Below are 138,708 nucleotides of genomic sequence, written 5' to 3' on the forward strand. Positions count from 1 at the left end.
GGTGTAGTAGTGTGTGACCAAATATCATCGATACCATACATCATGATACCTAGCATCAATTGGTGATTTGGTATAAGTTATTCGGCGCTTATCATTAGAATCAAAAAGTACACATGCATTTGTGAGGTCAGGAATAATTTATCAGACAGACAACTCATAAAGCCTAAGACAAACAAATTCAACAATGTTCACACTATCTGTATTCAACTTCATCCATGTTTGAGAGTCAACCTATACAGGTGTGATACTTTTTGCACTCTAGCTCTGTTCTCCTGTGTGATGTTATCTACTCAGTTTGGATTTTTCTGTGCGATGCTATATTTTTTAGCGCCCAATGAACCAAATGATTAAATGGTTGAGTAAGTAAACGCAGGTGTGTGACTAAAAATGACGACGCTGTGTTCCCTGTTATCAGGAAAATTACCAACTATAATTGTGAGATGCATTTGTGATCGCGGGCTCTATACTTGTTTCCTCCACCTTAGGGCCACGTATTATTGAAAACAACAATGTAGTAAAGCAATTAATCTTAATACGTCAAGAGATATTTTTGTCTATAATTTGTTATAGAGTGCATGACAAGAGTGTAAAGACAGTCTGCTGAGGTTTAAGGAAAATCAGCCATTCTGTTATTTAACTATACAGTCTCTACAAGTAAGCTACAAAAACACGTGGTACATGACAAGGCCCTTTCGATTTTACAACGCCACCTGATGATTGTTTAATGACATATAAGCTGAGAGATATCGCTTAAGACCTACTTCCTTCCTATTTGTCTCAGAGGTTCAGTCACTTTCTTAAACAACACTGTTTTTTGGAATTTGACTTCGCAGATTAAGTTAGCATGTAGATTCTCGCTGGTATATGTCACTTGCCGTGTTTCCCCGCTATACTGGGATTATTGTTGACAACTTTTATTCTGCTTTATTTAGTGTGTAAGCTAAATGTACACCCGAAGAAGTCGTACTAAACCGTGCACCCTGTTTATTCAGAATGATTTGATCACATTGTGCGTGACTACAGATTATGTGTTATGTACGACACAGGGGTTACCGTTTTACTAATCTCAAGGTAAAAGCCAGAACTGACACTATCTTGTGTAATTTCAAATACTGAATTCACAAACTTTTAGAAATAAAATCTCCATTCTCAAGATAGAGTTGCAGTGCATGCAAGATATGTACAAACAGGATATTTTACACTAAATGTCCATATTCTTGTCATTTTGACAAAACATCCTTTTGGTCGCATGAATACAGTATGGAACTCTACAAGATATAATGCTCAGTCGTGATTTGTATCTTGAGAATTGGCAACCACAGGAATGGTTCGTGCGCATGAAATGGTAAGGTGGCTTATTTTCAGAGTACAGTTTATTTGCTTCTTTAAACGATTTACGACCTTGTAGTGAATAGCACTTCGAGGAATTGATCTCACAATTACAGCCATAATAACTGAAGAGAACCCACTTAGTCAATGCTTTACTCAGCTTCAGACACGTTGTCATGGCAATAGCTATGATAATATTAGAATATAATAAAACCAACCTTATCCTTCGTAGAGTGTTTCACGCGAAAACCTGATGCAGTGCGTGCAAAACATGCACAATGTTACTTTTGCTGCCGCAGTCTACATTATACTGTACAGCTGAATGACATATGTTAATCTGGATTTATAACGAATCAGTCCACGTATAACCTATAATTAAAAACCGGCTAGTCTTGTAATCGTGTTGCGTTGCAGGGTATAAACTAACGAGATGAAACAATGTCTTATTAAGCGCGTATGAGCGTTGCCGACCATACACGAGTTTACAGCGTCCCCTTATACGGTCAAGTTCCATAGCATATAAACAAACTGCCCGCATGCTGGAAATCATCGCCCACACAACCAAACCCTGCTTATGGAATGATCAAGCATCACCCCATGGCTTTATTTACGTTCTAAGCACAAAACCTTGAACTTGTGCGTTGTTCACTGCAATATGGACTATACCTATGCATGTAACCTTTGCAAACTGTTGTCTCATATTTGCTTATCCCGACTGAAAGATGCGTTTGGTGTGTAGTAATCTTCTGGTTAATGATGTGTAAAACTGATATTCTGCTTTTGTTCAATGCTAAAAGCGTCAACTTTACATGAATTATGAATTATATATAGGTCAGTTAATACTCAATGCATAGAGGCCAGCTATGTTTACACCTGGGAATTGTCCGCGGTTCCATTAATTCGCACATGACAATACGTCTGCAAATCAACTGGTCATACAGCGTTTATAAAGTGGCTTTTCAAATTAGAAACCTTCACTTCATTCAGTGTTGAACCATTATTCATCAGTTTATTGATCAATCAAAGTGCTTTATTTTATCACTTACATGCAATATAAATCGTCGACATTACATTCTGTCATTAATAACGCTTTTAATGGGGCTCGGTCAACAATACTATGGTTTGACCATAAAATGAAATATACCTCAATTTTGCACTGTAGTCTCATTGGTCAACAAAATTCTAGCTTAAAAATTCAAGTCACCCTATACTTCAAAATAATGGCCCTTCCGTCCCAGCTAATCAGTCTGATCAGTTTGATAAGACAAAAGGTCTATTATTTTGAGGTCGTCTTTTGGTGGGGGACGCATTATACTAAAACTGTGATGAAGTCAACCAAAACTATGAATGCATATTCTACCCCGACGTATCATGCAAAACAAGCTCAGAATGTGCCCCAGTTAACATAAATTGCCAAAACTTGACTCCACTAAAACACAAAAATCACTCATATCTTAAGACCAGAAGTATTTATCGCGATTTAAAGTTTACCCATGTCTGGTGGTGACAATGAGGTAAACCAAACCTTTAAAGCGCGGACTGTTTAAATGTGATTGCATGTTAAATGTTAAAAAAACACAATATTTTGAGTAATTCTAAATAATTTGCAGTTCACATCACTGCATCTTTTTTTTTTTTTACCTAACTCTGCTAAAGCCATGGTTCTAATGCCGTGTAAATTACTACTATTTATGCATTCACATGAACAGTCAAAATAAATCCCTGACTGAGGTAAATTGACAAGAGGCCGTATTTCCCAGGTTACGTGTGACCATTTACCAGCTATCATACTGTCGTCGTTGCTTTGGTTTTACTCTCTATGTTCTACGTCTTTAATAATATGCTATTGATGAGTTCGAGAACTTGCACCTTAACTGCATGTCTGTGACAGACTGGGACTGAACCCATGCCACAAGTGCTTATATAGTCAGTGAAATAAAAGCATTTTAAAACCCTGGTCACGACCCGCTAAGTCAACATTAACTTTCCATTCCAAGATCATAGTAAATATAAAATATTACAGCATAAAGAGCGCAGTCAAGTAGTGTAGTCAAGTAGTCACACGTAACCGGTGAAGTCACGTGTGACACAAGCTGCACGTACACGTTTTTAGAATGAACCTCAGTCTATTAAATATATTAACCAGATCAAATTACAAGGTAAAAATTGATTGTTTAGTCCTCTTCGGGGGGTTATGAGGAGGGTGGAAGTGAGATTATGATCTTCAAGGATGTATAGTTGGACGAATTCGCCCGAGGTGCTCGATCTCTCCAATATCGCGTTACGCAATTACACCGTGCTGACGTCTAACAGATATGCTTTACAGAGAGTATATTTGTTTTTGGCCAAGTCCGTAAACCCAACGGTGGTTAAGTCATTCTAAACTCGTTTGTGCAAAGGTCAGACTATTCCGTGGCCCCATCTCCTTTGCCCTGTGGTTTAGCTGCGTGCACATATACGAGACACCATCCTGTAACATTATTTTGTAACGGGAAATAATAGTTTCATGTTTGGGCTTTGGAGTTGTTATTAGTTTTGACCAGTTGGGGATCGAGTTTCGGTTTCAAATCAATGCCTTTGCACCAGTGAACCAAATGAGCATTCTCTCCTATACATGGATGAATTGGAGTTAAACTCAAGATCGACACTAAAATGTGATCAGCCATAATATTGTGAAAATATTCCATTAGCCTTGTTAAAATTGCATAGTTTTGGCGGCCACGTTTGGTAAAATGAACCATATTAAGAGGAATCTGGTCATCCTTTCATCGACGCAAGATTTACAAATTGTTAACACAATACAAATGAAGCTTGCTTTTGTGATTCTGAAAAGACAATATACTTACTCTGTCACCTCATCCACACCTCTTCCAAACATTCATTTATACATTTGGTTGTTATTTAACATTGTACTCAAGAATTATTCACTTCCCGTGTGTGGCACACGGATGTGCACCTTATACTGGTGGAAAGCAATGTGGTCTTCAATGAATGTTAGATTGCGCAAACAGCCACACTCAAATTCACTGTCCAATTAATGCCGGTATTTGAACACATATCTCATGTGTGATAGCCGTTACTAAATCTTATCAACTCGGCCTCAAGCCACTTTATCCAACCATTTAGTGTATCTCAAAACATTATCATGCTGATACAAGATGTTTGATAAACAACTTGCATTTCCAAGCATGTATGAATGCATACACAAACATTCAAGGACTCATTAAACAGTCTAAATCCGTGTGATAACATGAATACTTATCAAGCCAGTGGCCAACCTTACAGTGGTCTAAAACGTTTAATGTTTCATTACGCTGCTCACCTGTCCAAAACTGGGACGATGGGAGAGAGACTGTCAAACTTGTCACAACAAGCAGTTGAGAACAATTCTCTACAGAGGACGGCGCTCAGTTAACGTCGCGATCCCAAAATTTATCTCCAGGGACATTTGTACCAAGGATATGGCTTGTTGTCTCACAGAGATTTGTCTCGTTATAATCACTTCATATAGTACCATTTAGCCTTCTGCACATCTCTCATTCATACGTTAGTGTTATTTGCAAATGGATAGTAAACCCTTTTAGCACTCTGAGGTAAATGAAGCTCGCAAGTGCCCATACATATTATCACTATAATGTGCATGTGTGGGTAAGTGCTTTTTTCAACCAGTGGTAATGGTACTGTACATAAGCTGTTATAAGGGCATCAACTTAACAAATTAACAGCTGTAACATCTGACAAAGGAGGAAAACATCAAAAACATGAAATTTGTTTTATACCTTTATGAGTTAGGGATATTAGTTCCTTTTGTGTAGTTTTCGTTGGAAACAAAAGACTAATTTACACTAACAGCAAATGAACACGACAAACACATGACTTTTTTTAACCAAGGCAAAAACTAAACAGATAAAGGTCATGTATTAAATATTCCCTACTGCAACGGATTTTAAATTTATTTTATCTCAGAAAATATCTATGTAATATCTGTATTAAGTACTGATATCTTCATATTTTAAAATTTTCCACATAGGCTAATACATTTGTATGTATCAGTTCGTTTGTCAGGCTTTCCAGCTTATTCTATGATCACATGTACCTGTTCAATGTTCTGTTAAAGACACATAAAGACAGTATGCATTCGTTGGGGTAATAACAGTGTATTTTACATAATAGACCAGTGAATGTTTAGGCGAGAATTTGGTAAAACATGACTGGGTCGAGACGATTGATATTTGTTATCGAGAACTAGTGATTTTTTGATGCATTGGTCAGTGGACTATTTATACATATAGGGAACTGTTCAAGGCTAACCGAAAACAACTTTTTTTTATTAGGCTACCTTCCACGTCTATGTGACTTTTCCGTGCCATAGTTAAGTTTGGTTGTGGCCAATAATACTACAAAACATTTCAGAAATACGTACGCACAATCACTATGCACTTAGCTGACCATGTCATAGTTAAATTTGGTTGTATCTAACAATACTTCAAAATATTTCAGAAATACGTACGCACAATTACTATGCACATGCCATAGTTAAGTTTGGTTGTATCTAACAATACTACAAATCATTTCAGAAATACGTACGCACAAGCACTATTCACTTAGCTGACCATACCATAGTTAAGTTTGGTTGTAGCTAATAATACTACAAAACATTTCAGAAATACCATGACCATGCCATAGTTAAGTTTGGTTGTATCTAACAATACTACAAAACATTTCAGAAATACGTACGCACAAGCACTATTCACTCAGCTGACCATACCATAGTTAAGTTTGGTTGTAGCTAATAATACTACAAAACATTTCAGAAATACGTACGCACAAGCACTATCCACTTAGCTGACCATGAACACTGAAGTAGCCCACTGACCAGATACTGATTTTTATGTCCACTTAGTCAATCAATGCCAATTTGGGCTACTTCCAGACATTTCCTTTAGATTCGAACGAAATAAAATTATTTACTAAAGTCTATTTTGAATCAAACAAGAGATATTAAATAAGCCAAGAGTGCATAATACAACAAAACTAGAAATTTGTTGGAAATAACGGAAGCATTGCACATGTGGACTGTTATAAGGAAATGAAGCTTACCACGATGGCCAACTGATTAAAGCCAAAATAGCAAGAAATAAGGGGTTATTTAAATTGTATATGCAGTACGCATTTTTGACTTCATAATATTATCCGTCTTTACAAAATGCAACTCCTGGAACCTAAATGATACTTTGCAGAAAAAAAGAACGACATAATTGATTTTGGTTCCAAGTGTCGCATTTTTTCGACGTTCGAAATTTAGTTTTGAATATCCAGATATTTACGCGAATGACATTTTTAAAGGCTTCCGTTATTCACTTTAATGACCAATTGTTTTTTAGTCTTCAGGGCATCGCCAACAGTGGGAAAGGGTGAATTCCCAAATAACTGGTCCAAGTCTGGGATTCAAACCACAATTCAAAGTTCATATGTGTTACTTTATGTTCCAAACATACCCATATAGAACGAAGTGTTTTGCTAGTAGATAAATTTGGCTGCATTGAGGATCCCACGAATTAAAAGACATGAGTGCACGTTTCTGTTTTAAGCTCCCCAGCCATTACGCTACCGCCACGCAGCCGATTTTGATGGTCCTCGTCTGATGTATCTCATGGCATGTGCAACAGCCACAGTGTCAGCCTGGTCAGCCTGAAGCATGCCAATTGCACGTTCACGTTCAACATACAAGGCGTGGTATGAGAATTGCTTGTCTCTGAAAGATTGTTATAGTCTGAATTTTCTGACTAGAACTTGCAGCAGATATTGTGAAAAACCTGATCGTAAACTACAGTTCTGGTCAGAAGTCGCTCCATTTAAAATCATTAAGAGTTGCCAAACAACGTTTCTAACACTAAATTACCCACCTTATCTTTTTGTTGCAATTGCAAGCGTGTTTTTCCTAATCATAAGCAAATGCTGCACATGTCTTGGTGCTCAGTCACATGAAATTGTGATCACGTGACCTCGCACTGGTGCAGGGTCAAGTTTTCACAAAGAGCGAGCAGCATTTACGTCGTATGCATCAGGTTAGACCTGACCATTATGGTATTCGCCCATATTAACTACCTAGTACTACCCATTTTCAATACAATTTATTAGTCCAAATGAGAAGTTTTCGATTCAGTTCAGTATATATACCTGTATTCACGCTCCGCTGGTGTATTTGCCACAGATTCCAAATCAAGATACCTGATCATAAGTCTTACCTGCTCTAGGAAGCACCTTTATGGTTTTCTCTAGTGCCACGTGCATTCCGGCAACTTAAAGTGGGCAATGAGTGAAGTTTGTCCTTCATTGTACAACCCGCCGACGTGGCTGGACCAGTTCGACACCAGTGAATTGCCGATAAGGACTTCCGAATGTGTGAAGATGTCTCCGGAAGCTGGAATCCAAGGGCCACACAGACCATTCTCTACAAGGTCTGACTTGCCGAGTGGGCAAGTGTGCACGTTCACATGGTGGATGCAACAATTATCCTGAAAGGCGTCGGATGACGACTGGGGACATGCTGTCGTCTCGCACCACTCACGGGCCAACGTTGCGTTCCTGAAACAGTGATTTTACACAGGGTTCGGACTGAATCAGGCAGTTAACTCTATATGTCCTGAAAGATCATGTTACCACTTTTATATTAAGTGGAAGGACCAATTCTATACTTGCCTCTGGTTTTGTGCCAAGATTTGCAACCGTTCGCTTACTTTTGAATATGCGACCACTTAATAAAACAAAAAATATCGTCATAACATATCACGCCACATACAGAATGCGAACAGAGTCTCAATTATATTCTACGACAGGCCCCTGGACTGAGGAATCCATCTAAAGTGTGGAAAGGACAAAGCCGTCATGATGTAATACTGTTCATTTTTTATGCTTTGCATGCTGTGATTTCCACGTTGTTAAAATGTACGATGTAATGATATCTCCCTGAGAAAAACCATTTCTAACTTTGAAAGGCTATTAGCAGACCGATATGTTCAGCACATTTCCTGTTCGATCAATTTATGTATATCTGCACCTTTAGATTTCATCATGATCATAATACTTGTCAGCAAGGCTATGTTGTTCCATGCCTAACGTTATGTTACAGAAGATATGCACACACACCATTTTACCATTTCGTAAAATCAATGTACTCAATTACCCGGTGAAGAGTCAAATGCTTAAGGTCAATTATAAATCATCTTCTATAAAAGAAACATGCATGATTACATCTCGTCACGCGTCTTCAGTCAATAATTAACACAGGAGTGTATGGTCAAAAACCATTAAATTGTGCATGGTCTTCCATTATGTGCTTCATCCACAACATTCTTTAGCCTGTAAAGATAGCTTTAAAGATTTTGTTTTGTGTTGTGCATCAAAGGACACAATTGAAGGTTGAACGATGAGTGTGCTATATTTCGAAGACTCAATGTGGTTCTAACCACTAAGATTGCAATAAATCCCTATATACGTGATTTTTTGTACATTTTGGTAAGTCGCTTTTTTAGGAGATATTTTAAAAATATTCATCCATTTTAGCCGTTCACGATAGAAGATAGGAAATTAAGAGAATATAAAATCTTGCAAAAATTCTGAACTCCCACTTGCAACAGGACAGTTAACCGTGTCCATCTTTGCATCAACCCAATCCGTCTGCATGTCTTCGTAAATGATAAGTCCGCGTATGCAAGACGTCACGCACAGTGCTGTCTTATTTCTTCTACGCCATCGGTGTAAAATCTCCTTAGTCACGCTAAGCCAGTAGGGGTTGTGGAAAATTGAGCTGGGTCAGCTTGCCCCCGGGAATCAACAAAACACACGGCTTATCTTGATTTGCTGATCAACGGATCTGCCAGTTACAATAAATAAAAATACTCTGGAGAGATGTGGCATGAGGTCGTTTTGACAAAAGACCGTATTTCACCAGTTTGAAAGTCTGCATGCCATGACACAATTATTATCAACAATTGGTATAATTTACCATGTCCGTGAAACAAGAGAATCTACAACACAATTTGTTTCGTAAATTGAATGTGTCAGCAAAGCAATGACGAATATATCCAACTGGTTTTAAAAGCAGAAAATTCGTGTCTTCAAACATAGAGGCAAATAAGATACCCACTTTGTTTTGTTTAACTCTTGGCATGCGCTAACACAATATACATGAGCTTGCCAAACCCAAACATACCCTGAACATTCATTGTACCGTGTCAACAAAGCCTCAATACAAACTCATCATCGGCTAGAATGTCATTCTGGAAAGTGAACAGAATGTTTTCCGATCACCATACAAACAGTATACCGCGCTCAATACCACTATTACAACACAGGATAGGTAAACAGGAAGGTCACTTTTAAGGCTAATCTTTTATTAAATAATGCAGTGTATGTTTGCCTTATTCAGTATTTCCTTCCTCCCTTCCTTCCTTCAAGAAATCGCCACGATATGACTGCAGAACCATATTTAAATATCCAACATACGTGATTCCTGCGCCTGCGAATAAATCCCTGGATGGATCCACGGCCCACGTGTAAAAGTCTGGCTCAACATTCATCTCGTATGTTACATTGAAGTCGTCGAGCGCTTTTATTTCATCAGGTGGAGGTTTCAGCCAATGTATGTGAATACCTGTAGGAGAAAATAGGTATGCGTTAAAGTAAATATATCTCACAAGTCAACGGAAGGAAATATTTTGACGTAAACCTACCAGCCTTTATCCCTACTGACCTGATATAATAGTCATGTATCGTACTTAATGGTAACAAGATTCTTACGGATACCAATATTTAATCGCTAATGATTTACCTATAGGATCGCCGTTTAAGAATGAAAAACCAAATGTTTATAGATCATTGCAAAAGACATTCTGCAACAAAGCTTCATCTCATTACACCCATGGGTGAAACAAATGCCACAAATAGCAGCATGAATATTCAGCTTTCGAGAGAACAATATTAATAAATAATACTTTTGTTCTAATTTCAAAAATCTGGTCACATGCATGCAAATGCTTAAATACTGCACAAGACACGATTCATAACACATATTTATTGGTGCTATCCTTGGCACTAGCTAGTACTGACCTATCTGAAGACGAAGGCGAAATCAGTTATAGTGATTTAACACAAAAGGCATATATTTTACAGTTTGTTAACATCTCAGGTAGTAGCAATGACCACTTTGAAGAGAATACTCTGTTGTGTTTAACATATGTAGTGTACTTACTAATCTTATATTTATCAATTTGTCTGAAACATAACTGTGTAAACGGTTACGGATGAATGAGTATTCATTATTCTCTTTCTATAATACAAGCGTTATTTTTCGGGGTATATTTCATTTGTAAAGGTTTGTATGTACATGTATTCTTCTGGACAGAAACGATGGAGCCTACAACACTTTATCATTCAATAAACAATAGCCCTCCTGACTCTGATGTTGACTCTTACATTCTGATTCCTACTTTATGCTTGATAATATAAGAAGTTGAAGCCATGGACGTTGTCAAGAACTGAAGCTAAGATAAGTAATCGCAGACAGAAAAATCTGACTGCATTTGTCACAGAATAAATTTCAGACATATACAGAATGGAGTATCATTTTCAGGTGAACACCACACTTTTAATACCTGGGCAGCTTGGATATGGTGTTGGGTTTTTAGCATTAGCCGACAATGGCCAACAATGGTAGTCTGTGTTGCTTAGATCATGCCATGTGATGGAGTCTGGAAAAAGCAGCTGCAAATTAAGACAGTATAGATCATGATAAGTGTAATCATTATTCGAATAAATATATAGTTACTAATTTCTTAAAGAAACAAGTACTAAATAAATATGTAAATTCTTACTCCAGATAGCTATGGACACACGCATGAGAAGGAGTCATTACTAAAGAGCAAACCTAAGCTTGAAACCCTAATCAGATATCAGTAATTCAGTACCGGTATGAATAATATCAAGGTCAAATTCAAAGTCCGATGTATTACAGCTGCCATACAGGGCATCCTACATTGGTATGTACATGTACTTCTTTCTTAACTTGGTATTTAACTTAGCTTTCGTGCATTATCAGTTCCATCATTCCACAACGGTGTCTCTTGCTGGAGGCAGGTCGGCCCTAATGTCGACATATTTGTCCCCCTCACTGAAACGTGATGCCAAAGACACCAGATGCCACATTACATTAAACCACATTATACTAACATCTGAGAGACCTGTAGTTGGCCTATTCTCTAATGGTGAGCAAGGTCACAGAAATATACAAAAATTGCCTATTTTATGTCTAAATCCACGTTCACACGGTGTGATTTGTCGTTAGGATTTGTCTTTAGATATTGAATAGAGGGTAATAAAAATGATACATAGAGGCCAGGAAGTCCTGCTCCAACCTCTCGGTGAGGAGCACCAAGCCAGGCAGCAGCAAATACCTGAAATTTTGTGAAAATGAAGAATAATTACAGTCTCAAGACTAAACCGTTTTCCGAACCAATTGCATTTGTTAGTTTAATTCACCAGTCCGTGTATTTGTTGTCAGAAATGGATCTGTATTTTAAATTGTGATGACCGTTTAGAAGTCTCAAACTATGGACGTTGATTCACTTTGAATAGGGTGTGGAATACCATTCATTCACTGAAAGTACTGGGCGTTGCAAAAGAATGGGTACGATTTGAAATCGTTAATTCTCTGCAGTTAACCACTCACCATCCATTAACGAAACCCTTGCCTTACCGAAAGAGCGGGGCCTAGAACTTTTGTTTAATTGAAACATGCATGTGGCCAAGTATACTGCTTTCAAATTAGGTCAATCTTTTTGAAACATCCTGTATTATATAAAGAAAATCCTTGTGAAAAATGAAGAACCAAACAAAACATGCAATGGACACTGGAATATGACAAGACGTGCACTTGCATTGTGTAGTGCAATCAGTTAGGCAATATGGTTTTCTAGAGGAAAACACAGGTTTTACCGATTATGAAGCACTCGAATGAAGATACTAACATGTTTGCGTATAAGACGTGACATACACTGTACTTCATCGTCTTTCTATTCTCTGGGTCTTTTATATATAACCCTTCATTATCTAGAGCGTAAACAAATAAACAGATTGATGTCTTACCTAGCAACATTTCATCAGCACAGCTTAGACTGAATAGGACAAACAAGGCTTCTTTACCAATCTACCGACAACTCAGGAGAAAACTGGATGTGAACGATCTTGAGCGCAAAGCTGTTTTGAAGGGCCACAAAAAAAACACCCGTTTACCTTTAACACTGGTTGATCTACATATCGTAAGTCTTACGTTTACGTGCTCTATAAGTCCTATGTAGTGTGTATACACGTCGGTGTTAGCAAAGTAAGGACGAAAAATGCTGCTATTACAGTAGTGTATGGTTTTGTTTGAGTATATACTGCATATGCAGTTGTACAAATATAGCGGTTTATAGCGGTTTGGAATATAGTTATATATATAGATGATAGCTAGCGATTAGTTCAATACAAGAATAATCGTATCTTGTAAACGAAGGGAAAGTTGTCCACATCTGCACCTTTTAGAGAAGTTTTCTCCTTTTGTTAAAAATACGCCTGGACATTTTAAGCCTATTTACCTATAGTCAACTAAATATGTCCATTTAATCCAAGCTACTTGCTTCTCGCGCATGTTCAGTTGTGGGATATAAGCAATAATCTAAACATATCACAACTGGATTTTTGATAAATACTCTGTATACCGAGTTTTTCTGAAATAGCAATTAGTGACCTGGTTCCACAAACCACGTTTTGATCTTCATTTAACCGATACAGATTTTGGATTCAACGTGTTCAACCTATGAATTTAATGCGTAAGTTTTTATGTTGAAATAAATATCTCACATTATGAAATTTCAAATTTTTAAAAAAAATATATATTGTGAACGTCTATCCACTGTCTTATTCACGCTAAATCTAGCAGTAAAACAAGTTTTCATAATGAGGTTATATAAACTATTGACAAGGGCTTAGGTTTACTTTAGGTTTAGCTTTACGAAATCAGCTCCAATGCAACTTAATAATGACAGCTGGTGCAAAACCATTATACTTGCATGCCTTTTGTTTACATCTTTGGTATTCAGGAACTATATAATGCACACTAATTTCACAGTGTTTTCATTAAGAGCAAAATAAAGTTTTATGACAAGTATTATGCTTTTATTTATATGTAGGTATGCTAGGTCAGAATAACTGTATCTTTAATTCTAGTTAATGTCATGTCCCTTAATTTCGACAAAAATCATTAAATCTGATTAATATAATATCCAAAATTTGGACACAAATTATTACAACCACCGCCAAAGAGAGGCGAGTGTTGGTTTTGGATGAAATACATTACAATACAATCGCATCGTGAGCATTATCTGGAAACGGTTTTCTCAACGATGCCGTCTGAATGCTATCTATATTTGTACATGTTCCTTTTTATTGTTTGAAGCGGCTATAATATTATATTTTAGGATTTTATTCGCAAACAGTCATAAGACACTAACCTTCCCTGGTTTTAGTGGGTAAGGAAACAAAATTTATACTTAAAGAGGCTAGCAGGGGCAAAAAATCCATGTTCGCTATTCAAGTCACTTTTCTGTATTTACCAACGAGAGCTAAAATTATTGCTTTTCAGTAAATATCTGTCTTACCTGTAGTATTTATAGTGCTAAAATTATTTTACAGTTTCATAAAGATATAACGAGACACGTTTTATAAATTTTGAATCTTCAAAACCAATCTTGAAGTGTAACACATGCACTGACGAGCATGACATTTTGTGAAAAATTATTTTTTTGAGCTACTCTGACGTAGGAGCAAACATTCGATTTGCTCAATTTTAGTTTGCCAAATATCTCCCGTATAGACCCTTTAGTAATATCACACTAATGACGGCTTCAGTGTCAGGAGAGGAGAAAACTGTAAACCAATTGTAAATCACGAGCACTGTCATAGATTTTCCTGGCAACGAGAGCTCCCGTGGAGTGAGTGAGTGCTTGGGGTTTAACGTCGTACTCAACAATTTTTCTTTATGACGACAAAGGAATCATTAGGGTGCATGTACCTGTTGCAGGACGGATTTCCACCGCTCTTTAGTGCTGCTTACCGAAGGCAAGTAAGCTGCCCCACCCGTATACTGATACGGGTCAACCAGTCGTTGCCCTTCATGCTGAACGCCAAGCAAGGAAGTTACAACTTCCTCTTTAAAAGTCTCAGGTGTGACTCGATCAAGGATTGATCCTGGATCTACCGGTCCCGAAGCGGACGCTCTACCAACTGTGCTGTCCGGGCTAGTGAGCTCTGGTGGAAGCAATGCTTCTCATGTAAGACCATTCATACCCGACGACTTAAACGGCGCCAAAATCGCAGTTGAACACTTATTGTCATCAAGGCTCACATGAATCTCGAAAATCCCTGAGTTCGTGTATCTAACGATATTCAAAGGCAAGAATCGCAAGTGCGCAGCTACGACAAGCCAGCAGGTAGCTCGGGACACTTCTACTGTCCAAGCATCTGACTGGACTGTGACTCGAATACATGACTAACTATCCATGAGTTGTTCATTATTTCATTGATTAATACCGTACTGCTGTATAGGACGTCATGGTTCCAAAAGTGGTCCAACTCGCTTCGCACTGATTACACACAAGCACCGGTAATTAGCTACGAATAAATGTAGCTAACCTGCCAGTGTATTTTTTAATTCTCCTCTGATTATTATTTTCAGAATATGAGCAAAATACAGAAACCACACACAGGCACAAACACACTCAAAGAGGGAAAGACATATATTTGATAGATCAAACAAAAACACCGACCACAAGCATGTTACACACATTAAACGTAGTCTATGAGTTTCATGATGCTCCAGTTATTTGTGAAGATATGAACAAATATCAGAAACCCTACATGGCACGCGGAAACACAGAAGATGGTTTATAAACCCCTGCTCGATTTAAGAGGAGTGCATAATTTTCGATGATAAAGAATTTCAACGCAGTCAAAATTTCATAGAGTCATCCATCAAAATCTAAGCGTACCCATGATATAATATTGCGTAAACAGATCCATGTAAGCAGAGAAAATACAGGAGGTGTATACATAAAGCTATTCGAGGTCAATTGCCAAGTGCACATTTATGAATTTTTCAAAATCCAATGCATAAATAGTACTAGAACACAAACGGCTTTATCGCAATAAACGAGAAAAGTTGAAAATACTTACAGAAATGAGAAAAAAGATCCACATTCGATGACAATGAGGGTAATCCATGCTGGTAGATGGCTCTCCAACGACAGGGTAAATTAGCGGTGATTTGCCACACGGCCGTATGATGAAAGAGCGGGGCAACTAATCCCTCTTCTCCATGTAGGAATAACTGTCCATGTTAAAACACTGAACCAGGCAGTAAGCTGATATGCTTGACTGTTGTCGGCTGGTGACCATCAAGGAGAAAAGTTAAGCATCTATAACGCACAAAAGAGTACACGTAAGTAAGCCGAGTAGCTGTCCAGTCATAATAAAACCTGATATCCTATATGTCTATACATGTGTCATCCAAAACCCACCAGCCTCTTGAGGCAGGATTCAACCAGAGTAGTGAACACAACCAATTACCATGCAGGACTCCTCACACCTGGTCTGGAACAAATGGATAAACGAGTGAAGTCAAACACGATCGATTTTCCCAGAAAGCCGAATATTGACATCGATACAATGATGGTGGTCGAGACTCGATTCCAGCACCTATATATTTAAATAATAGGAGCCTAGTCTCTGCGGACTTACATGACAGAGCTTGGTACATGTAACCCACTAGAGATTTCGTCCTTCAGAATAACAAGGACTGAATTATGAAACACGTTGAAGTATTCGAAAGAGTCCACAGCTCTATGGCACCGAGAATGCATGCGAATTAGTTGTTTAATGTTATACTCCAGATTGTTTTCACTTAAACAATGGTGGTGCTTTTCATTGGTAGAACGATACAATATGCGAACCTATTTAAACTGCAACTGCAATACCAATGCTGGCTCATTGTGAGTTCACGAAAATGAGTCTGGTCAGTTCAAGTCATGATGATCCTATTCGGGCATAGCCTTCTTTCATTCTGACCCTCAAGAATTATTTAAATTTGTGTTAACAAGGTCCTCGTTGGACATGTGATGTAGCCTTGTCACAATCAGATCACTATAATCCTTAATCAATGTAGTCTGGCATTCGAGCCTATTTAAATCCCCCGTGCTCAGCTGCGCAGGTTTACCTGTAGAGGCTTACAAGGAATTCAGGTATCTAACTCGGTACAGTGATTACTTCCGGATTCTGCCCCGATTTTCTCAACTATACTCAATAAAGTAACTGTGCATAGATATAAATATATTGTTCTTCCATTTCGAATACATACTGTGGTTTGATCTATTCATGGTCGAATTACAATCCATTGTCAGTGAGTAGAATGGTTATTCAAGCCACGTCGCTAACGTGTTTTCAAGGTCATTTGGGTAGGAGGGGTCAAAAAGAAGATAGGCAACTCAGTAACGGATGTGTATCACGAGCGTCGATGGTTTCTGTGCATCTCCGTCACATTAAAGTCACAGACCAGCAGGGAATATGAATTTCCACCCAAATCCTGGTTAGGTCTCTAGCCATTGTGTCAAAGTTGTGGGGCTGGCGTCGATGCCGCCTCAAGCGTTGGTCCATTTGTGCTCAATACATGGTAGATCAGGTGAATTTGCAGACCAAGGGTCAACATGAAAGTTTTTTACATCCATAAATGCTATTGTCACCACAGTCGTATGGGGAAGAGCATTGTAGTGCTGACTGGGAAAGATGGAAACGTGATTCGTCCGTTAAAAGTACAAACATTGATATCTGTTTCTGATGCAGGCGTCGATCGCTACCCGACGTCCAGAGGACGGAGGACCCTTAGTCTGAAAATTATTCGACGTGAGGTGAGCGCTGCTAATGCATCCGCCCCGCGACCTCCTGTTGCGTAAATATAATGTGACAAGCATACCAACCGCCTGATTACGTTCGTTTAACGCCAGTCTTGGCATGACGTCGTAATGCCTTCAACGTAATCGTCCGTTACTTTTGAGTCACAATCTGTTCTGTTAAGGTTTGTAACGCTGGTCATTTTCGAACTGTATCTAATACCGCTTAACCTGGGGCTAGGGGCCGCAAAGGTAGCCATGCTCATTATATCTGCATGATGCCTTTATAAACAGTTGCAATCAAAGCGTGAACGAGTTACCTTGTTTAATTGTTGTTTGACCTGGAACTCATTCATGGACTACGAATTTGAACTTTGATATGGAATTCATGTCAGGAATATCAACTGTCTGCCCGCCATCGTTGAAAACTGATAACCTTTTCTCTCTTGAGTGTTACCGGCTTTATTTCCTATTTGTATAATTTCTTACATACCTTTGTCTTTGGGAGCTAGTGTTAAACGTTGTTTTGGAAATGGATCTTGCGAGTATCGACTTGGAAGGCCCTTTACGGACTACGAATGGTATACGAATGTCGGACATGACGCTTACATTCAAGACTCAATGGCTGAACGGTTTGCAAATGGCTTATTCATAATTGTGACCATCCACTGACACACAAAACTAGCAAATCAGACAATGTGGAGGGGGTTCAAAACATGTGTTTTATTTAATTACATCTTAATATTTTAATTCCCGAATTTCTATGGCTTTAAGAGACTAGAAGCCTACCAATTTTTAGACAATTATGGTTTACAAAAATGCATTGCTGTATACTTGAATCCAACACTCGTACATCGGGAAACGCGCCTATTTATCGATACTGAAACCTGTGATCACCACACAGCTGCAAAACGGAGGCATATTAAAAAAATTTCGACAAACTTCAAAAGTTGTGCTTTCAAAACTGGTGTTGTTTTCATCCATTTCTATACATTTTAGTTTGATATATTTGATCTTTACAGCTGAAAACGTACAAATCAAATCGATGTGAATTATACTAACTGAACAAATTCAGACGTGTAATCTGTGTAACAGATTCGGTAAATATTATATGCAAAGAACCATTGGGATAAAATATTTCGCGTTTATCTTTAGTCATAATAAATTTCTTAATTTCTTCCTACTTTTATATATCAAAGTTTTCTGCCGCAGAACACTGCCATATCTGTTGTGCTATCAGGCCAATCAAAAGTTTTAATACAAATTTACGAGAATGTTTAACAAAATACACGCACATGCTTTTTAAATTCCATACATCATCCATATTTGTGACACCCAGAATATATATTTAAGAAGAAATGTACAACTAGAAATTTGGAGTTATGCTTTTTCTCTATGAAAACGATTAATGTATATTATATAATTGAAGTCCGTGGTTATGGCATATTTGCTATTTATCTACTAACGACATACATCTGCTAAGATCGAGGTTAGCTTTTACTAAGTTGGTTTTAATGAATTCCTTTTCTCGCAACTCAAATTTTTTGGATCAACTCTGAATCTAGATGCCTGTATGTTTCCAAACTACCGGTAGCCCTAAGCCTACTGCTTTAATTTAGCCATGGTTTAACAAAGTGAACATGCGAATTACGCTTGTCCATTGTAAAGCTTTTAATCTGTATTGCTAATTTCTGCTTAACTCCGCAGTCAACTGCCTGTGGATAGTTGACAAAACTTTAAAAAAATTAAGTGGCTTACTTCCTGCCCAGTAATAAAAATCAACTACATTTAGCATCATATCTTCGCAGAACCTTAGAATTATTCAGGAAACATATTACCTGTGTTCTACTATATCAGGTATCAAATTCTTGCTTTCATGAACATGAACGTCATCTTGGTGTATTTATAATGCCACATGGTACACGTAACCTGGGGCTACTATGTAGCCCTACATAATAATACCATATATAAATGAGTGTGAGAAGAAATCATTTCACCTTCCAGTATTCTTGTATATGCACTATGTATCCAACTATAACCAAGTATATATATAGACGAAAGCGAAAGGAAATGTATCCCTACCGAGAATGAACGAAGATAATACAAGACTGGAAAAACTCGATACAGGGAATTCGTTGAAGCTAATAATTGTTACATCTGAAGTAGTAGAGCAACACTGACGAAGAGCCACGAACGAAACGACAAATGCATGTACACCAAAGCCAGTATTGACCACCTAACATGGATAATCCACTACCCATGCCTTTGTTAATTATAATATCAGTATGGCGCGGAGACCCCAACGGACTATATGCGAGCTATTACTTCTGAGCTTCAGACATAAATAAAACTACATGTACATAATTTGATAGACACTAAATCTTTCTTAATTCTTTTTATTTATTTATTTTATTGATTAGAGCTTTACGACGTGCTCAAGAATATTCCACGTATATCACGGCGGCCAGCATGAGAGTGTGTGTGTGTGTGTGGGGGGGGGGGACACCCACAACCATCCGCAGGTTTCGGCAAAACGGCAGAAGAAGCATGAGTTAGACTTGAACCCACATGCCAGGTATCATATGCAAGCAATTTGAGTGATTTGACAGATGATATACTAAAAACAAGTCATTCATTGGAAGTTCCAGATTAATCAAAAAAGATGCAAATGTTCAAGAATTGAATAAGTATATTTTAACTAAATCTACATATTTTTTAAAAGGTTATGTAATACATTAACATTTCATATTAAAAAGCTTTATCACAGTTGTGGCAAATTAACAAAATAACATGTCTTAATCAACAAGCCAAACGAGTTTCAACAATAGTGCTCTTTCCTGAAAGCCGCACACACTGATCATGTTCATTGGTGAAAAACAACACCACATGTTCGGTGAACAAATGTAAATACACAACAAAGTCGATCCCAAAAAAAAGTCATGAATGCAAATGTTGGATCAGTCTTTACAAAGTGTGAATTACAGAAAGACTGGTGTAGAGCTTCACTTGAGTGCATTTCCTTCCCTTCATTTAAAACGTTTTAAAATCTTAGTACACATAAAGCTGCAAGACTTTCAGATATACCGCACTGTACCATGCTTTGTTTCAAACATTCTGTTAACATTCAAGATTATTATTAAGTTTCGAAGGGCTGAGGACCTTCAGCCCAATTATCATGTGATGGGATCATTCACATATATATATAGACAAGGCAATAAATGAAAAATTTTAACAATATGTTCTACCAACTTAATCAACACTTCAACTGTACACATGCCAGTGAAATTTATTCTTTGTACAATTTTATAAGTGACTTCTGTACTTTATAGTAAATAGCTAGAAATCCTTTTCCACTTTACCTTAAACTTTATGGGCTGAAGAAGTTCAATAAGCCAAGCAGAATAACGTCAATTTCTTGTACTGAGGACTTACACATCAACGATGAAATTCAGTCAAAACATTTTAACGGCTAACAATGTTTATATTTCACTGCTAGCCAGCCAACCAATCACAGAAAACTGGAGATCAATCTGACCTGTCTAGTTTGAGATATTCTGAAGCAATACATTAAGACACCGGTAGATGTAGTAGTTCTTTTTATAAATAGAAAATCAAACAAAGCAATGCAAATCAATATCATAAAAATCATAAATATAAGCGAGATCACTCTGATATATCAAAGCTCTTATATAACGCAGAAAATGTTTATAAATGGTTACGTCGGAAAGACATTGCAAACAAGAAGGTGATATGCCAGGCATTTGCACACACAATCTGACAAATGAAAAATAAAAATAAAGTTTAATAATGGTGGAATTGTGGTGTCGTTTTCTGACACACAGGAGGCAAGTCCAGGCAGGTAATCACACATGAAAGTCTAGACCTCAAAGTTGGAGAGAGATGCAAAGTAATCACAGGAAGTTTCACACAATTGAAATCTTCATCCTACACTATGTGTAACACACTTCATACAACCCAAAATAGCTTGTGTATCAGACAGGTCAAACATCTTTATGTGCGTGCATTTCCATTCCTAACAGTTCCTTGGCTAGAACTATACTCAAAAAGTGTTGCTGATACTATGATACATGTCACTGCATTAGATTACTGCTGACATGTTAAAGTTTATACACGTTTACTTGATAGAAATTTCTTTGCAATTTTGCACAACAGAGAGGAATATGGTAAAAAATGGAGGTAAAAGCTATTCAACATGAACTGAGACCTAATCAGAGAAACTCTCATAATCGATTCATATCAGCCACTACTCCCACCCACCCACAACAAAAAAAGGGAAACAAACATTTACAAACATGCAAAGTAAAAATACACACCAACTACAGGTATATACCATAAGTACATATATAAGTTTAAAGTCTGCTTTATGTGACATCACTGATGACAAAAATAGTAAAAACAAAGTGCTATGAGAACTGAAACTGATTTCAATGAAGATGGAGGGATGGGGACAGCCTGGATCTGTTTGTCCTTCTTAAAGGATGTTTTTTAAAGTGTGTCTCAATTTTCCTATCTCCTGATGTTGCTAAAACAGACAAACACAAAACATTATAGAGGTACAGATAGATAAGGTTATTCTTCCATCCATGAGTGAAACAAAGGATTACATGTTAGTTCTCTAAATTATTCTTACAGTACAACTGATCTATAATTTCACACATACCAATAAAAACAAGGATTGCTCACTTTTGTCACCAGAACATTCAATGATATTAAATTCAACAATTAAGCTTAAGCATAGCAAGAGTTCAGGTGAACACAACACACGCCCCAACAAATGCATTTGTTTGAAATGCATAAAAGAATACCAGCAGCAATGTGGTGAGTATAAATCCAGAGGGAAATCTTAATGTGTGTTGATGATAGTTATGTCGTTACCATGACAAGTGAGCAAAGGTATTCACCATAAATGAAATTTTTATGCAGAAAACAGTTGGGAGTTATAGCCCGAACATGAAATCATATCTATTTATATAGTATATATATAAGGAATATGGCTATTTGGTAGCCATGACAACCGCACAAATGGAGAAATGTGAGTTAGCAAAACAGTTAAAGATATATTAATTTATTTATTTGATTAATGTTTTACACTGTACTCAAGAATATTTAACTTATATGACAGCGGGAAGTATCATGGTGGGAGGAAACCTACGACCATCCACAGGTTGCTGGAAGACCTTCCCACCTAGGGCTAGAGAGGAAGCCAGCATGAGCTGGACTTGAACTCACAGTGACCGCATTCGTGAGAGGCTCCTGAGTCATTATACTGCGCTAGCACACTAACCAACTCAGCCATGGAGGGCCCATTTGGAGTTATAGCCTGGACACGAAATCATACCTATTTATACAGTGTATATAAAGGAAAATAGCCTTCTGGTTATCATGGCAACTATGGAAATGAACAACTTTGAGTCGAGACACATTGTCATCTGTGCATCTATGTATCTACCAAAAATTAAAATCTACGCAAAAAAACAGTCAGAGTTATAGCAGGGACACGAATACGGACTGACAAAATCATGAGAGAATACCGGTTTACTTGACATCAAATACAGTGGGCAAAAATTTTGTCATAACTTTAGATCAAAATATTCATCCTCAGACACTGTCACCTCATGTTAATTTCAGATTGTAGACAAGGTAATTCACTGCCAATGCTTTCATCGGAAATTTTTTTTATGTTCTACGATATATAGTACCATGCCATGCCCAGTAATAAGTTTTATTTGCATATCACGTGATGTTGGGGATCATGTTTGTATTTCATAGCAAGGTCTCTATTTCAATTCATTTAATACCACAATGAATACCATTATTGGACCTCTACACCCTCAGGGATCAAACTTTCAGCCACCTTCTGCTGAACATGTAGTTACACATAAATAAACATTGTATACGACAGATACTCACAAAATCTTGCCAAATTTTTTTGTGAAGAGTAACTAGCTCTTTCTCCAGGCTTTTTCTTGCGGAGATCTGTACATTGACAGAAAAAATGTTATATTAATGAATTATTAGAGAAAAAAATGAACTTCAGCAGAATGACCCACTAGTCTACTTCCTCAGAAAGTATATGTATGTAGCACTTAAATGTGTAAATCTATAATTCTCTGCCTACAATATATACACATGAATATTAAGGCAGCTTCTACTTCCCCCACTCATTATTCACCCACCACAATGAAATTTTTTGGGGACCTGATTTAATCTAGCCACTTCACATATCAATCGCCTCAAGAAAAGTGCTTCACTTCAGTCCCTCCAATGGTCTGCTTTCCCTATGATTAAACTGTACACTACTGTTCTGTTCCACTTTCCCAATCATTAACATACATGCACATACATACCTGACAACGTTTCTCTTTGGAGACATTCTTCCCAATACCCTGTTCATATAACAGGTGTAGGCATTTTAAGTTTCTCAGCCTGCAAAAATATGTACCCATGACTTACAATGTAGTAAGAGCAATATATCACTAAAAAATACAAAGAAAGTATGACATCTTCTAGACTAAAACAAGTATCATAAAACTTTAAACGGCATTATATCGTACCTTCTCAATAATTTCAGATGCATTTTCAGAAAATATATATAATGATGCAGAGGCTGTTGTCTTAAGCTGTACACTCTCTGTGAGGAGTAGGGGATTACTGGTAGTCAATCAGTGAGAGTAGTTCACATCTCCGTCACACCTCAGTGAACCCCATCAGCTTGGCAAGACACTGAGAGAGATTCTGCCGGGTTTTGAAAGGAATTAATGTTTATGCCATTGAACCCATGTTTTCCAATCATGTCAATGCCGTTTAAAACTTTGCACACTATGGTAGACCTTCATAAACTGCAAAATTGCAGAAAAACAGAAGTTTCCAGAACTTTTCACTTGTAACACATGGGTACCATCGCATTTGTCATATATGCATTGATTAGCTGTGTTCAACTGAACTTTGGCCAATAAAATCTCACGTTGGATGTACATGACATGTTGTCAAAACATGTGGTTCTCGAAATTTGAAAGCTAATTATCAGTTATTCATACGCACTAGTAGTATTTACAACTTACACAAAGACTATCTGAAAAAAATTAAGTTTATTTTAAACTTGGTTGTGTGAACCAGCAGTTTGACATATATACACAGCTACTTGCTTATTTCACGATATTCTCAAGTCCATAATATCAGCCTTGATTAGTGGAGTGACATACTTTATGTATGTAGGCCTACATCAGAAGCTAACACATGCGTATTCAGGCATACTAGGCTTGGGCAGTTGCAGAGGTTTCATAAGGTGAGGTGTTAATACTGTAGTTTGTAATGCATGTTTGTCCGAATTCAAATAAATCTTGGCTTGGAATCTAATTGAGAATACCCACGTTCTTGGGACTCTTGATGTGGCCGGAAGTGTCTGGTATTGGCTCCTGCAGATCAAGCCCTGCTTCCCGTGAATTAAAAGCTTTTATTGCCACATTAAAAATAAAATCTGGTTCAAAGGATTTTTTTTAACAATAGGTAAGCGTTCATTCGCCATTAGCACTTATATATACCTGTAGGTCCATTGATGATATGGGAAAGCTCCTTAAAAATATATTATTAGTGGAATACATACAAGTTGTGAATCTCCATATCATTTTTATCATGCTTTATGTTGTGAGTTTATTATCTGGTAGTAATTTCTAACATCAGTAGGCCTACTTGTAGCAGGTGTTCTGCAGGAGGATTTTTTTAATTCATAAATACATTGTCAATACTTCAGTTGCACTGAAGTCCGAATGAACTGAGTAAGGTTTCCAAGGGATGGGTGTTGAGGTACCAGTTAAAATCTTTACTGATTCCATGTCATACCGTGCATCATTTGTAACTTTTGAGCATACCTTTAGAGTGGCTAGTAGTTAAATACGCATGGGAATTTGACAATTCTTCTCTTTACTTTAGGACACTTAACAAATGGTATGTATATGTATGGTTTTGCGTCTGCAAATGACTTTCCAGGTGCCAGATGAAATCTATATGATTTGTATTCTCATTGGGGAACTGGGAAATCAGGCCTTTCATATTTTCAGTTGGATGTAACCATTTCAACTTTGTTTCGTGAACAAACACTGTTTATATATTTTTTTGTGAAATTACCCTTCACAGCAATACCTACTCCTTGGAGCTCAATATTCTCTCCAGGTCATCTGGTACATGTATGTATATCAGTGGGTTTTGAAGGCATTTGTATGATAAAAGCTTAAAGCCCTGTTGAGCTAATTTAATGGCACATATACATGAACTAACTTTTTCATGAAATGCAGGTGGTAATATGTTACAAACTATCTTTTTAAAATTAATTTAAAAAGAGTGCAGCCCCCCTCCCTCCTCACTGAGACTAAGCTGTCAAATTTATGTCATATTCCCACCAAAGCAGACCAGTGGTCAGTAATAAATGGAAAGTCTGACTTCAAATCAGACATGCATGCTTTATCGTCATGGGTGTTTTATCCATATGTAAAGCAGCATTATTAGTTCAATGATCAAGCCGCAAGCATCCATGTTCCATTCTTGTATGGGCCCCATACACGACTGGGGAGGAAGACAAGTAGTCGGTACATTCAAGACCATCCTGAGCATATAATGCCTAATGCTTCCCTGTAAATAATGCCACATAACCATCGACTTTAAATAATGGATGGCATGTTTTGGGAAGGGAAATAGCAAAGATATATTTTCACTACACTGATGTTCTGGTATCAATATTTTCATCTTTTCCTTTTTTTAAACAAGCACGTATACTGAAAAATGGACTCGTGAGTTGCCTTGCATAATCTGTCAGGAAAGGCTTGCTTTATAGGCCAGGGTAGGTCTACACCCCAGCTGGGCAATCTGGTATGCCAATATCACTTGCTGTGAGCCCTTCGGGCGAGCTTTCTCTAATCTACCTGCTTACTTTCACTGTGTCTCAATTAATGAGTGTCTGTAATTATTGGGAAGGTATTAAGTGGCTTACCGTAGTTCTTGAGATTCTCTGAATCTTTGTAATTCATCCACCTGCCTTTTGTAGAAGTTCTGAAATGATAGACTAAATTCCTTTCACCATGTTCATTTTCTTCTACAGACAAAGTTAGTTGCCTTATTTATCATGGCTTTAATAGCAGATAATACACCTCAATGAACTGTACAAGCATATTTACTTTTATACCACAACATTTTTTATCTCTATGATTATTTTGCATTATTATTCAACAATGTTTGTCAATTTGACAATGCTTGCATTTGACCAAAATCAAACTTTAAGTGTAAATCCTCTAATTTCAGATGGTGGACTAACAGCATTTAATTTTATTTGATTGTTAGTCAATGCCATATTCAATTTTATCAGATTGCATTTTCCAGACCTTGTGGCCAGTCAACATGACAATAAGCTCTTTAAGTACATATATGCTTTTTAACATATAATCATTTACCTCTTTGAATCACTAGTAACAACACCTAACATACCGCTGTCATATCCTCTTCTTCCTTGAGGTGATCAATGTCTTTCTGCAGCTCATTCAGTTCATTAAGCAGGTTTTGTTGAAGGTTATTCCTTAACTGTGATCTGCACAAATTAAAGCATAAAAGACAATCCAACAACTGCTATAATACAACATATTGAAGTAAAACTGACAAAAGAAAAGCACACATATTGTTAAACATCAAAAGTATTACAAGAAAGTGAATAGTAAATATTCTTTTAAGAACTGAGAATCGGTTGTTAAATTGAATATTAATTCAGTTCCTCTGAACTTCATCTCTACTTTTTGTCTATCCCTTTGCATACTGACTGATGTTCATCGCACATGATACAATAATTAGTCCAGTGACTATTTATTGTTTATCTCAGTAGTTGAAGTTATAGATATAGATGTATAAAAGACAAACCTATTCTCGAAGAGCTCTTCCCACACAGAATCCAATGCATTCTGTGCGCTTTTTGTTGCATCTTTAACCAAAGAATCATGTCCTCTGCACTTTTCCTACAGAATGAACAAAGTTCTATGGTTGTTGTTCTAGTCACCTAATGTTTAATATATAACTACAATGGTACACATACAAGTACACTAAATGTAATGCTTGATCTTTTCACTTAACTTTCATTCCCTGTCAACTGAGAGAAACACGTCTTACATAATGTAACATGCAAATACATATATCTTTGGTACAAATACTTAAAAGCAACATGTAGTTGTATAACCTGTTTCAATGTAATATACATGGTCCACAAACCATTATTAAATACTGTTTAAAGACAGTTATATTGTAGTCTATTTCTTTTAGCGCGTCGCCTATATTCAGTTGTCTGTAAAATCAATCATACTCACTACCAAAGTTGGCTTTAGTCAGTGACATACCACAACATGAGCTCTACACACTGATATGCTGAACATCCATATTATTACAAAGAAAATGCAGTTAAAATACATTTTCTAATTCATAGTGTTAAACTCCATAAGCCTGGTTTCAACACCATGACCTTATTGCCAGTTATATCATAATTATTCAAAAGCATGTTTGCATGCTGGACAATGGGAGTGGTGAGTAATTTGTTTTCCAATGGCTGCACCAACAAGTAGTTACATCTAACTCCTCGCAAAAGTACACCCTACACTTCTGTCTGCGAATAGACTACATCGCCCTCTGTCAAACATGTTGAACTCTGCCCAATATCCAGCATGTCGCTAGTTTTGAATAATTAGGAAGTCACTTGATGCTGAGTTTGTGGACTGTAACATTATGAATTCGAAAAAGTGTTCTAACTTCTTGCAAGAACATCAACTTCCAACATATCCTCGTGTACAGCTTGTATTGTTACGTGTCAATGGCTAAAGGCAATTTTGGTTTCAAGTATGATTTACTTTACAGATATCTGAATACAGGCGACTCGCTAAAAGAAATAGACTATAGTTATTACATTCTTTAAAGAAAACAGGCTGCACTAAGTGTTCACCAAATACAAATGCCACCCGCCCCACCCTTCTCTTGTATTTATTGGGAATGTTCAGAAACACACCAACAGTGCCTCCAATCGTCAAGGCCTGATGATAGTGTAACAATGAAACATCACTGAAATTATGTAAAATTTATATAAAAAGAAAAAATGAATGGCAAGAAGAAATAAATAAATACAGCAATGTTCTAAAATTAATTATGAACTAATTATTTTTATGCACTTGTCATTCTTCATTCTTGGTATTAGTCACATTTATAACAAGTAAGAGCTGATCAGTATTACAGGATCCCACAATACAAAAAAGTGAATCTGATTAACTGATTAGCGTTCGGTTTATGGGTGGAGGAAAGTAGAAAGGCTTGGTGGCCAGGAAATGCATGATAATAACTGGAAACCATTCTGGAAGTGATGTCAAGCCACGGTGCATAAAGTATGATTGGTTGAAACTGTTCAAGATATATGCATCTCATTTCACATTCACAAGGGCAAAAAGATGGACATAATGAGTGGTTTTCCATGTCCCTTCACTACCTTCAGGATTGGGTATAAAAAAAAAATTAAAAAGCCTACATTATGTCCTGCAACTATCATAAATGTTTTAATTTTGTTTATTTTAAGAAATTAAAGGTTCAAAATCAATCAAAAAATTAAACTTAAGCAGCCTCATAAGATAAAGCTGTTCCAACAATGTGAAAGTTTGACATCATTAATGTTCAATTACCTTCATCTGTTTTTCAAGGTCAATACCAAATGCTTGCATGAAAGCCCTGATCTGCAACGGTTGGTCAGTAATGTTGAACTGGTTTATACATTCTTCAGATGAACAATAGCCTGCACTGACTGAAACTTCAGAATTGTCCATTCTCTTAGTATTATGGTCTTCTGCAAACAGAACACAATTAACATTATTTATTAATATCCAAGTTAACAACGCCATTCTCAAGAAATATTCACTTATATGATGAACGTCAGTTTCAATTGAGTAGATAACTGAAGTGCCAAACTTTGGTAAGTTATTGACAAACTTTCTCACGTGACGTACAGATATGCATGCCATACTGATGAAAGACAAGTGGTCTTCAATGAACATTAGAGCCAGTACACACTTGGCCACATAATGTAATCGAAGGCTTATTCTCAGCAAAGCCCCACCAAGGAGGGGGAGGGAGGGGGAGAGACTATGTTTGAGCCTGAACCATAAAAACTATCTTTCACACTGCATTCATTTGTAACACATGTACATCTAATATTATCAACACAGTTTCACTAGAATTTACTGCTGAAAGCAGTATCTACTAAATGAAGTAACTTTCAGCTTAAGAAAACAGGTTATTGGTCACAGAAGTTCTGACAGAAATGATAAGCAGCCTAAGAACAGTAATTCAGGGGAAAAAAGGATTATTTTAATATGTGATCATTGACAACCATAAATTTCAATTCCTTAAAATCTGACATATGTCTTTGGCACATTTGCTCATCTTTCTGTTTTAGTTTATCCTACACATATATGGGTTGTGCACACAGGTGGCGTCAGCGATTTTATATATCTGCAACTAATTACAAATATAAATGATATCCCATTGGTTGAGTCATAATTAGCCAATGGGAAACATCACCTCCTTATATAATTCAGGCCAAAACTGTGAGGCATATTGGTCATTTCTGTCCTTTCAATGACAATTGGTGGACAAACTGAATTGCAACAACAGACAATTCAGCTTTAACCAGAGTTGTCATTGCATGGGAAATAATATTCCATTGACACTACATGTACATCACAGAAGGAGCATGTATCCTTCTTTGTTAGAGCACCTGTTCTCTGTAGCTCAGCTTAAAGAGGGTAAATATACTATAAAGGATAAAACTTACAAATTTTCGCTTGGTATGATCTCTCAATCATTCCATGCTTCTCACTCACTAACCTGTGTTTTCATATTTAAAGAGTTTTCGGCGAGGAATTAGGGGTGGATTTAAAATACGCAGTTCTTCTTCCACGCATTCTGCTGCCTCGAAATTATCTTCATTATCTTCTTCACAAGTGTGCAGATAAGTCAAGGATCATTTATCCAGTCAAACTGCTTTGCTAATGTAAAGCATTTGCACAACAAACCAAACCTGCAAGTACCAGTAAAGCACTATTGTCTCCATCATGCTGTACAATGAAAGAAGTGAAAAGCATTCTTAAAGCCTGCCTACCCTTGCTGTATGAAAACTGCATTTTCTTTCTTATTAAGAATACAAAGTCATACAAAAGTTATGAACCATGCAGTGACACAACCCTTTGGCTTTAAGGACGTGTCAGATTTAAAGACCTGAATAGATCAAATCATCTACATGCAAACCCAGATGTACCTGACATGTGAGCTTAATAATCCTTGGTCACAAATTTCAAAAGAATTCATGTAACAGCCTTTCATAAGATTTAATTTTATTGACCCCTATGACGTGGAAAGAAACTGGTAATAATGATTAAAATCAGTACGGTTCTTCCATGATGATAAAGTGTGTAAGTGTGGTTAAGTTAACTTTTAGTATACTCTTCAGGAGAGCCGGAAAACTTGCACTGCCAGAAATTTTCGTTGTGTCAAAAGGGTAGTTTTATATTTAACATCAGGATAACTTTAATGGTCTAAAATATTGTATTATAGTAAGCTTTGTAATTTTCAGTGTTAAACGGGATCCTTAATCACAAGGCTTGCTGCTGTACCCAAGTTGATAGGTATGACATCTTACCATAATTGCTCCCATGGGCCATTGTGCAGTGGTAAGAGTGCTGAACTTCCATGCCGGCGACCAGGGTTCGACTGGGTCACAATGGCAGGGAATTTTCCCATTCAACCGCACTCAATTTAGTGGTTAATTTGATGGGGTTTGATGGCGAGGCCTGCAGTACTGTGCAAACGGGGCTGCTATAAGACAAGTGGGGAAGTTGTCAGTGACTTTGCCAATGATCGGTGATTTACCCTGGTTTCTTCTAGGGGTTACCTCCACCCACTTGACAATACTGACCCACCGTCATATGAGTGAAATACTCATGAGTATGGCGTAAAACAACAATCAGTCACTCAGTCAGTCAAATATCTTACAGGATATTCATATTCATTACAGGATGACCATTTCAGTAGTTGCTGTGACAACAAAATCTTTCATATATTATCATTCCAGCCTTCAAAGATTTATTTTCACTAACTTCTGTGTTCAACTTTCTTCAGTTGAAAGAAAACAGGATGAATTACTTTTTAAAGTAAATCAGGTTCGTCATCCCTCTAAAGCACCAAAAATTCCCCTAACAGAAAGCAAATGGTTTATCAGGGGTCATACATTGTGGCTGTACTGAAAAGAATTTCCTACATCAAAACTGTGTAAGGTTTAATGGTAATTTGGGACACAATAGTAAGCTGCACTTAAATTCAGCGCACTGGCATATTGGACAATCTTTCACCTAAAAACATCTGTTTTCAGAGCCAATTAAAAAGCTAAAATATTGCCTTTGGGGGTTAAACTGAAATTTTAAAGCAGGAAATCCTCCTGCTTTCAAAACAGTCTTCTAGGATGGACTGACGCTTCTCAGAGAGCCAATATGAACTCGGCATGTTATTGTGCCAACTTAATGCAACGCCATACTAGGCGCTACACGCGTAATTTACGATTTAGTAATGAATGGCAAGGCAAGGTCACAAAATTTAGCATTTTGATATGTGCGCAGCCAGCCAATTTCCGGAACTTCGCAAACCCTGCCTCAGGCACTCAAGATGTCTAAACCAATGGGTTTCCAATTTGGAAGTAACTCTCGCGAATTGGAGGTGAAAAATAACTACACATATGTATGAGATCATATGCCAATGGAATCATAGTGCATAGCGTTGATGCATTCGACAGAAAATTAAAAATATGGAAAAAACCATACTTTGCAAACGACATTTTTAGGCATGGCTCCAGGTACTGCAGTTTCACAGAGGGATGGTGGACGTTCTGAGAGGCATGGCGGAGCGCCAGTCGATAAAATGCTAGCTGATGTATCTTGAGTCCAAAGACCAATTACATGTCCTACAATGTATGTGTCAGACATTTCACAATCACACCACAATAAATGACTGTTTAGATGCATCTAGCATCAAATTCCACTTATCTCATTACTTCTCAAATATACAGACAAACTAAAGGCTCAAAAAAGGATATTTCTCCATATTTCCGTTTCAATTCTGATTTCGGCAGTCTGGTTGCTGATGAATATGCTGTGGAACAAACAAATAAAAAAATATCGCACCAAAGATAAAACAAAAAAAAATTCATGATCTTCTTTTATATTGAATTTAACTATGTGTAATATTTGGAATCTGCTTCACCCGGGTCTGCTTTTATCAGAAGTGGACCTAAAACACTGCCCACTTACCCACCTCCACTATCCACCATGTTTTAACAAATATATTATCTTACAGCAGTACTACATGTACACGCAATCATCTGCTCCGAGAAGTATAAATGAGTGGAAATTGTAATGTTGTGTGCGCTAAATTAGTGTGATACAAGCTATAATGTTTGATTTACTTAGTCTTGAAAATGCAGCCCATTTATAGCATTTGTGATAAAATATGGAAAGGGAAAGACCAATACAAAGCTTAACAAGAAAAATTAGGGACAGACAGAGGCGAGTACACTACTACACTCAATTTGTTATGGCTCTCAGTTTCCAAGCACCAGATGCTAGTGATAAATACTTACTTACATCTGTTTAAAACATACAAAAGAAAATGCACAGGAAAAGGTTGTTTAACAGCTTTTTTTTAGTCATTCAAATATTTAGAAAAGCAGCACTTGACAATTATTATAATGATTCAATTGTGTATATTCAAAGAGGCACACAAATCAGTAAGCATATATTTAAAATGCTACACCCATCTAATTTTACTTCCATTCAATACAGTGTATCCCCTATCTGTCCCTATAGTCTTTACAAGATAAAAGTTGCAACCCTTACAGTAATTATAAAAGAGAAATGACAACAATTCTTGTATATACTTACCAGAAAAACAGTTAGGAAATTGTTGTTCCCCACTATCAGATAGAACAGTTAATGGAGAAGTAATTGCTGTCAAGGCCTGCAATATAAGTGATGGAACAATTGATTTCAGTTTGTATTTCAACAAAAACATGCAGTCATATGTACATGTTCTATGCATAAGCATCCTATTCTTCCATATTTATACAAAAGTATATTCTAACCACTCATGATGACTAACCTGGACATCCTGGGAAAATGCAGGGTTAACTTCATATTCATTCCACAAATCAGACATAGCTGGTGTTACAGCATCAAGATCCCTCTGGTCCGTATCAGTATCCTCATTCTGCAATACATGTCACAACAGATCTAGATTGTTAGACATGTAAATGCCTTTCTGCGAATTTTGCTGATGTGTTAGTTAACCATTTTTATTATATTAAGTGAAATGTCAGGGTTTTATTTCACTAGTAAAGTTATGTATTAATTTAGTTATTTTGATTTTTCACAACCAGACATCATGTCAAAAGGAAAACATTCTGTTCTATGACGTTCCAAACTGAGCTCAGAGAGATCACGTAATACATATTTAGTCAACTAAGAACTTTTTACAACTTTCCAACAAGATACAATGCCATATAAGACATGCCCAACATCACAAAATATACAAGTTTACCTACACTACAGCTCAGGCTAAAAGTCAATTGTTCACCACTCGTATTGCGCTCCAAAATACTGAATAATACTCCAGTGGCACGTGACAAGGTTAAAGGTATATAGCTCCATCTATTGACGAATCCTAGCAAGCTTGCAACGAAAGGTGTAGTGTATTCAGCTACATGAACATATACTAGCCGTGAAAAGCTGAAGGTTTATCTTGCAATATGTAACTTACCTCAGCAAAACAAAATCAGCTCATCAACTAGATTAAGCGATTTAATTAAGGGAGAAAATATGCGATCAAAGTTATCTCATGGTATCAATGGTCAGCGTAATAATTTTGACATATATTTATGTTATGCCATATAGAACCTTAAAGCAGATATATTATAGCAAACTTGACAGATCTTCACATTAACTTTACAAATCAACGAGATTTTCTAGTGAATAAAGCACGTGCAAAACCACACCCCTCCTACCTAGGACATCACCTCATACAGGTAGACAGCAGTTCTGTGTGGCTGTGGCTTAGCGTAATCCTTCACTCATGTCTTATCATTTGTCGGTTTTGTGTGAAAAATACATTTAAATAACATCATGTACTTATATTACTGTAAGGATTGTGTAAGCCTCATATCAAAAGAACTGAAAAACAAAAAACAAAAAAAACCCCCAAAACATGCATGTTTAGGACAGAATTGGGTATCAGCAGGCTGTTGACTTTTCACCGTAGGCTACTTCTGTTTGACAGACTTGTGCAGCTATTGGTGTTTTTAACCAGTAACCCGAACTGGCTGGTGTATTTTTTTTTATTTGACTGGTGTGTTAACAAAGTTTTCAAGATTAGCCTACAATATTGATTGCCTACAGACATAACTGCTAACCAAAATGCCACCTGGGAAGTCATACGGAAGAGGGATTTGCACAGAAACAGCGAATCCAGCACCAGCAGTTTTGAGAGATTAATTCATTTCATAACCATACAGTGTGTGTCAGTTAATAACGTTTGACACTTGTGAGTATTATTTACTTACGCCTATTGTTCTTTAATCTTGGCAAAGTGTTATAGCTGGAGTCTAGGAATGCAGGAGTTCTTCTCCCAAGTCTCTGTGACTTCTGAGTATTTCAATTAAGAGCTCAATAATTGTTTTGCTGTTGCTGCTAACACCCATGATATTTTTACACAAATACAGTATACATCAAAACATTACTATCCAAACTGAAGAAAAAAAAAACAACTTGTAAACATATGTTACTAATACAGGTATAAGATAGTCCCATATATTTTGCTTCAACTTTTATTCAAGTTCACAAATAAAATTTGATATCAGATTTTATCTGGGTGTTGGTACAAATAATGTATTGTTAAGCATAAATTAACAGAATGGAATTATTTCCATCGAAGTATTTTGTAGTCAAAGACAGCCAGTAAAGAAAATATTTAAGGTAGGCTACACTGTCCGGTAAGCCAAAAGCTTCAAACAATGTGTAATTTTTGCAAATGGAAAATTATTTCTTTTCCTGTGAGAAACACTTTTCCTTCTTGCTTTTGCTCTGTGGGTGCTTTTTCAACATGGTTTGGGACAAACTACCAATTCTTCAAAAAGTAATATTATACAGACAAAATAACTTGTCCTGTATCATGTTTTTTCCACATTTGTACGTGAAATTCGTAGTGAAATACCACATTGTTGTCGTCGCATGGCATGTCAGTGTCAAGTGTCAATTTTGTCTGCTAAATTACTGGGTGGCATATGATTTTTCACTGACAAATGCCTCCTGCAACAAGGAAAACCTTCTACGAAAGAAACAAAAGTTATTTGTCCACTTTTAAGGGAGATGAAGAATGAGATAGTTTTAGCAGTTGTGGTGATCCATTACGAATCTCGCATGGACTCACTCGTAAATGATTTCTTTGAAAGATCAAAAAAAAAAAAAAATCAAATCAGATATTTTACTTCAGTTTCATATATGGTGTTAGTCTTTCAAACATGCTTTTAAATCATTCCAACGAAGAACTACATTTTTCACAGCCAGTGCGTTGGCATAACAATGCTCAGCCATGTGTGTGAACAGTCACAGTGGATGGATCACTGACTCTGTAGGTAACTGTCCCGGAACTCTCTAGATGCGCCCTATAAACTGTCGAAAACACCTCTAGTATCGCGCTGATCTGCTGCCTGATTTTGACTTTTAGCCTGAGCTGTACTGTATAGATAAATGCAGTGCTTAACTCGTTAAAATACACAAAATCGTGATAATCAAAATATGTAAAAAAAAGTATAAAATAAGTAAAAAAAGAATATTGAACAATGAAGGTATTTATTTAACTTTCACTGTGCAATATTGCTTCAAGAAGGTATGATCTACTAGTGACACTGTGACAGTAACATTTATCATTTAGCGATCATGTGCCTTTCTACGTGATCCTACGGTACCGTGACAAGGCTCGTGTACAGATGGGCGCCATTAGCATAGTCTCCCCCCCGCCACCCACCCCACCCAAATTTGCGGATAATTGTTGACAGAGGAGTATCAGATATGTAGTAAGTATTTTCATATTCCTTGAGTCTAAATCTCTACCAATGGTATAAAAATCAAGCATCTATCTGAATTGATCCAAAACATCCAAAATAAAAATGAACTAATTACTCATGTATTAGCTAATGAATATTAAGTTATTCAATATGGCGGTGCCCATGAATGACACCATGAAAGAAGTAATCATGTATGGCAAGGCAAGCGTTTCTGTAGAATTGAAGGCAAAGCTGGTCATCATTATTCATACAGAATATGAGAAAAAGGATGTCATTGCAGTCTAATTTACTAATGGTAAAAGTCTTATATATCAGCTTATACCTTGGGTCATTCAGCGTCAGGAACACAGTGAGGAACCCATGATAATTATTGTTGTATCCCCTCTGAATTCTGTTATGCAAAATCAAGTGATAATTATGCAAATATATTTAAATTGCGATGGTTCAGCTTTAGCAAGGATGGAGATGATAATAATACCCATGAACGCCTGTAAATAGCGCACTGCTCAACAGTTTGGTACATTCACCATCACGTGCGGTTGTTTACATCAGGCGAAAGTAGTCATCTCAGATAAGATGACGTAATGCATGAGCCTCACTTTCAACATCATGGTTGTAAAAAGCATAGCAGCCAAGAATATAAGAGATGTAATCTCAACGGAGGCGGTAGGTACATTTCTATTTTAGAATGTAACATTTATCACTTGTCACCATAAGCAATGGGCATACAAATATGCTTAAACAGTGACTCATATTCATATCACAGCAACACTGTTGTAATTTGCCTGGTTATTATCTTTGTTGACATCAGTATTTGTGAATGACAGACATGAATAAACTGGAGTACAGGTCAGTGTGCTCTTCAGTATTCAAAAATGAAATCAACTGACATGTACCTACATCTGTGTAAGTGGTGCAGGACTATCTAAGGTTTTGCAATTGTGAGTAAAAAGTGAGCCAGTTACCCTGGTAAATATGGCACAATATCATTTTACACTTACCTGGACATTTAGGGACAGTGATGGGTTATCACCATAGGCTTTCCACAAATCACAGACACACAGTGTCTCTAAACCACGATTTTTCACCTCATTACCGCCATCCTGCAATTCAAGTCTTTGGTTAAACCAATCTTAATTAATCCAATGATTAAAGATATAATCAAAAAATTTTCAGAAGACTTGCCAGAGTTTCCACTATACTTATAGTCTACATGCTTACTGGAAGTTCTTAAATACCTTTTAAACATCTCAACGGTTTTCTGGCATCATAATTTTCCATTTGTTAGTGTTGCTATGTTCTGGAAAGATTGTACAATATTTTACGTTAAATTTAATTTTTTACACCTAGACTGTATTTAACAAAACGTTATACCTACTCCTATTGTCTTTTCATTAGGGGATTGGGAAGGTGCTTTTTCATCTGAATTTTCAGCTGTCACTTTGAAACAAAAGAAAGACAATTATACTCAGTGTCCGAGAAAAACAAAACCATTACTATAATTCTTCAATCTTTTCACATGTTTACAAGGTGTTTATTCAGGCATATTCTAAAGGCATTATTCTATGAAGACTGATAAAATTATACTTTCTATGAAGTCATACAATTGGCTAATCCAACCAAAATAGTTTTCATTATTTCATCACTCAAATAATTTAGCAGGTTGCTATATTTCAGAGGAAGATTTATGCACATTATGAATTATATTTAAATAGTATTGGCTTTTCAGTGTTGAGTACATGTAAAATAAAGACCACCTTGCAATGCACTAAATACTATACTAGAGATACATTATGTGCACACAATGTAACGTAGGCACATACAGACTTGGCGGCTTTGAATGAATAGACCTAGGTCAAGGCCAATAAATTGTGAAAATTAAAACCCAACCCACATGTTATGGCTACATATGCAAAACTGACAGTGAGACTATTCAATAATAAGAAGTTTTGTTTTTCATAAAACACCTTAATATACTCTATTTAATACAATCAAATGTAACATACTATATGGTGGTACAGTCAAGTCAAGAAGTGCAGGGGTGTTGAAACCAACTATCATGACTATTCCAAGTACATGAACATTATGACAAGCAAAACTGATGTTTGTATACCTGATTCTTTTTGGCATATGATCGGTAATTTTACTGGGGAGATACAATGGGATAGGACCTCATCATAGTCATATCTGAAGTCATCAGTGTAGATGTCAATGGTTTGGTATGAACACTGAAAAATAAAATCCAGTTCAACTAATTGCTCATCTTAGAACAGCTTGGGGAAGAATAAAATGACAATCACACAAACAATACATCATGCACTGTTCATATGGCAGAAGTTCATTAATTCTGGAGATAGCTGTTGACGTTAAACAAACTTTCTAATATGAACATGCACATACATGGTGGAATTTCAGATGAATTTTCCTGTTGAGATCACCTGCTGAACATGAAAATTCATGAGAATGTAATATATGTGGCTCGAAAATCAGACTTGTTTTCAAGCTGTGGAGTTCAGAATGCCTGAACATTTGTCAGTCCTTAATATCAGATATCTGGCGATCAGGCATGAACATGGTCTTTATGTCTGGTCAGAATACTAATAGCCATATTGTATCTTTCAGTGTTGCAAACAGCATAATTACTGGTACACAGCAAAGATTAAGATCTTAATTCTCGATTCTTTTTATTTACCAGTTTCTTTTACATATATTATATGAAAAATATAAACCTAATAAGACATGAAATAAATGTTAATTTATGAAATTTGTAATAAATTAGATAACCGAATATGCTGCCAGCATCCCGGGTACAATGTAAATAGAAATTAGGAACTATATACATGTATTAGAGTGCTGTTAACTTACAGGCGACCATGCATATACATATCAAAAGATCTAAATAGATTATATAAAGACAACAAGATTAGCCAAGGGAACAGGCGCAACACGAGGGTTCAGTTATTTTCCAGAAGAAGTTCTTTTATTTTACTTTTAAATAGTGATGTTTATGTAATGGATTTAAGCCATGGCGAGTTTATTCCATTCTGGTGGACAGCTGCGTTTCAGGGTTTGGCTAGCTAAAGTTGTATGTAAAAAAGATTGGTAGAGATTAATATGAGGATTTGATCTTGTAGGATAAGTGTGTTTGATTCTTCCTTCTAAACTGGCATCAACTGTCGGGGGAAGTTGGTATAGATGAGTATGAATTTATGAAGATGCAAAATGTTCAGCCTAAATATGTTAAGTATTTTCAGTGTCATGAATAGAGGTTCAGTCTAGGGGATAAAGTTATGATAGAGAGATGAGGGTAAATAAGAGAATAGCACAGAATGAATAATGTATCTGTGTAAGTAACATTTTTTATATGATATAGAATAGAAATATTTCTAGATATCTTTTCATTAATATAATTTGTGTGTGATGTCCTAGAGAATAACAGAATAATACCAATGAATTTATTGATCATACCAGGTTTTACAGAGTTTATGGCTGTCGGAGGGACATTGGTTGAAATTGGTTTGGGTGTGGGTTTGATTATCATATATTTTGTTTTATTTACATTTAATGACAGACAATTTGCACAAAACCAATTTTGAATATTACTTGGTTCATTGTTTATTTATAGTGTGGGTGATATTATCAGCACTAAGTGATATGCTTGTGTCATCTGCAAATAATATGAAAACTAGAAGTCACTGATTTAGATAAGGAAAAGCTATGCACCCCGAAAAGAAACAACATATTTAACATCGAAGAGGCTAGGAAGCACATCGCAGGCAGGGAAATGACTGCATTAAAATGACAAGTTAAAAATGTGGGCTGATAGCGATGAAATATGATTTTAATAATATACCCTAAATGGCCTAAAATTTTTTTAGTGCCTTTTTAGTGGCAAATAAAAGTCACAGAATATCATGTTTGGAGATGAAAATTCCAAATCTCCCATAGAATATCATACTTGTTCCAAGCAAACCCCTCCGAATCAAGAAAAATGGACAAGTTAGTCATGGACGAAATTTATGGTCATCCCGTTATGTACATGTAAATAGCCTGCTGTAGGAGATAGCAGCCCTAACGTTCACCTTAAGATTGATTCTATTATACACAAGACAGAGTTTCGTAATTAATTCAACACAGAGTATCAACATGTTTTACATGTATACAAAACCAGTGATAAATACATGCAATATTTTTTAAGATACCATACTTAACATTTTATATAATGCCGACATTTGAGGTGTAGGCATGCTAAAATGAACAGCAATATTACACTGTATATTGCCCATATAAAGTATTTAAATTCTGCCACACCTCGAGGAACAACACTATACACTTTACCCGAAATGGAGCTTACCTTTGACAAGGACGTGAAGTCAAAGCCAGGTTTTTTCAAATAGGTTTTAGAAGGAGGCTTCATCGACTGGGACTGCAACCAGCTGATATCAGTCCTTGAACATAAAGACAGATAAACATACACTACAGTTTTAACGTTATTTATTTATTTGTTTGTTTAAACAACATGTTCAACATTTTTCACTTACATGAGGGTGGCGAGTTTTATGGGTAAAGGAAACCTGAAGTCCATCTTCAAAGTACCACATCGGATGCTGTTAAGTTGCAAAGTAATTCACAGTAAATGAATATGCTTGTAGGTTCACGCTCATCTCATGTTTTCATTAAAATTTACTGAAACCTTTGGAGTTGAACTGGCAAGCTCTCAAAAAAAGACTATTAAAACTTTAGGAGGATTAAAGTATACAAGGTCCTTTTTCATTCAAGTCCAAATGATATGTCCAAATGGCAGCCACTTTATAATGAAAAAGTTTTTGACAAACCATCCTTAACATTTGCCACAACACATCCTTAACTGCTTATTAGGTAAGACATACCCTCTTGATCAGGTTTTGCAGAGGCCAGTCAGTAATGGAAAAGACTCATTCATGTCTACATGTACATACTGTCCCAAACACATCTGCCAAGATCCAGGAAAATCCATCTCATTTCTATCCATTCCTAATTCTACATGTATCTTTGATATAACTCAGAAAACAATTCATGGAATGGAACCATAACATGCATATCTACATGTATGTATCCTCCATAGCGTGGTGGTCAAATTTCATTAAAATCTTTTGAGAATGTTAGGAGAAGTAGCACTGACAAAATTTCACTCTAGTTCAAATTCAAAGAGCAATAAGCACAGCTACTGTTTCATGAAAATCCCTTAGAAACTGTAGGTATACTTGACAAGATAAAACTGACAGCTTGAAAGGTTGCTGTATTCTCCTACATTATATGCCCGGGGAATGAAAAAGCATACTGGACTACACGGACTAACCAAGAGAAACCAAAGACAGTATACAATAGAAATCCACGCTAAAGAGTGTACATGCCAGCCATCATGCAAAGGAAGAGTAACTCACCTTGCATCACCATCACTTTGAAAACTGCAAAGCTGAAAGAGAATAAAAAATAAAAAATATATATAAAGTAATAAAGAAAAACACTATGTCAACTTTGTACATGATTCAGACTACATGTATATTAATATTAAAATTCCCTCAGGAGACAACTGAAGGGTCAAAACTGCAGTAGGAGTCATGTAGAAAGTTGAAAGCATTTTTCTTCATTATTTTATCTACTATCTCCACACTTGTATTTATTACTTACTGCTACATATAATGCAAAACACTAATGCCCAAAATATCCAATTTTAATAGTTGAAGGTAATATTGGGAAACATTGGTCAGTCTTAATATAAGGCTACATTAATCAAAAATTGATCAGGTAAAAAAGTCTGTCACCAAATTTGAACAGTCCTGGTTAATTTAAATTTTGGAGATATCTTTCTGACGTTGTTATGCCAGACACATATTTTGGTTTCACAATATTATAACGAAGTAAACGATATGCTTCTGTGACAGTCAAGGTGATTTTGGTGATATTACAATTTCAATTATTCACTTTCCATTGGACTAGCACATTGATGTGTGAACCTGCTAGAGAAAATGTTGAAAAAGAACATCCTTGGTCCATGCTGTATCCATGTATCAACTGAGTGGAATGAGAACGATTGTTTCACTAAATGTAAAACATAAATCAGAATGCAATTTTCACCAAAATATAATGTGATGTGATCATTAAAACAAAGAAAATGTTACACAATTGTAAACGAAATTAGAATAAGAATTTGTGGTTGTGTCCTTACTTGAAAAAGATAAAGCACAAGGTGTGGAATTATCACATGAATAAGAGTATAACACCACTGTAGTGGTATTTGTTGTTTCACCGAATTCTGCTGAACAGTTACCTTTATTTTCTTTATACATCACCTTTACTGTCCTAAAACTGCATATACTTCATAAAAATATACAGAACAAAATTCTCAACAGAGCATAAAGCTTTTTTTGCAGCATTAATCTGTTTGATAATCCCACAGAAAAAATTACCACTGAGAATAAAGATTACTTACTGTTGTAGGGGAAACATCAGGGTTTTCATCTTTTTGTGGGTTTTCATCTTCACTGAAAAAAAAGCAAAAACATCATTGCATTCAATTGAAAACGAATATGGAAACTACAGAAAAAATGATTTTTTCAGGTTAAATTATAGCCACACATTTTAGTCTGTTCACTGAGCTAACTACTTGTAATTCCCCTTAATGACTATTCACAGTTACTTTGTAGAAGGAGTACAGAATAGTAAGACAATCACCTTTCTGAAGTCTCTTTGTAATTTGTGACGTAGGCTTTACATTTTCTCCTTCTGGACACCCTGACCTGCAACAAAACATCACTAACAATACAGCATGACCCCATTTGAAGACAAGATTTTCACTCATTGTGACAAGAGCATTTATCCAGGATGAATATATGTATAAAGGTTAGGACATATTCATACCAACGCTGTCCCAGTCAAAGCTGTCAAGATTAAATATAATAAACTCATGGAAAATCACATCAGGTTCCTCTAGCTTTATTAAAACCAGATAGTCAGATTTTTCTTTTCTTATATAATCTTGTTGATTTTACCCTTTTAAATTATTATATAATGATATGTATGTGTACAAACTGGCGAATAAAAGAATTAAGAATCAAGTTTAATCCAATAGACCACTCAGCTAGCATTTGGCCTTGTTGACGACAACAAGAGCACATGTACTTACTTCCTTGGTTTTGTTTACTTCCTCAGTTCTTGTAGACGATAAGGCCAGATCTAGATCTAAATCTAAATCTTTATGTAATCTGTCTTGGATTGTTTGAAACAACTGAAAATTGATAGTAATTTGTTACACTAAAGCATACAACTATAAATTGTTCATCAAACTGGGCTAATTTGATTGACAGTTATTAATGACAGAGAAAGGCAATGTCTTCAGTATCTGGTTTTTATTTACATTTTACAAACTACTTAAGGACATTTCCAAACTTTGCCTGTCAGCAAGAGCTGGGTTCATGTACATCTAGATGTAATAGTAGGACTACAATGGTAATGTTGCATCAAAAAAATTGAGAAATTACAAAGCATGTAATCCAAAATGCCTTCATTTTGCAAAGGGACAGTTATCACACTACAAAGCCAGGCCCTGATAAGGAATTAAACTCAGATTAATAACAGGTATAGATGTCATTTAGAAAGTGGATTAAGTAACAGTATTATCGTTAACAGGGATTACCCTTTCTGAATATAGCACAAATTCTAGTGCTGAAATTTGGCTGAGACCACTGCGGGTTTCAAACCAGCGACCTCAGAGTCAGGCACCAAACCGCCTGCAATACATGTCAACCGTCTAGACCACTCGACCAACAGGCCTTCCACAAAAATAGAAGGTAGTTGACCGGTAGACTTTACAGCGAACATGTATTACCCCTCTGATGATCACAAACGACGTCACTCCCTTAGGTGAATATATCAGACAGGTATAGATGTCATTTAGAAAGTGGATTAAGTAACAGTATTATCGTTATCGTTAACAGGGATTACACTTTCTGAACTGATCACAAACGACGTCACTCCCTTAGATGAATATATCAGACAGGTATAGATGTCATTTAGAAAGTGGATTAAATAACAGTATTATCGTTAACAGTGACTACACTTTCTGATCATCAGAGGGGTAATACATGTTCGCTGTGAAGTCTACCGGTCAACTACCTTCTATTTTTGTGGAAGGCCTGTTGGTCGAGTGGTCTGGACGGTTGACATGTATTGCAGGCGGTTTGGTGCCTGACTCTGAGGTCGCTGGTTCGAAATCCGCAGTGGTCTCAGCCAAATTTCAGCACTAGAATTTGTGCTATATTCAGAAAGTGTAATCCCTGTTAACGATAATACTGTCAGATTAATAAGTAAACACTCACTTCTTTAGTTCCATCTGGAACCTCATTATAATCTGTGTCGTCAGCTTTTGAAGTTAATGGCTCCAGATCATTATCCAAAACAGGGGATGTCTCTATCTGGTCTACAGTAGCTTGATCTACTCTTTCTTCCATCTTCTGAAGCAACTGGAAAGGAGTACCATTTCTTGAAATTGATCCTTGCTGTAAGGTAACAGTGGTGAGAGATACTTTAGGAGAACTCTCTTCATTGCCTGAGTTGGTAAGGTGCGCTGAAAATCCTTGTGAAGGATCATCAATCATTTGAGGTGTATTTGACATTTTTGGGAAAAGAACAAATTCGAATGGGTTCAACTTCTGAACACTTACATGTGGCAAACTTTTCTGGGATTTCTTTGCTTTAGGGACATTTTTAAATATTCCTTTTGCTGTACTTTTAGTTTTCTTTGATCTTGATGTGATTTCAGGTTTTGTCTCCACTACTGCTCTCTTGTTTCTATATTTGAATATTCTATTAGGTTTGTAACTTGCTTCAGATTTGTATTTTGAACTGGCGCTGCTCTGAGTTTCACAATTGAAGTCATATGGGTCAACTGTCATGTTCTCTTTGCTGGGCTTTCCACCTAGAAAAATAAATGAGCATGAATCACAATACAGTTTTTTTTTATTTATTTGATTAAGTTTTACGACATACTTAAGAATTTTTTACATACATGATAGTGGCCAGCATAATGGTGTGAAGAGACCTGGCTCAATGAAACCCAAATCCCATTCACAGGTGCCATGTGCACTTGTCTACTGTTACCTTGCCAAGTCTCTCATCACCCAATTTGAAACAAACATACAAATCAAATCTTGTCACTAATCCTTAAAATGGAAAAAAACAAAAACTAATAGATAACCATATCAAAGTTCTGGCCTCAGTATTAATGCTGAACCTACATGACATGCAAGTCAGAGCTGGATATGGCACTAAGTTTGAGGTTTTAACAGTAGACAAGTTATTCATATGAATGTATGTGCAAACGTGTTCACAGAATATTGGAATAATGGTATAAATTTAGATATACATAGCACGGAGTTGTTTTGCAAATGAACATGGGCAACATCTGGACAGTACCTGGTTAAATTCTAATGAAAGACTGGTATTAAAATATCTGAGACCAACACTTCATTTTTCTTTCTTTTTTTTTTTTCCAAATGCATAATAGTTTAGTTAAACTTTGTTAACTTCAAAAGTGTAAACAGTGTTGACAGCAGTCTGGTGTCACAATCTTTAACATGGGAGGTATATTCCCCACTGCCTTACTAAAAGTATGGATATAAAATATGGCGGGCCTTAGTTTGACTTTCCATTTCAATGGCTGAATAATGTAAGAAGATTTGTTGGTGATGCTTTGAGATTCTGAGCATTCTGCTTTCAACTGAAATATGTTTCATATATAAGTGCTGACGCATCATTTAATTACCTTTTTCATTTCTAGATTTGGTAAGACATGATGTTCTTCTATTTGGAACAGTAACTGAGCATTCAATGGAAGATTCAACAGATGTTTCTCCAACATTCTTTTCTATAGATTGTCTTCCACTGCCAATAGATGGGCCATTAATAGTGCTGTCATAGCCAACTTTACAACCTTGCCTTGAAAAACCAGTACCAAACTTTGTTGCTACCTGTGAAAAAAAAAAAACAGTTCAACACTGCTACTACGAATTTCAGGTGGCAAAATATTACTCTTTAACAGCCTTCTAGTAAGATATGTGATCATTCAAGTTTTTAACTAGTGCCTTGGCATTGGCCTGTTACTGTATTGGCCTGCAAGCCGAGTCTGAATATTGGCAGTGAATCCCAAGGTCAATTATGAGGCATTGAAAAAAATTTCATTAATTCACTGTATATGTCAGAACAAAAGTATTGCCTTACAACTACCAAATTTCTGCTGTTCACAGTTTTCTTGTCTACCATAGTTTTAAAACAATACTGGTTAGCATTTATTAATATGTTTTAAGTTGAGGTATTCAGCCTAAAAATCACACAAAAAGAGAAGCCCTGAAGCTGCCAGATACAAATGATACAAATCCCATTTTTAAATGAACAAAATGTAGATAAAATAACGAAAATAAGGAAAAGTGAAAACAAAGAACAATGTGAGCTATATAATGTTTAAATAGCACATCCTATACAAATAGTGAAGCAATAAGGTTGCAATGTGACTTGTCACTTGCTTTCAGTTGGTTTCTCCAGACACAATATAAAACTTATTCTGGCTTCCTGTTAGAATTTTAGTTGCCTTAATGTGTTCAAATGTTAAATGTTCAGATTTCACTGATATGAAATAAATATCTATGAATTACAATAACCATCTCTGCAAACCTTCATTAATTTCCATTCAATAGATTCAGAGATATCACGATGACAAGATCTGTATGTTATGAACACTGTGCTAATTAATATGCAAATTTATTTAAACACACATTTATAAGTTACAATAACCATTTCTGCAAACTTTCAACAATTTCAATAGGTTCAGAGAAATCGCAATGAGAAGAAATGAAAATGGACGCACAGACAAACGGATGGATGGCAGGACGGACCCAAAACAATATTCCTTATCCCTAAGAGGTTAAGGAGTAAAAATGGATTACAAGGACTATAAGTTGATTTTGTAGGAGCACTTTAAAGCATGTATATAGAGTAAGAGTTTCAAATGGTGATCACCTTTTCTGCACAAACACTAACAGCCAATGATTTCTTCTCACAAGTAGCTAAGTCATTCAGAGACTCGCCAAAGTCATGCATACTTGTCTTGAAACTGAAACATTAAAAAATCCACAATTTATACAGCTACTTAAAACAAAGTTTGGTAACAATGTCTCAAAATAAGGTCATATTTCTAAGCTTCTAACAGCATTAAGGTATTTCAACAACAATACTTCAACTAAATATTTAAATTCAAACATGGCACAGGTGACCATATTGCAGATTGCCATCTAACTTCCAGCAAAAGACACTACATTTACCAGTTTACAAGCTATATGCTGGGAGATTTTGGTCTAAATGTCCTTGTCATTTGAGGTAGAGAGATACTAGTCTCTGCCATTCTGCTTGTATGCATGCAAACATGGAAACATGCAAGCTAGGCACTTACCACTCTGGGTTGTCAGGAAGAGAATCTGGTATTACATCTGGCATATCTGGGTACCTCTCTTCATCTGTGAAAAACAGAAGGTGTTTTACCAGATGAAACGTGCAGTGAAGCCTACCGGTACAGTATAGACACAATATACATGTACTTTCTGTACACAACCAAAATTGACCATTTTAGATACCAAAAGGCTAATTTTTCTATGAATTGTGATAAATAAAATGTAGCCCCCATCAACTAATAGTGTGGCCCTATCAAAACATGAAACTTACCTATCCAAATCCCCTCAGCTCTGCAGCTCTTCACAAGTCCAGAAAACTTTTTTATTTACAGACACATTACATTATAGCATACTGTTTTGGAGACAATGTTAACAAGATCTACACAGCAAAATATGAAATCATGGAATCCACCAGTGAATCCATGTATCCATTTTCAGTGAATTTGGCTGAATAGTTCTGGGGATAGATATTTACAATGCACATGTGATCAAGCCAGAAATGATTTCTTATTCTAACATTTCCCATAAGCTTGTTACTAGACCAGAGATAAACAAGTTCACAAATATTAATGACACTTGAATCAGTTCTCAACATACTTTGTTAACAGACAGACATGACTTCAAAAATACTTTTCCTGCAAAGTTGATCAGGAGCTAAAATACGTGTTCCTTCAACATTCCTACATTGGAATATGATTGGTCAATGCAAAGTACCAAATAAAATGTAGGGAAACATTTTTGGTGTTAACAGTCTGTGACTGTGTCTTTGTTTCATCCATCAAATTCAGCTGGAAAGCCAGATTTAATGAACACTCTACCACCCACTGACCTGCTGTTAAAGGTACATGTAATAGACACCTGCTGTCAGTAATAACTAGCTGAATTTAATTTGTAATTAATGAAAACTAAAATAATTTTAGGCTCCTCAAGCCTAGCAATGTCTCCAACCATTAATTCACCATTAACAACAGGTGAGAAAACAGAAACCAACTGGTAGATCAATACAAATAATACTTTTACATCATAAATATCAAACAGAAATTAATTTGGAAACTTTTCTGACAAACAATGGAAATGATCAAAAAAGGAAAATATTTTCATACAGTGTACATGTACCTTGGTTATTTTCTGACTTCTTGTCTGAGCTCATATTGGCCTCAGAAAACCTTTTGCAATTGGTCTTCTTATTCGTCTTTACATTATTTTCAGTGGGGCAGGATGTTTTGGCAGAAGTGTTTCCAAGTCTTGTCTTCAAGCCTACTTTCACTTCAGTGTCAGTGGTTACAGTGACTTTGTTTGTCCTTTTCGCATGGTCCACCTTCTCTTTTTTTCTTTTCACTTTTGCCAATGAAGGGTCTACTTTAGACGTGCTTTCAACATTTACCATAAGAGTTGTTTCGTCGGCAACTGCAGAGGGTTTTGACATTTCAGAAGAGTTCTTTTTGTGACGAGCCTTGTCATCAAGTTTTCCCTCAACTTCCTTCACTAAAGAGGATTCAGCAGACTTGTTGTTTTTATTTGTAATTACTTTTACATCACGGTTAAAAACTGTATCCCCAGTGTTCTTCTTATGCCCACTTACAGCACTGACGCCTAATTCCAAAGCAGACTTTGCTGACAATTCTGATGACTTACTCCGAACTGTCCTCTTTGGTGTTACTTGGAAAAGAAGTGGAGTCTTCACTTTTCCTCTTGAAGAACGAGTGCGCTTTTCAATTGGAGTTCTAGGTGTTGAAGCTCCTGATGAGTAGAAATTCTGATCTTGTAAATCAAGCCATTTGCATGAAAAAGTGAAAAGCAAACTTCTTGTCTTAATTAGGAAGTACACTGCCAAATAATGGTAATTTTCTCTTTCCTGCAAATAAAACTTTGTATACCTACCTAAACCAACATCTGAAGTGTTAAATAATATAAACTGTTATAAATTAATCAATATCAAGCACTGTCTGTAGCTTGCATTTGTTTTTTGATTATTGCTCGATGTAACTCAATAATTTTTCCTTCTTTGGTCAGTTTTAAGCATGTAGGTTCATCGGTTCAGCAGAAAATCCACCAATACGAACAGATTAATATTAGGTAAACACACTTGTTTCTATTCCTGTTCATATTTCATATTCCTGTCCTGTCTAATCTTTTCTGAATAACACATAGATGTACTTACCATTTGCTTTGGTACTTTTCGAATCACCTCTGCGATCACCACCTGTGCAGGACAAATTTGGAGACTTCGCTTTTGCTCCACACTTTGCAGGACAACTAGCCGAGTCTGAAACAATGGTTCAAGGAGTACAACTTACATCGTTTTATTTTTGTTTTGACAGAATACATTTAAGAAAGAATATTTCATTAGTGAGAGGTTCCTGGGTCATTGCGCCAAGCTGGCGCGTCAAACACTAGGCCAATTTGATCCCTTACACAATCTATGATTAATGGCTTCTGATAACATATTACATACTTGTTTTGACACCATTCACAGGGAATTATTTCACTTCTAAGAAGTTACAGTGGTGGTGTTTATGGGTTATATGTTTTAAGGAAACCTGTCAAAATGTTCTAGAATTTTAGAATAGCAAAGTTCACATCAAAGTTGTGGCAAAGGTTTTAAAAAGAATGTAAAATTAATAAAATAACAAAAAATGTTTTATAATAATTAACAATATTATCCAGTGAGCTAAATATTGTAAGCGCTCTCATAAAACCATTCCAACTTCATACCTTTTGTTTTACCACTGCAAGCATCAGTCTTACTACCGGTACATGTATCTTCATCTGGCTTTAGCGATCTTTGATCTTTATGTACAGCTGATTTTGGTTCACATTTTAAAAGGTTTTTGCTTCTCCAACCAGAGCTTTTTCCTAGGCAATCAAGAGACGTTGAAATGTAAAATTCAATCAAGTTTTGAGCATTCGTAGGTGTTAAAAAAAAAATCTTTCACATCAATTCAACCATCTTCTGTCAATTGCTACTATATGCCTTCTAGAAAGAGAGTTTTACAAGAGAGTTCCTTAGCTCTTATTTAAAGCCATCAACCTTGCAGCCTTAAGTCATTTAAAAGAATTCCTTTGTCAAAGAAATATGTTTACACTGCTGCCATACATTCAACAAGACATAATATACATATTCCCAATAACAAAACTAAGTACCTCAAAAAAAATTTAATTCTCACTGCTGGGTGCAGCATTATGGATTTCTCTACCAATTAGAATCAAGGCAAGTGGCATCATCTAACCATCAAAATGGATTCGTAAATTCCTGTTACTGATTGTTTGAAGAATTTCTTAGAAGTCTGTGCTTTTAGTATTAGCCCAGACGACCTTCTATTATCCTTTATTGAGAGCCAAAGAGATAGGAATGATGACATCTCCCACACACTTGGTTTGTGCTTTCCAGCTGGCATAGAGGGGTCGGTAATGTGCCACTGCCCACTACCCAATCTTACTTGTTCGTTGGGGCAGTTGCGGGGACGGCATATATAGTCATATTTGTCCTTAAGTCACTGTAGAACTTTTTATATATTGTTTTGATGCTAAGGCTCTTCAGAAAAATAATGTGTTTCCAGAAACGCACCTGACAATAAATATTTGGGCTAAATACAAGTCGGCGTTGTTTTGTTTTTTTAGGGATGGGACAAAAGTTTCTCCATTGTATTTCATTTGCCAACGCAGACCTTTGTACACGCCAGTGGTAGGCTAAATGCCACGTGGCTGTGTCCCTTTGCAGCCGCGCCTGTGCAAGTTAAGCGGAAGTGTTCTGTCACCATAACAGTCATTAGCGATGGGAGCTCATCGCGAACGTTAAATGCATAGTGGCAGCTCGCATAGACGGGAAAAATGAATCTGCTGGTGAAGTAGGACTGTCCTTCGCTTCGCTGCTGGAGTTGGACTCGCAAATTTGTCAGTTATCATATCACTTGCAAGCTAAACCACTGAAGAGAAGATACCACTACATTGGCGGCGTTAAAATTACACCTGAAGATAGTAATGCTGGAAACAGTAACTGATTTAATACTGACAATCTTCTTGTAGTGACGTTTAAAAATAAGCTATTGTATGGCTGAAATACTGCTGGTTGCAGTGTAAACACATCAATGAATATTGATATCTAGGTACATGTTTTACCAGATACATAGTCTTGGTTTCAAAATTGAAGATGTTGATACTCTTGGCTGGTAAGTACCACAATACAGTAACCATCATGATGACAAATATTCATTAAGTCATTGTGTTTATTTACAGGTGACATTCTGCAAGATGCTGTTTTCACAAACATCAAATTGACTTGCGAGACACCACTTGAGTACAGCTTCCATTCCTTTCCCTTTTCCAGAAAAATCAACTCTTACTGCAGATCACCTGAAGCAGAGCAGGGTGCAGAGACGTCCAAGAGCTACTAAGTTGCTTTGCCCCTGCATGCAAATAGAGGGGTTGCAACATTATTTAGCAGCAGCCAACTGCTGGTGTTAAGAATTCTAAGTCTTGGTTTAAGTCTGTTGCTTCGGATGTCAGAATTTTTGTCACTTTGTATTGACCGAACTGCAGTAGGTTTGGACTATCTACTCATAGACTGAATCTCTCAGTTTGCTATACATTTTGTGCATCTTTCACCAAAACAAATAGCGCATTCTGATCTCCTTCTGCAGTTCAAGACTACATTTTATCAGACAATAGTATCAAGCTAGCAGGCTGATCACACGACTGAAAATAAAACAATAACGGGGATGACAATGTCTGAAGACAATTTCAGGACATATTTATTTATTTGACTAGTGATTTACATCATACTCAAGAACATTTCACTTCTACAACTGTGGCCAGCATTATGGTGGGAGGAAACCAGACATAGCCCTGCGAAAACCCACGGCCATCGGCACGCTGAAGGCAGACCTGTCCATGTTGTCCGAGAGGAAGCCAGCAATGAGCATATACCTGGACAATTATAACGATAGCTTCTAAGAAGAGCGATCTGAGAGCAAATTGCAAACTTGTAAATAAGTACATACTTTTGACTGTTTCTGTTGTATGCAATTATTTAGCCCTGTGAGAGGCATCTAAAGGCTTGGTAGATGTCCAAACACTTGCAAGACTACACATTTATATGGTTATAAGTATTAACGCTCTACATGAATTTTGCCGTGTGTTGTCTATGCAAGGGAAGTGAACACATCTGAGTACGACTGTTAATGATACTTCAGTAGATCCTTTTTATTGTACCTTGTGTCTTGACATGTCATATCCTTCCAGAGGAGTGCTAATTTCTGAGCATACAAATGGAACATTTAATCATAAAATGATGAAAGAAAAAAACTTGTCAGAGTGTGTTCTGTCTTTACTAAGAAAATGTTACTGGCTTTCAAACCACATCATTTACATTGTTGAAAAAGTACAGAAATGTTCTTTTCTGTATACTGTGTGTGACAATACCTACCTACCCATTTTCTTTCCCCAACATGATAATGGTAATGCATATATTTTTTCTGAATGGCCCAAGGCCTTAGCGAAGGACAGCACTGAACAAATTGACCATGCCAACTTGAATAAATATAGATATTATTCTATGGTTTTAAACAAAACTTTAACCAATGTTTTAACAGTGCATCTCTAACAACTACATGTATGTAAACGTTGTTGTGGCAAAGATTTCCACATGAACATGGAATACACATTGTATCCACAATCTGTGTTTGAATTTTAATGATGTACATGTATGACATATTGATGAAAGGAAAGTGATCTCTTTAAAATTTCATGTAAGATTACCTAACACCCAGTTAACCACTTATTGTTCCCAAATAGGCAACAAGAACTGTGGAAACTAGGGATTATCGAAGATTTCCTGCCAAAGTTCGAGACTTAATCATGGCCTTTTGTGGCCTAGAAATATAAATAACTCAGCTACAAGTTACTCCCACTCCCTACACCTTTTTTAGACCTAGATATACATCATTTTGTACAGGTGACGTGGTACAATTCAAATGTCATTCAAATACAATTTATTTGTCCACTCATCTTTAGTGTGTTTTAGGCCAAACTTTGGGAATATTTGCACAAAAGCCATCAAATCTATGGGTATAGGAATCTAGTCAGTTTTAGAATCTCTCTCGGTGTGGGGCGGACTTTTGACACGAGAGTGGAGAGTAAATTGATACACACACGATAATTAATAATTTCAGGCTGGCAATTAATAAATAAACAACTACATCTCTATCAAGTTTCACACACAAAAATAAGATTTTACACTTGGTTTTACCTGTTTCTTTTATGGTGGTTTTTGCATCATCTTTGCCATCACCATTTGGGAAGGATAATCTAGGAGATCCTTGTGGCTTTGGTACAGATTCTGAGGGACTCTCATTGCTCGGACAAGTAGCGGAGTCTGAAAGATTTTTGTATCACTCATGCATTAATTAATATATTGGCTTTATTTGTTCATGACTGGAGCTCACGTTACAAAAATTTATCATGTACATTTTGACCATGGCACAGATGCGAGGACTGAACTAGAGATCAAATAAGAAGTAATGTCAGTTTTAGAAAGTCACCTACAGTATAGCTAGTACAAATCAATACTTACTAGTTCATATTAATTTAGCACCATTTTGTCACTTTGGCTATCAACTGAAGCAATAAGTTTCTGATGTATATGACTTTATTCCAAATTTAGAAAGGGTGTTATCTTCATTATTTTAAGAATGGAAACCAATAGCGTATGACACTGGACCAAGGGAAGCGTCAGGTTAAACATTACTTGCAGAACAATTTTTTCCTTTAATTCATTCACTTTCTTACCCTGAAATATTCCTGCCTTCACAGCTACATGGATTTTCCATCCAAAGACCAAAAAAAGGTCTATTGGGCTGACATGTGGCAAAGTATTCAGAATAAAATGAGAACAGAGAGGTATCATCCAAATGTTATTCCATTTAATTTTAAAGAAACATATTGTTACATGTATTCAACTACATTTACCTTTTGATTTTCCACTACCGGTACTTTTATATATTTTTCCCTCACTAGCCAGATGGGCTGACCTATGAGATTCTGCTGATTTTGGTCCATGTTTTGATGAAGTGCCATCCCTCTGACAAGTGTTGTTTTCACAGTCATAAGCAATTTCTAAAGCCGAGGTCTCTTGGTACACAGATTTATTTTGTATTTCAGAATATGTTAACCTAGCTGGTGTTGTCATAGCAAGAACAGGAACAGAAATTTTCTGTTTTTGCTTAGGTGCTTTATGCTTCTCTGAACTGTCCTGAAAAAAAAAAATTTAAAGTCTTTACTTAATACATGTCTACTTTACACCACCTTCGCTCAGATGTTGACGTCACTACAATGGAGTCATACAAGCTGCCTCTTAATAACACAAACCTAGCTGCAATACTCTCACCTCCTGTATATGGAGAATTCCAACCAAAGCTACACTTTGAAGCCTACAACTACTGCAGGAGCCACACGAAAAGTGGTCGAGGTGTTAGGCAGCAGAACTGACGTACCACTTCATGCAAAGGATATGGAATATGAACTCCACTGTAACAACTTCAAAATATTGGAGTGTAGATGGCATCCAACAGGAAAATAATCCCACACTAGACTTTCTGTGCCCATATCTAGGAGATGATAATTGGTGCAAAACAGATCATTCAGATCTCACAATGTCATACATTAGTGCTCGATCCTAACAATATCTCTGGCAAGGATGTGGGTCAGAATATCAGCGTAAGAAGGGCCTAATATCACAGGAAGATGTTCACATCATACGCTGATCATACAGCAAGAATGGGTGTACCACCTGCGTATTATGGGCCTAGGATTCGACCATCATCAGCGTAGGGTTTGCGACATACACTAAGATTAGCACATAAACTCATCTAACTTGTAACAAATGTCGCCTTCTTCGGCACCAGCATTTTTTCTTCTATCAGAATAGGAAAAAATATTCACTGTTTAGTTCCTGGCATGGTTACTAATCCGCACATAATCATGATAATACATATATCAAGTGCTACATAAATTTCATAGGAATATAACAATTGTAGTAAAATAATAACTCAATAATTTCAAGTTTTGTGGGGTAGACCTACATAGGTATAAATGACTATTCTAACAAAGTTTTGGACTGTAAATGGCAGACTGCTGAGATTTTCAATCATATTTGCCATTACCAATGAAACAACAACAGCATGTATGAGTGAAGGAAGATCAGTTTCTCCATGTGTCCTGTACAGGCAATATTTTGGCCACGCGAAATGAAAACACAACACCATTTGCCTGCAAACATAATGGCCAAGCAAGCCAGATAATTTGTCAAAGAAACCATTCATGGGAGGAACCACAGGAGGTCAGATTATATCTGATTATATCAGAGTTTGCTCGCAGTTTATGGCATTCATAGCGGGGACCTCAGCATGGAGCTAATCCACTGCCACAGTACTGGCATGTCTGGACAATAACCAACTAGGCCTGATTAAAGAACAATAGACTTCAGTGCTATTGACCAATAATGTTCACACTTCACTTGTCATCACAAAGTTGCAGGTTGTAAGTTTTAATCACTACAAAAACTATTGAAGTTGGGTGGTCGCCATTTTGAAAGTGGCTGCTTGAGGCAGATGGACGCTGATTACAGGTGGACGTATGTACAGGTTTGACTGTATTATCCTATGTTCACTAGGTAATATCCAACATCTTGTGCTAATATCCAACGATCACATGCGTCTATTCCACAGCAGTTATCTCCCAGAACTGAGAGCCCTCTAGTCTGCTTGTTCGTAAAGTAAACAAACGGACGGTGGTAACAGCTCCCTTATCGATGTACAAATTCAGAGATTTAAAGTACAACTCAACAAGGTACTGCTTTTTTGTTGTAATAAAACGGATGGATAATGCATGCTGTGGGGTGGGACATCAGGAATTGTCAGCTCTCAACAAGTCAGTTTCAACTCAGGCTTCGTCCTCATTGAATATGACTTCTCTCGAACTGACAATTCCTGATGTCCCATTCCACAGCATGTACTATCTGTATAATATTTTTACAGCTTTTGGTGAGAACTTACATCATCTCCGGTTGTCTGGGAATGTAGTTATGAGTTTACATTTCCACTGACACCTAATAAATTTCGTCAAGAAACGGGAAAGCAAAACTTGGGAGTCATGCATTGTCCTAGCTCACCTTTTTACTGGCTCTAATGAGTGAGAGTTATGCTAATGACAGACCATTCACTAATACTTTTCTCCTCACCACCCCTGCCTTAACAGGTAAGAAACCTGAAGATACATTGTGTCATGTTTATAGCTAGTGTGTAGGCAAAGGTTAGAGTGCCACAATACGGTCTAAACGTGACTGCATGTACATGTAACAGCCGATTAAGATTCGATCAGGATGGTGTCAACATCCGCACATAGGCTGGTTACCATAGTCATATGATCCACCTAGGATCCGTCCCACATCCGATCAAGATGAGTGTAGGATGTGCGGACGATACGCATAGATATCGTTAAGATCAGGCAGTACTGTAATAAGTAATTAATGTACACTGCTGTTAACAATGAAAGGCACATACAGCTGAAAGAAATTCATAATCTCTAAGTTGGTTCAGCTAAATACAAAAATAAATTGCATGTGACTCCTATTTAAAGCCTCCTGGGCATATATTTTCCAAAAAATGTCAATTATGAGAATTATAGCAGGAAATCAATCACTGGTCTAACCTGTTTGCACGACATAAATGTAAATGAGGCAGCTCAAAGATTCCAACAATGCAACGTTCGTCAGTGTAAACAATACAATACAGTGAAAATTGTAAGTCTAGTAAACCAAATATGATTTTTGTTTCTATCGATGGTGTTTTATAAAGTATTTGTAATTGCCAACGATCTGTAAGGAATAATTGAAGTTACATGGTAGACCGCATAATTACAACACAATGCCGTGTCTAACATTTCATTGAACATCTACAATCGCTTAGATAACAAGGGGAGATAACTGACTAATAGGTCTTCTAAATACAGTAACTTAAATGAGTTGATGGTCGAAATTCCGGATAAAACTGAACATTCAATTATTCACTTTAAGTAAGATATATGTCAGTAAACCCCCAGAAGTCTCAACTTTATGCAGATGATACCCAAAATAACAGCACAGTTTTTTTGATGTCACCAATATCCCCCTTTAATGCTGTAATTACTTTCTGAACTGTCAACTGGAAGACATGTAGATTAAAATTTCTACATCAAGATTTTGGATGCTGTTGTAACTTGAACATTCACTCTGGCTTGGCATGTTTTCAGTCTTTTTTTTATCAGAGCATTTATGAATCAGCCATAGGCCCAGAATAGCAACGCAAGTCAATTATATTTTTAACTGTCGTTTTCTCACTCAATTGTAAAACGTATACCTGATTGTAACAGTGCTATACGAGACAAAGAATCACATACTTTCAGTTTCTTGGAGAAAATTTACCAGAATTAGATTTATAACAAGCACTATTAACTGAACTGCAAGATTCTACCCACCAACTATACTTGTTGAATCTAATCCATCCAATTCACTGAAATTGTTAATATCATTTATGCGCTAAAAGCTGCAAGCTATGTGAAGGTATTACATCCCTAAAAATATTGTTTTCTTATTTTCTTCTTCAATATAACAGCAAATTTTGTAGAGACAAGTATTACATCTAACTGCTCAGAATCTGTCTGATCTGGGTAACCACAAAACAAATTTAAAAAATTTTTTTCATCAAAATCTGACAATATGACAAAGTTATTGCATGAAAACCAAACCAACCATGAAAATGATCAGAATCAAGGAAATTGTTAAAGTTACAAATAGATCTGCTTGTTTTGTTTTTTTTTTTCAATTTGACTTGAGGTTACACAACATGAACACAAAATTTTATCCAAATATTAGGAGCAGAAAGTTACAAAATTTGTTAAGTGTATATATATAGAACATGACAGAGCTTACAACAACTCTTTAAGTGTACATTTTGTTGTTGCTAGACATACAAGAACAAAATACCTCAGATACCTTGGGTGTACTGCTGGCATTGTTGGTGGATGCTACATGATCTGTTTCTGGTTTTTGATAGTCAGATTGCAGACTGCTCATTATCACATCCTCCCTGATTTGCTGTCAAACAAAAACAAAACACACAATATTCTTAATTTCACTCTCATCGGAATTTAAATTTTCCCATTTAAAGGATTAGCATCCAGATTTTGTTTTTTACCCATAATTCGTCAGCTTTGTACATACCATCCTATTGAGATAATAAAAATTAAGAAAAAAAAGCATATAAGGCTAAATCTAATAAATCAATTGACACTCAAAATTTCCCGCTAGCACCTCTCCATATTAGCTTGACCTCTAAAGTAGAACATACATGTAACAGTTTTGCGACGTCAGAGGAAAGATGCATTAAGGAACTGATGTCAAACTAATAAAAAAACTGTCTGAAGTGAACAATTTATTTCATGTAGAAACTTGTAGGTTCAGTTGAAGCTAAAATGGAAGGCAAGGTTGCCCATGTTGCGCTTATCCAGATATAGTACCTGATGTAGGTAATGGTAAATATTTCATCTTTAAACTTAATTGCCTGGCTAATTACATACATGTAAATTCATTTTGCCATTGTCCTCGGAAAATGTGAGTTGTCAAATTTTTAAGAAAACAGACGTTTTGTCAGGACCAAGAAATATAGTAACCATGAATATTTACCTTGACTTGACTCAGGCTTCATATATCTAATACTTGAGAACTGTACATGCATCTTACCAATTCATGGGTCTGTGATCGTATATTTAGAGCAAAAGGAGTAACAGCTGTGGATACTTTGTCTGGGTTCCTCTGTAAAGCAAATGAAATACAATGTTATTTATCACAGATGATCCATGATAAAATCAAAACTACCACCCCTTAGCTCTTGATATAAAACCCATGGCCATTATCTATTTACTTGATTGGTGCTTTATGTCATACACAAGAATATTTCACTAATACAACAGCAGCCAGCATTATGGTGGGAGGAAACCCAGTATGAGCTGACCTCACAGCAACTGCACTGGTGAGAGAGTCCTGGGTTATTGCGTCGTGCTGGAATGCTAACCACCTCAGCCACAGAGGCCTGATGACCATTAGCACAGATGACTGAAATTGCCAAGTGGAATGATCTGCAATGTTTTTAAAGGATAGTGCATTTACAAACTCTTCTTTTAATTTAACAATGACAACGCTAAAATTCAGCACGGAATTATAGTACATTGGCCTTGATAAAAACATTACAAATATGTGGTATAAATTTGGTAAACTTGATATTTTATAGGAGATATTATGCTTGCAAGGAACTAGGCAATAATACTGAGAGAAGAGGCTGTCACTAATATCTCTTTGCAGCATATTGCATAGTGAAGGCTGAACATTATAAATATTTGTTCGAGTGAAAGGTGGAAATGGGCAGTTATAATATTCAGCCATGATGGTGAATGCATATACCAACCCTTATCCTCAAAAAATCTGAAGAGTAAAAATCAGGACTTTACGATGCAATTTGGAAACATAATTTATCTGTAAGATTTTGACTACATATGCCAAACTATGCACCATGTCCATGCTTAAATTTGGGTTATGCGATTACCTAGATCTGAGCTTCCTTTCTTAGCTTTCGTACATACAGATCTGTACTCCTCCAATTATTAACCTGGAAAACTGTCCTCAACATGTCAAAGCTATATTCTACAAACACATGTTTCCTGTAATCCTTCAGTCATTCTTACTTCATATCACCTAGTTATTCGTAAATAATAAACACAAATGTACCTGTTACATCAGTATTAAGCCTTACAAACTTATCAAACTTTTTTCAGATACTTTCAATTTGTGTTGATCCCATTCAGCATTGTGCACGGCATTGTATGGAGAGAGAGTAACTCGAAGAATGACTTGATTGAAAACCAATAAGAACACCATCTGAAGGGCGATTGCAAATTGTATAGAAGTGTGTTTTACTAATGTACAGAAAAAAACTATGATCAACTATGATTATCTCAACTGTGGGAAGAGCAACCAAGTCAGCCATAGCAATGGAGTCACATGATTCAAAAATGGCGGTTGGCGAAGTTCTGAAGCTATCCCAGAGGATGTGTCAGTTACATTTGCATTATTTGGGATGTTATCGTCTATATCATTCTCGCATATTAAGGTGATATGAATTAAAAATAACTTTAAGATCATGGGACACCTGATTTTGTGGGGTACAATGTTAGAACTTTTGATAGAGCAGGGAACAGGACCGAATTCCAGGTTAGTGAATGAAACAATTCAGAGTGGGTAATGTGCAAGCTAAGCTGGGAGCATGGCCAACCGATCTCAGAGCTACATGCAGTCATTACTATATATTGCAGAAACATACCATGGGCATGCAACTGACAAGGCACTTCTATTCAACGTACAAGTAGTTACCTAGCATGTAGAAAATACTAATGTGCTCTTAGCATTTGAAAGGGTTTACTTCTTTCTACTGACCTTAAATTTTGTCCAATTCAGTTCTTCACCAAAACAACCAACTAAGGCCTCTGTCACGGCAGTGGCAAATTTTAGATCAAATGAAAGAGTGGCATATTTCTCTGTCTGACCAGCGCACACAAATGGCACACACTTCTCCAAGGATGTCTTCAGAGAGACAGTTAATACAAGAAGGTTCTTTTCCACTGTCAACATGAATAGATACATGTAGGTTACAAATATGTTCTAGTGACAAATGTCATCACATTCACTATTGGGAAGAGTGGGGGGGAGGACGGGGTGAGGGGGTTGATGGATTTTGAAGAATGAACCATTGCTTTAACATAGCCACCACGGGCGTTTTCTGGCCCAACCAAAAGGGATCAGCGCCTCACCAATTTGGCTGACTGACAAGGAGAGGTGCATTAATTGGGTAATGTGACTATCACTGGAGTCTTGAGAGCTAAGCTGGGGATGGACGATTTGGGGAATCCAGCAGGACATACCAGTTCCAAATTGACACAACAATCTGTTGCAGAGGAGGGTCAGACTCAGAGTTAGGAATGACAGACTAAATCATTTACAGATCCAATAGTGTGTGTTCACTTTCCTCCTCCTTTACACGTGTATTTATTTACCGTTGTTGTATAAGTGAAATATTCTTGAGTATGGCATAAAACACCAATCACATAAATAAATACATAAATAAATTTACATGACAGAGTTGTACCTCTTTAACACCCAGGCAAACAGAGTACTTTGCTAGCCTTGCTTTAAAGTAAATAATCAAAGTTTACTGTACCCAGTTATACAGTAATTTTTTTCAACAATATTTTATCCAAAGAAAGGAACTGGATAGATTAAAAGTGCAATAAAAATTATCCTAGTTTTGACACAATCTTTTCTTTCGATGAAAAAACATCAGATGCAAAAGATATAAATTTCAAGCAGCCGGAGAGCTTTTTTTACGGTATGTCATTTCCCTTTTAAACATTTTTCACTGCTTGACAGCAAATCAAAAAATATGTTGTTTTCAAGATAAATGGATACAGTTAAGTTATGCATGGTCTTCAGGTAAACTAAATACATAGCTACTCAGGCTGCATACCAAAATAGTAATTTTGCGTTAATCTTCATCTTGGGCTGTTCCAATGCATCATCTCATATAAAGCTTATTGACCAAATATATTTCTGTATACAATCATTGCATAACTGTGTAACTAAAAATGTGATATCACACAAGTCTAGTGAAATCTGTGAATCATGAAGAACTTACCTTCCAGAATATAAGAATGAACTTGACTTTTGCAAAGAGATACAATCTCCCACAATGTCTCCTCTCCCTGGGCAAAAAAAGGTTATCTGATCAATCAATCCAACCAATTCATGTAGAGACTGAGATTAAAAGAACTATTAAACCTATAAATGAGCAGCAGGACAAAGATATTGTTCAGCATCAAACAGTATATGTAGTTTTACATCTGCAACCTGCTTGGTACATTGCAAAATTGCCATGCAAATAATATTTATACTTTTTTAATAATGTGAAATAGCTAGACTGCCTGTAGTATAATTTAACGGCCTCCTTCCTTTGACAAGTACATGTAAATGACTAACTTTCCAACATATTTATGGTAAAGACTTGCATGTTAATATTACTGGATGATGAATGGCGTTTAGCAAATGCAAAGCTATGCAAAGCTGTGCAAAGGGCATACGAGAGCAGGTAAACCTAGTACACAGCAGTACCAATTAACTTATCTTATTTAAGTGTTAACCAAGGATATACAATGTTATGATGATGTTAGTTAAAGGTTATGGACTGAAACAAAACTGCTAATTAACCCTGTGAGGGCCTCAAAATGTTCCTTAATATTCATCATACATCATAATTCAATGCATGTATTTTGGTTTAATTTCCAAATAAAAGGAAAAAGTATGTAAATGTACATGTTACCTACAGTCTGAGATACATATACATACCTGACTATCACATAACTCCTGTTCGCAAAAAAGGGTTATCCTGGATGATCCTGTATTGAAGTCCACCCAAAATTCTGCATTGTTTGGGTCCTCTGGCTTTTTTAGCTACAAGTTCAAAAACCAATTATTCTGGGATTCAATGAGAAATTGTAACAATGCAGATCAAGCTCACACATCATTATATATCGTGAACATGATATTTCAAAACCCAAATCAGACTTGATGCGAGGAGGATCAAAATTTGATCAGAAACAGTAAATAAGCAGTCATTGCAAACAAACCAATCAGAATCAAGGAAATTATTACGCTTGCAATACTAAGGAAATGATCTGGCTTGTTTTTGAGCTTTTTTTATCACTATCAGACTAACAATATATGAAACAGTTATTTCAGACCATCAGAAATCAGGAAAATCTAACGATTTCAATTAAACATGCAAAACTTAGGTTCAGGTCAAGTTGGATTATAACATTGATCCAAGGGTCGGAACAAAGAGACTCCTGTTAATATTCCCACATCTTTGTCAAAACTGAGTTTTACATTACATGCTATATAGCCACCTCATCACTGATGGTCCAAATTTACCTCTTTTTCTGACTACCATGTCATTTCCTTATAACCTTATCTTCTGATCATGAACAGTCAAATTAGTAATCAGTGGACAAAAAAAAATACAATATACTTGATTTTAAAAGTTTTAATATAATGTTTTAGATAGAGAAAATTCATACCTCTTGCAATCCTAAGCACGCTGTTAAACAGGATAAGGAAATTACCCTGAAAAAGTGATGAAGTCAGTAATTCAGAATACAATATAGAAACAGTTTTTTAGTGTCCACCTCAAAATCGAATGGCCTGAGATGAAATCCCTGTTGGGATCATACCAAAGACTTACAATGGTACTTGTTGCTGCCTCCCTTGGCACTCAGCAGGGAGAGGGTAGAGCAAGGAAACAGGACTGGTTAGCAAAGGTGTCAATGTAATGGTGACTTGGTGTGATGACATATCTTGAGTCTTTGGCATGATACTTCTGCAGTGGAAGCACTTTGATGGCATGCAAGAAGAGACAGTATATATACACACACCTAATGATTCACCATAATACAAATAAAAAATTGTTGAGTTTGACACAAAATCCCAACCACACATAAATACATACAACTACTTTTTTTTGAGGCGATATACACAACTGCAGAGAAACTAATGTTAGATAGTATACTTTCTGAGACCTGCCTTTCTAAGTATGGCATATCTAGGTCAAGTATAATTTTCTCTGCATAGTGATAATTCATCACATACATGTGCTCCAACACCAAATACCATAAATGACCATAAATTTTGTCCATGACTAATTTGCCCATTTTTCCTGATTCTGAGAGTTCTATTGATTTTAGAAAGGTGTTTTGAGGTTTACTTGGAACATCAGATAATACTCTGCAGAGAAATTTTAAGTTTCAGCACCAAAAACAGTATTCTGTCCCATTTATTTGCCTCTTAAAATGCACTTTTGTGGGTGAAATTTTAAGTCATTTAGGTAGATGCAAGTTACAAACAGAAAATGATCATATCATATATTAGACACATTTCTTCACACAAAACAACTTACTAAAAGGTATCAGTTTTTTTATTACCTTGGATATGATGACCCTAGCTGGGAGTTCAGTTGATTAAGGAATTGTCTACAATCCTTCAAAGATAGAAAAACAAAAATGTATATAAACCTCTGTACACCCTTATGTATGAACTTCATTTGAATCCTTTGATTTTTGCCAACTTGATTTATTAGAAGATACTGTTGGAGGGGTAAAGTGACACCCTTTACAAACACTATATATGTACATAGAAGTATCATTAAACATTGACCAGAACTACACATTAAATCTTGCATTTGTATTGGTAATCACAAAATTTTGATCAACAGATACATAACTTACTGTTTCAAAATCAGATACTTTTATATCAAGAAAATGCCTTGCTGTTGAAGTGTCAGAAAAGAATTTGGAAGAAAATCTCTTCCTCTGTTGGCTAGGGATAAAACGGAATAGGCACTCCAACACACCAACTTGTATTTCATAATCTGAAATTAAACGAAGAGAAATGCAGAAATGATTCAGCAATTTCTAACTTTACACTTTCACATCATTTGTAACGTTATCAACTTTGTTTCCCTCTAACTGTTAATGATACAAATGGGCCCTCATCACACATTTTTATTCAACCAGATAATACCTATACAGCTCACATGCTTTAATGCGCTTCAGTTTCTTTCTTGAAAAGCATGTGATTTCTTGAACAAATCATAACAATCAACACAAATTAAATTCTTCAGCAGGGTTTTGCTTTTAATGGGAATGCAGGAATTGGATTCTTGTTAACCAAAACTAAGGAAATCTGCTTGAAAAAAAAACAGATTCCAATTCATTATTTTATTTCATTGTACAAATAAACATTGTTTCAGATCATTAAAGTTATGAACATAGAATCTTTAAAATCTGTTTACTTTTATACATATATAAGTCCTCTTTCAGAATATGTCTGTTTTCTTATTTGACTGACTAATGTTTTATTCTATTTACCTGGTGAATCTTCTGACACTCCTAATGTGCAGGTGAGCTAAAGAGCTAAATTTAAAGCATCACAAGCACATGGTCATAACACTGCCCAGCTAGCAAAAGGCCAAATTTCAACTCAACAACACTGGAATCCAATGAATTAAAGGAACACAGATGAAATGTTAGGGCTACAAAAACCTAATGGACATGGTACAATGTAGAAATAAGAACTATGCTTATTGGTTTCCATTAAAGATATTGTTATACTCTTGTACTGAGATGTTGTAGTTTCCTGTTGTTAATACCTGTACTTTAGGTTGAGTTCATGACTCCAAACAATTTACATGTCTGAAACTTTACATTCTACTGGCATTAGAATAGGAATTATTCAATTTGATTGTACGCCGTACTGTTTTTTTCCACCAACACTGTAAATAAATGATGATAATCAGGCTACAGGGTAAAAGATTTTCTTCACACTTCCTTGGTATAAGTAGAAACATAGTCATAGTCTGTTTGTATAATAAAGGGTTTTTGAATTATGATGTTTTGACATCACAGCAATGTTCCTTTGTGAATTAACCTACTGTTTTGGATGACTGCAGATCATAATTCAGAGTGAATGTAATCGCTTTTAGATGGTGTTTCCTTCATAGTATGTATAACTTAAATTATTAAATTTCACACTTCAGTAGCTGTGATGCAAGGTGGGTTGCTGTAACATCAAATTTGACTGCCTCTTATATACATGCAACAACAGCTTACCTCCTGCAATAAAGACCAATCCTGACACTGCCTGCCTAAGAGGAATAACATATAACATCACAAATAAAATGTCATTCTCAGGAGTTATTTGACCGCCTGCATGTTCAACATCCACATAAAATGCACACAAAAATGTATCTGTTTCTGTAAAGTTTTGCGAAAGCAAATGTATGTCCCGTACCCATTTGAGCCCTTAGAATATTTGCAATGTCAAAGTCCACAACAGAACCCAAAAGAGCCATTATTTTGTTGAAAATGGATGAAAGAGCTAAAACTTGAACTTGGTTTCCATCTTGTCCCTTTGAAGTAGACAATGCACAATTCGAATTCAGAATAAGCAACCATTTAAAAAAAAAATGCACAAAACTGTCAATTAATTATGAGGAACTACCAGTAGAGTAACTTCCGCAAAAAATCCAAAGTCCACATAATGTAAGTTTGGTGTAAAAAGGAAGAAACAGCTCAACGCTTGACCTTGATCTATAAGATAGACATACTGACAAAAAAGGTCTAAACTTATAGATTACTAGTCCCTTCCAGTAGCAGAAGGGAACTAATTAAATAGTTACAATTTACATGTACAATACATAGCCATCATTGTGCAACAATATATTTGAGACGTTTAAAGACTTACAAGGCATTCACTATCTCAGCATCTTGGAGCAAAGTATCTTGGACACTTAAAGAGCAGCGTTCCATCAGTAAATTCACTCTTTTCACTGCCTAAAACAAAAAGGTAAAGACATGCTTTTCGAATATTTATCTTAATTTAAGTATAATTTACTTGTTAGTTTCAAGAGACTTTGATTACAATAGTTTGGGAGTAAAAAGACTTTATCGGTTCCTTTTGATCATGAATATTTCCATCATACAATGGCAACCAGCATTATGGTGGGGAAACCCATAACCAACTGCAGGTTGCTGGTCGACCTTCCTAGAGGAAGCCAGCATGAGCTGGACTAGAACTGACAGCAACCGCATTGGTAAGAGGCTACTGGGTCATTGCATCGCACAGGCACGCTAACCATGGAGAATGGAGACCCCCAATATGGTACTTTAATACATATAGGGGGCATATGATACATTTGTACTCTGGTATCAGAGGACAAATTAATGTACAGAAATTGAAATATTTCATAGACCAATAGATACATGCCTGCACCATCCACAACTGTTTTAAGGCCTGCTCACAAGAGAGCTCAGGATGCACCTCAATTCAACACTGACTATTAAATAAGAAGCAAATTCCAGAGATCTGATATCCCGCTATTAAAATACGTGCATACAAAACTTGAGTATGGATTTAGCTGATTTTCATGAAATTAGCTACCATAACAAAACTTAGCAAAACTACCTGTGAAACCACAAGACTGGTGTTACAAGCCTTTTCAGCCGTTTGTTGAAAAAAAAAAAACAAGAAACACAAAAGCAAGTACAAAGCTTGAAAGTGAAATACTGGTAGACAAATTAACATGTGGGGATATACCTTAGCACTTTATCTGTTCTGATGTAATTATGATTAAAACAAACATGCTATCAATTTAACAGTGATGTTACAGAATTTGCTATCTTTTCTGCTAAGTAGTATAAATATACATAAATGGAAGACATGATCAATGCATGAACTGTCCACAAAGTTATTATGAAGAAAAAGCTTCAACTCAGTAGTCCACTTCAAATGTTTACTATCGACAAAAAAAGACCAAAAGCTCATAAACATTGATGCTAAAAAAACAACTACATATTTTCAACAAATTTTGATCCAGAATTTCATATTAGAAAACGAACTCTAGATGAATGATTGTCAAACTTCAAATCTTTTTTCAGAAAGCAAATAATTTTGAAAAAATCACAAAATAAGGATCACAGTCATTTATATACCAAAACTGTTTGAAGCAAAGCTTAAATCATGACATGGCAGACACAGTCAACATAAACCGTACTTGCCTCTAATGTATATAGCTCACTCTTGCTTCTGAGGATCTCATGGAGGAATTTAAGGCCATACTTCTTCACTAATGTTGTTTTAGCTAAAGGAAAGAAACACATGGCATAATCTGCAAGCATTTAATGGGAAGTCATACAAACCAGAAAGTAAAAGAGGGAACCATGCCAGAGATAATAAAATCTACTTCTCTCCTTGCCTGATTAATTAAAAAGCAACCCAATGTAACTACTAGAAGTTTCAAAATTGCTCATGTGGGCTTAAGCCACAAATGAAACATACCAGTTAATTATTTGCTTTATTTGTTTATTTGGCTGATTGATTAGTGTTTATTGCTGTTTTCAAGAAGTTTTCACTTTTGGTGGACAACACTATGCATCGGTCACGTCATTTTATCTACATATACCCAGAGGACCTTCGTTCTGCAGCAGCCATACAAGCAGGAGCTGGATTGCAATCTCACTGGTAAAGAACTGTTTGCTTCAACCCAATGAAATGTTTGAAGAAGTTTTGCAATTGTGACACTTCAATTATGACTTGTGAATAGGCCTGCTCTGAATTACCTCCCTTTCTACAGATTAATTTTTGAGGAGTGAAACTACATGTGGGAACTCACCTATTAAAGTATGGACTATATAGGTTATGCCACGATAGTCAAAAATCTTTTTTAGACAACAGAATGCAAAAATGTTAAAAAAAGGCATGAAATCAGTCTTTGAGAGTTGCAGAAATGTAGACAGATCTCAAATGAAATCAATGTCTTTCAGCTTAAAGGTAGAATATATAACATTTAACAGAGTTAGCCAAAGCCATGTATTTGTATTTAATTAGGGCCAGGATTTTTTAATTATCTCTGAATGGCTTAAAAATATGCATAATGTTTATCCTGGCCTTCCAAATAGGTTTACAAAATTAAAAGCTGTCTTAAAGCCATGTCTTCAACTAGCTAAAGCTTCTTTTAACTTCAATACTAGCCATTTTCTGAGGCCCCACCTAACCAAAGCTTACTCCTACAAACACACCTCTACAATGAAAGAGTGACAACAAGGGATGTGATTTGGTGCTGCTTTATTCAAAACTTCAGATCAATACAGTTGCCTTTTCAGAAAGGAAACAAAAGATCAGAAATTTTGTAATGTACACCTCAAGCCAATTATGGAACACATTCTCATGTTATTGCGCCTTACGTGTATGCAAAACCCAGTGCACAACACATGAAGTACTTTTTGGGATACCACCCTGAACCATACCATTTACTTTAACCTTCATTCCAATCCACAAATGGCTATGTTGTCAATCAAGAATGGAATATCTCTGTTATGTTACTGTGCTGTACAAATATATGTATATCAAAGCTGAGCTCAGTACAGTATTTTTTTTAAAGATATCACACTTAACATTTACCTGAAGATTGTGTAATTATGACATAAGCTAAGCTTAGTAGAGCTAAGCTAAAAGACTACACATGGTAAAGGGCCACACAGTGCTGTACTTGAAAGAAAAGAAAACTGAACCACATAAGACTTACCATTTGCAGTTGTTGCTGATATGGCCTGAAATCATATTGAAGAGCAATAACATATTCAGAAAACACCAGTAGCGTGCCTGATTTTATAGCAGTTCGTAAAACTGTGTAATGGTCAACTCAGGTGATACATTGAAATACTGACCGCCAAACCAAAATAAACACGATATACACATGTCAGATATTATTCTCAGATATTCACAGATATTATCCTTGAGAAATATAGAACTTTGAGAACAATATCCCGATGATAAAATGTGTCTTCAGATTGGCCATTTCCTTGTATGCATAAAAAAAGTATTATTACTTTATGTACCTGAATGGGGGTAACTGTGAAGATAAAAAACAATAATCAGACTGTCATTATTTTTAAGAATGTCGATGTTTAGATGATATCAAAGACATACACAAAGACTCAGGCACATTGGTGCCATACTTAGGGGCAGTTACACAGTCTGTGTACATTATTGCACTAACTACCTATATGAAAGTAATTATGAAAATAATTACCCAATTGTAATTGAACTTAAGCATGGAAAAGCTTAGACAATAATGAACATACTTCATGGAAATAGGTTCAACACTTTAGGAAGAATTACATGAACAAAATCTGAACACATGGACAAAGCACCATTATGCAATGTCCTAATTAGGTTTAATTATGAAAATAATTACCTGAATGCCAATAACATTAAAGAACCATTCCGGTCCACACACATTTCAGGGTAAAATTGCTAGTGTGCAACATGGCTACCTAGTATGGACAAATAGGTATCACAGAGATATGTTAAGCTTCTTGGGAAATTCAAAGACCCTATTGTGCAATTCAGTGCACTATGTTTAGTTATTTCCATACAAATTCCTGATGTGACATCATATTACCCCCATTTGACGCTACGATGACTTCATAAAATCCCAGTATATGTCTCCTGCTCACAAGACCATATCATCTGTGAATGAGCTTCAGTGTTATTGAAGGAGCTAAAATAAAAAGCTTAACCGGACACCAACACTGGCACTATTCCCCACTCTCACAATACCACTCCTTACTTCATTTAGGCAAGCTAAAAATATTCCATTCATACAGATAGTAAACATAAATGCTACACATACAAAAATTTACTGTTAATGTGTCTTTAAAGTGAAAGACAGTACCTGACTATTGTTAATGTCCACTGAAAGAATACCATCTGAAGTATCTTAAACTGGCATTAAATATTTTTTTACCTTTTTCAAACCAGTGAAAGTTTAGTGAAACTTCTTGAAACAGCTCCAGCACGTCTCTATTATCGAGAACAAAGTGACGTGACGTTTACTCTAGCTCTCTAACGTCGAACATATTTTCTGCAAAATGGTCTAATCAGTAGCGCATGGCAGATAAAAGCTGTCGACTTTGGCAATGAAGGCCCAAGTGATAAATATAGTTTTCTCAGAAATTGGACATACTGGAAGAATATTTCTTCCACTGATTGAACCGTTGATACAGTAAGCCTACTATATCAACAAGTAACTCCTTCGACCCTGTTTAAATAGCTTATCTACAGATGTACAGCCAGGGTATTACTGGTTCAGGTTGTAGCCTCCAGGGGGGTTGTGCTGAAGATCTTCACCCCTATTAAATGTTTAAAAAAGTACAATAGGATTGTTGTACAACCAGATTCATGCTGGAACAAATGGAAATAAAGCTGAGTGCCACTTCTGAGGCTGATCTTGGCATTCGACTGTCGTTGGATTTTATGCTCCAATTTTATAGTGGTGGCTTCTCAGATAAAAGCAGTGCTGACCTAGTTATCACAGACATCAGAGAAAGCACGTTGGCTTAAACATGGCGTTTCAATAATTTTACTGTATTTTATGAAAGAAAAGACATACTGGAAGAATATTTCTTCCACTGCTTGAACTGTTGATACAGTATGCCTACTATATCAACTCTAGCGACACTGTTTAAATGGCTTAGCTGCTGTTGTACAGCAAGGATATTCCTGGTTCAGGTTGTAGCCTCTGGAGGGGTTGTGGTTTTGACCCTAATAAATGTTTACCAATTACAATAGGATTGTACAACTAGATTCATGCTCAATTCTGAAACAAATGGAAATCTAAGCACCACTGAGACTGATCTTGGCATTCAACTGTTGTTGCTTTCTATGCTCAAAATTTGTAGCGGTGGCTTCTCACATGAAAGCAGTTCTGACCTAGTTACCTCAGACATCAGAGAAAGCACACCGACTTGAACAAGGCATTTCAATAATTTTACTGTATTTTATGGAAGAAAACTGAAAAAAACATCCCCTGTGTGCAAGAAAGACGAATGAGCAAATTCTTTAGTTGTAATAATTTCAGAGAAAAAAAAATTATATCATAAGATTTAATTAATTTTTAGCCAGCATTGTCCAGTGAGATGCCATCGGCATCCCTAATGAATTTTGCACTGACTTGATATTTTTCTTTTAGAAACTGCTGACTCGACACTATATGAACAATAAAAAATTTATTTGGGGAGATGTATGCAGTTTGAGCAGAGACAGTATGCTACTGTCCAACAAAATTTGTGATATCGCTGATGAATATTACACATCATGTAAATCCACTGATTTTATGTCCATGGTGGTTTGTAAATGATACAGGCCTGCGCCACAACACTTTGTGAAATGGCCCTTCGGCTACACGTAACTAAATCGTTGTAAACGATCTCAAAATGATGTCTTATGCAGTAGTTTTGTGTTATCATATGTGACTTTATGGACTAAACTGGTGAAGGCTACATCACAACTTAGGCTGCCATATCTGATAGCAACGTGTTTCACTGGGTAAAATTCTCAAGATGGCTGCCTCGACTCACACCAGCCATTTGTGTAGTATTGTGAGTTTGTTCTACGTGGTTTCAGTGAAATCTCATTAAAATAATAGGATATGATACTTTCTGGAACGCTTGAGAATCCTGCTTTCAATTGAAATGTTTTAGCAAGGTGCTGTCTTGTTCTTTAATACAAAAGTTTTTTTTATTTGATGCTTTGCTGCTTTAAGCGTGTAAAATTTATGACTAATTATATGTATATACACATGACGTCATAAGTAAGACCAAAAGTCTCTTAGCAAGTGCTTTTAACATGGCTTTGAGCTGGGGCAGTTTGAGCCATCCCCAACGTGATGGTAAATATTTCACCAACGGAGGTCGCTGGGGGGGGGGGGGTTCACAAATGAGCAATTCACATAGGGCATCTCCTAACAACTTGTATCTCCTAACATGCACATACATCCAATACAAAACTGTGGCTGGTAACCAGGGCTATAGGAGATAGCTCTGTGGAGCGAGTTCACCAATTGGACTGGCAGGACTGCAAGTGGTAGTGTCAAGAGACATAAAATACTATGTAGCAATTTAATAGTATCCAGGGTTATTGTCTTCCATATTAACATGATAGCAGGGCGTGGTAGACAGTTTTAATCTATGCACTGCTTCTCAAGTGATGGAATGAGATGTCAACAGTGAACTATTTTATTATCAACAAATTTTTAAGCCTCATAAGTAAAACAGACAAAGGGAGGTAGCCTTCGAAACATTATTACAAACACAAACACTTCAGCATTTCATGTTAGCACTCCTTCCATTTGCAATGGAATTATAGGTTATCAAGCTGCTGCTTTGGGACACCAAGCTGCTGCATTGAGATTCTGCAGCTTAAGGTTAAGCAAAGCGTGATGTTTGAACATGATCTGAAATAACCCATAAGACCTAATGGTTGCATACTTGTTGCTTTTCCCACTCAAGAGTAAATGTCAAGACATTTAAGTTCAATTATCAGTATGGTACTGATTTATGCCCAAACTGAAGTTCAAGTCAATGGATCATGAAAAATTTGTTGTATTAAATGTGCGAAAGGTTTACCAAGAGTACAATTCATTAATCAGTATCGTTCTTTCAAAGAACTTGCAATTGAGGTCATCCTGTTCTTGTTTCTTCCAAATCCAACTTGTTAGTGGTGTCATTATTGGCCATAAGTTCGCACTGGTGGGGCCAGATACAGTTCAGATGTCTGTGTGAAGTTTGTCTCCTCACCCAACAAGTTCTCCTTGCGGAAACTTATCTCAGCTTTAATACTTGCCATTTTATCATACTATTTACACTATCATACTTATGTCATGAGCAATAAAATGGTTGTTAAAACAATCTGCACAATTTTGACAGCAACCAGCTTTATGATTCATAAACATCAGGTTTCCACTCATTTCCATAATTAAAAAATCTGAACCAGAAAGAGATATCCAAATGTTATTCTGTGATCATTTCAGCCTGTTTTAGAAATTTAGCCAAATTTTGTTAGATACACGTCAGCAATTAAGGTTTTTTCAATTTGCACAAATACTTACACATATTGCATCCATTATACACAAGCTCTTGGCAGGGTCAGCACCTTGGTTCTGATTCTCCGTGGCTTCTTCAAATACTGCTGAGAGCTATAGAGCAGCCCATAGGAGATATATTAAAAAAATTATCCAAGACAGGGAATAATCATACGTTTAATATTACGCTTTCTTTTCTTACCGTGCATGAGTAACAGTTTCTTTTAGTGTTAACAATTCATGGAATAAATGGTACATTGACATATAAGCAACAAAGTGGTGAAAAGCCCCTACAAACACAAACCCAACATCTGAACATTTTTAACAACAGTAATAAATAATATATTATAAAGCCTTGTGCGGGTGGTGCTTAATTTATCTGGTTGGTTAGGGTGAATAAAAGTCGTACCTGTATCAAGGCGTGTGACTCATCTTGATGCAATATTCAGCCTGGCTAACCTGATAAATCCTATACAACCCAACTATTTAACATATATACATGTACATTGGTTTGGAGATTAATTTGTGATCCCATGTGTCTTGTTAAGACAAGTTATCATTAAAATATTTCATTCTGGATACATTTGGGCACATATTATACCTGTAGACAAAATTACATGTTGCTGTAGTAAAAAATTAGATCATCCAATAATATTAAAGGTGTGACATGTAAAACAACATGGGAGTGAATACAGTGCAACAAACAATAATTTGTGTATCTAAAATTATGAGTATGTGCATGCTTCATTTTAGTGATGACCTGGATTCAATTTGAGGTCATGTGTGTTTTTTTTTTTGACCTCGCTGAAATGAACAAATGATATAACACTGTCAACCTTCAAACGGGTAGGCAAAGAAGGTGAAAAACTCTTCTATATCAGAAAATACACCAACTGAAGTTGACCCTTGTCATTTATTCGTAATGACAGAAATTTTGATGCTTCTCTTCACTAATACAGACATTTGAGTTGTTTGAATTGTCTACAAATCTTGATACAGAATGTATACAACTTATAAAAAAAAAAGAAATCAGCTAATATTTTGTTTCACAAGATTCAATACTGGTAAGTTTCCTACTTATTATGAAATATCATAGACATCAATGTCTGAGTTCACCAAATTTTATAACTGACATAAACCCATTTAGAAGATTACTTGTGATAGATGAACAGAGAAATGTAATAACCAATGTTCTTATCATAAGCTGGCCAAGAAACAAGTAGATTCAGAAACTGAGTATTTGTTTGGGAATATCATACACTTTTCACTCATAACAAAAACTAATGCATTAAGTCAGATTTCTCCGCTACAGCTCCAAACGTGATCTGATTTACAAAAAAGTTTTAAAAATCTGGATCATGGTGCTTTGTGAAAGTGGGCCCTGATCTTCGATATAATGGCAATGCATATTTAAAACATCAGCTTTAATCAAACAACATACTTACAACGTCAAGAAGTCCATGTTCAAGAAGAACAGCGATGAAATGTGTTTTATTTTCATTGTCCCACTCAGATAGCTTTTTTAGCGAGGAACTGAAAGATTCCAATAAAGCCAGAGTACAATCCAATGGTCTGGATAGCTGAAAAATACAAGGCAGGTTATTACTATCCATTTGTAGTTATTATAAATGTAAACTGAAAGAATAATTGAAGAAAACAGAAAACTATTTCTGATCTGCTGTAGAAATCCCATGGTTTGTCATTGTGTTTGAAGGACACATGAAACAAATGTACATATACCTTAATTCTTCAACCCTAGCACCTCCCTCTGCAACCAATATTTTGAAACATTCTAAAAGAACTATGGGGAGTTGAGAATTAATTTCCATAGTTTGACACAGCTTGCATCTTTAGTGACAATCTGTATCATTTTCATAATAACTGTATACATAATTTCCACTGAGAAAAATGGCTTTAGAGGTTGAAAATTTTGAAAATTTACTGTAATATGGCTTTCATTTCTTATTATGCAGCTTAGGATGTGTCCTGATATATATATAAATATATACAAACATGTAGCAGTATAGAAGTTTTCCTCGCCTTGTTTTTGCTAAGTTAAACTACAGGCATCCTAAATGATGATAACTGTCAAAACAACTCTGAGGGTGATGGGGTAGGAAGTGGTGGGTGGGGGGAGAATGGAAGAGTAAATACATAAATACGACATAACTACAGGGCCTTCACCTGACCGTCATCAATGACATTAAGGACTGTCCCTGATACCCAGTACACGAAGGATCTGCTTTGCGAGGCAGCAGATCCATGGTCAATCCTGGGCCAGGTCACACCTAAGACCTTAAAAGAGGAAGTTGTTACTTTCTCGCTTGGCGTTCAGCATTAGTGCAATGACTGCTTGACGCGTATCAGTATGATGACTTGGGCAGGGCAGATTACTTGTCTTCGGTAAGTCATATCAGTGAAGAAGCACTAGATAAAAGAGCAGTGGAAATCCATCCTGCAACAAGGAGGTGCATAACATGCACTCTAAGGACTCTGTCGTCGTCATAAGACTGAAAAATTGTTAAGTAAAACGTTAAACTCCAAGCACTCACTCACTCAATGCCATTAAAACTATTACATTTTTTAAATATGAGCATTTCAAAATGATGTCATGAAATTCTAAAAACGAAGACATAAAGGATGGACGTTTTCCTTACAACATTACTCTGAACAACTGAACAACATGGGGTCAGGGAGTAATGCCCTTACAAAAGATCTTAGGATGACCTTCACTGAGTTCAGCTTCTAAATGCACGTTGTAATATACTAATACATTGTTCATCCTGTCAAGAGCATCACTTCACTGACGCACCTCCACTATTCTTTAATAAATGTTATGATAGCCATCACCACCTAGTTCATTGGCATGGCTCTTGAACTCTTGGGCTGATTTCAGACATCTGAAAAAGCCTTATATTCAAAGTCATTTTGACAAACTAACATGAAGATTGAAAAACTTATTTGTACCCCCACTTTAGAACAGGTCACAAGGTAAACACTCAAAAAACACTTCTGTTGTAAGACTGAATCCTTTAAAACTAAGTATTTAACATTGGGGTACATGTAAAAGGTCCAGATGAGCTGAGGAATGCTGTACCCAATTGTTAAGGAAGGTAAGTACATGTACATATACCCATGTATGTAACTATGTTTGTCCTATGGCTTTTCACATCCCTACATCTGATCAACTTCAAACCTGCCAAATGTATTGCTTAAGGTCCAAAGAAATACTGTTATGTATTCCAAAATTGTGTATAGTATGCAAATTTGGCAATGATATCCAAAATACCAATTGGACTAGTTATTTAAAAAAAACTCCAGCTATTCTGATTCAGACATACTACAATACTGCATTGCTGTTTAACTCTGCAGAACTGCAGGTTTGTAAATATATACATCTGACAAAGTCAAATACAATTTATTTTCTAAAACAAAAAATTGATTTTTGTGATTAAGTTACACATTAAGTCATATGTCTCATTGTTTGCCCCGCGTCTGCCACAATTGTAAATTAATATCTACCTCTATATTGTCCATTGTATTATACTACCTGCCACACACATAGGGCGTTCTTGTTCAACTTACATTGTACAGTGTATAACTCATATACACATATTTATACCTTTACCAACACTCTCATTAATGTTATGAGTCCACTACGACCAAAGGAAAGAGGGCGAGGTTAACATTTATACCAGTATATCAAATTTCAATGACATTTCACAAAGAAAAAAAGACCCAGAATCAATTTCCCAACTGGCACACTGATTAATAAAATTAGGTGAAACTCTCATTTCTGTAACAGATAGCTACATCTGAAATATGTACTAAATATCAATTGGTACTATAGTACTATCATATAAAGTCAGGGCTAAACATTTAATTCTACCTGCTTTAGAACAGCCAACTTCTTCAGTTCTTCGACAGGACATCCTGGTTTTTCTTTGCACAGCATATGCAAGAAGCGTACAACATCCTCCAGTGAGCTTCTCATGGTGTAAAGGCTTTTATGGAAAATCAGCACGGTTCATCTCCTTCAACACAATTATATAAGTAACTTCAGGGGAGCATTTTTTCCACCTGTATCCTTTTAAATATGGCAAATGGCCATGTTTTGATTGAAGGGGTAAATTGTATTGTTGTCCATGCAGAAAGAACAAAAAAATATCAACATGGATATACAGTGCATTTCATAAACCATCCTACATTACTTTACCCATTTTCGACTTGTTGAGAGTTGTCTCCCCTCCTGCACAATGATGAAAGTGAGAATATTTACTTTGTCTTACACATGTTCACACACTTCAAACCACAAAGAAATCAAAATATAATGTAGCGATCGTGTCTCAATTCAGATGATTGTAATTTTATCGACGCTCTATCATATTAAAATTTAATTAATTTGTGTCCATTGTTTTCTCCTGAGTTTTCACTTTCACGTGCTGGTGTGTTCTTGAAGCAAACAGGTCTCAACTGTAACGTTGTGATCCACCTTCAACAGCACTCTGCAAAGGCTAATAACAGGTACATATTATATTATATCTATTTGACTGTTGTTTCACACTGTAGTCAAGGATATTTCACTTATACAATGGCCGCTCGCATTATGATGGAAGGAAACCAGGTAGTGCCCAGAGGAAACACATGATCACGCAGAAGAAACCCATAATCACCTGCAGGATGGAAACAAATTATAAGCACCCTAAGCTATAAAGCTTTATGTGAAACAGTTCTGTAGATACAGTGCTAACACCAAAATGTGAAAAAATTGAAAAAATACATTAATCACAGGGGCATAATTTTTTTTCTGTAAGAATGTATTTTCAATAGGCTTCTGCACTAATTCTTGTCCAAGAAGTTTTTTTATGCAACCTACTATTACCAACTATCATAGGTTGAGCGAGTGTCTTAGTGTCTTTTAACATGGAAGAGATAGGGAAAATAGGAGAAAATTGGAAATGAGATGGCCTTATTACAAACTCTGGCTAAATACATGCCTATTACTGAGTAGTAGGTAATAATCAGACTATGCATGGAGACAGTTTTAGAATGTACCATTTATGGCTCCTGGAATGCCAGGAAAACCAGCAAGGCAACCATTTATCATTTAAATAATTCTCATACTTCTCATATAAGCTTTACGACAAATTACAACGAAATTTTAAGGTTTATAAATTTTTATAAGGTCATATAAAATTAAGAGTATAGCAAATATATGTTTGCTTTAATTAAGAGCTGTTTTTATTGAGTAGGCCTACAATGAGCAATTCTGTGTGTTCTAGTGATCTTTATAATGACATCACAAGAAGACATGCAGACATCCATCTCAATATATTATACTATTTGGTAATGTCAGTAGGTCTAACCTGTTAGTATCATTGTACATTACACAGCAATTTATACACATCTCCTTCATACTGGTAAAACACATCATTACAAAATGCAATTTAGTACAACACTGTCAAAAATAAATGCGTAACCCAATTTTCACCAAGCTGTTAATGTAAACAGTGATAAATACATTCAAAAGTTTCAGAGAAGAAAACTCTCTCATTCTCTGCACCCAAAGGCTTGTTTGTCATGTAGTTTTTCAATGAAAGCCTTGGTATTGTGCTAATTTAGCAAAAAAAATAACATCCAGCATCACACTCTTCCTATGTTATGTCAAAGTTTATCCTTACGTGCCTGGCAAGATATTATATAATGTGCACTACCGATTTGTCCCCCAACAACAGCGTTGTTATCAGGCATTAAGGGAGAGTTGTTGTTACATGTGATTGCTAGAAAGACTAACATGCGGTAGTTTCAAATTACTGCTTTCCAACTTACTTCATATTTATAGTTTGAAGAAAACTTGCTCTCGCTAAATTCAAACAGAAACTAATATAAGAAGTTGGGGGAGCATGCACTGTTTCCTGGGAGTGAAACATTTCACTTCATAACTACTTCCCCTCCAAATATGGAAAAGAGGTAGTTACGAGGCTCTTATTGAAATCTAAATTTTTTTCCAAATGACAAATTAGATTCAAAATACAACGAACCTATTTCATTCCCCCTTCTTTCGGCATGAGAATCAAGCGGATGTTGCCAGCAGCGGGCGTAAACATCATCGAGTAAGCAGACGACAAGAAAACAACAGGCAGCACGTGACCCTTGACCAATGGCATCATTTGGCGGGAACAAAGAGGGCGTGTCAACACGTGCTTTTCTGAGGATGTAAGACTGATGTAAAGCCTGTTTCGTTTTCATAACACATCACACGACAACGTACAAAAGTCAAAGTAGTACGGCCCAGAAAATTACAATTACTAATTATAACTAAGTGTCTCACATTTTGCACAGAATGGCACAACTTTGTCCCTTTCCCAAAGTCATTTTCGATCCATTCCAAAGATGACTGTCACCGCCACTTGTATGAACTGTCATGGTAAACCGCAATATACAGAAAGCCTGTACATCTCTATTGCCTCTCTCACTACATCTGTTTCTGTAAACAGTTCTGGATTAATATAGCATTCTGTATCATAATGTTTAATATTGTTACCAAAACTGTGTGCATTCCCATGCAGACTGACCTAAATTCTTTAAATTGTCGGAATACGACAATACCACAAGACACGTTTTTTCTTAACCCTCGTTCGATGCACTTAAAATGGACGCGCAGTAGTTCGATTAGCTGTGTATAGCGCCACCAAGCGACAACAAAGGAAACTACTGAATGGAATGGGTGGGTAACTCTCGAGGTATTTCAGGCGTCTGAAGTTGCGTGTGCAAATATAACGCCGTTGCCACTTTGGGAGTTGATTTCGAACATTTGCCTAGTAATGTATAGTTTAATTTGTTAAGATATAATTACTTGAAATGAAAAAATATTGAACGCGATAAAATACATTAGTTTTTTCATCCATTTTGTAGTAAAACACGTGCCATTTGCAAGGGAAGTGATTTACAAACTCAGCTGCTATAAGCGACTAGATCCTAATTATATTAAAAAAAATGTGATTGATTAATATTTATACATTTTTTATTTACAAAGCTGTTATGTGTTGTTCCTGTCAAATGAGTGAAATGTCGGCTGTCGTCACTACACCACATTTTGTCTTGCAGCTGGATGCTCTGGGTCTGTTTTCAGAAAATAAAGAGCCTGGGAGTTAAAAATTGGGGTTTAGGCGCCAGTAAGCATCTATTGTTGTAAAAAAAAAGTCCGCAATGTTTCTAGCGTGTAAATCTAGTGTTTGGTCGCCGTAATTATGAACGCATAAAAGCTTTATGAGATGCGATAAAAGCGTGGTTGCGGGAGTTGTATGTATTGTATGAAACAGGCGACCAGCAATAACGGGACTGTTCTCTTTTCCCTGCAGCTGAACGGTTTCTACAAAGACTTGCCCACCGGGATTTAAGCCGAAAGCACACAAAAATAAAACGTAATATTTAAATTTAAGGAGTGATTTATGGCTACTTAAGAGCAGATGAAAACTATCAAGGCTAAATGGATGGACAAAAAATCGAAGTGAGTCGATTGGCGAACGCCCGTCACGTACCTTGTGTCTGGCATGGTAAGCCTTGGCAACTCCAGATTGGCCAAGGTGTTGATACGCCTCTCAAGTTCTAACTGTAAATCTTGACACGACTTCTGCCTTCCCAACACCTGCTTGCAGATGCAGAGCCCGTTACTTAGTTTTGCGTGATAAACCCAAAGATTAATTGTGACTTGCAAGCGCATGCAACAAATGGCCAGTTCCTGATAAGCCAGAGCTCAGACCATATTGCACTTGGGCTCTTGTGAAAAAGTTTTGCCAGCCAGGTTTGTGTTTCATTGTACTAACTAACCGTGTTCGTAAAGTTACGAAAACGTGTGTGAATGGAAATGAAATTCATTGACACGCGCTTGAAGAGCTTTAAGTATAGGTTTTGAAACTTAAGAGCTGCTAGGCAGTTGACATCTTGTAAAGCTTATAATTTTCGGGTTTCTCTTTACGCCCAATCATTTCCGGAGCTTTTTGTGTGAACTGTTGCCATCAGACACGGCAGACTGGGCAAGATTCAAGGTCTGCTCAGGACTATTTTACGATGAATTAAACATGGTTTTGTTCAACAAAGTGTATGCAGATTTTTTCAACGAATTTCATAAAGGCCCATTCGAACTTCGTTTTTTTATACAGACATTGTTGGGACTATAAAAGCCCGTGGAATCTTTGAACGAAAAATTTGTTCCCCAATTAGGGAAAACACCTGAAAATGTTTTCAATATGCTTTTCTCTGTAGACATATGTTTTCTTTTTTTCTCCTTTCTGAAAAAGAAAAACGTATACGCGTGCCTTTCAGGAAGCTACAGTGAATAAGTCTTCTGAAAATATAATATGATTCATGCAGAGGAGAAGGGATGGAGGGGGGGGGGGTATTGGCTTGGCGTCACTGGGAAGGGCTTGTCCGGTTAAGTCTTGTGACAAGTTTTGCGAGCCCTTCGAGTAGTTGAGACCTGCCACCATCTTATTAAGCGCCTATCACACATCCCACTTTTCACCATGCTGTTTCTGTCTCGCTACAAATCGATACAATCAATCGGAATTTATATCAGCAGGATGTGGGGTTTATATATGCAGGCTATTACTAACTGTAATCGGACAGGCCCCATATGTATTCATATATTATATGTATGTATAGGTATTCAGTTCAAAGGAAGCGATTTGACTGTCTTGTAGTCGTATCTACTATAATTAAAAGTGGATTTGGACACTAGCCAGATAACCTAAGTGGTGCATTTTGCTTCAAGTAATGTACGTCTAGTATATTAACGAGCTCAAAAAGTAAACATTTCAGAATATTTTATATACTGAATTGTGTAAGTGAACAGTGCTTTGGCGATGAATTTAAGGCTAGAGACTCCCGACATCATACAGGGAGGGGGGGGAGTTGATTTACCAAATCAAAACTCCATGCGTCGACAAATTCCAGGACTCCTCACATTTGTGCTCATGTCTTCGAATGTGCACGTAACACCTTTAACGCCAATTATACACGTGTATGCATATAAATAGGGTGCGCCATGGATGTAATTTTCTCACTGACGATACTTCTCCTTTAATTCTTTATTCACTTTAATTTCATTGTTTCTAATTTCGCTCTATTAATATTTCATGTTCTTTAAGCACACGTATTCCCCACGAACGTATATTACATTGAGTTACAAGAAAAAAACATTTACCATTATCAGAAGAACCTTTGAATAAAGACTCATGGATCATTTTCACAAATTTAACAAACTTCTGCATCATATTTGTTATTTTACACATTATGCAAAATGAACAAGATTTAGTTTGTGCAAATTCTTCTGTCTTACAAGTGTATTACATGTAGTGTTTCGCATAACTTTATACCAGACTGGCTAAATTTACACTTCTATTTCCCCTACATCAGAAGGAAACTTCGACAAGGAGGTCGTGATTGGGCTCGTGTCACGCCGAATATAAGGTCAGTTCATGTCTAATAAGACCGGGTGAACAAAGCCTTCTTCTGCCAGAGGCTCCTAAATACAATCCCTCCTGAGGACTTAACCTGCTGATTTCAATATATACATGAGAGTAAGTATAAAGCCCATTGACGCCTCCAGCCTTGGGTATTGTACTTGCGATGCGGTGTAAGTGGCGCACAGTGAAGTCGATGATGGGCATAAACGTTTGCGGTTCTAACAGTTTAACGGGAGCGCATTGGCACAATATGTTGAGCAAACTGGCCGTGGTAAGAATACGGCATATATCACGAAGCCGCGACACAGAGTGTGGTTTCAAACAATCATAATAGACGACCCGTATATAACGGCCTTTGGCAGGTAATATTAATCCCATTTAACACCTCCTTGGCCATGTGTGATTGGACTCAGGTGAAGCGGTCAACACCAGAATGTATTAATATTTTTATAATATTTCACTATGCATATGGTTCCTGATTCTGTTCAAGTCTAATTCATGTCATGTCCGGCAGCTGCAGACACGCTACATTTTACAATTATTAATATATATATGTCTTTGATTTCTGTTACTCATGGTTATAACGTGCTTCTCTTAATGTTTATGTCTTTCAAATGACCCTATAAAGGGCAAGCCGACTAAATCACCCGTGTTTACAACACAAGTAAAACTCTGCAATGTTATCAAAGTTGTCAGGAGTTCGAAACTGATGTGAGTCCGAATGTTGATATCATAATTAACCGGCCAGTCTGCATGTTACTCGAAACTTAACAGGGGAAAAGATGTGACCTCTAACGTGGAATTTCCGCTAAGGTCAAGAGTCTATACATATATAATAACCGAGTTCTTCCGCTGTCTTCATTATAACTTTGCCCCACTGCGTAACGTATTAAATGTACGTGACACTTGCTCATACATAGCGACACACTGTCTCTTTAACATTACAACATTTGGGTGGCTCTGCCCAGTTTCTTCCATTCTTAAACAGACCACGATCAATGAAAACGGCAATGCATACACATGTGTAATAGTATAGCTGAGCAGTTATGTCATACTACTGTCCATTGCCATTATACTATGAGGTGTTTAATAATGTAAGCGGTTTTTTGTTGTACGAGGTTTGTCTGCTATAAAACTTTTTTTTGTAAATATAGGTTTATTCAGCGGGTTTTAAATTATATCTGTGTTAAAATTCCGTTACCGGTGATATGCGTGGTTACCTGTGTTTACTGTGGTTCATTGTAGCCGTGTGATTATGTTGGTCTATGGCCTGCATAGGGCTTTGTTGGTGTATATTCAACGGCTACATCTGTGCTTATGTCTAGACTGTGGTGTAGTTGGTTATGCAGACTGGTCTGAAATCTGTGCTACTTGTGGATCTGTTGTTCTCTTACCTGTTGTGAACGTTACTCTGTCGGCCTGTAACCCTTTCTGCATGTGACCTTGTTGGTATATAGTCCTTTCTACATGTGACCCTGTTGGTCTGTAACCCTTTCTGCCGGTGACCCTGTTGGTTTGTAAGCTTCTCTGCGGGTGATCATGACCTCTGCTGTATGTGGCCTTGTGGGTTTGTAGCTCTTTCTGCATGTGACCCTGTTGGTCTGTAGCACTTTCTGCATGTGACCCTGATGGTTTGTAACCCTTTCTGCATGTGACCCTGTTGGTCTGTAGCACTTTCTGCATGTGACCCTGATGGTTTGTAACCCTTTCTGCAGGTGACCCTGTTGGTCTGTAAGCTTTTCCGCAAGTGACCATGACCATGGTTTGTAGCCCTTTCTGCATTTGGTTTTGTTGGTCTGTAGCTCTGCTGCATGCGACCCTGTTGGTTTATAGCTCTGCTCCATGTGGTTTTGTTGGTATGTAGCTCTGCTGCATTTGGTCCTGTTGGTATATAGCTCTGCTGCATGTGGCCTTGTTGGTCTATAGCTCTGCTACATGTGATTTTATTGGTCTATAGCCCTGCTACATGTGATTTTATTGGTCCACAGCTCTGTCACATGTGGCCCTGTTTGGTACATAGCTCTGCTGCATGTGGCCTTGTTGGTCTATAGCTCTGCTACATGTGATTTTATTCGTCTATATCTCTGCTACATGTGATTTTATTGGTCTATAGCTCTGCTACATGTGATTTTATTGGTCCATAGCTCTGTCACATGTGGCCCTGTTGGTCTATAGTTCTCCTGCATGTGGCCTTGTTGGTCTATGGCTCTGCTGCATGTGATTTTATTCGTCTATAGCTCTGCTACATGTGGCCCAGTTGGGAGATCAGCTACACGTGGCCCTGTTGGTCTATAGCTGTGTTACAAGTTGCCCTGTTGGTCTACAGCTCAGCTGCTTGTGACCCTACTGGTCCAAGGTTCAGTTTCATGTGGCCCTCTTGCATATGTGGCTCTGTTGGTTTATAGCTCAACTACTCGTGGTCCTGTTTGTCTATAGCCGAGATTCATGTGGCCCTGTTGGTCTATAGCTGTGCCCTGTTGTGCCAGTGGCCCTGTTGGTCTACAGTTAGCTGCATGTGGCTGTGTTGTTCTATAGCTCTGCTGCATGTGACTGTTGGTCTATGGGTATGCTGCATCTGGCCCTCTTGGTTTATAGATCAGCTACTCGTGGTCTTGTTTGTCTATAGCTGACATTCATGTGGCCCTGTTGATCTACAGCTTTGCCCTGTTGTGCCAGTGGCCCTGTTGGTCTACAGTTAGCTGCATGTGGCTGTGTTGTTCTATAGCTCTGCTGCATGTTACTGTTGGTCTATGGGTATGCTGCATCTGGTCCTCTTGGTTTATAGATCAGCTACTCGTGGTCCTGTTTGTCCATAGTTGAGATTCATGTGGCCCTGTTGATCTATAGCTGTGCTGCCAGTGGCCTAGTTGGTCTATAGCTCTGCTTCATGTGGCCCTGTTGGTCTGTAGCTCTGCTGCATGTAACCGTGTTGGTCTATGGCTGTGCTGCATGTGACCCTGTTGGTGTATAACTCATCTACATGAGGTTCTGTTGATCTATAGCTCTGCGTCATGTGATCCTGATGGTCAGTAACTCTGCTGCATGCTTCTCTGTTCATCTAATGCTCTGCTGAATGTGGTTATATAGCTCTTTTTCATGTGATTTGACCTACAGATCTGACACATGTGGTATTGTTGGTATATATCTTTGCTACGAATTGTTTTGCTAGTTTATAGCCCTCCCGCTGCATGTGGTTCTACATGTACCCATTAAATTTATTATCTTCGTAGCAACCTATAATTTTCGAATTTATCCAAAACAAATAAATAAATCTCTTTTCAAAAGATTGTTGTGAGATTGACTGGATGAATGTTTGTTGCTTAACCCCACCTTGGCAATATTGAATGCCAGGACGTACGTTGTTTCAGAAACATTTGCAATCCTTTTTTGGGATTACAGGTAGTATACGAATTATCTGACAAATATGTTCTATGTTTATTACTTTAAAAAATGAAGGGATATTGAGTTTACGAGTCTGGCACAAAATACTAATAAACCCTGCAAAATAGTCTACGGTCATTAAAAATGAAAAGGGCTCTTTGAAATGTCTAAGTGTAGATGTGGTATAAGACTGATAAACCTAACTATACGGTTTCAAAACTGAGAAAGCATACAACGACCTTGAAATATAAGTCAGTGCCAAATGAAAACCACTGTGTACTTTTACATGACCAGGTTCACTTGTGGTAAAAGTTTAATGAAATTTGTTAACAAACTTCAAGAGATACCTTGTTTGCAAAGGCTGTCCTAAAATGTAACTTGAGAGAAAAGTATTCATATACATGCGCAAGGTAATCGGTAATCGGAGCACAGGTTCAACGACCTTAAATTAATTTTGGCGGAGAGGGTAAAAACTGCCAATATAAAGCTTTTCTTAAAGAATGAGAATTAAATATGCCTTCTGGACAAATCGAAGTTTCGGAAATTAATAAAAAGAAATTTTAAGTAAAGTAAATTTAAGACACAAAAAATGCTCAAACAAAGCTAGATTAATTGTGGGATTAGTTATAGCTGTATCATTAACCTTACGTTCAACACATTTAAGGGAGTACTAAAACAAGAATATTGATTTGGAACAAACAGTACTGCTGTTAAAACTCCGTGGTCTGCTGTCTCAATGATGACTTATATTCTCGAACTCAGGTACTACACATATGAATCTATGTTTCGAGACACGCATCAGGTTGTTTTCTACTGCCTACTGTAATGATTTCCACCTTTACATAAAAACGCCACCTTTACTCAATGTCAAATGAAAAGAGGCTCTCTTAAACTGTGTGAAATTTTGCGAACTTCCATGATTTTAATTCAAAGGAGAAGAAAACTTAAAAACATGACACTATAGGCTAAAAAGAGCACATTTTTTTCTATTTGGTGGTGTCGGCTGCATAATTTTGCCATTTTTCCTCGCCATACACGTAAAGCCTGAATACGGCAAAGCTGAGTCCGTGGCGTCCTCAATCTTTAACACCCTGTAGTTTTATGGCATGCACCTGCCAGGAAATGCATACTCTTTTCAATGGTATTTGATTGATATTTAAATTTTCTTCTCCTTTAAACAATAACATAGGTATTCCAGTGAGAACACATTTCGTGTCACTCGCAAAAGGGTGCCTATTCTGGTATGGCTACAGGCATAGCAAAACTTAATTCATATGTATTGAAAGATCGTTCCTTTTCATTTACGTTGCATATTACAGATTCAGACAGTAATATTAAAACCTTCGACTAAATTTAATGGAACGTATATGGCCATGAATAAATACACATCTTTACGAGATATAAGAGTTTACAACAAGAAAGAGCATGTCAAATTTTACGTTCCAATTTCCCCTTGCAGAGTAATATAAATGTATGGCGTACAAATAGTTCGTCCTGATAGGTTTCTTTGATCTCCTTGTATTGTGTCATATTTAAAGTGTATATCGTAAAACAAACTGAAATATCACCGTTTCAGTGAAACATCATAAACCTGAACGTGCAAAGTCGCCAGATTTCACCCCTTACGTCTGTAAAGTGCAAATTATCACATTGTAGGCGATGCTTTGCACGGTTTAACTCACTACGCCTTATATACCTTTCTATGTACATGTATTTTAAATTTTGCACCCATTGTACAAAACTCAGTCCGGGGTGTCCACTGATCGTGCATGGTGAATTATTCCTTGGTTGATAAAGTAGCTGTTTCCTTTCCAGCTCGATGATATCTGGTTATATATATACACGCACTGTGTTGAATCTATGCCTCCAAACAGACATTGATATGCCAGTCGTTCACCAAAATGGACGTTCTTGGTAAATAATCGCATGGTCAGCTCACAAAACGACGTTTAGCACAAAGAGCTAAGAAAGTATATAAAGGATGAAATCAGGACGAAATCATACAAAGAAAAGAAGTCAACCCTTTTTCAGTGATGTTGGAAAGGCGCAAAGGGGCGACTGAACGAAATCAGTATTCAAAATCAAAACATGCATCTGAGGATCTCAGTTGCGCTTTAATTGCATGTGTCCATATATCCAAAGTAGAAATCTAATTCAACAGGATGAATATAAAGCCCCGGGTTAAGCAGAATTAGACACACTTATGAAGAAGAATGCTAGAGACTCTGGATGCTATGTCCAAAGTTGATGTTGATTGAAACTGTCACATAACACACAGAATCTAACAAATGCTACACTTTATTGCTATTCAAGTAAGAATAATTTATGATGTCAAAATTGAAACTATCACTCATGTTGTAAAGCATTTGAGACAATTGCAATGTTATTTAAATGCGCGCATGAACAGTAAAAAGCAAGTATTTTTTTTTTTTTGAAATGTAGCACGATTAACCCTAAAGAGACTTAATCGTGCTAAGCATCGTTCGGGTAATTGGTCAAAGATATAGTGATTTGAAGCCTAGCTGCCTTTCTCGATTTCAACATACATGCTTGTTACGACCCCTGCATTCAAGACGTTGGAGGAAAACAATGTATCTGTTACAAGTCATGCCTGTATAACTTCACTTTTTACTCTAATTCAGTTTTATCATGATGCGTCAATGATTCAAAACTAGTGTGTCTAAGCTTTTTAAATTCTATATTTAAAGATTCTTTATGTCTTTCATATCTGTCGTAGTTGAAGTTAATCCCTCAAAACCTCAGTGTAAAAGGGACAGTATAAGCATCCCAGAACATCAACTATGGTTAATGGCTGGTTTTTAAAGAACGAATGTATGTTTCAACGCCTACCTCCATGTTTATTACATCAACATGGTACTGTTGCTAACAGCTGCAATCAAAGCGTGACTAAGGTTCCTGAATTTGTTTACGACACAAAAATTATTTACGGACTACATGTTTTGTAAATTTGATAGACATGCATGCTTAATTAGAACATCTAAATGTCTTACTTTCGTCATGATTAGAAACTAATGAGTGCCTCTCTCTTACATGCTATCAACTTTATATGAATAATTATTACTCACATATTAATTTTTAAAGTGGTGTTTTATAATGCTTCGGGAATGGGTCGTGCGATTATCGACATGGTATATAATATACACAAACAAATGTTGGTTTTAACACCTATGTTTGACTGCCTTGTGGTCTTCGGGAATTTCAGTTAGGATGTTGAGTTAACGGTGGACGACCTGCGTGAACCGTGATTTGGGTACCTCGTTCACGAATGGTTCTACCTAGAGATATCGACTCGCTGTAATTACACACTGCGCTAAAACGCGTCAACGTTAAAAATAATGTTACAACAGCATCTGCAGGGAAAGACAGATCTGCGTGCATGGATACGGTCTGCATGACACTGTGCAATAGACATTTTAAGCAACAGTCTAAACAGTGATTTATTTGGTTATTATTTAACTTCATGTTTTCGGATATGCTTCACTTGAACGATGGAGGTCAGTTTTTGTCTATAGAAAACCGGAGAGCCCGGAGTAAAATCATCGACATTTTGCAACTGACTGGCGAACTTTCCAATGTGTTACACTAGTTTGGATACAAGTTGTCTCCAGAGAACTTCAATATGAAACCACACTAGACAACCCCATACGATCCGTTATTGCAACCAGTATCCAGAAAATTAACAGGCATCTTCAGCTAAACTATAGAACTGCCTGCAGTTTTACGGGTTCCAAGCAGTCTGCACGAATGGTTTTCAGGTTCTGCTTTGCGCAGATCAGTTTGCTCCAGGATAATGTTTGGATTCACAGTTAGTTTTGAGAAATAGTGGATAGCTAATCTGGCAGTCAAAGAGCATGTAACTGTCCAGTTACTATCTGGGTCTAGGTTAAATTAACGGACTTAAATTTCTATTTTTGAAAGATGGTGATGTCATTTAAACACTTATAGCAAGAAAGCGGAGCTCAAGAATGTTCAGATACCACGGAAATTGCGTATTGCGTATTACATATCTCCAGACCTGAAACTGTCTTTTGAACTGACATACATAGACCAAAAAAAGCAACAAACGCAGATCCGAATTTATCAGTCAGATATACACTGGAATACATCAAAGTTACATCAAACTTCAAAACTTTCTAATACGTCATATATTAGATCAATATCCAGAGTGTAATATTTTAAAACTGATAGTGATGTCTTTATCAAACTTTATGTAACCTCTGTTCAAAATTCAGACAGGACTCTCCATTGGTTCTTCAGAAGAAAATATTTATAGGTTTTGCTCCAGTATGTCTGTCAAACTAAGTGACCTAGAAGGGCAAACTTCAAAACTCTGCACAGTTATATCCGCGAGAAGTTTCTGCTGTGATTTACAGTTTTCTAATACCCCCCTCCCCCACCCCCTTCCATCACGAAAAGGACTGTCAGAAAACAACAAATTTTAATATTCTGAGCAATAACAGGCAGGCTGGCATCTAGTTTTTACACTAATCACAAATAATAAAGAAAGTAGAGCGCTTAGCCGAGAGAAAAATGACACGTTTCGGGTGTTTATATCAAAAGATTTTTCGTTTTTCCACTGTTTGTCAGAATATGTCGATTATGAATTTTCCCAGAAATGTTTAATTATGATACTGGTTACATTATGCTTTTTGGTGAAAATTTAATTGCTCTGATACATCCCCATTGCATACTAAAGAACATCTTTCAATACTATTTGACAGATGGCAGAAAAAAATGTTTCATGGCGGAAAACTTTATATACGTAAGTAATGGTTAGTCTAAAACTTTTGCCGTTGTTAACTTTTCTTTTTATATAGAGTTATATTAATATCAAAGCTTTTCACGATGCTGCAGCTGTTTAAATAAAAGCAAGAGTGAGATTATTATTTTATTCAGTCTTAAGAAGGGCCGCTCCTTCATATTCACCAAATATTAAATATGCGACCTTATTGTGGTACATAATCAGTATATGAACAATGCAGTAGAGGAAATACACTAGTAAATGACACATCTCATCTGGATATGTATGTTTATAAAAATGACCAGGGCTCCTCTCATATTGGTTGTATGACAAAAAATATTTTATTTTCGATATCATTAACTATGCACTTGTGGATGGAAATATCCCTGCACATGGTGCACCCATTTCTTGCTTAGCTGCATGTACTAATGCTAACATTTAATTTGACGATTCAATCTACATCCACAAACTTAGCCTCTGGGAATTCTGTCTCTTGACTTACCAGGAAGGTCCTCCATTCAAAGTTGTTTTAACTTTTGCCAAACATATATACCAGTCATTAATTTACAATGATAGCTTTAGGTTATGTAAGTCTTTAAGTCCTCTTAACCTGGATCTAGGTGCTGTGTACACATGGCACAGTCTTAATATCACCACTGTATGTAGTTACAATAAAAGAGCAACTGAGATACTTTGTAAGTAGCTTACGTAAGTAACTTATGGCATTTTATTGAGAAGATTCCATAGCGCTTTCAAGAAAAGTTATATTTCGTTATATGCAAATATTCGCTATCGAAGTGTCTGAATAATAGGTTTTGAGGACTGCAGTAATTGGTGCTGTTGCTTTTCATGAAGCATGTGTTTAGTTACTGAAGTGCAATAGTTAATCACTTCCCACAAATGTGTCGTGAAAACAGCAATTCAATATGATGAACACTTCAGAAGTAAGAGATTTGATACACCCCATCCCACACATTACATCGGTAGGCGGTTGCTCCATTATAACACAGGAATGAGTGATAAACACAATGTATATAGCAAGGAATTAAAATATGCAGATCATGTCCTTATTGAGAGATATTCGACGAAAAGAACTTGAATAGTTCCATGAATAATTTACGGTTCATGGGGCAACTTGCCCTTGAATAGGCCTATACCTGCAGTTAGCGAGGATACATCGCGGAATGATCACAGGGACATCGGTGGAACATACATAGAGTGAGGTGCCGGCTACCGGCACAATGACTGAAGGCACTATACCGGTGTGTGTAATTCAGATTGTTTGTTCAGTGAGTGCACAGAGCAAAGGACACCGCCGCCTGGCTGATTAAGCCAGTCTTATGGATACAGACATTGTGACACATTATAATCAGTTGTCAAAATGGTCTAAAGCTTACATCTAGCGCAATTTAAAATTCACGTCAAAAAGGGCACTGGGCGTTGTTCAAGCCTGATCGATCATAAGGCGGTACAGGTTCTCATCGGTCGTTGTGAGCGAATTCTGCTTTTTGACAATCAAATTTTCTATGAAATCCGGTTTTGTGCAGGCTTAGCATGCTATGCGGCTATTTCGTGCTTCAATACATTACACAATCATATGTGTGCGCTTAAATGACGCCAGTCTCGTCGTAATCTGCGAAACAAATTACATTCTTACCTCGCTTTCGGGGAACCCATGCTTGTTTTGTTTATCCGCGCCAGCTGGCCTCGTCACGTGATCACTCTTCTCCACGCGTTAACCAGTTGAAGACATTGGCCTCTCCTGTTAAGGAGGTAAAAAAGGTCTTTTCTATCGAAAAACTGTGATGCATGCATGACATTCCTAAACTTACGCATGCATTGTGTGTACATTGCAAATGAAGTTACTTGTTACAGTTTAAGAAAAGCTTTCTGTGACAAGTATACATATATATGCGATTTGGGATGGAAGTAAATGATATCACCACAGAAGATGAATTATGAACAGAACAGAAAAATTAGATTCTATACACGCTAGCTTATATATATATTATAATTTATTAAGCAGACGTATACATTAGTATAAACCTTCGAGTATCATAACCTTTATATATACATCCATGCATATTATAAATAGGTAAGAACGGTAATTTCAGATTTAATATTTTAGCTTGTCTTTACAAGTATCACATACGATACCTATCGTACCGTGGGTTCTCTCTGAGATAATATAATTAAGTTGTCTAACGCAAAGTTTCATCCGAGATGGAAGCAGTGCACTCGAGTGTGTTAGATATGATGCCCAATATGGCATCAAGCATATCGTGGTTGACTGTGTAGACTTTGCCCATGTTCGGCAAAGGTTATACTAAGTCAACTCTATATATAATTTATTTGACAGCATCGCAGGGGATCAGAAAATATTTGAGGGCATTGTTTTATACCATAAAATATAAATTTTCATTTTTGATGTTCTTACCATATCGATCATCTGGTAGTGACATTTCATGAATCGATTTGTGACAGTGTATGTATCTGGTAGTGACGTTACATGCATCGAGGTAAGGCTGTGTATGCATCTGGTAGTGACGTTACATATTTCGAGTTATGGCTGTGTATGCATCTGGTAGTTACTTTACATGCATCGAGTTATATCTTTGCATGTATCTGGTAGTGACATTACACGCATCGAGTTATGGCTGTGTATGCATCTGGTAGTGACGTTACATGCATCGAGTTATGGCTGTCTATGCATCTGGTAGTACATGCATCGAGTTATATCTTTGCATGCATCTGGTAGTGACATTACATGCATCGAGTTATGGCTGTGTGCATCTGGTAGTGACGTTACATGCATCGAGTTATGGTTGTGTATGCATCTGGTAGTGACGTTACATGCATCGAGTTATGACTGTGTATGCATCTGATAGTGACATTACATGCATCGAGTTATATCTTTACATGCATCTGGTAGTGACATTAGATGCATAAAGTTGTGGGTGTATGTATCGAACTGTGACGGGATATTGATTAAGTATTTATTAGATATAATAAGACTTTGAAATGCCTGCATATCGTTGAAAATTGACATATAAGTACCTTACAGCAACAGGTATAAATATATTTGTTACCTGAAAAATAACTCACCTTGTCCCTTTGACATGTATGTTTATTGTTGACTAGGAAATAAGTATTTATTACGCAAATAAATTTATTGATTAAGATTTTGAACGCTTGAAATATCGCTAAAGTTGACAAATGTATACCATTCAGCAATCGGTATAAATATATTAGTTCAGTATCTGAAAAATAGCTCACCGTGCACACTTGAAAAGAGCCTTTAACTTTTAACTTAAAGCACTAACTTCTATGTCTATTACAAAAGAACCATTCATCCGTGAAATGCCACGTGGCTGGTTCCAATAGTTATGCAATTATTTAAGATGGCTCGCGGTCATAGCAAAGAACCACCATCTGTAAAATGGAGATTTACCATTACGTTTATGTGCTGGCCAATTCATCACATGACACCAGTGACCAATTTACACACTGTCGATCGATAGCCTAAATTTACACAATGGACACCACAAAGGTGATGGTAGTTTTAATTGTTGATGGAAAGGATATTTATCTAAGTCGACATTTACATGTCATTTACTATGAAGATAACATCAGTGTTATACATCTCGGTAATTCCAGAGTCATAAAGACATTCATATTGATTGAATATTAGAGTGTGTATATTTGTTATGTTGCTATACATGCATCAATAAAAACAGCCACTATATATATAGTTAGCTAAAAAAAAAAAAACCACATGTAAAATCCTCGTTTTGATTTCTTAGTTATAATAATCAGTATAGCTGGAAACGCCCGTTAAAACTGCAATGGGCTCGTCAGGATCAATGCGTCAAAATGGACATTTGCAATCCAGTATTCAAGCACAATGGCCATTACATGTCAAAATCGCAATACAACTGCTATACCATGGAGAGTAAAACTAGAGAAACGATGACAGTGTGATGGTTGGTAAATGGTCATACACAAGACCAATTTACAAAATAATGTTCAGCAAAAACCACCAAAGAACTAAGAAATTATATAAAGTAAGAAATAGGAGAAGTTCAGTTTAGACTTTTGAAAACTTGATATAATTATATTTATATAAAAACTCTGACCATGAAGTCTGATTATTAATTATAAATCTGTTGTAAGGCGAACGCACGCCCGTGTAGTTATACAATTTTAACATAGTAGAGTGCAGAGGAACAAAACCATGCAGAATAGCGACGACATGTTTAAGGCAGTGGAAAACTGGAATTAACTGATTACGAAAACTAGACATTTGTCATTTGCAAATGATATTTCATAATTTGGAAATGAGGAACTCAGATGGGCGTACAGCCCCTCCACCCCCACCCCTACCCTCACGCACAGCTCATGCACCCGCATTCTTTTAAGGTTAAGCTGGCTTGGAGTCAATTGGAAATTAGAAGACTCATGGGCCTATACCTTGAAAATACCGTTAACATATATTGCGTGTCATAACAGGAAGGTTTATGATATAGGCCTACATGTATATATTAAACCAAAGAAACTTGGAATGAAAATGATTATAACTAGCTTCTTTATATAAAAGAAACAATTTTGTTGAAAACACCATCTGTATATACTACACTAACGAGAACTCTTTGCACTGCAACTCATTATCACATCTGCGAGGTTTATTCTTTAATAGAAACCCACGATTTGTCCCGCTGGCCTGGTTTTCACTGCATAGACATATTAAAACTATCCCTAGGCCTGATTGTAAACTAATTGGTGACGATTTAATATGAACCTGTCTTTTTATTTTTTGCCTTCACCACCCGTTGAGGCCCCCGCGGGATATTCTGCCCGATGCCCTTTCCAGTCCGTTATCGGAGGCGAAATCGAACTTATCTTTGTCATTGACACAAGACGGATTGACCCCATGATAATAATGCCAGACTGGACATCTGTTAGAGAGACCCAATGTTCGGCCAGCAAAGCTTGTGGATGCACTGTGAGCCAAGAGGGAAACATACAGCAACTCTGTTCACCACCTCACATTCTGAACAGTGCATATGTCCGACCTACCCCACTGGTTCAAGGCTGACCTCGGTGTTGTACTCTTGAGGAAAAGTCGCTCGTCAAGAACCTCCTCACGCTGGTAACAATACCCCAGCTTCCTTGTCCTCAGGGGATGGTTTCTGTGGAAACATTGTTCTCGAAAAGAGCGATAACCTTTGAAATCGCACAGGGATTTTTTTTGGTCCATGGAATAAATAGATGAGAGAGTTCGACCGACATACATATGTTTTTACCGTTGTATTTCACGCTCAATTAGCCGCAGCGTGAGCAGGCGGTGATGCGATAACCACAGGAAACAGGCACGGACAAAAATTGGGCAGAATCCCGTTTTAATTATTCATGCCAACCAGCCACTGAAGATTTTATCAGTCTTTCACTTTTATTAAAAATTAAGAAAAAATCTAAAGAATATAACACCTCCCAAATCGGCAGTGTAAAAGCAACCTTTGACCCTTTGTCGGTGTCCTTTCCACTAGCCGTACACACATGGCTGTAATTAAAGTCAATTTTGACAATCCCTGCGTAAAAACATTTGACTGCCTAAATTAAAGTTGAGAGAGATTCTTTCAACCAAAAAGGAAAAAACAACGCTACCCGATATAGTTTATGGTTATTAGAATGTAAATTTCAATCTGTACTTCTGATTTTTTTAAATTTATCCTAGAAAAGATATCGACATATGGTTTGGCAAGTGAGACTTCATGTGCCAGTTACCAAACAGTATAAGTCAAGTGATTTGATGTTTATATATATGTTCATATGTAAATACTGAGCAGAAACAATTCTTTTGTTTGTTTGTCTTTTTGTATCCATATTGATTATTATTTGAAACGACAGGGTGATAGCTGGCAAATGGTCACGTGTAACCGATAATGTATGGTCATTTGTCAGTTTACCTCAGCTAAGATTTTTTTCTAATTGTTCATGGAAATGATTAAATTGAAGCGAATTACACGCCCCTATTACAATGGCTTAAACAAAATTACGTACAAGAAATGCACCTGATTAGCTATATCGCGGACAAACAATTAAAAGGTAGTTATAACAATTGAAAATAGCATTAATTAAATGTGTAAGATGACTTTTACCGGAAAAATATATGGTATATATATAGTTAAGAAAATGCAAACCATGTAAGTATACAAACTTGAAATTTTACAACTTTTTCTTTTTAGACATCAGTATGCGCATGGTCTGTAAAATGGCTTTCAAATAGTATTTGGGCTTATTATTAGTAAGCCGTAACATTAATCAGTGTACCCCAACGGACGCATGCACGATATATGCATTGATGAGATATAACATTATCACACCAGAAAGATTATTTATTTTAGGAGGAGCTATTTGTATTATAGAGGGGCGTCCTATAGCTTATCTGAATTTTTATGTGCATATAGGGAGTTGCTTCTCTGGAGCACAATTTGTTATATACGTGCATATATAGATATAGGTGCGGAGGTTTATCTCTGGCTAAATTTGATCTCCTTTTTTAGTAGTTTTATGGGTTTTATCCCACTCTTAAATTTGGGCTCGGTGCATGCCGTCAAATAATAACAAACGATTCTTGTAATTATAACATACGACGTCAAACATCAAATGTATATAAGTTCATACATAAAATGCATGTAATTTAATGAACATACTATATCTACCAATTCATTTAACCAAAACAATGTCTTGAAAGAGTACGCGAAAGCTATTTCTTACTTAATGTTTTGTTTTTTTTTTTGATACCGTAAGCGACAAAGCCTGAAAGCGAAAAAACATATAACAGTATAGAAATACCAGAAATACTCAAAACGTTGTGCTGTAAAGAAGCGTACGTTTCAAGTAAATATATGTTACACAATTACTGACAAAACATTGGTCATTTTCTTGCTGGAATTTCTTATTAATAATATATAATTTTATGGTAAATTAGGTGACATTATGGTTAATCCGCACCTCGGTACAAGCTGAGCCTCTACTTATACGAGACCGCCTCGATGGCCCAATGGCTAGGGCGTCCGCCTCGATGTCGGGAGACAAATTATGATAAGTATTGGTTCATGATGATCTCTTTATGATCTGTGTATACGTATATATTATGACCGACATATTAATATTGTTGATCCAATAAAACAAATATTTTAAATGTTCATGATGTGTATTTATAGCCTATATGTGTATTAAAATTGATAATAAGTTCTTACTTTTCAATGAATATGTAGCCTACTAATTGCTACTGCTCATCTATTTTTGTTGGACAGAATGCTATACTAGTAGTTTTATGGGTTTTATCCCACTCTTAAATTTGGGCTCGGTGCATGCAGTCAAATAATAACAAACGATTCTTGTAATTATAGCATGGTATACTGGTAGTTTCCAGTATAGTTTCAAAATCACTTTTTACGCCACTAAAGTCAATGTCTTCCAAACCCCGAAATAACTGACTTTCACACTATATATCGTAACGAACACATTTAGATGAAATGTTGTACATAGCCTCAGAGTCGAAATGTGATACGTGCAGTCATGTGTAATATCTGCTTCAAAAAAATTCGAAACATAGGCCACTTCAGTATATATGTAGATGTATGAGTTCACACGATACCAAGTACAGATAACAAATACAGAATTTTTAGACAGAAAACAACCCCAAAAAACAAATGTTTTAGTATTCCAGTATTGCTTTGATTGTACCTCATGTTAGATGTATATATTAAGAACAGCTGTGATATTAAAACAAGGTCATGTTTATACAGCCAGTGGGGATTAGAACAGATTTATAGCCGCAAAGCACGGCACATGCCAACGACCTATGTGACAATAATTTTTAGGGTATACTGAAAGTTTCTGTGTGTTTTTCTTTTTTTTTTTTTCTTTTTCTTGTTTTTACTACTTGTTAATTTTTCAGCTTCAATGTGATCTAAATTTTTTGGGGTATATTAAAGGTCCGGTGAACATTTAATTAATTATTGACTATCTTGGTCCGATTCCACAAAGCCATTTTTGACTTAAGTCAAACCTTGAAATACGATTTTAGGGTTTATTTTTGGGTCCTGTGAATGAAAATTTTGACCACTTCATCAATATTATCTTCAGTTCCATCACCAAATACTGAGCCTTGTGCCAAACGTTTTTAATTTTGACTTATGTCAGAATTGTGTTAGTGGAACCGGCCACTATCTATCTTAATCTGTTATGTGGAATGATGTATGTATCCAGCCAGATGGTAATAGTCAGATATCATCGGTCTGCGAATGCTGTTTGTCCATTTGGATGGCCGTTCTGGTGTTGTTCTCTAACCACTGACCCGTCACTACGCCCTCAGGACCGCCGCACGCATCTGTTGCACAATCTGAACGGAATATAGCCTCTGGGCCATGTGGTTCAGCCAGTCATTTCAAGCGACGACCATCTTTGTGTTTTAGCGAAATATAAAGTCAGAATAGTTGCTAAACCAAAGATAACTATATAAGGTTGGATGGAACACAGCACATGGATTAGATGTTGAAATAAAGATTTAGGCATCTTTCCTTGCGGAAATCGTAGCCAGTAAAATCAGGGCTTTATTTATACATTTTTAAAGGTAATCAAGTTTTGGATTTACAGTGCCTAGGTTTCAATATAGCCAGTTGTATTCTTAGTCCTTTGTTGGTTTGTAAAAGTTTTTTTTTTTTTGGAATTGCCCTTGTGATTATTCACTCGGAACGTCCGTTTTAGTTGACGGCTTGTATACGACTGTCTGTTTCGACGCATAGATTCAGTAAAATGTGCCACTGACTGATACGTGATGGCCTGTTGTAATTCAGTCGAATCGGGATGTTTGCTATAGGTTTTTCAGTGAATTGAGTCATAAGTTATAAATTCCTAAATTGGTGTTTCAAGTATACCAGCGTTTATATAATATACGTGTCGAAACAGACAGTGGTGTACCAGCAATCAAACAAATTGTACGTTCAGCGTCAATAATGGTATTTTCAACACCACGTAATAACTAAGAAAGTACATGAAGTTAGAAGTAAAGGCCGATTCATGCAAATAGAACGGCTGTCATGACGAAAAGATACCAGTCTCCAAATCGTGTACCATGCCATAGCTTAGAAATGGTCATAAGTCAAAATGAGTGTCTCAGATGAGCTTTGGTTGCAATCATGGTCATATATCTAATGTAACAATCTTATTCAGTCCGATGAACAAAGTGCCCTTGACCTCGGTTTGAGTAGAATTATTGGAACACTAGGGTATGAAGTAGCGCCAGAAATGATGGATAAATTATTCATTTCTATATATATATATATATATATATATATATATATATATATATATATATATATATATATATATATATATATATATATATATATATGCCCATCTTTATATTTACAAGAGAACAGCATGAACATAACTGCACAATTTAAAATACTTAGGAGTGAACGCATTTGACGGAATATCTTTGACACACTAGTTTTTGCAATCATAACTAGACTTGTCTTGATGTTGACTGAAATCGTCACACAACACACAGGATATTTCAGTTCCGGTATATTGTTATTCAAGTAGATAAAGATAATTCACAAAGTCAAAATTGAAAATACCGGCATCCATCTTGTAACAGGAATGCGTTGTGGTCTTTAGCACAAATAGCACATAATATGTACCACCTGTAGAGTGTTGTTGATCGACAAAGTGTTCAAATTGACAAAGCTTTCCCTTACCATCCTAGACTAAATAAAAACCTACCCACTATAAACCCAAAACTTGGTTACCTCTAAAATATATAAATGAAGAGCTGATTTTACTGGCTACGATTTCCGCAATGAAAGTGTCCTAAACCTGTATTTGAGCATATAATTCCACGTTAACCACAAATATTTATTTATTTATTTATTTGATTTTTGTTTTACGCCGTACTCAAGAATATTTCACTTATATGACGGCGGCCAGCATTATGGTGGGTGGAAACCAGGCATAGCCCGGGGGAAACCCTCGACCAGAGAGGAAGCCAGCATGAACTGGACTTGAACTCACAGCGACCGCATTGGAGAGAGACTAGCGCGCTAACCAGCTGAGCCACGGAGGCCCCCCCCCCCCCCCCCCACGAGTAGGGATTGTCTATATTTACGAACAGTGCAATCAAAACGCTTAATTTATTATACTGATTAATTGTCCAAAGAGTTTGAATTTCAATCTACGAAATTGAAATTTAAATTGGATGTCGACTGTTTTCCATGCATAACTGAAAACTGATGAGTGCTTAGGCTTGAATTATCGACATGGAACGCCGTTTTATGGTCTATGGATAGTACATAAACGTCGGACTTGATGCTTAGGTTCGCCCCTATAGTTTTCCTGATTTCCTCTACACAAGCACATTTGATTTTACTATCCTATATCCTATATATGTGTATGTATATATCTGATATATTCAGTTTGTCATTAAATACCAGTTAACTTCACTGCATTTATATCCCTTGATTCTACTCAAAGCCATGGTGCTATTGGGAGTTTAAGCATCCACATGAACACTTAATAATTCGTGAATAATTCCTAACTGCAGTATATTTACAAGAGGCTGTATTTCACCGGTTACGTGAGACGATTTGCCAACAATCACACTGTTGTCGCTGCACTGGTTTTGCTCTCCACACTATCAGCTGTGTATTTGGTAGCTGGACTCCAGATATACACATATCATATCCTTTTCGACATGTGATGTGTATACTCCATTTTGTATATGTATGTATGGTCTGGACAAGAATGCGGTAAATGTGTTTTGTTTTTGCTTTTATTTATCTGTTTTAACAGTTATATTTTGGGGTTTGTTTGTAATTTGGCCTCAGCCCATAGTTCCTCAATAAGCAGTTAATACAAGTGCAAGTGAACATACACCGCAGAGTAAACATGTGACATCTCACTTTGGAAATTCAGTCTATCCTTCAATACTTAGTTTGGCTCAGCATGATATCCATGCCGTCTCACGTGTAGAACGAATGGATATTCAGGGAGTATAGGCCCACATACCATACGGACTGGATTTAATTGGTTTTGTTAAGAGATGTGGGCTCGAGGCGTGGTCAGCAGTATACCCGATACTCTATAGATAATAGTCAGGATTTCTTAACTAATGTCGATTAAAACTGAACACCGTTGACCAGTCGCGTGCAGCTTTCAAGGCCAATTGAGCTGCCGGAGGTGGGTAAACGCTGGTGTCACAATCTGAGCAGGGGCCTAACTTTTCCTGCCTATCAGTTAATACAGACATCCCACTGAACCACTTAACTCAGCGACACAATCCTCAGGTGATACTTTATTTTCATGTAATGACCCTGTACGACTGTACTTACAGCTTCAACAATGAACAGTCAACAATAGCGCCGCGCGCGCGTTACATCACCTCTCGCGGGGTTGTCGTTATGACTTCATGTAACAAGCGATCATGGTATCTAATGGCGACCCGATGCAACTATGCTGCCATCCTGACACGATATTGGAGCAGAGCCATCAACACGTGTCAATGAAACGTCTGTTTTGTCTGACTGGGCAGTCAGAATGAATGGTCTTCGAAAGTAATGATGTCTGCCTCCATAAAATTTACCCAAACGCTAGTAATGATTAAGATAATGTATGACATGTATGTAATTGTGTGATATTTAGGTTACTGAAAAAGATGAATACTATTATTTTGCTATGAAATATTACACATAAGATATATTGCATGCAAAGGCTATTTGATACCCGCTCACACTGATGTTTTTATTTATTTATTTATTTGATTGGTGTTTTACGCCGTATTCAAGAATAGTTCACTTATACTACGGCGGCCAGCATGATCGTGGAAGAAAACCGGGCAAAGGTCGGGTGAAAACCACGACAATCCGCAGGTTGCTGGACTTGAAATCATAGCAACCGCATTGGTGAGACGCTCATTGCGCTCCGATAGCGCGCTAACCAGCTGAGCCACGGAGGACCCCCTGATGTTTTGAGTTTGTAGCTTTTTACCTTGTTTAACTTCACAATATAAAATGCTACAGCATAGAGAGTAAAACCAGAGCAGTGACTAATGTGATAGTTATATGTATATATATATATATATATATACATGCATTTATTGAATTGGGTGATTGACAAATTTTGTTTTGGTTGAGTGATTTTTTGATTGTTGTTTTTGATATACTTTCAACTGTTTGATCTATTCTTTTGCCAAAGTCTGCATCGGTAGACAATCTTTTAATTGCAGTCCATCCGTCTTTTGAATTGAACAAGTCAAACAAACGTATATGCCCTATGTTTTGAATTGGAACTTCCGACGTACGATCTGGTTGAAAATTTCTTCCTAAGGACCTTCTCGTTGAAGCGTTTTTTGCTTTTATGGGTTTTTTTTTCTATTTTCATTAGATGTTATTAACAGTTTGTCTTTCAAGCAGGCATCAAGTACCTTTCGTTAAACATGAAACATGGCGGATTTGACTAAAAATTTCCAACGGATGTATTATCGTTAGAAAAAGGTTTGCCTGTGCAAGTTTTGACATATTTTAAAGTCAGACAACTTGTAGATTACCTGTATAAAAATATTGCTATTGGCTCGAGTTATAAAGCTTAGTGAAAGTTTCCTGATGGGCGATATTTGACTACGAGAAAGGCGATGTATGCGTAATAATAAAGTTAGTATAGCACGGCTCGATGGTGTTCATATGATATAAAGCCCAGTCAACGCAAGCGATAGTGGCAGCCTTAACATTTTTGACTTGTAAGTATCACTATTTTTTTAATCCCTCTTTTTTACATTCGTGGGTAAAAGCTATACAGATACCATTACAGTGGTGAATTTCACTTGTGCTAAGGTGCTTCAATGAAATTTGCCAAGTCCTCTATAACGAAGTGACCTGTATACTTGTATGCCCGCATATCCGCGCCAAACCGATCAACACCCAACAGGTACAACAATGGTAAATGAGAAAATAAAGCATGCTGTGCGCGAACCTTGCTTTTACTGATTTAGATTTCTTGCATTTGTGCAGATGTCATTGTTTGACAATTATTAGCCGCAATGGTAGGCCGGGATGCTTTGTGAACACACGCACGGGTAAAGTTTATAGCCCAGAATTAAAGTTGGAAAACGAAACTAATAGTAAAATATCACCTACAATTCATATAATTCTGATTACATCAATGGAGAGACATAACTTCCTGGTAATTTAATCTGTCTCTGTAGCACGGCTTGCAGGTGTGGCTGGGTTATCGTATCAAGTACCAGGAAATCAGTTATTAGGTGTAGCATGTTACATCAGTTGTATAACACAACTGAACCGTTCCTATACGTCCCCCCCCCCCCATCGTGTCATTGAGTTCAGATTCGACTTTCGTCCATTTGTCTTTGTTATGAGATTATGAGATAATAGCTTGATAACACCTTGTACCGAGAAATCTCCGTGCTCTTGGTTTCACTAACCCACGCCATCCATCCTCTGTACCCCAATTTAAATAACTTCTGGGATATTAGGTATACAATTTTCGTGAAACTTTTTTCGCCACACATACATACGAACTACAGGTACTTGTTAGTGGTGTACAGGTGAAAAAGCCTTTGAGTGGGTAGATGGGTTATTTCTTATAAACCAGCAGCAACATATTTCACGGAAATCTGATAAAAGATGAAGGATTCTCTATAGCTGGGTCAGGTGCTTCCGGGTTTGTGGGTCAGAGCTGGGCGCTCCTCCCGTCATCCGCATGCCCCTTTCTTCGGCTGTGTCAGTCTGAAAGTCTCATAGGTGGCGAAAGCGTCCGAACGCTATTTATACCTGATATATATAACAAGGTACATAACTGCAATGCCTGAAACAGAAGACTCAACTTTATATAACTGGACATGAAACATGTTAAGTTGGGTCTTCTGTCCTAAGCACTGAAGTTATGTAGGCTACCTTGTTACATATATTAGGTATAAATATCAGTCGGGCGATTCTGCCACCTATGGGTCAGTCTAACATTAAAAAATAAAATGCAAACCGCACTGCAGATATATTGACGAACCATTATCACAGAGCGGCATTGTAAGTCCACAAGTACAAAAACTTTTGGTCTGTCACACACACATAAATATAAATAAATGAAAGTTGTAACTACCGTAACATTCACATACAGTATATGCACTTTCCCATATGAATATATAAATACAGTTATGAGCTCGACAACAATTGTTCTTAAAAAAAAAAATACAGAAAATCATTAGTTAAAATATGTAAACAAAAACTGAACAGAGCAATACTTGACTAAGATATGATATCCGTTTTTATACTCCACGCAGCGTGGAAAAACAATAATATGCATGGATGAACATCAATGTTCAATTGGTATACATTGGCGACAGGTAAACAGGCTAGAGGACTCCTTTCTGTGTTAGACAGGCTTTGCTATAGAGCAATATACATTTTATTTATATTGACATTTGGCAATTTTTTTTTACCACCAATAGGCCTACATATACATACATTGAAAATTAAATTGCCACTATAAACATAATTGTTTTTACACAAATAACAATTTGCACTTTATATAGCATAAGACAGAATTTCGGAAACATAACCGTGTTTGAATCTGGGTTCCTCATGTGAACTTCGCAAGATATCCGGTCAATTGTCCAAGCCGTTAAAGAGGCGGGTGGAGAGCGACGATCACGTGACAGATCAATGGACGTACCGTCGAGTCCTAGACATCGGACAATAAGACACGTGTTATCCGATTATACGGCGTGATAAAGTTGAGGAGGCATACAGGGTTGACAGTTTTATCCCTCACTATTTGCACAAAGCTGATTGTCAGAAAAATAACACGACGTATTAAGTAAACATGTGGTCATCGTGATCTCGACAGATTTATCTTAATTAAGTTATAACTGTAATTAAGGAATGGCATGCAGTTCCAAGATAAAAGCTTTAGAAAGAAATATTACCATCGGAAGTTTTGGAGTACATATACAGTAGAACTCGGGACGACAAAAAAAATGAGATGAAAATGTAGGCTACATGTAGATCAGCACAGGACACCGTTAGCAAGTATCTGCATGACGCTATCCTGTGAGGTCATGCTGTACGTGTATAAAGTGTCAAATCAGGCTTTCTTATTATGAAATTGTGAAGCACTTTTTGTTTTATCGTCTTGGGCTTATCTTGTTATCTATTTGACTGTAGTTTCCATGTTAGATGAAAAGATGTATAGGCCTATATTTGTTTGTGTGTCTGGATTCGAGAAGGAAACATATTTTTTAGACTACCATCCCATAAATGACAGTCATATTTAATAATCATCCGGTGCATCTCGAAGTGAAAGGGCCCTGATTGCCAATCTATTTTTCTCCCACATAATTAGTATGCGGTCGTGATACCATCCGGATATGTCACGTGTCACGCGTAGATAGATCTATATTCATATATCCTTGCTGAATGTACAGCATGCGCATTGGCCTAGAATCACACCCGACTCGTCAAAGGTGTGAAGCCATGAAGGCCACTATGACAACTTGATAACCAGCTTGGTCTTTATCACACCTATAACAATAAGCAGGTGTAATCGTATACAAGTAGGTTGTCCGCCTTTTTAGCGCCAATGCAACCACGCTTCGAATGACACAATGAACAGTTCCGTCTGGATGACTTATTTTCTCTGTAGGTCAAAATAATAACCTCTTTTCATTTTATGTATTGATTCGTTTTTGAATTTAAACAAAATGCATCAAAAGAAACTCCATACATATATATTCAATACACTACACAGACATTTAGAAAATACTAAATACGAGGTACTAGTATGTGCCCGGCTCGTTTGCCAAATTATATGTTCCATGCATATAATTATACTAGAACCAGTGTGTATTGTGGATATGAAATTTGTATATGTATATAATACACTTAAACTGAGTCAGATCTATGCTCGAAAAGTTAATTGCCTGCAACGTTTTAAATAAATTTATAATAGTCACAAGCCAAGCACTATTCTCGTATTTGCTGGGGTTTAAATTTTCCCTTATTATTTTTCCTTATTATTATTTTTTTGTTTTGTTTTGTTTTTTATCTCTCTTTATTTTGTGCACCTTACTAAGAAAATAAAAACATGACATCCATCCTTGTAATGGCAAGCGCGATGCACTGTTATGAAGTATTTTGATAGACACTATATATATGTGTGTTTTAGTTATACTAAATTATATATGGTGAGATGCATTGTAGTTACCCTCTTCACTAATCGGTTTCGTTACCCTCTTCACTAATCGGTTTCGTCACTACAAAAACCAGCATGACCATAATATATAAGGATATAAAATAATGTTGTCTCTAAGTGAATAAATGAATCAAATAAATAAAGACCCAAGGACTTTTCTAATTAGTTTCGAAGAAAAATCTCCATAATGCCTTGGCTAATAACACCTGCTCATTGTGAAATAAAAACCATGTTTCACACCTGTTTCAACAAAATTACACTTCAATTCCGAGAATTATCTTCATCTTCCACAAAATGCGCATTTTTTCCCCTTGTGCTTATCCGCATTCGTTGTTGGTCTCTGTTGTCTTTCATAACACCTGTACAGTAGCATATACGCCCATTATTCGTTGCTACAACCTACCAACCCCTCCCCCTCCCCCCAAAGTAATAATATAAGTAAAGTAAGTGCGAGTAAGTGGAACTGCAGAATGACTAAATTATGACTATATTATGCACATGAATTTAATCGTAAAGCAAGGTGAATTAGACCTAAGCATTGGAAATAATGTGATGGACGTTGTATGTTGTCAAGTGAAGCCAATGCTTATGTAATCCGCAACAGCACTTGAATTGTCACAGCACTGTCCATATTGTTTACTTAATTGGTTACTACCGTGCATGATAATTTTATTATTATTTTTTTCGGTACACTAGATCAACAAATCTGTAGAATGATTTTAAAATATCAATGTGGCTAAGTTTATATTTAAATGAAACAAATGCAGACGTATATATGCTTTGGCAGAAGAACCGTGCTTGTCAGATATACGACTGGGTCATTATACCAATTACGTCGGGTCTATCGTTTGTTTATTAGCCTCGAAGGGCGTACCCTTGAAAGGGTTGCATGCAGGGTTAGGCTTTTCAACGAGCTACAGAGGAAAATAAGAGAGGAAAGGGGGTGGGCTTCGGGAGATATATCATCTGTTTTAACCTAATTCCTAACGTGATGTATGTCCACATATAATTACCAGTTAAATGCCAGTTTGAGTAAATTCTACACCTTTCGAATAAAGCTACACATCATCGATATTGCATTGTTATAATATTATTAGGCAAATTATGTGAGTAGACTGTAATCATGTAATTAAGTGGTATTACGGGATAATTCACTTTATCTAATGTGTACCATTTAGAAATGGCGATTTGTCGGTTCTAGGGTAAGAAAATGTGGAATGGAAGTCTACAAGCCGAACAGTGAAATTTATGTACTGTACATCTAAACATTCATATCCCATCATGAAAGAGAATTCTGCATGTCAGCTTATTCAAGCCCACAATCATTGTATAAATAAATATTCCTATTGGATGTGCTCCCATACTGATTGGTTTAGGAAGGGGCTATACTTCATACATTGATTGGTCAATGGAAGAATTGCATTGATTATCTTTTACAACGAATAAAGCGTTCAACTATACCCATGGAATATCAACTCCAAGGTGGAATATCAACTTGAAGGTGAAGTTGGTCAGCAAGCAAACATGCCTATGAACTTCCCTGGGCATTTTAAACTGATATACACATTTCAGGATATATAAGCTTATACGGGTACTTTGGTGTATATACGCTTATACGCCTTGGAAAACCATTCATGCACCTGACGAAGTGAACACTTTTTGTGCCCTCCTTTTTACAAAATATCGCAATGTAACTTTTTCAACTTCATTTGTACGCCCTTCCTCCCTGTGTAGTTCTTGATCAGCCCAATTCACATACTAGACCTGGTTAGGGAACTTTTACAAAAATGTGTTAAAGTATAACATAAATCCTAATAGTGATCAGTTACATCTTATTACCATTAAAACGCTATACTTTGGGCCATGTTAATGCTAGTGTCTTAGGCCACTTCCCAGTCACACGACCGAATATTATGTGTCAAAAGGTAGAAATCCAATTAAGTTGTCTTTGGTTCATTTTCAGGTTTTTAATGAATATATTAGTTATTATATATATTTCTAGTTAAGATCGATAAATATCAAGTTGTTATACAAGGATGTCACAAACCTTTGTATGAACCATAATTACAGCTTATCGCCTATACTTGTTTGTGTATGTAATTGTCCCCACCTTAAACAAAGCGGGACATAACAAGTATCGGATATAAGTTTTTCACACCTTGCCACAAGACACAGGAAGGGCAGGTAATGAGCCCTTTGAGGGCTCTTCACACCCGTGGTCCGCCTGACACAGATGACATCCCCCTAAAGAGGACTGGGCTGTGTCAGGTTGCAATGCAGAGCCTCGCGCCCACAGAATGGCCATGTGCCCTAATCCTCAGGTTGAACAATACGTCAGGACAATACAGAAACCGGTCACCGCTCAGTAGCTACAACAATACACACACAGCCTCCTAAATGATCGGAGCTGACAGAGGTATATGCGGCGGTTTCCGATCGCCCTCCCTGACCAAATTGCTTTGGCGCGGTATTCTGACCACTACCCCCGTGTCAACGTCTCTCGCCGCTCATGCATGCACGACAAAGTCTCTTGTCTCCCTGTTTCCCTCATCTCACTCGTCTTAACCTCGATTATCCTAATCCAACAACGCTCGACGACATAAACGTGTAGGGTATATGTTTTCTGGCATAGAACTTCAGAAGGTTTGATAAATTAAAAAAGGAAACCAACGGAACATATACAAAAATTACCCGCAATTAATCAACAAAATATTACAAAGTACGCCAGAAATGAAGGATTACATCTTGCCACTATGTTACCAGGATACAGTTCATTCCTTTTTACGTAAGTTTTGTCACAGATAATCAGATTATGACTAAGGTCAGCGTGACTAAGGTCAGCGTGAAGTGGCAGTACTTCCCTAGTGTTTATCTTGCCTCAGATCTTAGTGGCTTTGATCTCTCTGCTATTACAGATCTGAGCATTGAAAAAAAAAACAAAAAAACAAAATGTGGCCCACAAATGACAACAAAGAGAAAAAAATACATATTTTTTTTATATATTATATATTTTATACATTTTTTTTTCATAAATTGTAGATCATCAGTTAGACATGGCCAACACTCAACCTAACAATAAACACAATGTATAGTTTGTTAGCAAATTTGCCACAAAACATACATTTCCACATCTAAGCACGTCTTTCTGGTGATACAAAGTGATAGCAAACTTGTAAACGCGAAGACATTAAACTGCGTATAGACAGGGAATCCGTTAAAGTGAATAAGGCACATCTTTTATTGCCATATGAAAGAGATACAAGCAAATGTAACGGCACAATATGCGCAAATAGTACATAGTTACACGAAAGAAAATACGATTTTGTCATTGGGAAAAGACAGTACAGGCTGCTGTAAACCTATAATATTAAAGTTTCTGAACATGCATCGGGCATAAATAATTTCAGAGATAGATAAAATTTCAGGAAATGTCCAAAATTGGTGAAAAAAAAAATTCGGCCATATTATGTTGAACTAACGCAAACGTAACCCTACTCGTACATTCAGAATTTGGCGAAGCCATGAAAGCGGGCAAAATAAGTGAAACCAAATCAGTGGAACTGTATGGAGTTTGCATCAAATTTAAAGCCATATAATTTCGAAATTACTTTTTTCGTGGGTGTTAAATATTTAAAGGATGGAAAGTATACTCCATATATAAGACAGTAGGAAGTGATACAAAAGCAACTCATCACCTCATGCATGGCGAGACTATTGACAGCATGGTTTGTCACCGTTTACCATATTTGATCGGTGCAGAGGGAGAAGTACGAATGGGCGGAGAGTTTACTAAACGAGGGTCCCGCCCAGGACAGAGTGGGGATAGCAGGAGGGAAGTATCCGGGAACGTGGCTGCCTTTTGTCACTTCCCTGCAGGTGTGCGGGGCTATACCTTCCCATGTCAAAGACAAAACGCGCTGACGGGAGTACAGGAAAACGGCCGATGATTGGTCGACACGCTCTGTCCTACTGTAGACCAGATTTGTCGAACTGACAGAGTAGCCCGCAATAAAACGGTGCCTGCCCATCAACTGATCATTCAGTCTCTAATCGTCTGTCAACTCATTTCCCCCCCCGGCCGTCCGGTGAAGAGTGAGGAACGGGATAACCCTTAAATATCCACCATCCTTCCGGACTACATCCATTGCTTCCTGGTACAGGAAGAGGGCAGAGCAACCGAGAGGTGAGTCAAACTTTTAATACCTTTTAAATATTTATCTGCATACATGTATATCAACTGAGATACAAATCGTTCTACCCCTTGCTGAGTTTCCTTGGGAAACAAATATCATCTTCTTCCAAAAATATTTGTAGAACATTCCAATAATTTAAGAACTTTTTTTCAGTCACGTAGACTGAAAATAGTGTAAGATGTATCGATTATGTAATATAGTTAAGATCTCTTTAATTTGGCCTGCATATTTCTTTTAACTTTATTTTGTATGAAACTTGTATAATAATAATAAAGTTTTCTGGGTGATACAAAGAGAGAAAGGTACGCAACAGTGTGTAACATACCATGTATCGTACTACTAACATCAATATTTAGTTTGAACCATATGGCAGTTCGTGTAAAAACAGCTTTCTGCATGGAACACCGCAGGAGTTCATAAATATCATAAACATGCGCGCTGTACAAACAAAAAATAAGGAAATAATATAAGCTAATCAGCACATCAGCCTACTATGTTCATAGGATCAAAGAGAGTAACATGCAGGATTTACAGATTATTTTGCCTCAGGTATGTCCGGTCAACAACAAACTATATCTTTTTAGCGCGCACGGTTGGTACCACCGGAATTATGTTACTGATTTTTCTTAAAAAAATATGCATATACACATCCAACTGCACATGCCATATACCGACCTGTATATGATGTAGTATATATATTTTATCAACACAGACAAAAAAAAAGTACTTGATAATTAATTGTTTTCCTTAAATTTGATGTTTAAATGAAGCTAATAAATGAAGAACACGGGCGTCACAGGCTAATGTGTACAAGTTATTGCATGTTCCTTATGTTTATATTTTATTTTGTAAATTGGTGTTTTGCTTGTTGCTTGTAAGAACTATGTATAGTGGTACTCTATAGTTCCGTACACTGAGCGTACAATTTGAAGACTACAACTCTGTAGTATATTTGTATTTGCATAGGTTTCCACTGTTGCATTAGCGCTTGTAATTAGCTATCTACCAGCAACGTAAATGAGGTTTATCCGCACTGATGTTTTGTGTTTTAATTATGATTGTACGACCTCCGACCGCTTAGATAAAAATGTGACTCGCGTGGAATTCAACAATTATGCAATAAATAGCAACGACATTCCTACTTTTACAGCGCGCACGTGCAAAGGGCCTCTAGGAACTAATTCCACTCGCTGGACTGGACACGAGGATCATTATTGAGTTTTAAAATGTCAGATCAGCAATTATGTAATCTGCATTGTCTACGTGTACTCTTGTGTTATCATTTGCAACTCGAGATTAACTTTCCAGCCTGGAATCAGTGGATTTCTATGCTCGCAATAAGAGTATCGGAGTCAAAGTGTGAGGATATTGTATCTCCATGTTAATTCGACTTAATACGGTGTACTTCACTGATAGGAATAAAGACTACTTTTTTGCAAAGATTCCCTCAAGGCAAATAATTCGTTGAAGATCAGGACACATACTTTGGGGAATGCTTTAAATGACACATTCTTGTTGGTTTCTATAGTGCCATTCTCAAAACTAAAACACAGTTGTGCAGCTTGGACTTTCTAGCATATAGGTATAAATTTCCACAAACTTCGATCTCGAGCAAACATTTGTTTTGCTAAATTCATTTCCCAGGCACCACGTGTCGACGCGTGGCCAAGGGAATGATGCGAGTCTGATTTCCTTTTGGCTCTTGTACTTTCGAGGTTATCCCGCTAGTTAGGTCGCCACAGTTCACAGTGTTAACATTTATCACCTAGGTTCATACAAAAGGTGGAGGAAGTCTGGTGGTTTAATTGAAATACGATTGTTGGGCAAAAAGAAAGGCCCCGAAAAAAAGAACATATATCATGACATTATTTTGTCTCTTACTCGAAATTCATTGCGTTTTTTTACCAGCCTTTTTCCATTAATCTGTGTCCACTCTTCAAGCTTGTGTATACTGGTCCTTGCTTATTCAGCGATTGTTTGTGTCACATGGCCAGTTGGAACTCTCCTGTGTTTCAGCCTTCTGGCTCAAGATTCTGAGACTCTTTCTGGCAAAGGCCAAAGACATGAGCCTCGTGTCTCGAGCAGTTTTTCTAGTCACTTAATTAGATATAATCAGCGGTCTTAGGCCCCATTATTTCACCACAGCGCGGGGTTTATACATATAACGGCCTGGTAACGACCGCTTCAGTACAGTTGGGCATACGGGTGCCTTCTCTCGTGCCCAATGAACGTCCCAGACACGTGGCTTTATAAACATTCACCGAATTTAAGGCTTTGATTTTCTTCACATATTTTAATATAGACGGCTACTTAAAGAAGCACCATCAGTCCCATTGTGTACTCACACTTATAAGCTTATATACATATATGTAGTATATGATGTCGATGTACGCTATTTTGCGTGAATTTGATTGATAAGGAGTATAGTCAGTCAGGTTAAGTTTTGCTCTTTTCATGCAGTGAACCGTTGGGTTGTCCCTGGAATCAGAATGTCCGGATTAGCAAACAGCTGCCGGCATATAACAGGTAGAGTTATTGTCCCTAGCGATTGTCTGCGTTTTGGACATTTACGGCAACACGTCGCGAAGTTTCACCAAAAAACAAAAAAAAAACAAAAAACGCAAAAACCAACAATCCACAATAAACTAACGCTGTAACCAAGAATTAAAAAGCGCGGCTTTACTTTAATCGATAATGAATTATAAAATGACATCTAGTCGGTATCGATAAAAGACCCGAGAATGCAAATAAGGTATTGTACTTTTGGCTAATAGTGTAGTAATATTGGTCATAAATCTTACCGGTTTCAAAGCTTATATATACACGTATATCCCTAATAAATAATTGACTCTATTTGAATATCACATATATCATGAAGTTTATTGCATATATACAGGCATAGCAGGACGTTGCCCTATCTCGCGTGAAACTTACTGGCTCTCAAAGCTTACTGGCTGTTTGTAATAGTAATGTTATGTGCTAAAAATTCGCAAACGTGACATCGTTTTAGTATAATAGTTGGTCAACATGTACAAGACGTTGTGAAACATTTTATCGTGCATTCAGAACGCAAATGACCATTTATCACGATATGTGGCACGTGCCACGCCAAACATGGTTGCCTTGTCGTCGGATCGTTGACCACTGACCAAACCAGATATAGGCCGATCAGGCTATATCACCTCAGGCCATGTCAATGGTATCTGCTTAAGTCCATTATGGCCCTGACTCTTCCTATTGTAAATTAATCTCTTGAGTGGGCTGTGTCGCGCGCCGCCAAGCATTGTAAACAGACGTCTTCAGACAGTGACCACACGGACGACCAATCATTAAGTCGTTAGTCATTCTCTGCTGGGCTTCAGTGTGGCGGATAAGTGGTCATAACGAATGATGACAATGACAACTGTTTACGATGCACATTTAAGTCTGGGTAAATAAAAGTGAAATACTGCTGCTGTACGTTGCCTTTGCGGTAATAAATTTCCCTGTCTTTTAAGAATATTGACTAGTTAACCATCAATTCAAGGTAGATTGGTGACCGAAATGGGCAATAACGCCATTGGAGGTATCCCCCAACAGAACCGCATATTGCCCAGATAATTCTATGGTGGTCAGTCGTTACCCTTGTTGACTATCATCTGTCTGAACTGTGTTGTCTAATGTCTTGGTGTGTTTCAGAAGCACTATCGTTTTCAGTCACACACGATTAAAGAGTTCAAGTTATTGTTAAACACATTCATTTTCCATCTTATAGTTTATCACCCACAAGGCTTAGGGTGAGTCGACCGAGTTTTAATTGCCTCTTTATGGCGAGGTTCATTTAGTGGAAATTAACAAACAATTAGCATGTACTGCCCGTATAATATTCCGGCAAGCGAGAAATTGGAGTTGGATCTACTATTTCCCGCAGCGCCGATGCTGAACAAAAAACTGCCTTTTCTGAACTGGGCTTCTTTGTTGTCCTCAGCGACTTAGTGTTACGGAAACCGATCATATCAGATAAGGGAACTGTTTAAGATCTGAAACATCTGTTCGCGCAGGCGGTGGCTTGTTTGTTTGGGTTATCGTGATGCTCAAGGAAAAAAAAAAAAACGCCTCGCTTTCCAAAAGTGTGATACGAAAATTATCTCTATATAATGACCAGCACGTATCATCCTGAAAGGTAATGCAGTAACATATAATAACAGAATCCAATATCCAAAATAGGTTGAATCAAGAATATATTATTAACAGGAAAGTAAAAGTTTATACATTGTGCGAAAACGACAAAACTGGCGTTCAAATTAAACAGATAGTGGAAAGTAAGAATCTGGTCAATTATGTGGGTAGAGCTCTACTGACTTTTTTTATTATTATTCGATTGAGAAGGATTTCGTCAAATGAAATCGAACAGAAGATACGCTCCAGTGAATGCAAAACACACGTGCAGCCTTGCTTACTGATGTGGAAAACCTTTGTATGGAATACCATTTGGAACGGAAAGAATTGGCATGCATTCAGTAAAACTTTCTTCCAACAATGCCTCTAATCGAGCAAAACGGCAAAAATGAAAAGGACATCAATTGTGGTGAATGTAAAATATCTGGAATAAATGTTTCCCACGAGTTCGTCATTATTAATAATCAGTAGTCCCAAAAAATGTATCATTAAAGCTATACATACATAAAAGACCTCGGGTCTCGGCAATTGATATACATACATGTACTTGTTAACGTAAAAGCACCAATATAGGCACATCATAATCACCATGCATCGTTTGAGCAATTACATTTTTCTTTATCAAGTTTGATCAAAATGCTAATCCATTTATATGTATTATTAACCTACTGTATTCCTGAAGAAAATCAGATACAGTTTTGTTCTTTTACATTCTTATCTATAGACATGTCCTTTTTTTTCGCAGAAGACTGACATTGAGAGTGCAGCTATGACACTCACGGAATCTTCCCTGCCTGAATTCCGGAGGGCCAAAGTTATGACTTAAACACCTCTTGCCAAACATAACTGGGATATCAACGACACAGTTCTTCCAATGGTATCCATATTTTCTTTCTTTTTACTCTTTTTTCTAAATCACTTTACTTTCATGCCTATCCTTAAATGGTATCTTCTTTCCAAATAATACCATATTCATTAAAAACTTATTTATTAGTATGACGTAAACAAGTTAAACATTTGCTTGATATTTTGCGGGAATACTTACTGAAAGCTTCTCCTCTCCATAGTTCGACGCTGTATATGTACGTTTTCGAATTTGTTGAACTCGTTGCGTTCTTCAGACACACGATCCTGACGCCTTCAACGATTGGCCAGACGGACATTGTCGTCAGGTATATTCGGAAGACAGTGACGAAAGCCGACGTCACATAAGCGGCTGGGCCATGAGAAACACCAATAATCACAACGTAAACATCCTCAAAAAATCCTGTCTGGGTGTTTTAGTCTGTCAACTACACTGCAGCACTGAATCCGGAAACAAGGTTCACCTACGACCTGCTATCTGCGACAAGGCAGGAGAAAACAGCTAGGTAAGATTTAAGAGAAATGTTTTGTTGGCACCGGAGCTTGAATAATAAACTATTTGTGAAAGAGAAGTATTACTTCTCACGATGCATTTTCTTTTGGAAAGAACTATATATGTATGGGCAATAGCAGACCATGACATAATATTGTGGCTTTCATTTTTTATCTGCTGTACAAAGGTAAAAAAAGGAGAGCCATTGTTTTAACTTTAATACGTCAATGCTTAACCGGTTGACCCGACTGACTCTCTATCCTTTAGTACATATGGCGCTAAGCGAGATCACATTTAACCTGTTGCACCGATTCACTGAAAAGAGTTTCTGACTTGTTTTAATACTTTTAGTAGAAATAAAACTTTGCATAACGCCGTTTACCTATAACATGTGCAAAGCCGTAATTCGCCGCAAAACAGCGCTCCCATCTCGGTGCGCATTTCTATCCGCTACATTTGGCGTCCTCCATCAAATTATATTCAATTGCATGTCGCAATTAGGCTCATCCTGAAATTTTTGTGTTGCATGAAGTTTGACGTGCACAAAAACAACATATGTTCTCAAAGATCTGCCTAACATTGTCTGCTACGATAATTGTTAAATTGGGCATGGAAAGTCCACATTGAGATTGATGGGGATGATTTGATAGCACATTGACCTTTCTCAAAATTCTAACTTGTTGGGACTTTTGGGCACGAGTGAATGTCACTGTATGAATTTCAAGTAGAGATCTCGCACTAATCTGCAGGCATTATCTGTCGGCATTCGCTGTCGCTTGACTGGTGCACGTGCGTGCGAGAGTTAATAAACCGGAGTGATTAATCAAAAAACTGTCCCAAAGAACATCCTTATATTAGACTAATTGCTCATCGTTACTCACGGGAAATCTTTGGTGACATTTGCAACCGGTTTAATTGTCCAATAATACCCATGGCTTCCCTGTTTTTAAATATCTGTCTCTGTATACAAATTACACGTAACTAAAATCACACGCAATTATAGAGTTTATTCAATCTGTGCGACTCTTGAGTATTTATTCACATCCGGGTGGTTTAAGTCACGCTTTGGCTGTTGATATCCACAACTGTTGATATTTTTGGACATGTCCCACTGTAATCGTTTCCATCTAAAACCAGTATATCTCAAAGATACATCTCTATATGTAGCCACGTCTGGTCTGCTGTTTCGATAAGTTTTATATGTATATAGGTTTCTCTTTATTTAAAAGAAATATTAAAGGTTTTCGAATATTTGCACTACTTTACATTAACGTAAATATTAATCGGCTTAAAGTGCTCTCAAAATCGTTTGTAATACTGTATGGTGGTGTCTTTTTCTTTCCTAGGAAAGAACTGCCCAAATCCTAACTGCAGCGGACGTCTTGAATTGATGCCGTGTCGCGGTCACTGTGGTTACCCAGTTACTCACTTCTGGAGACATTGCAACGGGTTGGTCTATTTCCAAGCCAAGGGTGTTCATGATCATCCAAAACCGGAAGTAAAAACGACCGCTGAAGCCAGGCGACACCTCCATAATAGCAACCGTGGCCGATTTTACGCTGTAAGTCTTCAAATTCAAGTCAATTCAAAGTGACTTTCGATATACAGATTACTGTAATGCTATCTTAACAAATTTACAGTTCATATACCATTATTTGTCTATATTGTGGCGGCAGTAGTTTTACTGTCCAGCGAGCAACTTCTTACAGCATTGTTTCATGTTTTTTATTCTTCCAGCAAAATAAACTTCGTCGCCAAAGAAAACGTTCTTCCCGCTGCCTAAGTCCAGTTCAAGACCACCTTCCCAAATCACCAAGGCTGACCCTCTCAGGTAAATAGCCTTTTTCTCCTTTTTCAGTTCTTGAAACCAGGTGAAAAATAGTTCCTCCTTCAAAGGGCTTTATATAGGGTGTAAATATTTTCACTATTTTTATTGTTAAATGTACATGAGATAGATATAACCTGGTGATTTGGACAAAACTGCATATAGGACGTTATGGACAAGATGACATATTTTAAGTAAGTTTTGTCATTGGTATTTTCAGAAAAGGAGTTCCTTTGCTCATGTCCACCATTTGAATGCACCTGTTCTGCTCCCATGACAACGGCTTTTGACCTCACCGCAACAAATCTGGGTCCAGCGTGGACGATACCGACGTCCGGCGGAACGAGGGACGTCAATCAAGTTGCATCACTTCCACAGATTTCTACGGAAGCCGAGTCGACTGGAGCCCATCATGCCAGTTGTATGGGGCAACAGCAACAGCACATGAGTTATTTTTCGACCCCAAATGACCGGGGCCTCAGTGGATTTGTAGATCACATTCCATCTTTCCCTGATCCCCAAGCTTCCGGGGAATATGTTACATTCAGTGGTGCACATGTCTATGGGAATTCCTCAGATTTGTTTCTTCCCCTTGATTCCTTGTCCAGTTTATCATCTGGTATGTCGGCACACAACAACATCACCCGCTGCAGCAATTCCAACACCTTCAACCGCTCTTGGTTCAATCATACGAAAGACCACGGGTCATCAGAGTATGCAGGTCACGGCGCCATTTACAATTCTTCACATCAGTCTAGAGTGTCTGCCTTCAAACAGGAGCCCACTGACGCCGGTCACTTTACTCACTCTGCACCAGACTGCTTGAGCGACATTTTCTCATCTAGTCCTTCCTGTGAGGTGAACAAGTTGCCTAAATCTGAACCTCACTCGGATTTTCAGGACTACGACTCCAATGCCATTTCACGAAGTCTGCCAATGTTCAGTCCTATAAAGGAAGGAAGTCTGCAAGGAGAATACGGCCATTCCACGCCCGTGTACAGCAGTCCAGATTACATGGGCTCTAGACAACCAAGTCCCGCCGGATCCGTCCATTCGTATCGATCGTCCCCTGTCATGAGACAAATGTCAACCACGCCAACAGGCTCCGACCATTCCTCTCCTTCACCCTGCTTCACCGAGTTACAGCCAATTTTCCAGTGCTGGTAACCCACTGGGGAGACCTCCCCAGCTGCAGAGAAAACCGTCAACCAAGTTTCCTGGAAAACCTGACATCGTCCACGAGAACTGTGAATACATGCATTCCCAGTTATCATACTGGCCTGTTCTCAGAGCCACAGGTAATGGATAACAAAAGCAACCCAATTTTATCACTGTACTCGGGCAATTTCGATTCTCCAGCGATGTTTCCAAGCTTATCATATAACATGGCTTCGGAAACAGCGCCTCCTTCCGGGAAATTCAGGCATCAGAAGTGTCTACCTCCGACCATGGTCAATACAATGTTTTTTCTAGCAGCGCCCCCTCGGGAAGCTCAACAGATTGCGTCCCTTTAGCCCAAACCATTCACAACAACAATATTCACTGTATAAATATTACCTTAGCGTAGAGCTGCACAAATTGACTTTTACACACGCATGTATACTAGTATATAGGGTTGCACAAACCGTCCTCAGATAAAAAGTGCCATTATTTTACATGTCAAATGGAATGTTGACGAAATATCATTGTAATTTTTGTTATATATATATATATGTATACTTGTAAATTTACATGCCAATGATGTTTATTGTCTTCCAATTTAAATATTTTAAAGATTTGATTATGCATTTTTGCCTTTATAACTTACATTACAATTTACATGGTGGCATTTTCGGAGACAACTGAAAACAACTTTTTTTAATTTGTAATTCCTATGTTTCGTAATTGATCTCTGTGACGATGAACTTTACAGGTTTACGAAAAGTCGGCATGTGCTTCTAAATAATTCTAACGATATCATCAAACTGGCCGGTGAGCGTGCAAAAGTTTAGTATATCTTGAATGTTTTATCAAATTGTGTGTGTTTCATATCGTGTGTGTCACATTTGTACGCACCGTTGGAAATTAAAATATCATATTTATTGAGTGAAAACGGGCGTTAATGTTTTTCTTCTTACGTTTTACCTTTTCTTAGATATTTCATTTCTGTCATCTGGGTATGAAGTACAAAAATTGCAAAAAAGCAGCCTGAGTTGCAGATAATCGAAATCTAATGCATTAGCTTTCACTTCAGAGATGAATGCGCCAATAACTCACTGCCAATATAGAAATGCATTTACTTTCATAGTAGACACGATATTCTTGCTTGTTAGAATATAACTGTATGAAGTGTTAATGATTTGTAGAACAAAAGTTAATATGGAAGGTTATGGGTTATGGTATATGCACTATGTTCTGAAAGTAACACATTCTTGATGTTAAAACGCAGGGTAATTATCATTAATTTGATCCTGGCCGAGTGATTAAGGCGAATTGTCTTTCAATCGCTGTGTGATATAAAAAAAAACAAAAACAACATACACAGAGTATATGAACACATGGTGCGAGTTCAGTTCTTGAGAGGAATCCTATATAGATTCTCCAGATATCACTTGTTATTGAACGTTGTTGTCAGTATAGCAGTTGACGACGCTGGTGTGGCCGTTTCCACAGTCTATTGTCAGTAGAAGACCACCTCCATCTACCCATGCTATACTAATATCTGGCTTATCTGCACGTTATGCACACATATACGTCAAAAGGTTTTTGGTCAGTGGTGTACCCCCTCCACTCCGGTTTTCTCCAAGTGCGGCGTTAAACAACAATCAAAAAAAAAAATAATAATAATAAAATAATAAACAAACATACAATTCTAGGAAAACATTATTTCATCTAAGTTTGCTCTCGACATACATTCCAATGTGAAATTCATTTTGATTGCCTGTCGAAGAGCTTTAAATGCAATCAGGAAAATAACATACAACAGATCCACAAATATTCTGGCTGAAACTGACTGAAAAAAAAATCTGCAACCTTTTTTGAATTTTTTTTAAATTCAACTCTACTGTACTCGTCAAAGTAAGTAAATACATGCACACATATGTCTACGGTTGTCATTCATGCCATACATAGGGGCAAAGAACGTCATAAAATATTGGTAGGACTACATAGGGACTATGTGGGGTCGGCGAGAGTTGGATTCGAGCCGGCTACCTCACTCCCCATGCAGCGCAACTCCCCATACAGCCCTGGTCATGCTGCTCTGCTTTTCGTTGTCTAACGAATGTGCAAGAGACGGTCCACGTATACAAGATGTACATTTTTTACATGTTCCATATACTATGCCGCAACAATATTCTGATCGGAAACCACCTAGCAAAACCTAAAACAATGCTTGCCAACCCATAATATAACCGGCAAACAATACAGACAATTACAAGAATCTTGAGGTGGATTGTTTTCTAATTGAAAGACACAGACCTTGAACGAGAATAAGTGTGTAGACAAACTCTTGGAGCCTGAAAAAATGACGCGTGCATTTGCCATGTATTTGTACAATGCATAATGTTCAATTGTCTCATATACCATGTACACCTTGCATTCACTGCGTGGCCCTCAAAGCATCTTAGATAGTATATGTTACTTTCCTATATGAACAACATAATCCGAGCCTTACATGTTGGAAAGTACAAAGATGGCAAGATAGAAAGCCTTTGAAGAACAAAATATTAAACAAAGATGTCAAATTAATAATTATGTATACATGGCCTACAGATCAGCGTAAATACAGATAATAAACAGTCGTGAGCGTCGTTGCACAACCGCGTGTAATGAATAGATGATTTTAATAACGTAGTGTGCGATAACAACTACAATCATCGGACGTGTCCAAAAACTAACCGTACATAACTGCATGAGAGCGAGAGAGATATGGCAGACAGCATAAACCAGCGACAAACAGGACACTTCCACCTCTCACTCTTACAATATTTGCTTAATTGATACTTAATTGTCCTAGTAGAGCAATGGCCGGTAATTGTTCAAACACCTGCATGCCCTTAATTGGGCTTTTGTATTCCATGCTATGGCCTATACGGACTGGTTAAAGCTGGGCATGGAAAACAGCGGAGCCACGGTATTATGAGGATACAAAAAACCCACACAAGGGATTCTGTCTTGAAACATGAAGTCAATTCACAGACCAAGGTACAGGTGTGCGCCCATAAGTATACAATGAATATACAGTGAATTCCCAAAATTTAAACATCTGTAACACCAGGCACAAGATCTTGATTTCAGTCATTTTAGTTAATTTAAAGCTGAAACCCATATTGGGATTTACGAATGCAAGATGTAGGACATTTGATTGACAAAGACACTTCAAAGTGTATTGTATATAGGCCTGCTCTGAATATACAAAGATTTATACTGTATATATAGAAGAACTCAAAAATGTGCATGATTGCACAAATGGCCTGTGCAGTTATACATGTCCAGCTTGCACAAACCACTCTACGGCTGTGTTTAGACAATATCATTGTTAATATATTCATCAAACAGGTTTTTAATACTTTTTACACAGAAAATTGACCTACACAGTTGTTTGTTTATGGCAAATTTTTAAAAGGGAATACTTATAAACCTTAAATTATGATTATGATAAAGGCAACTTTCCTTATTTGTTAAGTGGTGAATCGTGTACGGATGTATATATGAATAAATGGGCCCATAACTATATGTTTGTTTTGTGAATAAAATTTAGTGAATATCCTAGTCTTACTGTGTTATCATAAACATCCATATAAGGAAAGAGTTTTATATAATGTGGGGGATATACGAAAAGCGCAACTTCCCACGGGTCTGAACAATTACGTCACCGGAAACGTCTGCGGTCGCGTCGGCGCGAAGATAAATTTCCTTCACGGTTAATTATTTCATTACACTGTAATTAGCCACCAGCCACACGGCTATTAACATTGTTTAAACTTCTCCCGCTGACATTTCACCGTGGACGTGCAAATCGTCTGATAACGCTATTGTTGTTTTTTTTATATTATTATTATTAATTTTGCACGTGCGGCATGTCATTGAACGAAGGCTTTAACGATGGCTCCAATTGCTCCCGTTCTGCATGACAAACTGTATTGGTTTAATTCAAATCTGATTTTCTCTTACTGACAATTTAAACTTACGTTTTCCGTTGCCCCGGGTTTATAGAATCTTCTGGGAGACGGAGTGTAGAAGCTACAGGCTATTGTCAACCCCGTGGTTTAACGCCCGCAAAAAGGGATTCGTATCTCAAAGTTTTTCAAAGTTCACGTCCTTAGAATTTGCACTCACCACAAAACTATTCATTGTTTTACTCAGACTGATCCTGTCGTCAATACCTCTCTTCATTAGAACCTTCACGTGTCTTAGTATAGTGATGCTGATGCTGTAACATATTCGCCTAGCGGACTTTCAGGTAAAATAATTAAGGGAATTAAAACAAAACAGCAGTTTGGTATATCTGAATGTTCACACTGTTGATTCTTCTAAAGTATAGATGGTCTTTATAAAAAAAATGACTTCCAATGAAAATATTCAAGGGCATCTGCATAAAGTAATTCCATGCAGCAAAGAGTTTTATGCCTCTTCTGGCTTGCAATAGTGATGAATAAATCCGTTCAGACATCGGATTCGAACGGTGAAGAAGACAACCATCCATACAGATACATTTCGACGATTTTATCTGCACATTATGTTATATATATATATATATATATATATATATATATATATATATATATATATATATATATATATATATATATATATATATATATATATTCACTATTTTTAATCGACAGTGTCGAAAAGTATATACAAACATGATCTAATTCGTGGGTGTTATATAATGAGTAAAAGTAAAAACGGACTAAATCTGTTTTGACATCTGGAGTTCGCAAATACGAGAAACTGGAGATACGTACGCGTGTGTTTGAACTGGGATCTTAGTTAAAAACATGCAGGTACAGTTCAGTTTACCTGATAATTAAGCCACTTAAAAGCAAAGCTGTTTTGATCAGGGTTACAGGTAAGCCAATGCAGCACAGACCTCATTTTCGGTGTATGGATTGACGTGAGACGGACCATGAATATAATGACGCTTAGGAAGTTAAAGACACCACTGTGGTCGCAATGTGTTTCTGTATATGTTTCCGTCTGGCCACGTGTTTTATTAGCACTTATTGTGTATATGTTTGGCCCTCTGCCCCGCCCAGAGAATGATACCATCTTAAACCTACACAGAAACATTCAGCGCCTTATGTTCACGGTTGCGCAGAAAATATCATATTACTACATAAAAAAGTCAATACAATGTCAGTCCACATGTTTACCTCGTAAATATTTTAACATGGCATTGTCGCAAAAGTGTGTCTTAAACGACAACATATTGCTCCTAGAAGCGAGGCGCGCATTGTCTTATACCAATGCTCATTTGGCCGTAATACGATTTGAATTGGACAGGCGGTCATTGCTGGCGAAGAAGTTGACCGACCCGATGTCTCGGAGGGCCGGGCTCGGCCTGTCGCACCAGCAATCCGGCTCGACATCCACCCTATCTTTGTGAGTGGCTAATGAACCGGAGGGACACCGTTACTCTGAGAAACGGTCGTAAGAAAAGACACCTTCGCTAAAGAAGGTTTCAAGTTTGCACGAAATATGGCGTTCTCTTGCTCGCCACAATGGCAATCTGTCGAAAAGTCTTTCCTGGCAAAGTCGTTAAATATGAACGTCGTCTGTGTGTTTTTCGGATGTGGAAATGTAGTTTATTGTTTTTCTCTTTGTTAAAAAAGACTTGAAGCTACACTTATCGTAGTGAAGAAGAGTGGACCAAGTATATACACTTTCATCTTCCATACAAAGTCACTTGAACCAAGTCAAATGTCTCGAGCAAGGGGTCTGTGAAGGGCTTTCAATATATAACCCCTGAGAATTTAATAACTTTTTCTGGTAGAATTGTCAATCACAAAAAGAAAGAGAGGAGCTGTTTGTGCGAGTGAAGGAGCCTGTAGTGCCCTGAAAGGTCCAGTACGGTAAATCTCTGGCACTGACTGTTCTAACCCCACCCTGTCCACAACACTAACACCACACTCAGGCCCCATTGTCCCTCTACCATTTCCCCTTACTCGCTCCATTTCCTTTGACGATCTTGACAGTAATTAAATACAAGGGTACGATTTTTGAGACGCGATTTCACCCGGTTATTGTTACCGGCCACACTTCTCCGGCCGATTGAACTTCTTCAACTGACCACTGGTCAAGAGGATCTTAAAAAAAGACATCCACTGAAATGCTTGATATCAAATGTGCAACAGAACGGAAAGACACCTAATTACCAGATTAGAGAGTTTTAATTTTCCGTTCTGCTTTTGTTGTAAGCATTTGATTGGCAGGGTAAAACCGTTTTTCTACATGTTGGTATGGTTTATATACGTGTTTCAACACAGCGAGATAAAGAGAATGTACTGGAACTGTTTGGATGAGCGCACTTGAGGTAAATTGGCAGAGTGCAAGTTCACCAAGTCCCAACAGAGCGTGGCAGTAAAACCTAAGGGCTTATTCTTTGAGGAAAACGGCAAAAAACGGGGCCATTGTCAGATGTGTTTCATTCCTGGCACGCGTGGCCAGTGCAGTAAATATGGAGATGGCAAAGTTACAACAGTGATATTGGCTATGTTAAAGAAACCTTACGCCATTTTAGTAATTAATGTTTTAAACAGCATCTATAGGCACTATACAAGATGTTATCATACATCATGGTGTATGGTAACAAGTCAAAAATATCTTGCGTATATGTCTCCATGTATGACTCGTATTTTCCTAACATTCATATAAGCAAACGATCATGGTGTACGCTCTTGTGTGCCAGATATAATTAAGGGAGTATGTGTGGATTTTAACTTAGAACATGCATGAACAAGGGTGACATATAGAAATAATATTATACACGTAAACATGTATCAACAATAATGGTGTAGCAATGAGAAAGAGTTATTATCAGCGGACGTGCCGCATGTATATAGCGAGAAATAGTGTGTGTAAAATATGATATTTACTATATAATCTCTACGATTTGACACATGGGTATAATAGTACGGTAGTAGACATTGTATGACCCTACCGGTAAGCATAAAATTTTATAACGCGGCTGCATTGCAAGTTTTAAGGATTGAGAGCGGCCCAACTTATAAGTATGCAAGGACACGGATAATGAAGTGGCGAACACAATGCCCTGACCTGCATTTATCACGTATTCACGTGAAGTTCTTGACAAATCTGTTACGATGAAAAAAAAAGTGTCGTATATGTAACAAATAGCATAATAATAACTCGGGGGGACATTTATCTTATTTATTTTCCTTGCGCCACGTTTTCCTAGCCATAAAAGCCTGCGTTGATGGCGAAGCTAAATGTTTGTGGTAACTTGTATACCAATGTCTGATAATGTCTGGCTTTGTCGATTGTGATTCGTCGGTGATTAATATATAACCTGCGCCGTGTCCCCGGTACAGGAGATGCCCGGCACCTGCACAGCATTAAAACCAGTTCGACTCCGCGCGTGTCCGCTCCGAGCGACCCGTCAATTTACTGGGCGTTAACACTCCAGCCTCTGACCCGAGTCCGGATCCATGACATCTCGGGACCCGATCGGTATGGCTTACGATCCGAACATTTTGACCGTCAATAAATTATCTCTTTATTGGAAATTTATTGAACCGTCCCGCCTAAACCGTGTGGGTAGTCTACGCCATGAACACGTGTCACGGCCAGTGACGACTACAAGGCGATGAGTCCAGTCTGATACAATGGATTGATGAGCGAACACAAGCAGATCACCGATCATCAGGTCTCTCCCGGACAATTAGCCCCATGCACTAACCGCGTATGGAAATTAATCGGATGTCATTTACAGGGAAATGATAATATCGCAAGTGTGCAAGACCAGTGGCAGGAAAATCTACGCCAGACCATCTTCTGAAGAATCGTGCTCTATGTCCTGTCTGTCCTACTGCATAAGACAGGCGGGTATATTATACTACAGAATTACTCCTGACAAGAAATGTTCATAATATTGATAATAAAAAAACCCTAGCAGAAAAATATATATATTTATACCTATCAAAAATGGAAATATGTAGTCCTAATTTTGGACGATTGAAATTCTTAAGAGGAATTCAAGGGTTCTTGAATACTTGCGATACAATGTGGGAAACAACATAGATTTTGTTTTTTCTTGCGATTACATATCATGATGAAAAAACATCTGTGCTACAAGCAGGATCTAAAGCTATATAAGGTTTGCATTAAGCTCATCACACAACTGACTTGAAGCGCATAATTAACAAACAAACAAGTATCTTTCTAATACTTAGAGGACCCACATCCTGTTCCTCAATTCTCCAATATCTAGGCCTACCACAACGCCCACAGGCAATAATCGATAAAAGTTTGGTTCAACACTAATCATATTAACGACTATTTGCACCGTTACATTCAAAACAACGTCTGTAACTGACCTCACTTGAGAAGATCTTCGTGCTAGCGATAATTTCAGCTAAATACGCTTGCAGGTGGGCGAAATGGCCCGTGTGTAGACCATGCCATGGCCAGCAGAAGTAATGACGGTGAAGTTATAAAGGGTTTCCCATAGAATTTAATTAGATAATTGGTCAACTATTTTCTGCTTAAAGCCTTTAAGCAATTAAGAGTTCTCGATCAATGCTATCTTACAACACGGTCAAATATGTTCCCTTGTGATATCATCCTTCTTTTCTCATCGTTTTTCTCTTTTAACACTTTTATGCTTGAGTTTTTGCCAAATTGTTGTGCTTACAACTACATATAACTTCTTTTGAAGTACATATGTAACTTTTTGGAATTGGCTTTGCAATTTTTGACCCAAGTCATTCATTTTGGTTGACGGCTGGTATACGAATGTCTATTTCTATGCATCCATTACATACATATATATGTACATGAGAGAGACAGAGCGAGAGAGAGAATAAAACATCAAGCAAAATTACGATGCATTTTAGTTCAACAAAGTAGTTGGAATGCATCGCTTGCATGCTTATCCCTTTTTAAAGAACGAAAAGGCTTTTCAGCTTTTCATTTGTTCCTGACTATATACACTACCTGCCTTTATTCAATGTATTTTAAGTACATGCTATAATAAAATGTTTTGTTCTTCGTGAATTTTAATTTGCTGCACATAAATGCACACAATAAGAAATTGTTGCGAGCAGAAAGCCTTTCGTGCGACTTCCAAAACACGTGGGCTCGAAAATGTGCGTGAAGAACATTAAAGCAGAAAGCTATTTTTTTTATATTTTGAGATTATATTAATCTGCATGGTGACGAAATGCTAATAAGTTAACGCTGCATTCAGTCATGAACAGCGTCAGCTGAGTATAAATGTGTTACCACGCTACCCACTATAGGTCATGGAGGCCATTTTTAGGTAATGACTGTGTTGGTATATATTGACATATGTCTATAAGCTATATATATGTGTGTGTGAAAGCATAAGTTTTTGTTCCAAATAATAGTTTTCAGCAAATCATAATTTTAATGCAATAATGTTAACCTACCGTTCAAGCGAAATCGTTAACCCTGGCTATGCCCAATTTTCTCCCACCATAATGCTGGCCTCCGTTGTATAAGTGAAACATTTACGGCGAAAACAGCAATCAAATAAATAGATAAGCATGGGCATAGCTAAAGTCGTAAGAAACACAGTATGTATAACAATAGGCGATGCAAGGTGAACAAACATACTATTTTTTTTTTTAGGTTTTTATACGCCTATGTTAGAACTGCAGTTATCCGTTTTTTTTTTTTTTGTTTTTTTTTTTTTATTTTTTAATTTTTTATATAATCTCGAAAAATTGAGGTTCGGAAGTTCTCTTTACTGGAAGGGGAGTTCGCACGCATGGTAGCATGATACCCTGCTACGAGGATGTCTACACGTGAACACAATCTTCGATTAAAAAACGACCGATCGTGATTTTATATTCCTGCCAGCACTCCAGAAATTTAATTGCCTCTGCGTTTTCTTAGATTTTTTAAAATTTACGGTTATACCCCACGTCGAATCATTTTTCGGTCTGTTGCGTGCTTTGAAAAGAAATCACAATAAACAACAACGCTAAGACTCTCCTTTGGGTGGATTACGTCACGAAGTTGTTCAAACGCAAAGAGCTCATTAAGCCTTCATTCCTCATCCAGAGAACTTGATTCGTTACGCACAGTTGGGAGGACACGGGTCTTAGGCTGCTTTACACTAAGCGCTAGGTATTTTTTAATATAAATCTAGTCTTAATAAACGAAGTAGCCTACTCCGCCCCTTGGCTAACATTCAACTTCTACATAAGAGAATCAGATGTAAAGTGAAGTATCGAAAGACGCTTCAGTGGCAAACAAATAACACGATAAATAGAATTTTTCGAGCTTTAAATTATTAACACCTTATACTTTAATTTTATCCGATATGTGGATAAGGTTCTTGCCTTCCCGCTGTTAACATGGGACAGATGCTCTGAACTAATGCTGATTACCATGATCACGCACAGTCTCGAGAAACGCGAGAACAACATTAATTGACGTTAGGTGAAAAAAAGGTAAAAAAAAAAAAGGTAAAAAAATACCAAAAAAAAAAAAAAAATAAAAATACAAAGAAAACAAAGAACACCAAAATACTACGCTATATAACGAATACAATACAGCCACACACGTGGGCAATACCTGCGATTTCCTGAAATCTAAATTTAGGGGGACTATTTGCAAAAAGATAACGAAAACGTACAGTATTTTACAGACCATATGTTTGCAATTCGTGGATGTTACATCTTGTATGGTAATTTGTTCTTTGTTTCATATACGTGTTGAAGGATGTATTTAGGTGGACAAGAATTAGTCCGTGAACAACATCCAGGTTGAATACGAATATAAGTGTCTCAATCACGCTTTGATTGTTGATCAAAGCACCATACTGAAACTATAAGCATAATTGCGCAGCGGAATTAGATATAAGTGTGACACGCCAGAGATCTTGTAGGATTTAGGAAACTTAGTGTGAAGGGAATTGATGGCGTATCCTTAACACACAATTTTTTTTTTAATCACTAACTTGTAACGTGGATTGACATAATTACATTTTATAGATTATTCGATAAATGATGTACAAGGCGAGATGTGCATACGTTTCGTGTGTTATTATGAAAACAGGACAATTTACAATTTCAAAATTGAAATGTCTTTTCTTTTGCCTTATAAGAGACCTTGGTCATCATAGTACACCTTTTGGTTCAAATATGCACCTTCAGGACTATCTTGTAATCTCCTTCAAAACAAAGATGGATAGAATTCTTCACCACCTCGGCCATGTGGGAATCGTTTATTGCTAAAACATCATAAATATAGCGCCTGCTATATGAAAAGGGTTGAGCTTGGCATCGTTTTTATAGTACCGGCAGCGTTTATTAACCGTGATGACAACACGTCATTTTAAGTAACTTCTCTTTACATGATAAATATAATATAACATTGCAAAACCATAACACCATAAAAACCATACAGCGACGACTGTGATATATGTGGCAAATGGTCACAAGTAATGGGTGAAATACGGCCTCCTGTCAACTTTCCTCAGTTGGGGTTTTATTCTGACTATTCGTGTTAACCCTTAACAACTAAGAAGTTAATCGCCCTTTAACCCCATTTAGACGTCACTTGTCTTAAATTACTCAAAATGCTGTATTGTCGTCACACTTAAAGTACTGGTACGGTACAAACATTAAAACAATGCAAACGGGCCAGGCATAAGCGGGGATGCTTAGTCAACGAGTAGAATTCCAGTTTATGGAAAAATATAATATAAAAGACTACAGCATAGAGAGTGAAACCAGAGCAGCGACGACAGTGCGATAGTTGGGAAATGGTAACACGGTGACACCTCCGTCCTAATTTCAGGCTTCATATACTTTCTGAGAGTCCTTTGTATCTGACTGATGCAGTCTTTGTACGTTACTGTAATTAAATGTAATGGCAACGCAGCAGTTATGTAATTCTACACCAGACATTTCTACATCGTCTAATAAATTGTTATTAACATCACAGCTTTGTTCCTTTCTCTAAATTTGCTTAAGCCTAGGAGCCAGGGTATGTGTAAGTTGCTACCATTTAAGTATTTGTACGAGCAGTTAGAATGAAACCCTATAACTGCATTAATTGACAAGATCCCGGATTTCACCGGTTACGTGACATCGTTTGCCAACGATTAATTACACTGTCATCGCCCGTCTGGTTTTACTTTCCATGCTATAATCTTTATTATTATAAATAGTAGAACAAAAGAAAGCGTTGTGGTCCTTTTTGATGCTTTCACAGGTCAGGTGGGAATAATCTATGCTGGAGCTAGGGATCGCAAAAGTTTACAGATACAGATTACACATCCAGTCCCTGGATGCAGCATGTGGACAAGATACAGAACAGGAGGTAGAGTATGGGCAAATTATGGCCCAGGATGAGTAAGATCCGGTCCAGGTTGTAAAGTATGGGTAAGGTACGGCACGGTTTGTGCAGCAATGAAAAATAAAAAAAAAAAAATGCTTAGCGAGTAAAGCTAGAGCAATGGCGACAGTGACATAGTTGTCCAAATGGTCACACGTATTGCCGGTGAAATCCAAGAAGGTGCAGCATACAGAGCATGGACAAGGTAAGGTGCAGGGTGCAGAGTATGGACAAGGTAAGCTGCATGATACAGGGCATGGACAAGGTCAGGTGCAGGTGCAAAGCATGGACAAGGTAAGGTGCAGGGCGCAGAGTTTGGACAAGATAAAGTGCAGGGTGCAGAGTATGGACAAGATAAAGTGCAGGGTACAGAGCATGGACATGGTAAGGTGCGGGGTGCAGAGTTTAGACAAGATAAGGTGCAGGACGCAGAGTTTGGACAAGATAAGGTGCAGGCGCAGAGTATGGACAAGGTAAGGTGCAGGGTGCAGAGTTGGGACAAGATAAGGTGCAGGGTGCAGAGTATAGCCAAGATAAGGTACAGGTTGCAGAGTATGGACAAGATAAGGTGTAGGGTACAGAGCATGGACAAGGTAAGGCGCAGGGTACAGAGCATGGACAAGGTAAGGTGCAGGGTGCAGAGTTAAGACAAGATAAGGTGGAGGGTGCAGAGTTTGGACAAGATAAGGTGCAGGGTGCAGAGTATGGACAAGATAAGGCGCAGGTTGCAGAGTATGGACAATGTAAGGTGCAGGGTGCAGAGTTTGGACAAGATAAGGTGCAGGGTGCAGAGTATAGACAAGATAAGGTACAGGTTGCAGAGATATGGACAAGATAGGTGTTGGGTACAGAGCATGGACAAGGTAAGGTGCAGGGTACAGGGCATGGACAAGGTAAGGTGCAGGGTGCAGAGTTTAGACAAGATAAGGTGGAGGGTGCAGAATTTGGACAAGATAAGGTGCAGTTGCAGAGTATGGGACAAGATAAGGTGCAGTGTGCAGAGTATAGACAAAATAAGGTGCAGGGTGCAGAGTATAGACAAGATAAGGCGCAGGGTGCAGAGTATGGACAAGATAAGGTGCAGGATACAGAGCATGGACTAGGTAAGGCGCAGGATGCAGAGTAAGGACAAGATAAGGTGCAGTGTGCAGAGTATAGACAAAATAAGGTGCAGTGTGCAGAGTATAGACAAAATAAGGTGCAGTGTGCAGAGTATAGACAAGATAAGGTGTAGGATACAGAGCATGGACTAGGTAAGGTGCAGAGTAGGGACAAGACAAGTCACAGGGTGCAGAGTATGAACCAAGGTAAGGTGCAAGGTGCAGAGTATAGACAAAATAAGGTGCAGTGTGCAGGACTATACACAAGATAAGGTGCAGGATACAGAGCATGGACTAGGTAAGGTGCAAGGTGCAGAGTAGGGACAAGACAAGTCCGCAGGGTGCAGAGTATGAACAAGGTAAGGTGCAGGGTGCAGAGTATGGACAAGGTAAGGTGCAGGGTGCAGAGTATGAACAAGGTAAGGTGCAGGGTGCAGAGTATGGACCAGATAAGGCGCAGGGTGCAGAGTATGGACAAGGTAAGTGCAGAGTTTGGACAAGATAGGGCAAGGTAATATGAGACTTACGATGCAATAAGGATCGTGATGCAAGAGTAATGGGTAAGAAAGAAATATGCGACAGACAACCTGAGGAATAACTCTGGCAGTAATGACAATGTAAACGAGCACAGTGCCTAGCTATAAGCAGTAGTGTGCAGGTGGATGGACGTCTAGAACTAGCCAGGCATGGTTGGCTGATGGGACAGATATAGGAGCTACATGTAGGCAAGCCAGTAACTGAGCGGGCGCAAGTGGAAAACTGAAGAAAAAAAGACAAACCAAAGGACAAAATCATTTGCTGAGATGAGATGATTTAATTAACATATATATATATGTAAAAAAATTTTTCATCCATGAAATAAACACCATATTCCAGATCTATTCAACCCATTAGAAACCAAAACTCTTAGAACCATGACAGAAGTTCTAAATCTTGCTAAGTATCTGACATACAGCCACCTAAGTAGTATAAACCCTCAATACACACAACAGTATATGGTTTACCAGAAACCAGTGCCCTTCAGCCCATTCTCTGCTGCCTCACTGTATAGACAACCAGGGAAATCAAACTGGCCTTGTTGCCACTACATGATCCAGGAGTTGGCAACAATGGATACTGAGCAAAGTTTTAACTACCACATTTCACCTAAAATTTGTTATATTACATTGCACTTTCAGAAGCACATGTAGGTCTTAATATGACACTTTCAATGCCAACACATTAGTTTTTTTGGAAAAGAAATTCACCAAACTTCACAAGAAAACCTCTAAGTAGCCTGTAAGGTGGATGAATCAATCTGAATCAAGCAAAAGTGACACTTGAAAAATGCCAAACTTCAGATGAATACAGCAATTCACAATCCAGAAAACTTACATTTTTGGTATGTTCCGAATCGCTATCAGAAACCACTACATGCTACATTCTCCCTATTCTTATCTTGATAGCATTCAGCTTGGGAGTACGTTTGCTGCTCAGGTTTTACTCTCCAAGGTGTAGTCCTTTATAATATTTACATGTCTTCCCCCTAATAATAATAGTAATAATGGAAAGACAGGAAGCAATACCCAGTTTTACGCCAACCTTTATTATATCACCTTTGTTTTATTACAGAGACATTAAGTTGCATGTCATTATGTACACATAGAGTGCTTGTAATTTGTTTATTAGATGAATAATTTACTGTAATAGCAATACTCGACACAGCAATGACATTGGCACATACAAGTCTGAAACGCCCAATCTCTGATAACTACCCAAATTCATGTCGCATAACAAATTATCACCAGTAGAGAAAATATATTACATTATGTGAATGTCAGTGAGCAGCACACATCTGTGAAAATGGACAAATAATGACCATAAAAGTATTGTAAAGAATGCACTAATTAGCAACAGAATAAGTGGTTAATTTGTATAAGACAACCTGAATGTTCTATTCACACAGCAACATACATTTGAAGTTCAAAGACTGATTTAAGAAATCAGTGGAAAAGGACTAGTATACTTACAATACTGCTTTAAAGACAGGAAATTTGTTTACTTCTTTCACTTAATCGAAACATTAAGCTATACTAAAAATATGTAACTTACACAAATGGCCACCAGCATTATGGTGGGAGGGAAAACAGGAAATAAAGCCTCTCAGGCAGCAGATCAAACCTTGACAAACTGAAAAGTCAAACTGAATCTAAAACAGCATAGTTGATTGTAAATCCCGTTTAAACTGGCTAGCGATCAAGAAGTTGTGAGACACACATACGAATGAAAGGTTACAGTAGTTCAAACTAAATAAAATCTTTCTTTAGCATTTTGAATTCAAACACAGAAAAAATCATTCCAGTGACAGAGTGACAGTCACCACTTTTCCCACATCATGTTAGAATCAAAGGCAAACAATAATTTAGCTAGCTGAACAGCTGGATTACTAAAGCTGACAACTATGTATTCTGAGGTCCAATGAGAAGCCAAATGAACTAGGATCCATAATGAAGAGAATAAAATTTTTAGACAGCAATGCAAAGGGCAGCACCGATAATTAGCAATTCTGAGTGCCCACAATAGTTTGAATGCAAGGCATAAAATGATGTCATGTGCTGAAATAAACAACATTCTATAAAAACGACCTTTATAATAACATATTAAAAACTATTTCTTGCATACATCACAGATATTTTACAGTTATACATTATCCTCCTTGTTATCGTCACATTAAACAACCCCCTCGCTAAAATGTACATCTTTGTGTATTATTGATATTTATTTAAACGTGCATTACAATGCTTGAATGCCCAATGCATTCTATTCTATATTGCAACACATTGTTGACTGTTGTAATATACACAAAGCTGATTCCGATACCTATATTAGAAACCCAGGTGAAAAAGGAATCGTAAACCTATAAGTCAACAATTTAAATAAAAAAAACATGCCCAGAATACCTTAAGAGCACCCGTTGAAGTATGTACATATTTACAGCTTGCCCTGTTTTAAAGGTAAAATAATGTCACAGGAAACAGTCATTCCTATCTACTATACATCATTTTATATTTAGAATGCAAACAATTAAGTCCCATTATTATAATAAAGTGGTTGAAAAATCATTCTGATAATGTACTCCTTCCAATACAGAAAAGCTTAATGGTTGGTATTTTTTGACTTCATGACATAATGATGTACATATGCTGTGCACCTTATAAAAACATCAATGCCTAGGGGTAAAATATCATTCCAATCATTCCAACAGCCTCTGGAAGATGAAGTCATTGGATAACAACATTTAGCAATTAACTATTTATTGACTAAGATATACTCTGTCCCACAGCTTCATGGCACCTCATACTACAATATTGATACGACTAGTTAAATGTATGTAAACTTTAAAAGTTATTCAGTTGTAACTACTAGCGTGTGGTTATACTTTAACATTTATTATTAAAGCAAACTGGGATGATTTAAATATCAAATGGACAAGGATATGAAGAAAAAGTGGATAACACATATAGGTATATGCAAGACATCACAGATATTCAAATTGGGGAGTGAAACTTTACACCGGGCTAAAAAGCAAGAACCAAACAGCAAACGAAAGGGAAAATATCTACTTCACAAGGTTTAACGAAAAAAAATGATATTTTTTAGATTTCACACACACTATGTTACTTTTTATACAGTGTACACAATACATTTGTATGTAAAAGCATCTGGCAAATTCTATTAATACCTGTAAACACATATGATTAAAATAGAGATATTCACTGCATGTTAATATATTTATTCCAAATTCAAAAGACAGTCTGATTATCACAATATCCCACGACAAGAACATCCGTTAGAAAATGAACATTTTTGAACTGCCACCCTGATAGCAAATCCACGTACAAAGATACAATTCAGAATTAGGCTGCTGACAACCGAATAACTTATCCTATTACCACTGTATTGCTGATCATGCTTGTTACAAATATATTAAACATACTGAAGCACAGGAGTACAGTAACCTATACAAAAGGCCACACTGTGTTTAACTACTGGTAACATGTCTTCTGGTATTTAAAAGCACTGACTGGATAAAGGAG

The 138,708-nt window shown here is 37.1% G+C and overlaps 2 protein-coding genes across 10 annotated transcripts; one reads left to right on the forward strand and one right to left on the reverse strand.

The window, feature by feature from the left end:
- Positions 1-19,980: 19,980 nt before the first annotated feature.
- On the reverse strand, positions 19,981-80,678 carry LOC135471907 (synaptonemal complex protein 2-like). Of its 9 annotated transcripts, XM_064751333.1 has the most exons (45): positions 80,626-80,672; positions 78,474-78,618; positions 76,030-76,164; positions 74,612-74,698; positions 70,247-70,271; positions 68,717-68,803; positions 67,408-67,492; positions 66,774-66,808; positions 65,391-65,533; positions 65,088-65,143; positions 64,188-64,233; positions 63,457-63,561; positions 62,750-62,816; positions 61,495-61,679; positions 59,749-59,820; positions 58,993-59,103; positions 54,942-55,224; positions 54,223-54,348; positions 50,691-50,831; positions 50,137-50,241; positions 49,092-49,715; positions 47,978-48,041; positions 47,548-47,641; positions 46,298-46,502; positions 45,198-45,451; positions 44,853-45,032; positions 43,661-43,762; positions 43,210-43,274; positions 42,968-43,019; positions 41,919-41,950; positions 40,850-40,943; positions 38,609-38,723; positions 37,874-37,935; positions 37,497-37,598; positions 33,537-33,644; positions 33,320-33,395; positions 32,475-32,531; positions 30,219-30,335; positions 29,018-29,178; positions 27,228-27,322; positions 26,805-26,904; positions 26,314-26,372; positions 23,678-23,756; positions 23,241-23,306; positions 19,981-21,852 (listed from the first exon to the last, which is right to left on the reverse strand). In XM_064751333.1, the coding sequence occupies exons 2-45, from the start codon at positions 78,576-78,578 to the stop codon at positions 21,802-21,804; spliced, it is 5,013 nt and encodes a 1,670-aa protein (XP_064607403.1). In that variant the 5' UTR covers positions 78,579-78,618; positions 80,626-80,672; the 3' UTR covers positions 19,981-21,801. The 9 variants fall into 9 exon arrangements, with proteins under 9 accessions (XP_064607403.1, XP_064607405.1, XP_064607408.1 ...); XM_064751335.1 differs by having other exon boundaries at positions 59,002-59,103; positions 78,474-80,676; XM_064751338.1 differs by having other exon boundaries at positions 44,853-44,996; positions 45,360-45,451; positions 78,474-80,676.
- Positions 80,679-119,558: 38,880 nt separating this feature from the next.
- On the forward strand, positions 119,559-121,991 carry LOC135471800 (transcription factor glial cells missing-like). The gene is made up of 3 exons (XM_064751151.1): positions 119,559-119,732; positions 119,909-120,002; positions 120,217-121,991. Exons 1-3 carry the CDS (start codon positions 119,562-119,564, stop codon positions 121,161-121,163), a joined length of 1,212 nt encoding a protein of 403 aa, XP_064607221.1. The 5' UTR covers positions 119,559-119,561; the 3' UTR covers positions 121,164-121,991.
- The last annotated feature ends 16,717 nt before the right edge of the window (positions 121,992-138,708 follow it).

Source organism: Liolophura sinensis, chromosome 7, assembly GCF_032854445.1.
Source record: "Liolophura sinensis isolate JHLJ2023 chromosome 7, CUHK_Ljap_v2, whole genome shotgun sequence".
Lineage (NCBI taxonomy): Eukaryota > Metazoa > Mollusca > Polyplacophora > Chitonida > Chitonidae > Liolophura > Liolophura sinensis.

Bases quoted from the DNA above. Each gene is read 5' to 3' on its own strand.
- LOC135471907 (XM_064751332.1), bottom strand. From the start codon at position 78,578: ATGAGAAGCTCACTGGAGGATGTTGTACGCTTCTTGCATATGCTGTGC. The intron at 67,493-68,716 runs GTACGGTTTATG...TGTTTTAGGCAG, and splicing joins GCTATATACATTAGAGGCAA to TGAAAAGAGTGAATTTACTG. The intron at 23,757-26,313 runs GTAAGCCACTTA...ATATTTTTGCAG, and splicing joins AGAGAATCTCAAGAACTACG to GCTGAGAAACTTAAAATGCC.
- LOC135471800 (XM_064751151.1), top strand. From the start codon at position 119,562: ATGCCGTGTCGCGGTCACTGTGGTTACCCAGTTACTCACTTCTGGAGA. The intron at 119,733-119,908 runs GTAAGTCTTCAA...TTATTCTTCCAG, and splicing joins ACCGTGGCCGATTTTACGCT to CAAAATAAACTTCGTCGCCA. The intron at 120,003-120,216 runs GTAAATAGCCTT...TGGTATTTTCAG, and splicing joins ACCAAGGCTGACCCTCTCAG to AAAAGGAGTTCCTTTGCTCA.